The sequence below is a fragment of the Toxorhynchites rutilus genome, chromosome 2, assembly GCF_029784135.1.
Source record: "Toxorhynchites rutilus septentrionalis strain SRP chromosome 2, ASM2978413v1, whole genome shotgun sequence".
Classification (NCBI taxonomy): domain Eukaryota; kingdom Metazoa; phylum Arthropoda; class Insecta; order Diptera; family Culicidae; genus Toxorhynchites; species Toxorhynchites rutilus.
The window spans coordinates 284,066,191-284,210,369 of NC_073745.1; the positions used below are offsets into that span (position 1 = coordinate 284,066,191).

Below are 144,179 nucleotides of genomic sequence, written 5' to 3' on the forward strand. Positions count from 1 at the left end.
CTATGATTAGTATGACTGAAAAAAAAGAAATAAGTAAAAAGTCATTTTCATCTTTTAGCTTCGAAATTGTCAAGCCCTGATCAACACATCCAGTTGTTCGATCATAACTTGAAATAAAACGAAAAAAATTATAGGAGGTTGTGTCCTAGATACGACCGCATTGTTGACGTAGAACTACACTATTATTTTATATAAGTCGCCATACATTGGTGGCTTGAAACTACTAGGAATATAAACACTTCTCATCATTTTGCGCTATTCTCAAAAGAAACGCTTATGTTAATATTACTGGCCTCGAAAAAAGTTGCATTACTTTCTCATGCTCGAGGAAAGCCCAGCTGTCACTCTTAGTGGATGAGGTTTTGCTACTGGCAAGCGAGACCTAATCACATACAAAATTCCAGAACGACATTTACTTTCTTGGTGACTAAACAAGCGAAATAAACTCTTTTTTGTTAATAACAACCCCGAAAACAGTAGCAATGCTTCATTATGATCAATATTAGCGCAAATGCAATCCTAGTTGAAGGCATTTTTGCGATTGGCACGTGAACCCAAATAACTTATAACATTCCAGTAAGACATTCGAGATGCTTGGTATGCCCCAAATAATTTTTTGGCGCTCAACCTTACCGCCTGCTTCGCCATAACGTCAGTTTAATGCATTGATGCATTCTCAAAGGCACCACCGAAGCCCTTATGATGACGGAAAACAAACAATGTTAACAGCTTGGAAAAAGACTGAATTATGCCGCACAGCTTGTTCTCTGCTGTAACTCGCTGATGAGTTTTTCAAGAGCGACTGCCTCCATCACCAGCGTGGGGAGCTTGATTTTAGTTGCTGCTTGGGTACAGGGTTTACATTTTCGACTGACGCGCCGAAATCGCCTACTACGCTGTTGTTCGATGCAGTGTCACGCTCGCCAAGGCTCGGTTCAGTGCGAGCCAGGGGTACGACTAAAACGTCAAATCCCTCATAATGCCAGTGTACCCAATATTGCTGCGGTTCACTGACATTTTGGTTCAATCAATTACTGTTGTTTAAAACTCGGTCCGGTTATATAGTCGAATAGTGGCTAACTTTAAACTCCGTGTTAAATGTGAACACCTCCATGTGAAACCGAAATATGAAAATCGCTCATGCAGTTAGAATAAAGCAGCGCATTTTTCGATTTCAATCCTCGTAAATGATATGTTGATAAACAAATGACGCCATATTGATTTTGATTTTGGGTAGCCTATATTCAATTGATGTCCCCTGGTTCGAGCGCTTTTCACTGCACCAACATCGCGTGCAGCATTAGATGACGCTTGTCTCGAAATTTTATTGCCCCTGGCAATGCGTTCGTTTTTTGCACGGCTCGAACCTGCTTCCCTCTTCTTCTTGCTCATCACATACTAAGCGAAGCGTCCAATTTATGACGCGGAAAGAAAAACACACGATACGAATAACGCGAAAAACGAACAGAAAACCCAAACGACGATATCCAAGTTGGATTACCACTGGCGGGGTCCAATCTTAGATCGAAGCGCAGCGAAATCAAAGTGAACTGGGTTACTCAACAGTCCGATGCCGAATGAAAGTTTTCCTCAGCGAGATCCACTGTTTATACTCTAGGCAAGTATTACCCTTCATTCTTCTACCTTTTCCTTTGTTCACAGAGACTTTAAATCCTACGATTTCCCCTCCGTTGATCGTCGATAAGTTGCTCGTTATTGACAGCTCTGTTCGGGAAAGCACACAAATGGACAGAACGTATGTATGGGAAAATTAAAACGCTTAAAGTTTTCATGAATTTTAACCATTTACAAAACAGGGGAAACTAATGTATAGCATATTAAACAAATCTTAGGGAATTTCCGATTCGTTTAGTATGTAAATCCGTTCACGACAAAAATAGTCATTAACGTTAACTTTATTTCACAAAAATGTGACCTGTTTTTTGATTTGGCACCCTTAATGAAAGACGTAGTTCTACGTCAAAAATGTCGCTATTAACAGTTTCAACAATGTTTTCTCCAGGCATATCATTTGTTGAAAGACCAATTGAAAATGCTGGAAACAACCGGCATAAGGTTTCGATAGAGGCGAATGAACTGCAAAGTTTAAAGCCTCTTAAAAACAAAGAAAGAAAGAATAAGGTTTCGAAAATCAATAAAAGCAAAATTTTTGGAGAAAACTTCGCGAATGCGAGTTTTAATGAAGTTTTGTTATTTTTCTTTTAAAACTATGATGAGTAACATGAATCAATTGTGCAGATTTCCCTCAATAAATATAGTCATTAATGGATCAACAGTGATGAATGAGAAATTTCTAAAAATTAAATATTGGGCCCTATTATGTAATTCTAGTTGTAAAGAATTTTGCTCGTTAGCTCTGTTATAGATACAGTCTGTTATAGATACAGTCGGGTGAAAGCTGTCGGCATAATTTTCCGAGTTGTTTGATTTGCTTATTGCATTCCTGATATTTTGTGATAGTTATTGGGATCGAATTGACAGATCGATTCAATTTACAAAATTAGGACCCATATTTCCGATAGTTAGTTCTTATTAGTGATGAAACGGATAGTAGTTTGGCCGGATACCAGATATCCGGCAAGCATCGAGGTCGGATGGCCTCGGTTCTTTATTTAAAAATACGAAACTGGAAGAAACTGCATGTGTGAATGAAGCAAATAAATGTTCACATTTTAGGGAGAAATAAACGCATTTTTACATAGAAATAATGAACTATGATCAAATTGTCCGTATAGAATAAATATCCCTAATAGAGTATCAAGTTTTCTGCAAGGAAGATTGGACAGATTTTTTTCAGTAAAGAATTTTCTATTACAATTATGATATTTTTTGTGTATATATTGAAATATTTTTTATACTAGTCGAGTAAGAGTAAGTACTACGAATTCAAAAAAGCGAAGAACTTCAATAAGTTATTTTCATTCGAGATTAAAAAACCTTGGAACTGTCTTCAGGGATGATAATATGAGACATGGTACACTTACTTCACCACAAATCAAATTATACGAAGCAAAACAGACGAAACTAAATTCAACCTTACACGCGAAGCTCATGACAGCTTTGGGACTGCTTCAACATAGCTGCAAATAAGAATGATAGTCAATTTGCAATAAAAAAAGTAGAAGGGTCTGAGCCTAGGGGCACGGACGGAAGTTTGACGTAGGACTGTGAAGGTTCAGAACACTTGGTTATTTCAAATTCAATTCTTTTCATTGTTCATAAATCTGTTAGTTTTACTCTTTTGAAACTTTAAATAGAAGCCTTGAAAAGGGCCGTTCGTTGTATGTACTCATAACCTTCAAACGGTTTGTAATGAACAAAACAAAGAAAGACAATAAGCTTCTGGCAGGAAGTTCAACTGTCTAACTGAAAATGATTAATGAATATCAGTGGGACACATAACAGGGTGGAATGGTAGAAGGCGTATATATGAATCGGTAAACAAAAAAAATAGCGTCCTTGATTATATTGAAAATGAATTTTTTTGGCGAAGAAACGAAAAAATAAGTTGAAAATACTCACGATTTCGTGATATTTTGAGGTAAAATACACATTGAATCATGAAGTTGCTTTTAATGGATAGCCATGGTATTGTGATTTCTTTCCATTGTCTTATTCTTATTATTAGGCAACGGGAGCAGTAACTTTTTCGGTGAAATAATGTTCGTTTGCAGACTATCACAATCAAGCCAAATTGGTTCTACTGCTCAATTTATCATAGAAGGAATCGAGTCATTGACAATTATGAATATGAGTCATGAAGAATATTAATATTTCATCTCGTTTCATTTTTGTGATGCGATGTAATGCCGATCTCAATAAGTCGTCGCATTATAATCGCAGCCTCTTCCTAATTCATGAACGATCACTGTAAGGATAACACTTTTTTCGTTGCTTTGATGAAATCTTGCATGAAGTTTGGGTGATGCATGAAATCTTGCATCTGATTACTTTTATTTTAACATCTTACTAAATTGTTAGATAGAACGAATTATTGCACGCATTTTTGTGTTACATACAACATTCATGGGAACGAAGTTGGAAGAAAGAATGCATAGTACGTGATTTACCTTCGCATCCGCTCGCAGAACATGCCTTTTTTATTTCATTATTTCCACTGTTGATGTTTTAGGCGAAAAAAATTCTGGGTAAATTTGCCATCTAACGGTATATATTATAACATACAGGGTTTTCCATTTCGGGCTTCCGGGCTTCCCTGCGTTGACAACCGTTTGACATAGCTGTCAACCAAAGCGTCATATCGTTAGTTGAATGTCTGCCATTTTACAATATGGATCGTTTTAGCATCGCACAACGTGTTAATTTTGTTAAATTATACTATAAAAATGATGAAAAACCGGCAAATGTTTTTCGAGCATTACGGACGGATTTTGGTCGTCATGGACGGCCTACAGAGCATACAATCGCTAATGTAGTGCGTAAATTCGAACAAACTGGATCCGTAGCGGATATTGTGAAACCTGTGCATCATCGTAATATGCGTTCGGCCGAAAATATTGCTGCTGTTGCTGCCAGTGTGGAGGATGACCCGAATGTTTCGATTCCACGACGTGCTCAGCAATTGGGCTTGTCAAACACATCATTGTGGCGAATTTTGTGTTTAGACTTGCACCTACAACCATATAAAGTCCAACTGGTACAAAAATTAGAGCGTGGTGATCATGGAATGCGTCGGGCATACGTCGATTGGGTGAACGAACAACAGCAGCAAAATGCTGAATTTTCGCATCAAATTTTCTTCAGCGATGAGGCACATTTCGAGCTCGGTGGCTATGTGAACACCCAAAATTTCCGTATATGGGGCTCAGAAAATCCAAACGTGATTGTTGAGAGACCATTGCATCCGCCAAAAGTCACTGTTTGGTGCGCATTATGGTCTGGTGGAGTCATCGGGCCGTATTTCTTTGAAAATGAGGACGGCGAGACGGTAACTGTGAATGGTGAGCGCTATGGCCGCATGTTAACCGATTTTTTTTTTGCCACAAATTGAAGATATGGATACGGATGACATGTGGTTTCAGCAGGACGGCGCCACGTGCCACACAACACGAACATGGCTATATTGCGAACGAAATTTGAGGGACGCATAATTTCGCGTTTTGGTGATGCCAATTGGCCGTCCAGATCATGCGATTTGAACCCGCTAAACTTTTTTTTTTGTGGGGTTATGCGAAAGACCGTGTCTATGCCAACTCTCCGCAAACTCTTGAACATTTGAAAGACAACATTCGTGAAGTTATGACAGAGATACCGCCCCATATGTGCCGAAAAGTCATCGAAAATTACCTGTTCCGGATCAAGGTGTGCGAGTAAGCCCTAGGCGGACATTTGAATGATGTTGTATTTCACACATAATGGCATAAACCAAACTTTAATTTGAAATAAAAGTTTCATCGAAATTCGAATTCTAAGTGTGTTTTATTTCAATTTACTTTCGGAATTTAAAGTTGGAAAACCCTGTATATCGTAAGAACGATTCTGCGTAATATGCATTTGAAAACTCTTAATAAACGTTACATTTTTCGGAGAGTGACCCCCCTATATAGAAATCAAAGACGTAGTCCTACGTCAGAAAAAAAATCCATTACTTACGAAATCGACGTCTCTGCGAAAACATTTCGACTCGATCGCAATCACGTTTGGTTATCATCAAACTCTCAGCAGTACCCCCATTTGGCAGGGTTTGCTAGAGTTTATCTTTCAGCTACTTGCAGTAGTGTTTACAGCGAAAGACTGTTTTCTGAAACTAGCCTGGTGTATGAAGCAAAGTGTCATTGACGGTTAAAAAAATTATAATAGAAGTAACAGTGTTAATGAATTAAGGTTATGAGGAAATTTTAAATTATTTTTGAACAAAAATATGATTTATCTTGTGTTAATGAGAAATTAATGATTTTTTTTCTAATATCAAATCGGTATCAAATATTGCCCGGTTAGGCCGGATAGCGGATAGTTACCGGATATCCGTTTCATCTCTTGTTCTTATACCTCTAGATAATTGAGTAATATAATAATCATCTTGAGTGTTTTTTTTTTGGAAAATGAATGCATTGTATGTGGATAAATAACTTTTTTTTTTTTTTAAATCAGCGATATTGAGACTTTATAGAAACTAAAGCATTACATATCAATTATTTAGCACCCGATAATTATTTTTATTATATGAAAAAAAATATCATTAAACATTTATAAGTATGCCCTATGATTTACCTTAAATTCACCCTCCTGTACTTGAGCATACGTTTTCACAGACCCAGACTCGATAATTTTGTTTTAAGGAGGCTGGATTAAATGGCTATTGAAACTGAATGAAGTTGGAGAAAAAAAAATTCTGGATTTTTTTTCATTTAATTTTATTTTTTCTACTTTGAATAAATATCAATAACAAATACATAATAGCAAAATTACACAGACACGCACAGTCTGTGACACCGTGCGCGATTATACGAGTTAGGATTTTGCGTGCGAGTATTGAAGGATCAAATCTTTGTTTTATCTTCTAGTACTACATTTATTTTCAAATGATTTGTTGAAACAGTCAACGTTGGTAGACCATAGCCTAACATTTAAACAATGAGTCGCCCGTAATGCATAAAAGTTTGGCCACCCCTGGCCTAGACCGTGCGATTTGATGTCGTTGGACTGTTTTTTTTTTGGGGGATATGTCAAATCTCTTGTTATGTCGATAAAGCAGCATCGATTCAAGCCTCAAGAGACATCACCACACGTGTTATCAGTGAGCTGATATGTTCTAAAAAGTAAGTTGAAATTTGGGCTTCTCGTATGAATCGCCTAAAACGTAATCGTGACCAACGTTTACATGAAATAATCTTTAAAGAAAATGGTGAGGAGTTATTATTCACCACCAATAATTTTTTTAAATTTTTTACAATTTTCCGGTGGTTTTTTTTCTGTAAATCAAAACCAAACCCCAAAAAATCACGCTTTATAAAGGGTTTTATTATTAGTAATTATATTCTTTTATAGTTAGTTATTGAAATTAATAATAACAGTCAACACTGCAATGCAATATTGCAATGGAGAGGAAGTTAGTTCTCAATCAGCTCGAATCCTCATGTAACGATATGAATACGAATGCTATTCCAGATGTTGTGTAGTAAAATTTTACGATACTTGTTGAAGAGAGAAGCCAAAACACCGACAGTCGGTGAGAGGAAAAAAACTCTGTTGCCTTCGCGTGGCTTCACATCGAGTTCGCCCATACTCGCCGCAGGATCATCGAGCGACTTATGCACATATAGACTTCATACATACCCAGCGCATGGGATTGCTGGATGAATAAATATGACTGATGTAGGAGACATGATGCTGAATTCTAATGGCTTCATTTGGCGAAAAGCCGTAATACTTTGACGCTTGCTGGCGGCGAGAAGCCAATGCAATGAATGCTCATTGCGCCGATAAAGACTGTTTTCGGAGTGGTGAACTCATACTCGTGCGGTTGCTAACTTCCGGCTTACGGCACAGCTGTTCAATATTTAAATAAGACATTTCGAGATGAAAATTCCACATCCGCAGATGAAGCCGTGTAGCATTTTTTTAGTGGTACCGTTTTCAAGGAACTACCATTTTCTCTACATTAACTATAATTCATGGCACAGCATCTTTTCGAAAATTGCAAAGGTTTTTGATTTATCCAAGCCCACAATCGTGACTGTGATTTGTCCTTATTTTCCAATCCGGCATCTGTTGGAACCACATCAAAACCACAAATTGGATATTCGTTCATGGCACGGCATTATAAATACCACAGACAATGTGGCCCTCGGCCCAGAGGGTAAACAGAACTCAATTCCGCCAGTCCAACCACAAACAAACAGTCGTTATCAAATCGAATTCTCAATCGCCCTTGTTATCCCAATAACTATCTCCTCTGGCGTACTCATTTCGATCACTGTTCTGTCTGCGAGAGCCTGCCGAGAGGTGACAAATCGTTCCGAAATCGAATCATGTGTCCTTCCGGAGGACTGTACAAGCGAAATGGGATCGCCCGTAACTCCGAACCGCAACAGCAGCAGCAGCAGATGGCCATTCACTGGTTCGAGAAAGTGCTTTCCTGAAACGATATCATCTTTCAGCACACTAATATGATGTTCGTAATCTACTTTCGGACCCATTCCATCATCGCTCGGTTCAATCCGTCCAGCTGAGGATGCTGATTTGCTTTGATTGACAGCAAGTGGACAGCTCACCAGGGCCTTGGGCTCCAAGGGTTCTCTCGTTCAACGTCAACTCTGTTAGCTTTTTTTTTTCTTTATTATAGTGACTTTCAACACATTTCGGCTGGTTCGTCACTTTTACTTCCATTTTTGGAAGAATGTCGGGAGTGAGAATTGAACTCGTGATCTCTGCGTGAGAGGTATGGATGTTACCACTACGCCAGATCGCCTCCCACTCTGTTAGCTATCAAACTCTCATATTACAAGGAAGGGTTGCTGGATTTTGAGTTATCGGAAGAAATATGAGCTTTCCCGCGTGTCCCGCAAAAAAAAACGAAAAACTTTCTCCCACGTTACATGACACAGGAACTAACAACACTGTCAGCGCATGACAGCCCAAATTCTGGTCGGATTCCGAAATAGAATAACTCATTTTGACACGATGAACACATCGAACGTGGTGCAAGCTTGTGACAATTTATTATCGTATGTTTGTGATAAATTGCTCGAAGCACAAAATCGCAAAGCACTTCTCTTCGTGAGCTGGATGAAGTTATCGGGACCGTTGGGGAAAACCCGGCTTCCATCCACATATGTAGGGAAGGAAGCCTTGGATCAAATCATTGCGTGTGCGTGTGAGTGTGGGTGGATGAATGATATGGTGCTCCGTATGATGGGCAAGAATTGTTTGATGTTAGATTGAAGATCTCTCACACAAAATGTCTGGTTTCACAAGAAAGAAAGAAAAAAATGAATCCACTGAGGCTAGACGAGAGCACGCTACATCGAGATACTGATAGCATGAGGTTCCGTGATTGATTTGCCCGGATGGTGTTATCATCGGATATACTCGACATTTGTTGGAAATCACTTCGGAATATGTCTGAGACATGCAAGCGTAAAAGTTTTGTGAACAACTTCTGCTCTCAGCAGCAGCAGCAACGCAAAGCTGTCAAAGCAGCGGTTGTCTTCTGTAATTCACAATTATTCCGCAATAGATTGAACCGTTTAGATTCACCCACGGATTTATATGCGACTGTCGTTTCACTAATGATAACCATTTATAGTGTTCTGGGGGTGGAGTTGGGATGGCTTTACCGAATGGTTTCAATTGTGTGGCATAGTATGAATAATGGGTCACCAGATGATGTTCATTTCCACAGATCATTGAAATCTGTTCCATGTTGTCGGGTATTCAACGAAAAATGATTTTATTGCTAGGTGTGTTGAATTGAAAGAGCTCAACACTACTTCTTCAAACCTATCGTGAAGTACCAATTTGATTGTGTAAATCTGAACATGTGAACACATAAAAAAAATTTTTTTGACGAAAGGCATTGGGGTCAGGGCTCGGTATAGCCATAGTTAACTGAGGATAGTCAGCTGACTATGGGGAAATTCCGCTCCGTATTCAGTTGGAAATGACTTTTGGCTTCTTCATGCAGTTTCTCCTCCGAAACCACTAAACAGTCAGTCGAGCGTTTAGTCGCTTTCCTCCTCTACGACTCGACTATCTCATTTCATTTTTCCCCGTCAAATTGTCTTCATTGCATTTTGAAGTGACTTCCCTAAAAACGAATTCATTCTTCTCTCTCTCTCTCTCTCTCTCTCTCTCTCTCTCTCTCTCATGTACCACGATGTTTGAGTTCATCGTGGTTTAACATATAAAGGGTGTGTCACATCAAATTGTATCACGGAAAAAACGTTGTAGAAATTTAATTTTTAGGAATTATATCTTCAGCTTTCGCTCATAATCAGATAAGAGTGTATAGATCACGTTGGCCATGCTTCACTGTCAATTTTTCGTAAATTTGGAAAAATGTCGTCGAACGAAAAAGAGCGTCGTGAATTAATCCTGCGCACTCATTTCGAGAATCCGGAGTTGTCACATCGGGATATCGGTAAGATGCTGGGAATCATCCAATCCTGGGGTCAGCAGAGTACTAAAACGATACTTCGAGAACCTAACCATCGACCGGAAGGTGAAGAACGGCAAAAATGGATGCTCCGTCAGTGAAAAAGATCACAAGCGCGTAGTTAAGCAGTTTAGACGTGATCCGAGAAGTTCGGTCCGGGATGTCGCCAATAAGCTGAATTTGTCAAGTTCATTCGTCCAGCGGACCAAGCAGCGGGAGGGCCTGCGTACATACAAGGTTCAGAAGGCTCCTAACCGCGACGAAAGGCAAAACATGGTGGGGAAGACGAGAGCCCGGAAGCAGTACACCGAAATGCTGACGAAGCCGCATTGCCTGGTAATGGACGACGAAACCTACGTCAAAGCGGACTTTCGTCAGCTGCCGGGCCTGTTGTTCTTCTCCGCAGAGGACAAATTCAGCGTTCCGGAGGAGATTCGCAAGCAGAAACTATCCAAGTTTGCCAAAAAGTACATGGTGTGGCAAGCGATCTGCTCTTGCGGAAAGCGGAGCGCCCCCTTCCTGATGACCGGCACGGTAAACGGGCAGGTTTACCTTAAGGAGTGCCTACAGAAGCGCTTACTACCACTATTGAAGCAGCACGAGGGCCCGACCATCTTCTGGCCGGATCTCGCTTCGTGCCACTATTCAAAGGACGTGTTGGAGTGGTACGAAGCCAACGGGGTCACCTTCGTGCCAAAGGAAATGAACCCGCCCAACGCGCCGGAGCTTCGCCCAATAGAGAAATATTGGGCGATTATGAAGCAGGCCCTCCGGAAGAACCCAAAAGTTGTCAAATCAGAGGCGGACTTCAAGAGAAAATGGATTTCTGTTCAAAAAAAACTACAACCTGACGTTGTACAGAACCTTATGGACGGGGTAAAGGGGAAGGTGCGAGCATACGGGCTTGGGCTCGAAGTATGATTAAAAAGAAAATGCCAAAAGTTGTTTAATAGTTTTTATTTTACTGTCTAAAATTTTCAAAAGGATCGGTCTACTGGGCGAATTCCTACAGCGTTTTTTCCGTGATGCAATTTGATGTCACACCCTTTAGTACAGGTGAGCTACGAAAATTACTCACACGTATAAAATAGTGTGCAATGTTGTGTCCAAACTGCACGCTATTTACTAATACTAACGCGAGGACCTTTATAGCATACTTGATAAATGTCTATGTTCGTTAGTTTGAGTTCACGATGGGTAGACAATAAACCGTCCATTGATGGGGTAACTACTATTTTGCATCACAAATGAATTTTTCGTTGGACGTGGACGTGGACGTAATAATAAGATTGCGTACGCGGGTAATAATTTCGTTCCTAGGGGGGTAGAAATGTGGACTGAAGTCAGTTGAATGAAGAAACAGATTTGTATTCATACTTAACTCAATAGCTCTAAACAATAGTTAACTCATTTCACTTTTTATTGACGGTGACTCCCGAAGCAGTTCTTCATCTTCGAAGATTTCGGGTCCTGATTGGTGTAATGTTGATTATTGGCGCTGAAGAAACCCCAATATTCATGAATTTTTTTTCAAACATCCATTTTCCGGGAAATTACTGTTCGAAAAAAAAGAATATCCCACATAAAAACATATTTTTCCCTGTAAGTGGTTCAATCGAATGGTTTTCGTCCTACATCACAATGTGTGTTCTTTTTTCGAAAAAATAATGTAGTAAGATTCATAACTTTTTGTATTTTATTATGTGTTGTTATTAAATTAGAAAACGTCAACCCGAATTCATTACGCAATAAAGTTATACAAAATAAAAAAAATAAATGATGGTAAGTTGTAGATAATATACAGGGTTTTCCAACTTTAAATTCCGAAAGTAAATTGAAATAAAACACACTTAGAATTCGAATTTCGATGAAACTTTTATTTCAAATTAAAGTTTGGTTTATGCCATTATGTGTGAAATACAACATCATTCAAATGTCCACCTAGGGCTTCCTCGCACACATTTGCCAGTTTTTCATCATTTTTATAGCATAATTTAACAAAATGGTCCTGAGAACTACTACTACTTTTCCATTGGCGATATGCAACATAGTTGACCCAAATTTTCAGTCAAAACGCGATAAACTAATGTTTGCAGATATTCGCAATACCACCTCATTCTATGTGCATCTGTAAAATTCTTAAATTTTTTGGTGAACGATTTACCCTAGTTCACACATTCTCAACCATTCTTGAAACTCATACAATGATTTTCGGGATAAATACTCATCCATAATCAATATTGGCAATACATAACATAACTCAATATTTGATGTTTATTTATGCATCGATAATAACATACAAAGTAATTTTAATAATAATTTAATAATTCGAATATCTGGTAATTATGCAAAATATATTTAAAAAGTTAAAATTTGAAGGACTAGATTTGGAGCATTCTTTTGACGTAGAACTACGTCTTTCAGGAAGGGTGCCAAATCAGAAAACAGGTCACGTTTTTATGAAATAAAGTTAACGTTAATAACTATTTTCACTGTGAACGAATTCTCATGATTTGCATACCAATCGAATCGGAATCTAAGATTTGATTGATATGCTATACATTACAATTCGCTAATCTCTAAACGGTTTAAATTCATTAAAAGTGAAAGAACTTCCTTTTTCCCATACATTTGTTCTGTCGATTTGTGTGCTAACCTTACCCGTATTTCGAATGCTTGTAACTCGAACATTCCTTAACAGATCGGAAAGATGTTTGCATCAATTGATAGGAAAGATTTCTACGCGTCTATCACAATTAATAAAATATTATTTTTCATGAGATGAACAATTGAATAACTGTAAAATGTCAAACGTTATTTGCACGCTCTAACTGCCTCGTTTTGCTTGGCCTGATTTACAATTTTACAAGAGATCAGGTCACGTTTTTATGAAATAAAGTTAACGTTAATAACTATTTTCACTGTGAACGAATTCTTATTATTTGCATACCAATCGAATAGGAAATTTCTATGCATTCTAAAATAATATTCGAAGTGGTAAACAAGTGGAATGCATAAGATAATTGCGTAGTTCTACGTCTAAAATATGTGGTCGTGTCCTACATACAACCCCTTACAATTTTTTTAATTCAGAAAGTTTTATTTTTTTTCATAATGCTCTACAATTTCAAATATCATTTCGTCAAATCTTCAACAGTAGATTCTCTTTAGGAAACCACTGCTTGCCTCTCGAATGCAAAGGTCCACACGATGCAAACAAAGCCGATAATCATCGCACTTAAGCCCGTGCAGCCCATTAGTCAAGCGTTCACTGTGTAGCCGTTATCCACGCTAATCTTCACATCATCACCGTTAAACAGCTCCGGAAGCGAACATGCCCAAGTCAATGTAATTACAGAAAATTAATTTTAGGTGCAAACAGAAAGTCCCTCCCACAGTCTATCCGACAGTGTGACCTCGTCGTTCATCACTTCTTCTACTGTGTGAGGGCGGAGAAAGGAGGAAAAAAAACATATTCACAAGCGTCCCTTGGGAACTGGAGCTGGAGGTTTTCTGGAGGAAAATGTTAGTTAGTTCCTTTCCGGTGAGGTCAGATAGCTTGGTTGGCAGCATGAAAGGATCTAATTTATTTAAATTAATGATATTTTTTCTCTGCGACAGAAAGCTTCCGCAACCCCAACGCAAGCGTCTGAAAGCTGTGCGATAAAATACTGATGAAATATTTCGACCCTGTGTCTAAGGTTGAATGGGTAATAATTAGTATCCTGGTTTCGTTGGAAGCGTAAATCAACCAAAATAGGATAGTGTTTGTTGGGCATATCCCGAAACCCTTCTCCGCAAGCCGAAGTCGTATATTGAATAAATAAATCATCAAAGGATTCGTGGTCCAGTTCACCCGGGAAGGGAAATGCTTGCAAATATTTTATGTCACAGTCTGAGAGTGGTTTTGAAATTCGTTAATCAAACTAGTTTGGGGTTTTCTCCGTCTTTAAAGGGCAGACTTGAAAGAATCGGCTGTTCAAATATCATCATAGCCGAGAGAAACTCTCAGTTTATGAATGTTTAGCCACGGTACGATGAGTACCATCCCCTGGGACATCAATGGCCTTCTTGTAAGAGACGTATTTCACCCCCACATCCGTTAAACACTATCACAACAAGTGACTGAGTGACTGCTCCTTGAACGTTTTCATTATTACAATCTCCGCTCAAACAATCCCGGCTAGAAAACAAACCTCGCGGCGGCATCTCCACCGGCGGAAGACACAACCGGCGGCAGCAACCGCACCAGATCGGTAAACACAATCTTCACAGCAAACAGGCAAATTTTTCGTCTTAACAAACAGTTTTCTTGACTCCTCTTCACCACAGCGCTGAGTCGCTGCGGAAGAACTATGCCACCACTATCACCACTCGGTTCGATGGGGGGAAGGATTACATAATCGGTGGGAGGTAAATCTATCGCCCGATGGGGGGTGGTGGTTAGTCGTTTTAGGATTCATCCCGGGTTGGTGTGGTATCCCACCGGCGGAAGACGGTTGCTCTCACTTGTTCATCACAAATCCGCCGGGGGTTCGGGAAGAAACGACAGCGGAAGCACCTCAACTTAGTTGTTAAAGAAAAACATGTCTGACGAATAGACGATTTTGGGACCGATGTCAGCGTCTCGACAGGCTGCTCATTAAACTTCACAGCAGATAGGGTTGTTTAAGAGATTCCAAGACCCCGGTCCTTTTCACATCTCGTTGTTCAATAAAACACAAATAAACAGTCCGGCAGCAGAAGAAAACTAAAAGACTAGGAACTAGAGGGACAAAAGATTAACTATCCCTAGTGACATAAAATGCTTGTATCCTGCCAGAGCGGAACGGACACGGATGTCATCAGCGTCAACAGAGCCGTCACGATAAATATGAGATGACTTCTCTTTTTTCCGAGCGAGAGGGTAAGCAACAGGGTAGCAAAGGGAATTAAATAACATAATAAGCTCAATCTGATTGCTGGAATGAAGTTTACTTCTCGCTAGTTAAAGTTGGGAATGAAGTGACATCGGTTTGATGTCAGTCGTTAGTGGATCCAAATTTAAGCGCGTAGTAGAATGAAACATATACCTTTAATCACTGCAGAAAAAAAACACAGTGCTGGAAGCTACAAAAAACAATGTGGGTGTTTCGCTCGATTAAGCGAAAATTTTAACTATGAAAATCTATATCCCAAACCAAATGTTTACCGTCGTATTATTAAACGTGGCGATCAAAATTCCGTTGTTTGATGCTGTCCACAGATTATGTGCGGATAAATTGTGCGCAGTGATAAAAAAAAGCTTTGAAACGGAAACTGGGATTTTTAAGTAGAATACATTTTGTCTCAATCAATATTGTTGTTCGGTAAGAAACACACAATTGTATGGTCTGAGAACATTTTCTTATTCATTGCAATCATTCTGAGCAATGTACTGATTTTATAATTCATGGATTTCATCTCTAAAGTGAGAACCCGGTAGACTGCTGAAATACACTTATGCGGCTTGTGTTTCCTTTTCAATCAATAAAAATTCATTCCCACGCATGATTTTTTTCCAGATGAGAGAACAAGTCAGAACCAGGGTTACCATATATACAGAATAATCTGTATTTATACAGATTTTTCACACTTTTTGAAACCAATAATCTGTAGATACAGATTACAGATTTTTTAGGTTTCACCAAATTTATTCATATAGCATTCGAATCAGTCTAGAGTCATCTTGGCACTCATTTGTAGTTTGTAATACTACTTTCTCATGTTCAATCTGAGACGAAAAGATGCAAAAGTCTGCGTCATCGGCTAGCTTTACAATAAATAAATAAAATTGTTTAACTTTTTCCTACTAAAGCATAGTGAATGCAATTTTTACGTAGACACCATCAACATCGTCAAATTCATAATAACTATGCCAACCAATGATACTAAAGTTAAGATTATGCTTCAAAATTGAACTTATAAATTCAACCCTTTGCGATCGTGTTAAATTTCAACATGTGTATCGAACTGGTCGCAATTATTTTTACTTGGAAAAGCAGTGATGTATAACTTTGTGAGCTCATGAAAGATGAACAAGATTCCTTTATGTTTTGTAAACTTCTGATAAGTATTTACCAAACAAATGTTTATTTGGTTATGTCTAGAAAACATTTGCTATAATTCTTCTTCATGTGATATCTTTCACACTCTGTCCAACTTCTATAAGACCAGCTAATGATCTTGCTGCTTTGTGCCATTGCAAACAAACAATGCTTCAACTTATATTCTAGTGTATTGGTATTGGTGACTACCAATGTACTGGAAAAAAGATAATGAAGATGGTAAAGTTTCGAGCGACATAGCATGCGCTGCCATTACAATTTCTCAAATAGTGACGTCAGTCGTTGTGTTTATCTTTGATTGCCCACCGCATCCATGTGAAAATGCTATTTTTTTATCAATCAATTAAAAACATACATTCTCTTAGAGTTCCGCTTTATATAAGGCTAATCTGATAGCGTGCAGTGAATATTTGTGAGTTCACGTCGAAAAAGACGGTGATATTTCCATGTGCCATTTTCACTCCTCCACGTTCATAGAAACAAACAAAGTTTCATTATTTTAATTTAATTTTATTATGAAGTGTTAATTTGTTAAAGAACAAATAGTTGAATAATTTCATGACAATTTTGACTCAAATTATCATGTAATCGTGAGTACTTTCAACATTGTTTTGTTTCTTCCATATAAATATTGAATGCAAATAAATATACATATTGAATGCAAATAATTACGACACGATATTTCGTTTGCCAATGCAGATATACTTTGCCTACTGCTCCACCTCGATATGTACCTCATTGGGTGACTACCATACACTGCATGATTTCATATGTGTGTGTGCAAGCGCTGAGCGTAAACCGATGGTTTTGTATTTTTCAAGTGTCAAGTTTCTATAAGACCAGTTACATTTTTTCGTTCATTTAGTTGTTTTGAACAATAAATCTGAAAAATGCCGAAGGGAAAAATGCTCACGGAGAGGAAAGATAGACAAATCGATGCATTTCACCAAGAAAATGTTGGTATCATTATTTGAAGAAATCTTAAAGAATACGGTAAGAAGAAGAGAGCTCCACGTAAATCGAAGCTCTCTGACTGGGATAAGCGGGAAATAGCTAAAACAGCTTCGAATACCTAAAAATCACTTATGCAAATAGAGCAATATTTCAATTTAAATGTTACTCGGGTGACAATTCGTTAAGTTTTGGTAAAAAATCCTCACATAAAGAGGGTTTAAAAGATTAAAGCACCTCGTTTTCCACCATCTCACATCGGAAGACGTCTTAGTTTTGCCAAAGCTCACATAACCGACAGTGGGACATGGTATGTTATGACTAAGAATGTTTCCAAAAAAATTGTTTGAATCATTTTGCTATATATCATAACGAAAAGCTCCTCAATGTATATGTTATTTTCACTGACGAAAAAAAGGTCCATTTGGATGGTCCTGAAGGTTTCAACGATAGGTACTCGTGATTTACGCAAGAAGGAACAGTATTTTTCCACCAGTAATTTTGGTAGAGGCTCGTGCATAGTTTGGGCGGGACTCTGGGCAACCACAAAGCTCAAGATAGCTTTCACATAATTCAAGGATTACATACATGTTCTGGAATCCTCTCTCCTACCGTTTTAGCGTGGATATCGTCATAAAAAACACAATAATAAACAATGGTTTTGAACGAAATTGACGTTAAATATACTTTATTAGAAGCATTCAACAATGTATGAATGTATCTTGTTGAAATTCTGTTGCAACGAAATAGAATCAGGGTGGTCTTATAGAAGTTGGACAGAGTGTATATCACAAGAATAATAATTTTTGCCGTCTTTCGCCTGTTATCTTTCTGTTTGAACTTTACATTACATTCCATTAATCCTGTTCTCAAGTACGGAAGACAACTTTTGTTCATACTGAGTACCGTTATCTATTATTCATAGTAGCACCGTTTTGGTTCGCGAATAAGTTCACAACACATTAAAATTCGAAGTGTGAACTGACACATTGTTGCATAAATTATTACATTAGTATATTCACAGACGGTTAATACAGTTAATACAGATTTCGATACAGATTTTCTGAGAAAAAAAACCAGATAAAATGATTTTTTGAGACCAAAAACAGAGATTTAATTATGGCAACACTGGTCAGATCTAGGAGAGAACAAAATATTTCCAATACGGGTGACACTTTTCGGACACTCTGTAATAAAAAAAGTTATATCATCAGGGCATTAAGCATTTCAAGTTATTATCACAAGGTGTCCGAAATATGATTCAGAACGGTATTCCAACAATTGTATTTCAGTTCACTGATTACCACGAGTTATAAAGACATTTGGCATCAAACTTTTTTTGTTTTGGGGATCCCAATTTCATGTACCATTGGGTAATTTTTCGATTTAAAAAAAAGTCCGAATGAGCTAATATTTTGCATAGGCTATTTCATCGTGCAAATCAACATTTCGCAGGACGTCCCGTATGAAAAATCGCTATGACGATTTTTATTGGCACCCAAAACCATACGTTTTGCCTCGTATTCCGAGAAAACGACTGAGTTCCAGAGTGTCCATACATCGTTTAATGATGTATTAGGCTGTCAAAAAAAATCCTGCGGTATTTCCGCGAGGTGTCGTTGTAAGCGCGTAGTTCTAGTTGTATTCACTGTATCGAGTCCTTGACAGTGTTTTGTTTGGTTAAGTCGTTCGTGAGTTATAGTGTCGCAAATATGGAACAAAATAAAGAGAAAATCCAACATATTTTACAGTACTACTATGACAAAGGCAAAAATGCATCTCAAGCTGCCAATAAAATTTGTGCAGTTTATGGACTCGATACAGTTTCCATTTCCACCGCACAACGATGGTTTCAACGTTTTCGTTCTGGTGTAGAGGTCGTCGAAGATGCGCCACGCTCCGGAAGGTCTGTCGTCGAAAATTGCGACAAAATCGCTGAATTAGCCGAGAAAGACCGGCATAGTAGCAGCCGTAGCATCGGCCAAGAGCTGGGGATAAGTCATCAAACCGTTATTAACCATTTGAAGAAGCTTGGATTCACGAAGAAGCTCGATGCATGTGTGCCACACACGTTGACGCAAAAAACATCTTTGACCGTATCGACTCATGTGAATCGCTGCTGAATTGCAACAAAATCGACCCGTTTCTGAAGCGGATGGTGACTGGCGATGAAAAGTGGGTCACTTACGACAACGGGAAGCGCAAACGGTCGTGGTCGAAGCCCGCTGAAGCGGCTCAGACGGTGGCCAAGCCCTCATTAACGGCCAGGAAGGTTCTGCTGTGTGTTTGGTGGGATTGTCAAGGAATAATCTATTATGAGCTGCTTCCCTATGGCCAAACGCTCAATTCGGACCTGTACTGCCAACAACTGGACCGCTTGAAGGTAGCACTCATGAAGAAGAGGCCATCTTTGATAAACAGAGGCCACATTGTCTTCCTTCAGGACTACGCCAGGCCACACACTTCTTTGGTGACGCGCCAGAAGCTCCGGGAGTTCGGATGGGGGGTTCTTTTGCATCTGCCGTATAGTCCGGACCTTGCACCAAGTGACTACCACCTGTTTTTGTCCAGGGCGAACGAGCTAGGTAGTCAGAAGTTAGCCACAAAAGAGGCCTGTGGAAATTGGCTATCCGAGTTTTTTGCCAATAAGGAAGCGAGCTTCTATAACAGGGGTATTATGAAGTTGGCATCTCGTTGGGAACAAGTCATCGAACAAAACGGCGCATATTTGACTTAAAACAGATGATTGTAACTAATTTTATGAACAAATGAAAATTCAAAAAAAATACCGCAGGACTTTTTCGACAGCCTAATATTTAGTATGATTCCTTGCTGTGGTGACTGAGAGCAGACAAACGATCGCAAAGGGTTAATCTTCATGACTCATATTCATAATTTCTAATGACCTTCTATGATAGATTGAGAAGTATAACCAATACGACTTGATTATAGTCTGCAAACGAGCATTATTTCACCAAAAAGCTACTACTCTCGATTATGAGTACAAACCGTTACAAACCATTTGACGGTTCCGGCCTTTTCAGGGCTACTATTTAGAGTTTCAAAAGAATTAAACTAACAGATTTCTGAACAATGGAAAAAAATGCATTTAAAGAAAACAACTGTTCTGAACAATTACAGTCCTACATAAAACTTCCGTCCGTGCCCCTAGGCTCAGACCCTTCTCCTTTTTGTTTTATTTTTTTATCATTTCATTTTATGATCTCTCATTGGCTTCCATACTACGCGGTACGAATGATTTGTGATTTGTACTCATTCTGAGTTTCTTATAGCGCGGTTTCTATACAACACGGTAGATGGTTTTCATACAACGCGCTACGGATTAGACTGATTTGTGTGTAAAATCCGAGTTTCTTATAGCGCGGTTTCCATATTACGCGGTACGCACTCACCGCGTTATAGGAGAGTTGACTGTTATACGCTCGATAAAAAAAAATCAAGGAACAGAGCACGAAGTCGGATATTTTAAGTGATTTTAGACATGCTGTATCTTCGTGAAAAATCAACTCATATCAATGGGAGGCGTATCATTTTGAAGCTATAACTTTCAGGTATCAGAATATTTTTTGTACATATTTTTATCTTGGTAAGTGTTGGTGTAGTGGGCAACAATAACGGGAAGAAATTTAAAATCTATTTTTCTTTATTTGTTCAAGAATATTCTGGACAAACCCAATTTTTTGCCAAACAATTCAACAGCAAATCCAATCAACCTTATCAATCAGCTTTTATTTGGTTCCAAAAATGTTCCTGTAGGACCTTCCCACACAGAGATATTTCAGATTGAATAAAAAATTACCCCTTCGTCTTTGATAATGAATAATTCAATAAACAACCATCGCATCACAAATCGAAAGGAAGTTTTAAAAACTCCAGTAAATGCCGCACAAGGATAAATTGTTACTTTGACGGAAAAAAAATATTTAAATTTTTTGCATCGATTTCAAAAAAGCGCCAAAAACAGGATTTTTATTGTGATTTACAAAATCCACTGTAGTTCTGCAAATATCGCAGTTAGTTCCAATGTTTGCAGGCAAATTTTAGCCCTAAACATCCGTGAACGTTTTATATTGATACGTGAGGCCGTTTTTTCTAGCCGAAGTTTGGAGTAAATTAGAGGAGCATTTAATTGCAAATCGTACCAGAAGAATGCACGATTCGTAACATTCGTCTTTATGAGTGCGTACAACGTGCGTTGGCAATAAGAACCAAAATTTCGACATATATCCAGCTTGTGTATTGTTCTTGCGAGAACAAGACAGAATCGTGAAATAACCATCTTCGACTACTTCCACAGAACCACGGTTCATTCATCTTTTCAGGGTCGTGAGTCCAAAATGATAAAAAGAAAGTTGATTTTTATCTTTTTGTTGCTTGTGTGAATTTAAATATATTTTGGACTTATTGGTGACTTTCCGATAAATCATTCAATATTCGCAAGGTCATGCATTATTTCCCTGCGATGAAAACTGTGTTCTTTGGTTGAAAACTGAAGGTGAAAACTGATTCCGCAGCGGTTGGTATTACCTCCGTTGCCATCACACTATTGATTTAGTTCGGATTTTATGTTGCCACTAGCTGGCCCGGCAAACTTCGTACCGCCCACAATTTGTTTTACGTTACCAATACCTTCAAACATTCACGTTTTCTTACTAAGCGCAAGTTCATGAGTCCAATCACAGAACTGTTCATTGATTAATCTGCTAATCGACCCCGTTTAATTTACCTTTTACTATAAAATTCCTAGTACTTCTACCAAAACTCATCATTATAATATCAGATTATTTTCAGACACAATTCTCGTTCAAGATTTTTCAACCACTTGCAAATAACATGTTTCTCCTTTACATGGAATAAATTTGGCTCCATTTGCTTGACTAGTTTTCGAGTTATGCAGAAATTTGTTTTTCATTTGTATGACAACCCACTCTTAGAGAGGGGGGGTGGAGTGTCGAACCACCTTAGAAATGTATGTTCCCCATGAAACCTCCACATGCCAAATTTAGTCTCGTTTGCTTGATTAGTTCTCGAGTTATGCGAAAATGTATGCTTCATTCGTATATAAGCACATTATTCCACCCCAAAACTTCCACATGCCAAATCTCGTCTCATTTGCTTGATTAATTCTCGAGTAATGTAGAAATTTGTATTTCATTTCTATGGTAGCCCCCCTTCACAGAGGGGGGGGGGGGGGTCTCAAAACTATAAAGAAAACCTTCCTCGGCCCCAAATACCCCTACATACCAATTTTCATGACGATCGGTTCAGTATTTTCCGAGTCCATAAGAATCAGACAGACAGACAGAAACCCATTTTTATATATATAGATTCAGCGTAAGGTATTGCATAGTATAATTTATGGATTATTGAAAATGATGGAGCGTTCATCCTTGAATGTTTCATATTGATATGTTCAGCCGTTTTTTCTAGTCGATTTTTCAAAGTTTGGAGGAGAGTTTTAGAGGAGCAATCGTATCAGAAGTACAAAATCCTACGCGACTCTCTGAACGCACGATTCATTTGGTTTCCGAACTAGACTCACCTACACATAAACATGGAAATAGAAGCAGGAGAGGAAAGAGACAGAAAAGAGAAAAACAATAAAAACAAGGGAAAGTATTGTGACCATTTAGGATAAAATTTCAAAAGAGGATAGAAGATTAAAAAGGTTTTATATGGGGCACCCATTTCCCAAAAAGAATCCCGATCATTACAATCAAGGTGTTGGCGCTTACCCAATTAGTCCTACGTTGTGTTTTTTTTTCTTTTTCAGCTCACTCCGTAGCAGCAGACGACACAGGTAAGTTCCAGGTTTTTCCTTTTCAGGTCCTTCAGCAGCAGCAGCGACGGCGAACAGCAAGGGAAGCAAGCAGCAGCGTACTAACGGCGTTTCCAGCGAAGTCCAGGTGAGTAGAAACAGGTAAGTCACTTTTTACCTCTCTTCATAAATTTCTTCACATGAAATTCAATTTTATTTTCCACAACTATACACTCGAACTCCCACTACTGGTCTGCTCTGCATACGAAATGGAACTGACTCGGCTTAGCTGACTCGGTACTGAATCTCATGATCATTATCGGCTGCCGGGTTGCCAGAAAACAGAAATCAAATCTCGTCTAAAAACGCGATCGCTAGCACAAGCTATGACGTGTTCTCAAAATGTCCTTATAGTAATTATCAGAATCAACATACCCGCCGCCTTGATGAACTATCAACAGAACGTAAACAATAAACTTTTTCTTTATAACACATTGTACAGGTAGGTATTTATCTTAATTTTCTAGTTTTTTCTTCTTATTTTCAGGTGATTTCTTTTCAGGAACCAGGACCCGTTGCAGTTTACTCATCTCGTCGATCTTCTTCAAAAAACTGTCGTGGATTGCGGCACCAGGCCAGGTAAGTCTTCGTTTCTTCGATCTTCGTCTGGCTGCGGCAAGAGGCATATTTTGTTGATTGGCCGCGTGATGATTCCCTTCGCGGTTCGTAGGCTAACAACGCGTATTAAATTGTCCTTTCCAGGATGAACGGTGACGATACGACCAAGTGGCCAACGGATTGTTGGCAGCGACTTATCAGCGAGAATCACCATGCGCCCGGGTTGGATTTCATTATTTCGGGCGGCATATTTCGTGTCTCGAATCATCTCCTGCAGGTACTCCTTTCTCCAGTGGCTCCAGAATCGTTGGACAAGCAGCTGCCAATTTTGATACATCCCGAGAGCGCTGATTGGATGATGCTGGTAGTCTGGGTCGGGCAGGGCGGTGAACGATGTTCCGATGAGGAAATGTGCCGGTGTCAGCGCTGCTAGGTCGTTTGGGTCGTCGGACATGGGCAGCAGAGGACGAGAGTTCATTGCGCTTTCAATTTGGCTCAATACAGTGTAATAGCCTTCAAAGGAAAGGCGAGTGTTTCCTAATTGGCGAAATAAATGTTTTTTGGCAATTTTGACTGCCGCTTCCCAAAGGCCACCGAAGTGTGGTGCCTTTGGAGGTGTCAAGTGCCACGTTATACCACTCTGGGCGCATGTGGAGGCTATTTCTCCCTGTTCCTTTTGACTGCGAAATCTGGCAAATAACTCTATCAGTTCTCCTTTCGCTCCCTCAAAATTTTTGCCATTATCCGATTGGATGTGGGCGGGGATTCCCCGTCTTGATATGAATCTGCGCAGGGCGGCTAGAAATCCTGGAGTCGACAAATCTCCCACCAATTCTAAGTGGACAGCTTTGGTGGCGAAACATACAAAGACTGCCAGGTAAGCTTTTGCGGGGGAGGCACGCTTATGAATCTGTTTCAGATACAGTGGACCGGCATAGTCGACTCCTGTGACCGAGAATGGACGACTTTGGAGGACCCTCGAAGCTGGCAATTGGCCTATTTGCTGCTGCAAAAGGACAGGACGATGGCGGGAGCAGCGAAAGCAGTTCCTAACTATACTTTTGACCAGGTTTCTGCCATCGAGTGGCCAGTAATCTTCACGCATTGCGGACAGCAAAAGACGCCCGCCGCCGTGGAGAAGTTTCCGGTGATAATATTCGCTAATCAGCCGTGAAAATGGATGATTTTTGGGGAGGAGGGCAGGATGTTTCGATTGGTAGGGTAGCTGAGAGAGATTGAGCCGACCTCCAACTCGCATAATGCCCACTGGGTCCAGAAAAGGGCGAAGGCGCCAAGTGGATGAATGTTTCGAAACCGAATTTTCTCGTTGTAGTTCTCTGATTTCTTTCTTGAACGCATCTTGTTGAGCAAAGCGGATCAGAAGCGCATTGGCAGAGGCAAGCTCTGCTACAGTAAGTATTTCTGGGTTGATGTTATTCTCGTGGGTTGTTGCAGATGGTTGGGTTTTAGCATGAATTTTGGCAATAAAACGGAGACAGTAACCAACGACGTGAAGCAAACGGGTGTACGACGACCATCGAAGGAACCATGAATTGACGCTGGGTGTAGTTTGGACAGAAACGACGACGATTTTCTCCTCTAATCCTTCTTCAGGTACGGTGTATGTGTTCGAGATAGGCCAAGCTTCCTGCGGGTGTGCCAACCAGGCTGGGCCATGTTTCCAAACATCGCTACATATGAAATCATCGATCGACATTCCACGAGAGACAAGATCGGCGGGATTCTCTGTTCCGGATATGTGGTTCCATCTTCCTTCGTGTGTGTAGTGTTGCACTTCCGAGACTCGATTAGCGACGAAGGTCTTCCATGTGCTGGGTGGCGCTCGAAGCCAGTGCAGACATACCGCTGAGTCCGACCAGAAATACGATGCCGACACGTTTACGCCGATGGACTCCTTCACACGATGGTGTAGATGTGCAGCTAACACGCAAGAACACAGCTCTAATCGCGCGATAGATAACCGTTTCAGGGGTGCAACTCTGCTCTTAGAAGCCAGTAGACGTATTTTAACGGTTCCTAGGGCGTTCGAGCAACGAACGTAAAGACATGCTCCATACGCAGATGTAGATGCGTCAGCGAAGGTGTGCAATTCCACGGTGGCCTCTGGAAGAAATGCGTAACGGTCAACTCTGTAGACTGCGATTTTTGGTAGCTCGTGCCGAAACTGCTGCCATTTCACCAGAATAGCGTTTGGAACCGGATCATCCCAGCCGCAGGCAAGCGACCACAACTCCTGCATGAGAATCTTTGCTCGAACAACAACTGGGGCAATCAAACCGAGAGGATCGAACAACCTAGCGATGTCGGACAAGATCGATCGTTTCGTGGAGGGATCTTCACGTGGTAGTATTTGCGAGTCGAAGCGAAGTTGATCCGTTTCTGGCTCCCAACGGATCCCAAGAGTTTTGATGGTTTCATTAGGGTTGAACTGCAAACTTGATTTCGTTCCAATTTGCTCGTCTCTTAAGCCTTGAAGTACCTCCAGACGGTTCGAGGTCCACTTCCTCAGCTCAAAACCTCCTCTGCTGAGCAGTTCGGAGAGCTCCTTCCGAAGTTGGGTAGCTTCCTCGACGGTGTTAGCTCCTCCAATGAAATCATCAACGTAAAAGTTTTTTCGTAGCGACGGACCTGCCAATGGATATGCGTGACCTTCGTCAATTGCGAGCTGTTGGAGCGTACGGGTGGCTAGAAAAGAAGACGGCGCTAGCCCATAAGTTACGGTCCGCAGTTCATATGTTAGAACGGGAGTAGTCTTGTCGAAACGGAACAGAATACGCAGGAGAGGATAGTCGTCTGGATGTTGAAGCACTTGCCGATACATTTTTGTGATGTCTCCGACGAGAGCCACCGGATAGGTGAGAAATCTTAGGATAATTGAAAGAAGGTCCTCCTGTACCACCGGGCCAACACATAGGGCTTCGTTTAAAGAAAACCCGGAAGAAGTACGAGCCGATCCGTCGAATACCACCCTAACTTTGGTGGTCGTACTTTCTTCCTTTATCACAGGGTGGTGTGGAATGTAGTAGGTTTGAGAGCTTGTTCCGTCGTCCGTCTCGACCAGCCGCATGTGGTCGAGGGAGAGGTACTCTTCCATGAACTTGTTGTACTCTTCCTTCAATAACGGCTCTCGGTTCAATCGTCGCTCAAGCTGCTCATATCGTCGAAAAGCACTGTTTTTGGACTCCCCTAGCATCGTGCTGAAATCAGGTTTTCGAGGTAATCGGACGACATAGCGACCCGTTTCATCCCTAGACGTTGTAGCTTGGTAGTAATTTTCACAGTGGCGCTCTTCAATGGAGTAATTGTCACCGATGGTCAGTTCCTCGGTTTTCCAAAACCGCTCCAGGCTCTCTTCGAGGGTCATTGTCGAAACTGCAACAACGCGAGTAGCTTGATGTTGGGCGGGATTAATCGTGCAAACGGATCCCGTGACGACCCAACCGAACACGCTATCCACCAGAATCGGAAGATTTTCTGCCAGCTGAAGGCGAGCGGTGCTAGGGAAGAACGAGTGAAAATGCTTGGCACCCAGAACCATGTCGATCTGTTGACACTTGTTGAACGATGGATCTGCTAGCGCCAAGTTCTCAGGTATCTGCCATTCCTTCACTGGGATGTCCTGCGCTGGAAGATCTGCAGTAACGGTGTTCATCAACAAAAATTCGACGCCGCATTCGAACTTGTCATTTCTTGATTTTATCCGAGCATAAATTGACTCTCGGATATTCTTCGACAGATTCCCAGCCCCCTGGATAGTAATGTTCACAGGGTCCCTCCGTAGGTGCAACCTGCGAGCTAAACGGTCGGTGATGAGATTCGGCTGTGAGGCGCTGTCAAGCAAGGCACGAGCTATATGGTCCTGACCGTACGCATCGATCTTCACCAATACCGTCAAAAGAAATACATCCTCACGAAGCTGTGGAGCAGCTGCACTGGCAACAACCCGGGGAACAATTTCAGTTTCTGAAGCGGAAGTAGCGGGATTCAATTCTATCGTAGAGCGCGTACTGGACTTCACTGCTTGAGTCGACATGGAAGTACGAGCAGAGGATGTTTCGTTGTTTGACCTCAAAGCCGCGTTGGAGTGCAGCAAGCTGTGATGACGCTTGTTGCAATGCTTGCAGTTGAAATGTGACGGACAGTGACGAGCGATGTGATCACCTTTCAGACAATTATGACAGAGACGCTTATTCGAGACGAGTTGTTGTCGTTCGGAATTAGAGAAGCGGATGAACTTTGAACATTTCATCAACTGATGTTCCTGGTTGCATGCCGGACACTGATTGGCAGAGTTGGAAGTGGAAGCACACGATGACAAGCGGAAATGAGATGGTCGTTTAGAAGCAGGCGAGGGCCCAGACGAGGTGGATGCTAACTGATGATGATTCACTAGGATCGATTCCAAAACTCGCATTCGACGCTGAAGGAATTCGATCAGACAATCGTAGTTTGCGTGGTTGTTGGTCGATGCGTGATCTTCCCACGCTTTGAGGGTGTCGTCGGGAAGTTTCGTGCACAAGAGGTGCTCGAGAATGCTGCTCCAATAATTCGTCGGTTCTCCTAATTGACACAAGACCTTGGTGTGTCGTTGGAATTCGTCCACCAGCGCATGTAATGATGCAGCTGTTTCCTTCTTCGCCGAGTGGATGTCAAAAAGAGCTTGAAGGTGCCTCTTCTTCAAGAGGTATTCATTAGCGTATCTGTCGACAAGAGTTTGCCAAGCCAAATTATAGTTCGCGGAGCTGATTGCGATTGATTCAATCAGCTGTGCCGCCTCACCCTTCAGTGCCGCTCTTAAATAGTGGAACTTTTGGATAGCGGAAACGTCGGAGTTCGAATGGATTAATGCCAGAAAAGTGTCGTGAAACCCTAACCACTGCATGTAATCTCCGTTAAATTCTGGAAGGGAGATCGTTGGCAATTTCAACCCAGAGAGAGCGGAAGCATGCGAACCAGATTCAGGGATTCGAGAAGCTTGGTGAATAACATTTAATTTAGAGCTCAAATCAGCTTTAATTCTGAACAGTCGAGGCTCAAAGTCGGCACGAATTTCACGGTTGATTTGCCTACCCTCCTCAGTCTGCTCAAGATCCTCCAGTTGCGCCTGCACCTCCTCCAGAGTAGCCCACATGTTGTTGAGGTATTCAAGTCGAATTGGCACCTGTGCTTGGTCTCGTTGTTCGTCGTAGTGTAGAATAAATTCCTCTGCCCGACCCAGAGCATCCATCATGGTAGTCCTCCTTGAAGCCAACACCACGTGCTGTGGAAGCGCCATCTTGAGAGTTGACAATGGCGAACGATTCGCGATGGCGGGAGACGAGGAATCTGTCGATCGAAAAGACCACGGTAGACCTGGATAGCGAAGGTTAAGCTACTTGGAATGGTACTCACCAGTTCCAAGGCCAAATAATGCCTTGAATTTTATAAAGATATGCGTCGTAACGTGTCCACGCCCGACTGGATGATGAAAGTTCTCGTTAACTGGATACTATCCTCCAATCTGCTGTGCTGATATCCCAATTACAAGAAGCGTCGATACTTTCAGGACCACCAACGAACGGCTGAGATGCAATGGCGGAATAGCGTGGTTTGCTAGCACCTTGTACTCCAAATGTGATAGCGCTGGATGGCCGAAATACAATGGCGATTGTCACTGGCTCACAGTAGACAATAGGAAGGTCCGAATGAACAATAGTCGACCGCCGGTATGGCGGGAACAAGATGGCAGCGCCCGATGGATCGTCCCACGTGTTTCTATGGATGCAGGATCCCTGACGGTATCGACGATCCTGGTCACGGCACCAGTTTTATGTTGGCGCTTACCCAATTAGTCCTACGTTGTGTTTTTTTTCTTTTTCAGCTCACTCCGTAGCAGCAGACGACACAGGTAAGTTCCAGGTTTTTCCTTTTCAGGTCCTTCAGCAGCAGCAGCGACGGCGAACAGCAAGGGAAGCAAGCAGCAGCGTACTAACGGCGTTTCCAGCGAAGTCCAGGTGAGTAGAAACAGGTAAGTCACTTTTTACCTCTCTTCATAAATTTCTTCACATGAAATTCAATTTTATTTTCCACAACTATACACTCGAACTCCCACTACTGGTCTGCTCTGCATACGAAATGGAACTGACTCGGCTTAGCTGACTCGGTACTGAATCTCATGATCATTATCGGCTGCCGGGTTGCCAGAAAACAGAAATCAAATCTCGTCTAAAAACGCGATCGCTAGCACAAGCTATGACGTGTTCTCAAAATGTCCTTATAGTAATTATCAGAATCAACACAAGGATACCAAGGAAGTCAAACCATTTTAAACCCAAAACCTATTCCCAAACTATTGTAAAATATTGTACATAAAGAGTGAATTGTAGTTTATATTGTGAATAAATTAAAGTTGTGTAATTGGCGTTTAAACTGAGCGAAGTGTATTTCAATATTAAATTACCATCCGAGTGATCGCGAGAGAGGAACCAGTCCACAAGGCAAGGACCCTATACCTAGAGGAAACAGCTATCCTGACATAGCGTGTGAAAATAATTACAAAATGAATTATAGAGAAAATAAAACAAAATCTACACAACGCAATTTCATGTTGAACTCCTAATAGTTGCCTTGACATGTTTGGAAGAAATAAGTGCGACTCACATACAACATCCACGTCACGTCCACGTTCCGTCACGTCACGTTACGTTAGTTATTCTACCATGCATTTCTTATGGAAACATTCACATACACCGGCAACGTAACGACCCGTCAGCATACGTTCAACGAAAACGACCGGCAGGATTTGTAGCAAAGAAAAATTGACGGAGACGGACGGCTCGTTTGGTTTTTGTCTGGGCTTTGTGTCTCGGCTTTTGTTTTGATTTCGGTTGTATTTTTTATGCCAACATATCTCTTGATTCAAAACTTCGGAGTCAAAATCATTCGCGATTAGCCGAGAAAAATAGTCTATATATTTTTATTGTTGAATAAGGGTCGGGACTACGGGGTTTAAGCATTCAAATAACATAATTCAATGATTTTCATTGATTTTCTCTATATTTAGAACTGATTATAGGTATGGTGATTAGAAAGAGGTCATTGCAAGTTAAAACTGTTGTAGGTGGCGACACCATGAATAACATTTAATAAATCATTCATTTGACATTTGACGTGACGGTGCTGGTGTGAGCATTGACTGCATGTGTGAATTGGTGAAGACGTTGACGGAACGTGGACGTTCTTTTCCGTAACGTTCTATGTGAATCGCACAATAGTGTTAAAGGTCTTCCATAGAACATATTTATGTAGAAGTTGATTTTTTATGTGAATTTAATATGAAACGGAAATTTATCCAATAACTAGTTATGACGATATTAGCATTCAAAAATAATGTTTAACTTTTCATCGGAGATGAAAACCCATTTGTTTTTTGCTATCCCAAAACCCCATTTTTTGTTCCATAGACAAATAGCCTTTCTTTGCACCGTCCCCATCCGGAACGAAAAGAGGCGAATCGGAATTTCGTATTTATTAAACACAAACAGCAAAAGGAACAATGTTTCTCTGTGCACTCAACAACTCTAATAATCGATGCTTGGAGCTGTGTTTTTGTTACTCCAATAAATCCCATCGTAGCCCTCGTCGTTTCACAGACAAAGCGCGCTTGATTGAAATTGATTACGAGCCCACTTGACCGAATCCCTCGGTCAAGTGGGACTAAAAAGGGTAAATGATTTCGGAGTGTTTATTTTCTTGTTGCAAGCGGCAGAGAAAAACACATTCACATTCCTGGGCACTTGGAAAGGGAGGGTAGGGCGGAAAACAACGGTGTCAATTAGTAACGGTCTGGTGGAACCGGTTCCGAGCAGCAGTACAAATAAACGGATTGATTGGTTCCTGGGGGTGTTGGTGGTGGTGTTCGAAATCGATTTATTGTTTTTTTCCTCCGATTGTTACACAATCGAATCAATTATGGCAACAAAATTATCAATAGCTCATTGAAATTGCTCATTACGAATTTCATTTAGAGTGCAATATAGAGCAGGATTTGAATGGGTACTCAACGTGTATGCATATGGATACAAAAATCAATTCCAGCATTTGTTGCCGCATTCCATTGCAGACTTCCTATTTTCCGAAGGCATCGCTCGAGCTGTGATTTCCCCTGCGCGGGTGACACACGAGTGCGAGTGTCGTCCGAAAAAAAAATGGCAAAAGAGCATCTTAAAAATTGAAGCTTTTGTCGCCCACATCCGCCCATGCTGCTCACATGGCAGGAGAATCGAAAAGAGAAAGTCCCAGAAGACGATATCAACCGGCTCATACATGGGGAGAAGGATCTGTGCAACGGAAGGGTGGTCATAAAATCCATGGAATCACATCGTAGCTGGGAGTGGGAGGGGACGGAGAACCGGAAATGGATTTTTTATCGACGATTTTCCGCTGATACAGCGTGAATATTGACGGTTTCTGCAAGTGCCAGGCTAAGGGATTGTTGGTATTTATTGACAACTTTAAGTACCTGGGACGATTGAAATTGGGAACTCTATTAACGGCTTCTAACATGGAACAAAGTGAAATGACATTCCATTTTGAGTGCATATAATCAGTGTTTAGTTCCGATGCAACTCCCTCGCTTGTATCATTTTATTGAATTGGTATTTTCGAATTTATTATTTTTTCGTCTACAAATTTTACAACCGGCGGAAAGTGTCCCAACAGCAATAAAAAAAGTGCTTTACAAGTGCTGGCGAAGCGGCACGGAAGGAAGGGATTCTTCCTCGGAAGACCTGGCCAAAAGCCGATTTTCTGCCTCTAAAAGGAAGCACTTATGTTGTACATTTCCATTCCACTTCCGAGAGCTGGCAACTGCTGGCGGGCGCAACTGGTGTAAGGCTCAGCGCCCGCCGGCAGCGAAAGCATTTCTTCGAAGTGGCATAAAAATTGAATTGATATCAATAAAAAGCATGTTTTTCAATTTGTGCGGAAATCCATCGCGTGTGCTCTATATATGCGCATTCTTTTTATAGCAAACCGGCGGCGCGGAAGAGCCGATTTACGATCGGACATACCGTGAATCTGAATGAATAAGATTACCGAAAAATTGGCCAGCGAAGTGTGAATTCATTGCTATTCAAATGATAACATTGGGTTGCGCGAAATTGGATTGTCTGATGGAAATCGGCGATATGTGGTTTGTTTGGAAATATTCACGATGATTAGAATGTGTAAGTAATGGTATTGTTATGATCGTCTGTGTTAACCGGGGGGCGAAACATTCTGTTATATTAATATGTTGAACAAGTACTCGCTGTAAAAATTATTGGTTTATTGTGGGAAGAGGTACAGAACTGAAAGTAATCACTAATTTCATTCACCAACTCTTTCATTTTATTATTGACGTAGGACTACGTCTTTTATTTTTATAGCGGGGTGTAAATTTAAAGTTTCGAAAACGAAAGCGTTACGCCAGAGAACGAGATTTTGAGCGTTAATAGATCCTAAACAACTGAACGAAATGGTATGATAAACACTTCATTCGAACGACAAAATGTCTACGCGTTATATACTTGTTATTTTTTAATCCACAAACTTGTTTCATCAGCCTTAGAATTGCTTTCAAAACAGTCTATTGAAATCACCAATCGGTATAACAGCGTGCGCCACTCGGAAATCCACTCAGTTATAATTGAACAGCGATTGGAGCATGTTATCGCTGTTGTGGTGAAGCTAACTTCGTTCATCATGAAAGCGCTGATGAACGGTGTCACCGAGAGCCTGTTTGTGCACCTTAGGCCAGAAAGTAACAGCATCGAAAATTGGTTCCGCTTGAGGCATCGAAGTAGCCGCCACAAACACACATACACGCGCGCAACACTTTTCGTTTGGTGGTTATCGAGCATCGAGAAGAATCCGGAAAGATGTCATCGTTGCTGAAAAACAATCTGCCAGTTCCCCTTGGAATTGAAAATTACATTCAAATGAAAGAGTTTATTTCAAGTTTTCTATTCATATAATACTGCGATCAAATACGTTTCATGTTGTGTGTTTATGAAGATTGTTCTTCTCCATTAGTAGAATATTTTCACACGCTCTCGTTTTCGAAGTCCCTCAAATATTCATCTATTCATTCATTCAGAATGTATTCAGATTCAACTTCAAACAAATGATTACTAAATCAACGATAGTCCTACGTCAACCTTGCGGTTATACCACAGATATAACTCACTTCCTTTCATAGAAGGCTAATGACTTCTTTTCAACAACCGCTATCGACCCCACAAGAATTTATCCGTTGCTGTCATAGTTAAACAAGAATTTATGATAAAAAAAAATCGAGGGGTTGTATCCGAGACACTACCAGAGCTGCAATCCATCACCGTCAATGTCACAAAAAAAGCTGACCGTAGTCACTCAATTCCTATCACGGCACGTGAGATCCAAATATTCAGTAGTGATACTCACTCTTTTGTTTCTGACCTCTCATTGCCGATCGCTCTATTTACAACTTTACGTTACGAGAGCGGTGGTTGTGGCGTATGATGGTAGTAGAAATGTGAGTGATCAGACAGTTCCAATCATTTTTGACAATCGCGACGGTTGTTTAGATTCGTTTGTTGAAGTAGAAGTTGTTGTTGTTGTTAGAGATGTCTAAATTTTTCGTTTATTCGATTATCGATTAATCGTGGGCCAATATGCGATTCATTCGAACAATTGTCCTTCAGTATTCGATTAATCGAGCGAATATTTATTTCTTGTAGTTAAAATGAACAGACATATAATAAAAAATATTATGGTGTCATGATTTTAAAAGTTACATTAAATATAATTTTCAAATGAACATGGTGCAGCATAATGGTTTTTGAATGAAATGGTATTTAAGTATTATGATAAATTTACCATTTCATAATTATTTGCGGATCATGAAAACGATCCGATTGAAAACCGACAAGGCGTGTTTTTTTTATTTTGAGTTAATCATTACCAGAACTATTGAAGTATAGTTAATAAACGTGAGATGAACACAAAAATTTTATTTTTTCATAAAACGAAAGAAAATTGCGATCTCAAAGAATCGCTCAAAAATCATCCACTTGCATTGAGGCTTTATTGAGAAACTTCTTATACCGTGCCATTAACTGCGCCACGAACAATTCCAGATGGAATATATGTTTGCTTCCTTGCTGCATCCGGTGTTCATAGTACCCGGCAAAATTCAACGTTTGCGTCTTCAGACTCATATCGCAATTTTTAACCAGATTCGGTACCAATCCACAGATTATAACATTCGATAGAACGCCTTGGGATAGCAGTTCGTATAGCTGTTTCCTCACCACTTCCAGCAATCTTACAATCTTACATTCAAAATTTTAAGAATATCCTCCTAAGATAGAGCCGGCACTCTTATTCCCAAGCAACGACTCCTAACCGCGGGAATAACCCGCGAAGTAGAATTGGCGCACAAAATCAATCTGCACGTAGACAAATACTTTTCAATGGTTCTTCTCAGCGCATCCTGGGTATCTTTGGTCAGCTAATCCACTTCGGACAAGACGAGTCTCATATTCCCTCTACCCACTGGGATCAATTTGCCTGATCAAATTCGACACGACCACCCTGTTATATATCACGGCAACCGATGAATTCAACTCGATGTGGTAATTATTGCTGATGGTCCTGATTTCCACCTTCCGGTTCGAGGGCGTTGTGAAATTGATTATTTCATTGCGTAGCCGTTCCGCACCCGGTTGGTAAAGTTTCCGCAGCAGACACATGATGCGAGTTTTCTTACTGGCCAGGAAGGACCGTAGAACATGCTGGAAGTCTCTCTTGGAGCAAAGCTTAATCAGATGCGTATCTTGCGTTTTCTGGTAGTCCAGTTTGGACAGCTGGCGCGGTCGGTAGCGGTTAACCCAGAGAGCCATTGCGAACAAAAATATTTGATGTATACTGTATACAAAAATACTTGGTGACTTGTTGTTTTCGTGTTGGCCTTTGTCAAAGTAAGAGCCCCCGCATGCTGCACACTGACTAGTCGACCGATAGTTCCGATAGAGACCGATAGAGGTATGCATGTGCGCACATTACACCGATTCAATTGAGTCGGTTTTTGCACCAGTACGCCGATCCGACCAAACTGTCGGCTGAAAAAAATGTCTGTAGTGAGCGGGGGCTCTAAATGTCATCACCTCCAGAGATGTTTTTTTTAAAGTCTTCGACAAAAAATTGAAATGTTGATGTGTATAAATGGCAGATATTTTTGTAACCGCGAGAATAGCAAAGTAATGTATGAAAAAAAAGACGGGTGGGTAATGTCGGGGACATAACCGGAGTGACGTAGGACAATACAAAGGGGACAGCTTTTGTTAAATATATATTTTAAATATATTGTTTTTTTTACATACTTTCTCATTTTTTCTCACTATCTTTTAGTTGATTTTTGATTTTTTTCTGAAACCTTTGTACTTATCAACGCCGGGCAACTTTTGGAAGGGAAGGGATGGTATTGTATTATAGAGATTTTGAACTTTTGCAGTTCATTCGTCTCTAGCCTTGAGAAAGGCCCTTTGAAAACTCTACTCTACTCTACTCCAGCGCTACCCACTCCGCCCTCTTGCCTTGAGAAAGGCACTCGATCCCTCGCCGTCCAGCTCGTCCAGCAACGATGTTGTTCAGTCGGTGTCCATACTAGAGATGTGCCATCCGCTCATGAGCTGTTCATTCGAATCATAGTGAGCGGATTCGGATCGGCTCGCAATCAAAACAACGCAGCTCATCAGCTTATTACGGAGCTGGAGAGCTGTTGAGCTGTTGAGCTGATGAGCTGCTGAGCTGTTGAGCTGATGAGCTGCTGAGCTGTTGAGCTGATGAGCTGCTGAGCTGTTGAGCTGTTGAGCTGATGAGCTGCTGAGCTGTTGAGCTGATGAGCTGCATAGCTGTGGAGCGCAAAAGCAGCAGAGAGTGTGAATTTTGAGACGCGGAAGAATTTTTCGTCTCCCGCGCTTTATGATATGACGTCAGTTTGTTTTCGTGTGTCCCTCTTCGTTCTTTAACTTTAGCAGAGATGCCAGAGAGCAAAAAGGTTTATATTTTGAAGATATTCAATCGTTCCATTAAATTTTTCTTACATCGCCAAACAAAATAAAGGGTGTGTTACATCAAATTGCATCACGGAAAAAACGCTGTAGAAATTCGCCCAGTAGACCGATCCTTTCGAAAATTTTAGACAGTAAAATAAAAACTATTAAACAACTTTTGTCATTTTCCATTTTTCATACTTCGAGCCCAAGCCCGTATGCTCGTACCTTCCTCTTTACCCCGTCCATAAGGTTCTGTACAACATCAGGTTGTAGTTTTTTTTGAACAGAAATCCATTTTCTCTTGAAGTCCGCCTCCGATTTGACAACTTTTGGGTTCTTCCGGAGGGCCTGCTTCATAATCGCCCAATATTTCTCTATTGGGCGAAGCTCCGGCGCGTTGGGCGGGTTCATTCCCTTTGGAACGAAGGTGACCCCGTTGGCTTCGTACCACTCCAACACGTCCTTTGAATAGTGGCACGAAGCGAGATCCGGCCAGAAGATGGTCGGGCCCTCGTGTTGCTCCAATAGTGGTAGTAAGCGCTTCTGTAGGCACTCCTTAAGGTAAACCTGCCCGTTTACCGTGCCGGTCATCACGAAGGGGGCGCTCCGCTTTCCGCAAGAGCAGATCGCTTGCCACACCATGTACTTTTTGGCAAACTTGGATAGTTTCTGCTTGCGAATCTCCTCCGGAACGCTGAATTTGTCCTCTGCGGAGAAGAACAACAGGCCCGGCAGCTGACGAAAGTCCGCTTTGACGTAGGTTTCGTCGTCCATTACCAGACAATGCGGCTTCATCAGCATTTCGGGCTCGCGTCTTCCCCACCATGTTTTGCCTTTCGTCGCGGTTAGGAGCCTTCTGAACCTTGTATGTACGCAGGCCCTCCCGCTGCTTGGTCCGCTGGACGAATGAACTTGACAAATTCAGCTTATTGGCGACATCCCGGACCGAACTTCTCGGATCACGTCTAAACTGCTTAACTACGCGCTTGTGATCTTTTTCACTGACGGAGCATCCATTTTTGCCGTTCTTCACCTTCCGGTCGATGGTTAGGTTCTCGAAGTATCGTTTTAGTACTCTGCTGACCGTGGATTGGACGATTCCCAGCATCTTACCGATGTCCCGATGTGACAACTCCGGATTCTCGAAATGAGTGCACAGGATTAATTCACGACGCTCTTTTTCGTTCGACGACATTTTTCCAAATTTACGAAAAATTGACAGTGAAGCATGGCCAACGTGATCTATACACTCTTTTCTGATTTTGAAGCGAAAGCTGAAGATATAATTCCTAAAAATTAAATTTCTACAGCGTTTTTTCCGTGATGCAATTTGATGTGACACACCCTTTAATAAAAATTATTATATGCTTGTAAATGGAATTACTATATTATATTGTTATTTAAACATGACTGTTCAAACGCATAAATTTATTTCCGCGTGCTGAATCAAAACAATTCAGAAAACTACCCGCTATAAATGCTGATGATTGATAATGGTCCTTTTGTTACCTTTGTCATGGCGAAGAATTGCTTCTCGTTGCGCCTATTAATGGATTTATTTTTATATCCTTGGATGCAAAAAAAAAATATCTCGCTAGTTTTATCAAAAAACGTTGTCTCAGCCAATATTTCTGAAGGCATTTTATTTGGCTACTGCTGGTTCTTCTGTTGTTTAAGTTCAGCATATCCTAAGAATCTTCTATGTTGGATTTCAGCATTCAATATTTGTTGTATGTTATATTATTAGAATCCATATGAAATTTAGTTTGTGTACAATTACAAATTAAATTCGTTTATTTTTTTGATTTCCGTCTATTAAGAAAATGAACACTATAAAATGTCCCATGGTAGTTATGCAATTGTGTGGACAGCCGCAAAATTCAATTGAGCTGAAGAGCTGTTCCGAATGAGCAGCTCACTTGTATGAGCTGGACAGCTCTGAGCCGCTCACCATGATGAGCTGATTTGCCCATCTGTAGTCCACACAAAGAATGTGAGTGCAACTTTTGGCGTATGCACATATCGTACAATCAAAATGATGGCTGTGATAGGGAATGTATAGGTAAAGATGGAAGGTATTGTATTATAGAGACTTTAAACTTTTGCAGTTCATTCGTCTCTAGCCTTGAGAAAGGCCCTTTGAAAACTCTACTCTATTCTACTCCAGCGCTACCACCTCCGCCCTCTTGCCTTGAGAAAGGCACTCGATCCCTCGCCGTCCAGCCCGTCCAGCAACGATGTTGTCCAGTCGGTGTCCACACAAAGAATGATGCATAGGTGGTCATCAGCGCGCGTTTTGTACTCTAGCGGTACACACTCACAGGATAGAGACAAATCGGCAGACTCAGCCAAAGGGGCGAGTCCAACGAGACGAACGAATGAGCGTTAAAAGGGAGCGATGGCAAAAAAATACATTCATTACGATTTGTTCGCTCGTTGGATTCACATGCAGGCTTAAAAGGGTCCTTTTCAGGATCACAAAATTATCTTCAATCTAAAGAGTTTATTGTTTTGTTATCACTCGATATTCCCATCTTGTTCGGCTAAACCTTTCTGTTTAACAATTGCATTTGCCACTCGCCACAGCTTTCACAGTTGGAAAATTTCTTCCCATCCAGTTTTGAGACATACATAATACAGTAAATTACATTCAATGCGACGTGCCGAAGCGCCACTCAGTGTCGCATTAGAGGCGATTTTAACCAATAATTGAACATTTGCGATGACAGTGGTACAGTGTCGACTTTCAATGTGGGGTCATAATTTGGACCCCGAACTCTATGTTTACGAAAATGTCCAACTAAATATATCGCATTACAGGTCCGTCCAATTAGCTAAATGTCGATATAAGTGTAAATTACTGTACTTTCAATCTAGAAGCAATTTAAGAATTGGTGAAAATCAATATGCTCAGAACAACTGCCAAATTCACATACTCATCATATCCTGTCAAACAAATTATGAAAAAATCAATTTGTGTTTTATTATTATTTTGGATATTGTTTTAGAAAGCATTGAACTGTATTTCCTAAACTCTTTTTTGGAAGGTTTAATGGCCCTGAAAAGCGCCTTGTTTTATGGAATGGTTCCAATTTAGAAAATTTAGTACTCGTGGTTTTGAAAAAAAAAACCATTTCGAACGCCCTCGATGCCACCTTGTTCTGGATTTGCCACCAAAGCAGTTTGTATAAAGAACAAACTTTTTTCTTCTGCTACCTGATGCCGTTTTGCGATTGCGTTTGCCACTCGCCACTCGCTGCAACTGCCTGTTGTCTTGATGTCCACCGAACCGAATGTGTTCTGTTCCGAATGCGGGTTTTCTTATCGTCACGAGCAGCTTTACCAGCCAACTCGATCACTTCTGCGGCCGAAACTATATAACGCCGGCTAGGTGGACTGGTGCACTGGTACAAACGCGCTCGGCCTAGCTACCCTTGCGGGGAACTCCAGATCAATACGGTTCGAGCGGGATTTTGCCTTTCCCTTCACTTTTCCTCCTTTACCATGTCCAGACATGGCTGCTTGGGTTGGTTTGTTGATGTGTTTGATGCGAACCGATGTGGTGTGCGGTTTGGATGAGAATGATCGTTACGGCAGCGGAGCGGGGATTTTTAAGCTGACTGGCTGGCTCGAGAATAACGCATGTGTGAGACTGCGACCAATGTTTCGTTCATTTTTTTTTTCTTTTTCCTTTTCAATCGTGCTTCATTCTATTTCGCTGCTGCTCTGGTTGCCCGTTTTGGTCGGTACGATTTGAGGAGCACAAAATGGACCAATCAAAAATGGGCACATAGTGCATTTGGACAATGCTTGATATTTCACAATTATTCAATTATTTATATCAAGAAAAATGAAATGTTATTCGTTATGATAGATGCGTAGATATATTTCCTATCAATTGATGTAAAAACCTTTGCGATCTATTGAGAAATGCTCGAGTTATAAGCGTTCCAAATCTTGGATTTTTTCCTACTTGTTCAGTGCCTAGATTTCCATTTCACCCCCTATATCTTCCGGTTAGACGTAGTCCTACGTCAAAACTAAAACTATATAAATCTGCACGTGTGGCAACACTGACATTGATTCACCCAGCGGACGATCGATAAAAATGATCATCATGCCATCCGAAAAACATCAACTACCTGTTGGGAGACTAAACCGCGACTTCCTGGGGTTCCGGTTTCTGGCAGATTTCCTTCGATATCCTCCTATCGTCGATCCAGCAGGCCAACACTGCGAGAAAATACAGGGCTACTTCACCCAATAATTTAAACTCGAGACGACTTGTATTAATCCAACGTTTATTCTCTAAGGTTTAAAACGAACTATACAAATTTTATTGGACTTACATCTAACTATGATTTACAGAACAAAAAGATTGAATACATGAATTTGAATTCTATGCCCCTATTTCATGATAATTATCTGCTCCACTGACAATTGCCAATATTGTTATCACATTCTATGCACTACCAATACATGTAGGGTAACACGGGGTGATTTTTTTATAATGTCGTTTCCTTCTATTGTTGAGTCGTATGTACCTAAAGTAAAAAAAAACTTTGGTAAAACTTCAGTAGAGGGAAACGGTAGCATAAACACAGCAAGCACTTTGATCGTCAAAAAATGTGAGTTTTCCGATAGTGGCTATAAGGTTTTTCCCGCTAATTAAACAAACTTTTCGTGTATTGTGCAGTAAAGTTCTGTTCGCCTACAGAAAAGGAACAATTTGATGTAGCGAAACTGTAAGTTTGATAACAATAAGTGAAATTAATTGCATTTTAATTTTTGCGTGTTGTGTGGGGTGACATGGACACGTTTCTGTGGGGTGAATTGGTCCTACAGGTTTGAGACTTTTTTTTGGTCTAATTGATTCCAGATACCGCTGAATTACAAAAAGAGGATGGACAGACAACGTTGGAAGAAGGAGGAGCTTGAAAGAGCAACACAGGCCATCGAGAACGGATTTTCTTTAACCAAGCATCAAAAGTGTTTGAAAATGCTCGACCAACAGTGAAAAGATTCATGCTGAATTCGAGATGGTGTCAATCCAACTTTTCTGGTCTGGAATCTGGCCAAGACACCTGGTATCGATCCCAAAACATTGTTACTGATTGTAACATTATCCCAAAATACTTTACATGAACATAAGTATGTTTTTTTCGATGAAACACACACTGGATCAAATCACCCCGCATCAAATTTTAATGTCCAAAAATCATCTCTTTTATTTTATGGTATATTTGGTAGATTGAAGCTTTATATAATGATTGAACATTATTTATTGAGAGAAAACAAGTGTAGCTCAGTATACAATGTGACATTTTTTATTTAGACCGTATTGGTTTGGAAATATTAGGCGATTTGCTTAGGTGGTCCAAATTTCCCCATTTTCCCCTATATACTAGCTCTACCTCTGTCATCATCGATGATTGAGGATGCTGAACGTGTTGCCAAATACCCGAATTATCTGCCATAATCAAAAAAGAGTTGGCAACTCTCGTACAGAACCATTCCCGAGAATGATGCTGAACTGTGAATGAACAAAACATTCTTATCTCTCGATATAAAAAAAAAAACAAATCATTGTAAAGTCAGTTCAAAATTTTAAAATGAATAAATCGGAGCATAGCTCCGAAGAAAGGTATTTTTGTATCATGTCTACAGTGAGCAGTTATTATCTTCAAAAATACAAGTGAGTACGAAAGTACTCGCAGCTTGCATGTATTTGCAATGTCGATTTCCCCATGCTCATCGGTTTAGAGGTCTGTGTTGGGGAAACCGTATTCCGCTGTTACTGTGGCTGCTCCTTTTGGTCGGAACCACTTGAGGAGCACAAATTGGGCCAATTTAAACGTGGGATTTAGGGCGTTTATATAAAGCTTGACACTTCACATTTGGTCGGTGTTAAGTCAGAGGGGACCAAGTCGCAAAATTAAAAATTTCGAGTTATTGATTGCATTAGGTTAATCATTTTGTAAGCCACATTCTACATTTATCACATTTGGAAGATCACGCGTACAGCAGGAATAACATATCGAAATTCTTTTGATCGTTCAATGAAAACCCCTTATAGCTCCTTCAACTTCAAACTCGTTTTTCTCGAAATCATAGAAATGTAACATGGTCCGGTCTGACTTGACACCGACCATTTATTCAACTGATTATCCCAATCAAAATAAAATTTCATTCATTATTTATAGATGCGTAGAAATATTTCCTATCAATCGGTGCAAACATTTCGGCGATCTATTATCAACAAGTTCGAATCATAAGCATTCGAAATCTTTCATTTATTGTTTACATGTTCAATGTTCAGGTTCTCATTATACCCCCGCACACATTTCTGTTAGACGTAGTCCTACGTCAAAATTAAGAACATTATTACATTTTTCGAAATTCTCATACCAAACCTTAAATCACAAACTTATTCTTATTATGCACAATGAATACCAGCAAGTAGTTATCATCTAAAGTTCAACCCCGAGAACCATTAAAAATCTAATTAGTATATCGCAAATGGTCCATAAATATCGAACACATCGACGAGGTCGCGACCGAACCGCCTGGGTTCTGAAATTGGAGAGTCAAATCAATCAAAAACAGCAAAAGAAACATAACGAAAGTAATAAACTGGGCCCGCCTCCAATCCTAACCGAGACCGACACAATGGTCGCGTCCCGACAGCAAACAATGAGCAAACGGCGGAGCTAAAATTGTTTGGAAAATGGAAATTAAATTGATTTATATGGCATTCCGACAAGATTGACACTGGTGCGCGGGCCCTTCCCCGGGATATTTACATCGACATCCACCGCGCGGGCAGACACCCTTGTGGCAGAGGACCGCAGGTGTTCTTGAGGGCCCACAAATTGAGGCTGCCGTTCGACAGTGGTGGTTATTTCGGTCATAAATTGGTGTTATTGCGCGGAAAATGGTAACGTTCTTTTGCCCGCTCTAGAGAGAGAAAAAAAATCGAGCTACATTTTGATTGAAGCCCAACCGAACAATCGGCGGATTTTAATTATTTCGCCGGACCGAGCATGGCCGCATTGCGGGGCACAAAAATGTGGCATGTTTTAATTTTGGCATTAATTAGGGATAATTAAATTGTAACACCACGATTTATCAAGTAACGGTAAACCGCACGATAAATCATGAAGGAGATTTGGTCAGCATCGAAACGGGGTTTTTTTATCCCTCATAATCGCCGACTATATTATGCCATGCGTTATCCATTACAGTGAAGCTCATTCCTGCTACTAGAAAGTTTTTCGTCAAATGACGATATAATTCAAAGAAATGGGAAATTCGTCGGATAAATCTGTACTTGGAACAAGTGGGCGAAGCGTAGCGTTCCCACGCACAGAAGAAAGCTGGAAGTATCCTCCGAAAATACATGCAGTCGAACTATTTTCGTTTGCCAGCGCTACCGGCAGAAAGTCACAATTGCAACCGTTATCGGGAGAAAAAATATACCTCCAACGCATTTTTGACGCCACTCTCGAGCATCGTTGAGATAACTCCAGAAACGGCATCCCAAATTCCGAGCAGAGTATAAACAAAGCCGAGAAAACAGCAGAATCGTCAAGTGGAAGAGAGGTTTTTCCTTCGCTCCTTCCTGCAGTGCTGAGGCTGGAAACTATGCACTGCCTGCCAGTTTGTGTGCCTAGGCTTGAAATGGGATGTTATCAGTCGCCTCCAAGATTCCGTTTGTCCTTGTTGCTGTTCCACTTCACTCACTCTCTCTCGCATTGTCATTATCAAAATGTTGATTCTAATTTTAATTAAGTTCCACGGAATGTGATTTCATTACGCGCCGGCTACAACTGAACTGGAAAAATACTTTTCGCTACTCTGTCGAGAGCGGGAAGCTGGGAAGATTATTGTTACCCGAGCACGTGTGAGAATCGTGTCTACCCGGCTAATGCAACTTCACCGCCTCGAGGGGTTTATCCCCAGGCAGCGCTCATCGAATGGATGCGCGCCATATGATATGGTTTTGTACTAAAAATGTCGTTAGCAAGTATCAAAAAGCGTATGAAATGGGTAGGTGGGTTCGGGCACAGGGCCGAATTTTGCGTCCTAAAGGTTTAGTCCTTAATTTTACTTATTTTTGTTGTGTTTGCCACATAGCGGTGTTTATATGACAACCGTAGCAGTCTTTTTATACGACAATTAGTTAAATGTTGTAAGTCCTAGTTATTTATCATGAAAATATACTTATAATGTTGATATTTTTCCCTCATTTTTTCAGGAAACTTATAAGTCTAGATTTGATTGAAAAAATTTAACTGAATGCGTTCACTCATTCAACATCAGTGAAAATAGCAGACATCAGTTTGCTGATGGAAGGGTAAATGAACATCATGCTTGTACACCATTTGTATCAGATTTATATATGTAAAACATGTGATTAATGCATCTCGGTGATCTCAATTCTGATCATGGTTTGTCCGATGCGCTAATGTTGGTTTGTCCACACGGTTACTATGGCAGCCGCTTGGAGCGCTGCAATTTGTTTAGCAGAAATAAAGTTTCTCTGTGGTGAGTGCTGTTTATCTTTAAAATGCTAAAAAGGCAATATTCTGAAGAAAGCCTAAATTATGAATGAATCAATAGACAGTAAACTCAAGCAATGAAAAATGCAACATCTACTTGAAAACTCGAATTTCGTCGTTCAAAAATAGTGATTTCTCGTCATGATTACTTGTGATTTTCATGAAAAAAATATAGGAGGTTGTGTTCAAGACACGACCGCATTATTGACGTAGAACTACGCTGTGGTTTAATTCAAGTCGCTTGTTTATAACTGCGGATATTATTTTATAATGCTACGAAAAATTTGAAATAACCTTTCTACCAGTTTGGTCGCCCTGGAATGTTTTTTTTTTTATTGTAGAATCATTTGACGATAATTGTTTGATGATTCATTCTTGTGCTCGCAGAACAAAACATGCTCGAGATAAGCGCAGCTGTCATCCTTAGTGGAGAAAGTTTAGCTACTGACAAGCGAAACCAAATTACATGCAGCATTCCAGAACGACATTTACTCTCTTGGTGTCTGAATAAACGAAATAAACTCTATTTGTTAATCTCAACAACCTCGAAAAGAGTAGCAGTGCTTCATTATGTTCAAGATTAGCGCAAATGAATTATTGAATAACTTGGTATTCCCCAAATAATTGTTTGGTGCACTCCCCTCCATGTTTATATTTATCTTTGCGACTGCATAATTTGCAACGCTAAACGCACGCACTTATGCACACAAATATCCTTATATCGATGGCTTGAAGCAACTAAATATACACACACTTATCTCCGTTTTGCGGTCTTCTCAACAGAAGCCCTTTTTGTAAATATTGCCAGTCTAGATTAGCTTAGCTGTCATCCTTTGTGGAGAGAATTTTCCTACCGTCGTGCGAAACCAAATCACTGACAAAATTCCAGAACATTTATTTTCTTGGTGAGCTGATGATAGACTAGCTTGATGATTCCCCAAACAATTGTGTAGCTCAGAACCTTGACGCAATGGCGTCAGTTTGATGCAATGATTGCAATGCCAGAGATATCAGCGAGTGAGTAATTTGTTCACGTCCACAGCTCAATCCGAAACGAAGACATGTGATGACGCAAAACAAGGAAGAACAAGCGATATTCATTGCTTTGAATACAGAACGATACTGAAAGTTTGCCTTCCTTCCTTGCTTGAGATTTTAAACTTCTTCAGTTCATTCGTCTCTAACCTTCAAAAAGGCCCTTGGAAAACTTTACTTTATCCATCATATCACTCCTCCACCCCCATTGCCTTGAGAAAGGCATTCGATCCCTCGCCGTCCAGCAACCATGTTGTTCAGTCGATTTCCTCACGAAGAATGACAGTTTGCCTTAGCGAGATCCACTGTTTATACCCTTGGCAAATATTCCCCCTTCGTTCTTCTTCTTTTTCTTTGTTCACGGAGACTTTACATATTACGATTTCTCCTTCGTTGCTCGTCGATAAGTTGCTCGTTATTGCCAGCTCTGTTCGGGAAAGCACACAAATGGTCAGAACAAATGTATGAGAAAATGGGAATGCTTCCAATTTGCATCAATTTATACCATATACAGACTATGGGATTGTAATGTATAGCATTATTGAAGTAGAACTATGTAAATCGCCAAAATTCGTTCGCGGCAAAAATAGTTATTAACGTTAACTTAAATTCATAAAAAGGTTTTCTGATTTGACACCCTTAATGAAAGACGTAGTTCTACGTCAAAAAAACGATTTCCGTTTACTTGTTGCATGAAAACCAACAAACCAACATTGAGATTTTTATAAGAAATTTACCAGAAGGGCTGGACTAATGATTTTTTTTAAGAGAAACCCTTTCACCAAGAACTTAGTTACTTTTGGAAGTACAAAAATGATTTTGTCCGTTGAGGACAACATTATAGAGCTCTTGTCAGACTGTGTTGGACTGGCAACTTGTTAATCGTTTCGGGAGTGTTACGTCCAAAGTGAGAGCCAAAGAATAGTATTTCTGTCCTGATTTGTCAACGCATAAAACAAAGAGTGAGAGTGTAAAGTATGCACAAATTGTTCGAACAAGGCTAAACATTAATCAAGCATAAAACTTGTTTTCAAAAACTTGTAATTGGTTTACTTGACATCCAAGAAAAACCTATTTCAATAGTTGTGGATTGTTTTTGTTCGGATTGTTTATTTTACATTGGTACTAACAATCGATATCAAGCTCGATTGTTAGTACCCATAAATTCAAAGATTTGTGATTCTTCTCGACGGAATTCAATTTTGGTCGAATAACAAGAAACTAGAAACTGAAAGAAATTCTGTTGAGCTATTTTTTACAGAGAATAATTGAGCTGAAAGATATAACATGATAGCGATGAATTTCCTAGCGTTATGGTTGAATTTTGTGAAGTTTCGATCGAATTATTAAATCATTCTAGAAGTGAAAATCGATATTGAAGTACGAAAACTGAAGAGTTAAAATAGTTTCATATATTTGAAAGGTAGAAAATAATTGAATTCCATAAATTTAATTAAGTAACGTTTTGAATTTACAAGCTATCAGAAAAATTAAAATTAATGTAAGTTATTAGTAACTCAATAAACTTAACTCAAAACTGTTACCTGGACAAACTGCTTTGGGACCAGTAATTAATCAAGCAAATACCCGTTTTATCGTATGTTTTTTTGACGTAGAGCTACGTCTTTCAGGAAGGGTGCCAAATCAGAAAACAGGTCACTTTTTTTATGAAATAAAGCTAACATTAATAACTATTTTCATTGGAAATGAATTCTCATGATTTGCATACCAATCGAATCGGAAATTCTCTAAGATTTGTTTGATATGCTATACATTACAATTCGTTAATCTCTAAACGGTTTAAATTCATGAAAACTGGAAGAATTACATTTTTCCCATACATTTGTTCTGTCGATATGGGTTTGCTAACCCTATCCGTATTTCGAATGCTTATAACTCAAACATTTCTTAATAGATCGGAAAGATGTTTGCATCAATTAATAGGAAATATTTATAAGCGTCTATCACAATTAATAAAACGGTATTTTTCATGAGATGAACAATTGAATAACTGTAAAATTTCAAGCGTTATCTAAACGCCCTGCCTGCCACGTTTTGGTTGGCCCGATTTACGGTTTCCCCAACACAGATTTCTAAATCGATGTACCTGTGGAAATCCGCTTTGCAAATACATGCATGTCGGGGGTATTTGTTGGTCTTGAGTACTTTTGTACTCGCTTGTCGTTGTGCAGACCGGAATATGTTTCCTCAAAACGTACTTTTAAACTGAGAAGCCTGGTGGGAAAATCGTCATTTCAGATACTAGAGGTTTACGCGGTCCGAGAATTACGTAAAGATGAGAGATGCAAGAATGTGGAGGCGATCTGGCGTAGTGGTAACATCCATGCCTCTCACGCTAAAGGTCACCAGTTCAATTCTCACTCCCGACATTCTTCCAAAAATGGAAGTAAAAAGTGACGAACCAGCCAAATGAGTTGAAAATCACTATAATACAGATAAAAAAAAAAAAAAAAAAAAAAGATGCAAGAATTTCAGAGGGGAATGTAAAATACTATGATCGTTTGACAATTCTTCCGATCACATATTTTGGTAGTCCTAGGCATCGTATCAAACATAGAAGGACGTCCATCAAATTTACTTGTAACGAAGAACATAATCTATTACAAAAATTTCGATGCATTTTAAAATAATATTCGAAGTGGTAAACAAGTGGATAGCATAATATAATTGTGTAGTCCTACGTCGAAAATTCGGTCGTTTCCTAGATACAACCCCTTACAATTTTGACGTGGGACTACGTCTAACCGGAATATATGGAGGGTAAAATGAAAACCTAAACACAGAACATGCAGGAAAAAATGAAAGATTTCGAATGCTTATAGCTCGAACATTTCGTACTGGATAGGAGAGATGTTTGCATCACTTGATAGGGAATATTTCTACGCATCTATCGCAACTAACAAAATGTTGTTTTTCATTAGATAAACAATTGAATAACTGTAAAATATTAGGCGTTATCTAAACGCCCTAACTGCATCGTTTTGATTGGCCCGATTTACGGTTTCCCTAACACAACCATCAAAACCAAGCAGCCTTGGGGAAATCGGCATTGCAAATACATGAAAGTAGGGGGGGGACTTTTGTTCTCATCGAAAAATGTTCCCTAACACAGACTTTAAAACCAAGCAGCGAAATCGGCATTGCAAGCACACGAAAGAGCCTAGAGGCGAGTGAACTGAAAAGTTTAAACCCTCTTAAAGCCAAAAAGAAGAAAAAGAACACACGAAAGTAGGGGGAGCTTTTGTTCCCACCGAAATGTGTTCCCTAATAGAGATTTCTGAACCAAGGTGCCTGGAGAAATCGGTATTTCAAATTCATGCAAGTCGGAGGTATTTTTGTTCCGACTGGAATGTGTTTCCCTAACACAGACTGCAAATCCATGAAGCGTGGGGAAATCGGCATTGCGAATTCATACAAATCGGGGGTATTTTTGTTCCGATTGAAATGTGTTTCCCTAACACAGACTTCAAAACCGAGGTTTCTGGGGAAATCGGCTCTGCAAATAAATGCAAACTGCGAGTACTTTTGTCCTCGCTTGCCTTTGTGCAGAGTGGAATATGTCTGTCCTAACATGATCTTCTAAACTTAGGAACCTGGGAAAATCGTGCAGCCACTAGAAGCGAATGAACTTCCCAGTTTCAAGCAAATTCGAGATTCGAGAAGTATGTACACTTTTGGGATGTAAACTTCAGAGGGAAATGTAAAATAAAATAATCGTTTGATAATTTTTTTCACAGAATCGAACTCGAAGGTAATAACTTTTGCCGTGATTTAATTCAGAAGGCGCGTGAGTTTTGTGCCGCTCGGAAATCCACTCAGTTATAATTGCGCAACGATTGAGGTACGATCGCTGGAATGGATGGATGTTTCCCTAACACAGACTTCAAAACTATGGAGTCAGGGGAAATCGGCATTGCAAAATAGATGTAAGCAGTGGGTACTTTTCGAAACCATGGAGCCTGAGGGAAATCAACACTGCAAAACAGATTCAATCTGTGGGTGCTTTTGACGTAGAACTACGTCTTTCATTAAGGGTGCCAAATCAGAAAACAGGTCACGTTTTTATGAAATAAAGTTAACGTTAATAACTATTTTTGCCGCGAAAGGATTTTGGCGATTTGCATACTAAACGTATCGGAAATTCCGTAAGATTTGTTTAATATGCTATATATTAGAATTCCCTGGTTTGTAAATGGTTAAAAATCATGAAAACTTTTAGCGTTTTCATTTTCCCATACATTTGCTTGTACATTTGTGTGCTTTCCCGAACAGAGCAGTCAGTAACGAGCAACTTATCGACGACCAACGGAGGGGAAGTCGTAGGATTTCAAGTCTCCGTGAACAAAGAAAAAGTAGAAGAATGAAGGGGAATTTTTGCTTAGAGTATAAACAGTGGATCTCGCTGAGGCAAACTTTCATTCGGCATCGGACTGTTGAGCAATCCAGTTCACTTTGCTTTCGCTGCACTTCGATCTAAGATTGGACCCCAACTTGGATATCGTCGTGTGATTTTTCAGTTCGTTTTTGGCGTTATTTGTATCGTGTTTTTTTTCTTTCCGCGTCATAAATTGGACACTTGTCAGGGGCCTTTCGGATAGACTTGTTCACGGTTTGGTTTCTCGTTACCAACTAACTCATATAATTTATTTTCCTTCTTCCTTTGCTCATACACATTCTTACCATCTGCTTATTCTATTTTGTTCCTATTCTTATCTCCTACTTCATATCTCTCAGGACGTCTCAGGACGTCATAAAACCGAGCTCACCATGTTTATGGATTTGCCTCCCACGAAGCTAAATCCTAAATACACAAAGCGGACGATAATGATCGTCTGTACCACAACACACTTCGCGTAGTCTGTGATGAGCAAGAAGAAGAGGAAGGCAGGCTCGAGCCCTGCAAAAAAACGAACGCATTGCCAGGGGCAATAAAATTTCGAGGTAAGCGTCATCTAATGATGCACGCGATGTTGGTGCAGTGAAAAGCGCTCGCACTGAACGAGCCTTCGCGAGTGTGACACCGCATCGAACAACAGCGAAGTAGGCGATTTCGGCGCGTCGGTCGAACATGTAAACGCCGTTACCCAGGCAGCAACCAAATCAAGCTCTTCCCGCTGGTTGTGAAGGCGGTCGCTCTTGACAAACTCATCAGCGAATTCGCTTCGAAGGGTGTTACAGCAGGGTACAAGCTGTGTGGCATAATTCAGTCTTTTTCCAAGCAGTTAACATTGTTTGTTTTCCGTCATCATAAGGGCTTCGTTGGTGCCTTTGAGGATGCATCAATGCATTAAACTGACGTTATGGCGAAGCAGACGTTAAGATTGTGCGCCAAAGCGTTATAGAATGATATCCGAAGATATAAACAAGCGACTTATATAAAATAACAGCGTAGTTCTACGTCAACAATGCGGTCGTATCTTGGACACAACCTCCTGTAATTTTTTACTCGCTTGCGTTTCTGGAAACCGGAATTTTTCTTTAACACAGACTTCAAAACCATGGAGCCAGGGGAAATTTGCATAGCAAATTAGATGCCATCAGCGGGTATTTTGTATTCGTTTGCGTTTCTGCAAATTGGAATGTTTCCCTAACACAGACTTCTAAATCATGAAGCCTGGGGGAATCGGTATCGCAAAATAGATGCGAGCTGCGGGTACTTTTGTACTCGCTTGCGTTTCTGGAAATTGGAATGTTTCCCTAACACAGACTTCAAAATCATGAAGCATGGGAAAATCGGCATTGCAAAATAGACGTGAGCTGCGGCTACTTTTGTACTCGCATGCGTTTGTGCAAATCGGAATGTTTCCCTAACACAGATTCCAAAAGCATGGAGCCAGGGGAAATTGGCATAGAAAATTAGATGCAAGCAGCAGGTACTATTATTTGATTTGATATGGTATGATACGGTGTAGAGGATATGATCGAAGTGGATATTATATTACATATCGAAGAAATCACATTTATAAAAGCAGCGTTATGAAATTATTTGTTTACGAATGCTGCAATCGATCGTCAGTATTGGGAAGATGGAATTGTTGGGAAGGGGGTCTTTTTTTCGCTGTGTAATTCCGAGGAGGAATCCATTCCTTCACAAGCGTTAATAATCCTGTTCCGGATCAACGATGATTCCAATAGTCGGGGCTAGGGGTGTGGGTACTATGTGTGCTAAGTATTTCCGAGGAGGAATCGATTCCCCCTTTGAATGTTAATATTTTTTCCGGCTAAACGAAGTGGTATGACAATCACTTTATTCGAAAGATGAAACGTCTAAGATTTATATGCTTGTTACTTATTGATTGCTAAGTCAATGTTAGTCCTACGTCCACCTTACGGTTATATCAAAGATATAACCCACTTCTAGTTTTTTCGCTTGAGATATCAACAGTGGAAATAATGAAACAAGATAGCAATTTAACAAATAAAAGAGGAATGTTTTGGGAGCGAATGCGAATGTAAATCATGTATTTTGCAATTAGCGTATGACTTCCGTTTATGACGGGGTGACGAACATTTTAAGCGAGTGTCTTTCGAGCTTCGACAACATGGGCAATTGTACAGCGAAAAATGATATCAGTACTAGTAGGATGGCAGCGATTATCATGCGAGAACTTGTTGAGATCGGCATTACATCGCATCACAAAATGAAACGAAATGCAATATTACTAATCTTCACGACTCATATTCATAATTTTCAATGACTCAATTCCTTCTATGATAGATTGAGCAGTAGAACCAATACGACTTGATTGTGATAGTCTGCAAACGAACATTATTTCACAGAAAAAGCTACTGCTCCCGATGCCTTAGAATAAGACTAATAATAAGAATATGACAGAGGAAAGAAATCACAATACCATGGCTATCCATTAAAAATAAAGCAACTTCATGATTTTATGTGTATTTTACCCCAAAATATCACGAAATCGTAAGTATTTTCAACTTGTTTTTTTGTTTCTTTCCCATAAACTTCATATTCAATGTAATCAATGACGATATTTTTATTTTTGTTTACCAATCCACATACTTCATCTATCACTGATATTCACTAATCATTTTTTAGTTAGAGAGTTGAACTTCCTGCCAGTTGCAATTTTTTTGTTGTTCATTATAAACCCTTTGACAGTCATATAACAAACGGCAACTGTTCTGAACAATCACAGTCCTACGTCAAACTTCCGTCCGTGCCACTAGGCTCAGACCCTCCTACATTTTTGACTATAGAGCAATTTCAGAGCAATTCCATTCCAATTCCAATTCTAGGTGATATATCATGAGTTCAAAACTAAGGACACTCAATTGACCATCTTTGTGATGGAGATGATGGAGATCGATTCACGGTCGGAGTCCTGGAGTTGTATCTGCTTGCGACAACAAATATGGGGTTGATGTGATACAGGGAAACTTCGATATAACGTACCCTCGTTATAACGTACCCTCGATATAACGTCACTCGATATAACGTACACATTTCCAAAGTGTAAAGGAAAAAAAATTTCAATATTTTTTTCCTGATAGAACAATGAATTATCTGTATTGTGATGCTAAAACAAGTTTTGTACCATTAATCAATCCCGAAATACAGCTGGTTTTGTGATTCTGTATTCTAAATGAATCAAGCTTTAATCAACAGAACGAAGGAAAACATCATGAGAAAGGCTGGCTTCGTCTCCTGATTGAAGTCATTAATTAACTTTACCAAAACAGCAACACAATAATGTATTATAGACTACGTTTGTGAGTAATTTATTATGCTTCGATATAACGTACAATTCGATACAACGTACAATTTTGAAGGTGAAATGTACGTTATATCGAAGTTTACCTGTATTAATATCAAAATAATGATCATATCAACTGTCTCCGCTGTCTTGTATAACTGAACAATGGAAAGAAGGAATACACCCTAATGAAGGAACAAAAAAACACAAATAAACAAATGGAAAGAATACAGTAATATAATAAAAAAAGAAGATTCGTCTATTAGTAAGATGCTGTAAATTTTCAGTAGACAGCTAAAACAATAGCACTGAAAAGTATAAATAATCGAATTTTGATTTAACTTTTGAACAGTAAGTTCAATCAAATAAAGTTAAGTTGATACTAGTTGTACCGCAAAAGTTAACAGAAGTTTTTCAATAGATTTTAATAGTAAAGTTATAGACCGATTCATAGTGGAGACTGAATGTCTCTTTATCCATTGGAAATCATGAGTGATCATGATCAGCTTAACACTTTCCTATTATATTTTTTTATTGTGGTCACAATTTATGTCCCGAAAAACGTACTGGGCACGCTACTTTGAGAATGATTTTTTTCAACTTCAAATTCTAATCTTGATTACAACTATACATATTGTTATCAATTTGATCATACGCTCTGAGTAGACTGTTTTTGCAGACAAGAAGAAAAGAGAACAGTAATTATACTTCATCTCATAATCTTTAAATTATCATTAACATGGGAATTATCGGGGGTCTCCGTGACCACATTGGTTGCGCATTCGCTTAGTAAGCGATCGATCGTGAGTTCAAAACTCAGGGCCCTCATTGACCATCTTTGTGTTGTTACAGAATAACTACGTCCACGCAACAATCATCAGCGATGGAGATCGATCCACGGTCGAAATAAGATCGATTCATCCATACAACTGCTCTGCTCTGCAAGAAACATCGGGCTGCTGTTCTATTAATAACTAAACAATGATCATATCAACTGATCATTGTTGAGTTCCGCTCCGCTGTCCGATGGGCTAACTGGATAATGGAAGAACTGAAGGAATACTCTTACGGCTAAGTGGCTAATGTGTAAATGTACCATATGCAATGGTATAAAAGGGAGTACTCTTACGCCGAAAAAATGGCAACTATGTAATGTACTAATTATAGATATAATAAACATGTGACATGTACACGATTAAAATTCGGCTCCGTTACAGCTAAAATTCTAATGAGCCTAAAATAAACAAATGGGATAAGAAAAAAGAGAATTATCAGGAACATGAAAACAATAAAATTTAAGCTGAAGTTCGGATCAAACGAAACACTCCGCCAAACTTGTTACGACTCTGGTGAAAGGTTTCATTTTTGGCATGTCATCTCCACTAGACAAGTGCTTGCCAGAGTGGAAAGTGGGTTGTACTCGAAGCGTGTAATTGGAAATTTATATTATGCTTGATGAGAACTTCCACACAGAGCCACACATCGCTTTTTTAGCCGACAAGCGTTACTGGATGCCACACTGACTGACTAGTACCTCATCGGTGGATGGGAAGTGTAGCTCATCCATAAATTCTCTGACGTCGGTGTGTTTGTGTGTGTGTGTGTGTTCGTCTGTGCGAAATATATACTCTATATCTTTCTCCCCATTGATGCCGCCGGTGGGAATGTGAGGCTTCGATCCGAAGGCATGTCAATCCTTTCCGACAACTAGTGCAATCACGTTGCGGAAAATTGATGCCATAAACACGAGCTTTATGAGTTTGATTCCGAGGCTTGTAGTTCAAAGCTTCTATCCATCCACGAACCAACCGATGGCAGTGGCAATACAAATGGCTCGGGGTTTTTGGTATTGAAGCGAGAAAGTTTTCCCATTTCGCTCACCAAGCGGCAACAGCAGCAGCAATTTTACGTGATGCTGTTCGTGCATTGATTTGGCACTACGGCCAATGTAAGCTTTCCAGGCCATAAATCGTGCCTTGGCATGTGACGCGTTGGCCGACAATATTTATGTGTGGGCCAGTGATTGGTTTTTGGGGGGCCAGTTCGGAGCTACTATCGAAGGTAGTGATAGTTACTCTTTGTTCGCAGATTTAACGAGTCTTTGTTTTTGGAGTGGCAGTTGGCAGTACATTAAAGTTATCATCGATGTTATTTTGCACCCTCATGTGTCTTAGGTCTGAAGTATCCCAACAGCTTGTCACTCTTTTTGTTCAATCAATATTATCATAACATTCGAATATAAAAACGGTTTGAATTAATTCACAGGCTCGTGACACAACAGTTCACAAAAAGTTGTTCACAGCATTTGTCACATTGAGGCTGTGCTCTGCCCCGACCAAAATTATGTGTGGCGGGTTATTCGGAAATGAACTTTAGCAGGCAAGCGAACTTCAGCCACTGCAAAGCAACTGTCTGCAGAATTACGTACGAGTGCTTTCGGATGTGGTTTTTCCAGAGAAAAAGCATTCCATCCGAAGATCCGCAGCGAGCAGACTCGAGTGAGACGGTTGACAAATATTTGGTCACCGAATCCGGAAAAAGCCCCCCTTTCAGTTGTGACAACGCAGTAAACATAACCGAACTCGACATGTGATTCTAGCTCTAAAATAGCTGGTGACGGAACATTACACTCGGAAGCCGGAATAATTTTCATTTGGGAATCTGAATCATTATTCTACATATTGAATCGAGGCTCCAGCACTATTGAATTTGAAGCTCCCAACGAAATTACAGGTTGAACTCGATTATATACATGCTTGATTATATACTGACTCGATTACATACGATTCGAATATTTTGGACTCGAATATATACAGTTTAAAAAAAACATTTTTTATGACTCATTTCAAGAAAAATATTAATATTTCAACGTTAAGGTGAAGGTTAATTGGCAATTCCAATGGAGTAAAATTCATGATTTTTGAAAAATCTAATCGGAGGCTCACCAGGATTTGTTCAAAATGATATTAGAGCGAAATTAAAAAAGATAGGAGTTGCGTGTCAAAGAACACATTGTGAAGTTTTCATTTAATATATAGACACAATCAAGTTTGTTATGGATTTTCGGGATAAAACTAAAAAGAACAACTTAAAATCTAGTAACTTTGTGGATCCTGTGAAACCGTTTTATTTTATAAAAAAATGCCTTTCATTCATCAAAAATAATTATTGTTTCCCATTCCAATGCTTCAGAAATAGAATTTGCTTCGAAGCTTTGTGTAGTATTTATATTTAGTTCGAAAAATAACGAAATAAACCATTAATGAATTATTTCATTCGAGAAGATCAAAATGACATTTTCCACCACTCGAACATGACTGTGAAACAATATGTGAGGATGTTTTCTTCTAGAATCTCTAGAAAGTACGTTTTAGTTGGGTAAAACTTGAAAAATCTCGTATTTGTTGCGTCGCAAAACTGATTAATTGAGATGCATGAGGACAAGGTTTTTGATTATAGATCACCGTTTCGAACCTAACCTTAATCCTCTGTTGTTTTATTTTTTTTTGTCTAACACGAATTTTGACATTTCTGACAGTGTTGCTTCTGACCATCCCCGATCAATGAAATCAATGCACGAGGCCTAACCTTTCTCTTTGGATTGACATGTTTGTGTGGTTTGTTTCAGCTTCCATTTGTAAACATTTCAAATTTTCATAAAAAATAGAAAAAAATTAAAATTGAAATAATTTGTTTTTTAAATTTACGCTGAGAAATGAAAATTAATTGAAATACATTTTTCTCGAAAAGTTTTATTTTAATCTTCAAATATATATATATATATATAAATAGCCCATACAATGACAAAAAAGTCATCCATATATTAGAATTTGGGCATTTTTACAGGAAGAAGTTTTTCTTTGAAAAATATTACAAAAATTACAAAATCCTAATTTTGCTCAAAGTCAAGATAAATTTATAGTGTATTCGGCAAAACTTTTGATATCGTTGGAATATGGAGAAAAAAATGTTTGCATAACATCTTTCACCAAACATTAAATCGTATAACTTCGCATATAAAGCGGGATCGAATTACAATCATATATAATGTCGATCGAAGTAAATATCGTGTATATATAATATCATATAGATTGCGAAAAATCCGATTTTATCATCACGATACATCAAGTCGTAATGCGGTCCCAGTGAACATTAAATCGTATAAGCGTCTATACATTATCATATAACCCACATTTTGAGTGGTATATGGTCGCCTAACTAGTATATACTTGCAAAAGTGGAGGCAATATACATACATGGCAAATGCTTGCGAATTAGTTTGGATGAATATACGCTTTAAATATGCACCATATACGACTATTGTCATACGCCAATTTTATTTATTATAGACATGGAAAAAACAACTAGCGAAAAATATTAACGTAAAATGATTAGCTCAAAAATCGCCATTTGTATATGGGAACATTTATGTTTGTAGAAATATAAATTATTTAATTTACTTTTAAAGGGAGGAGTGATATGAACATTTAAAATGAGTGGTGGTGGAGCCTGTGAAAATTGCTCAAATGGGATTCGAACTCCGGTTGTTTGGATTATCGAGCAGCTACTACCTCGCATGACTATCTGGATTACAACTGTTGAACAGTTCAAACTCGTACATATGATACAAAAGAGATGCAGATGCAAACTGCCCTCGGGCCTGTTGGTACCTATCAGATGGTAGAGAAAATATGCCTCCCTAAATGGAAATCACCACCAGACGGCGACATACATGTAATATGCCCTCATTTACGATCTGATACAATGTACTGTTGAACGATTTCCCACAGTGTGTAATGCGATTTTTCGTAATAATACATTGATTTTAATTATACATTTATGCGGCTCACGAATTGCTTCCCCAGTAAACATTAAATCATATAATTTTGCATATTCCAAGTCGCATATAAAGAGGGATCGAATTACAATCATATATAATGTCGATCAAAATAGACAAAATAGACATGATACGCATAAATGATGTCGATTATTTCATTTTTACGATAGTGTATAATAACTGATGCTTGTTGTACTGAATTATGACATGATCTATTGTGACTAATAACATCGGGGTTTTCACATTTTATATGATTTTATATATACACGATGTCTACTTTCATCGACATTATAACAGTTCGGCTGAAAATTGTATAAGGTAACACAGTAAAACTTTTTTTTTTGCAAAATTCAATTCGAAATTGACGAAACCAATATTCCACAGTTGCAATAGCTTGTGCAGAGTCCGGATAACGTTTATCAAGCAATGCTTTGGTTTGCACTGCATTTTTTTCATCAAAAAGCAATGCTTTATCAATACACGAAATTTGGATTTTCCATTTTTTTCACAATAACAAAAGTTGCTTCACTCTCATGAACCAATCGACCGATTGCTGTCAAATAATGACACGTATCCATTGAAAGATGGTGCTTTGTGATAGTCAAGTACATTTTTGCAAGAGACGCCATGTAGACGTCAACCTTATGAACTTTTCAGCCGAACTGTTATATGATTATACAGCCATTCCATACCAAACCGTTCTCAGATTTCCATTAAAAGTGGTAGTTTTGTTCTTTATTGCAGAATATTAGACCCGTATTTTTTTTTTTTTCGTTATGATACCCTTTTCCATTTTAGGGTGGTCTGAAAAATCCTTTTTCCACTTTTATTCAAAAATTACTTTTTGCAAAAATTCATAACATTTGAGCTACTGAACCGATTTAGATGTTCGACATATTAAATTGAAGACAATAAGCTAACCCTGTAGTGCACCCGTGGCCGAGTGGTTAGCGTCTCACATTATCATGCCGGGTGTTCGGGTTCGATTCCCATTCTGGCCGGAGGATTTTTCGTCAGAGAAATTTCCTTCGACTTGCACTGTGGTCACACGTATTCTAGAGCTTACCCTTCGGAATACATTCAAGGCGTGTTATTTGGCTTAAGAAATCTCAACTAAGTATTAATAAATGACGCTAGTTAATGCATAGTTTGAGACGGCAAAAGTTCCACAGGGAACGTTAACGCCTTTCAAGAAGAAGAAGAAGCTAACCTGAACACGTGTGGTTAGACTGGATTCTAGTCGCATAGGAATATTGAACGAAGACTTAAAAAATGTTAAATTTGAAAAAAAAACGAACAAAAATAGCATCTCTGATATCGATATATGTTATGTAAAAAACCATGGAAGCAACAAAAAATGACTACAATCAATAATTACGAAAATCGTATAACTATTGCATATTTTATTAATTTTTTCTGTTTTTTTAAACAATCATCATCTAAATCGGTTCAGTAGCTCAAATGTTGTGAATTTTTGCAAAAAGTATTTTTTGAATAAAAGTGGAAAAATGATTTTTCAGACCACCCTAAAATGGAAATGGTCACCATAACGAAAAATTAGAAAATACGGGTCTCATGTTTTGTGATAAAGAACAAAATTTCCACTTTTCACGAAAATCTGAGAACACTATATCGGTTTGGCATGGAATGGCTGTATAATTCTAACCCACTTTATATACGACTTCGAATATGTAAAGTTATGCGATTTAATGATTGCTGGGGTATAACAACCCATCAAACATTAAATCGTATAACTTTGCATATTTTAGGTCGTTCTATGATATACACTATCGAAAAATCTCGAACTCATCGACATCATATATGCATAGCAGGCAGATGGCTATTCCTATATGTTTGACTTTCCTTCATATCTATATATATAAAAATGGATTTCTGTCTGTCTGTCTGTCTGTCTGTCTGTCTGTCTGATTCTTATGGACTCGGAAACTACTGAACCGATCAACATGAAAATTGGTATGTAGGGGTTTTTGGGGCCGGGGAAGGTTTTCATGATAGTTTAAGACCCCTCCCCCCTCTCTAAGGGGAAGGGCGGCAATATAAATGAAACACAAATTTTTACATTACTCGAGAAATAATCAAGCAAATGGAACGAAATTCGGCATGTGTAGGTTTTAGGGTGCAATCAATATTTCTATGGTGGTTAGACACTCCACCCTCCTCACTAAGGGGGGGGCTGCCATACGAATGAAACACAAATTTCTGGAGTGTCTAACCACCATAGAATTGTTTATTGCACCCTTGAACCTCCATATGCTTAATTTAGTTTCATTTGCTTGATTAATTCTAGAGTAATGCAGAAATTTGTACTTCATTTGAATGGCAGACCCCCCCCCCCCCTAAGAGAGGGGGGAGGGGTATCTAACCACAATAGAATCATTTATTGCACCCTAAAACCTCCACACGGCAAATTTCGTTTCATTTGCTTGATTAATTCTCGAGAAATTTAGAAATTTGTGTTTCATTTGTATGGCAGTTCCCCTTTAGAGAGGGGGGAGGGGTCTCAAACTATCACGAAACCTTCCCCGGCTACAAAAACCTCTACATACCGATTTTCATGTCGATCGGTTCAGTAGTTTCCGAGTCTATAAGAATCAGACATACAGACATCACTCCATTTTTATATATATAGATAAAATGGGTAAAGATTAGGTACACATAAAAAATTGGATAATATTTAAAAACCTGAAAGACTTTAGGATTCAACTGTTTGACTAGATCGAGAAAAAAAACTAGAAGAATCCAATTTAAACTTAAAACTGTAAATGACCGAGTACGCCCTGTATAAAGTAAATGGATTCATGTTTTTCATGACATTGTAAAAATCACACATTTGAATTGAAAACACGAAAACTGTATTTCCGTGCTACTATACATAAGACGACATTGAAAAATTGACAACGCACTTGTGAAAGTTTCAAGAAAATCTTTCGAGTATTCCGAGTATTCTAAACAGTATCCTTTCGCAAAGCTTTAACCAATTTTCTTGAAGCTCAATTACTCATTTCAGCCTCTGCTCATACTCTGATAAACATCTGCAAAACACTGACAGATTTGCGTTTGGAATTATTTATGTTATACGCCGCCGGAATGCTACAAATTAAGCTTCCGCTCGGTGGGCAAACTCACCTAAACCACTCTCGCAGTCTGCAGTCCCAGGTATTCTTCCATCACCAGAGTGAACTTATTTAGTGGCGGAAATTTTCTGAGGGCAGGGTGAAACAGCGTAACACCATTTATCATGCTGAAGTTGAAATCCATGTAGCAAGAGGCCGCGACACGTCGGCGTTACCTTCTTCAAATGGCAACAGTCACTCAGCACGTGAACGTGCGGAAAAAGTCTGAATGGTTGGTTGCCTCCTGGAAAAAGGGCAGAAGTTTCATTTACTTTTTTTTCCTTCTGCTTCAATCTCAAGAGCATTTTGGGAGTCAGAGAAACTATTTTTTTTACCTTTCCACGTTCGCTTTGGGGATCCACCCTAAAAACTAATTTAGGAAAAACGGTGCAGGCCTCCGGAGGATGAAATTGAACATGAATAATCGACGGGCGAAGAAGTGACAGACATCAGAGACACGAGAGAGTGTTACGATGATTAGTGGGGGTGGGGGGAGGTATCACGCCCTGGCTGGCATAAATTTGTTTAAGCGATCCCTAATCGCATTAATGAATGGGATGCGAAACGACGAGGCGCTATGAACTTTGCTTTGGTGCGCCACGCCGCGTTGGAACATTTCTTCTTCCAGTGCTCGTTCACAATAGTACTTGATACTCTGTACTAGCACACTAATTGGGTTTAATTATAATTGATGTCAAACCGGCATTAGTCTCCATTATATCCGGCCAGAGACCATTCAGGAGTCGGTACTGATAATGCAGTGACGCGAACACGCAAAAGAGCAACGGAGCAATCATTAGCGCAAATATGATAATAATGCTGACTGCGTGGTCAAAAGCAAAATTACTTTCCGTTTGATGGCGGCTACGCAGTGAGGCACATTAGCGCTAATTTAATTATTGCTAGCTTTGTTTTATCGACCTAACATTGAATACTAATGGTTGTGCTTGCGGTCATGAAATCTGAGCTTAAGATTCATCTTGCAGTTATTTTGTGGTACAAAATTACTGCTTCAATTGTGGTTTGTTACCTATGCAGCATTATAGTTGTTCATTTTGTTTATATTTTGTTTATTTACGAGGGTCGTTCAAAAAATAAGTTTCAGTGTCTCAGAAATCGCGGAGAAATAAAGTTAGGACAAAAAACAAGGTGATTTTCGTAATCCACGTTTTATTTTCTATTTTTCTAAATAATCGTCGTAACGTTCGAGGCATTTTTCATAGCGTGACACGAGTTTTTCTTTTCCGAACGCGAAGTGCATAGCGTCCAACTTTTTGAAGTACGATGTAACTGCGTCACGAATTTCGTCAGTGTTATCGAATCATTGACCGCCGAACGCCTGTTTCATCACAAGGAAAAAGTGATAGTCGCTAGGGGCGAGGTCTGGGGAGTAGACACAGTCCATTTAAATTTTTTCAATTGCTCTTGAGTTACGCGTGCAGAATGGGGCCGCGCATTATCGTGGATGAGGAACACTCATTTCGTCAATATACCTGGTCTTTTGTTCTTAATCGCGGTTCTTAATCGGTCCAAAACTTCACAATAGTACGGTGATGACGGTTCGGCGTTCGGCGGTCAACGATTCGATAACACTGAAGAAATTCGTGACGCAGTTACATCGTAGGGTAGGGCGGGGCTAGTTGGTCAGTGACGATATCTTGGAATCTGAGCGTCCAAAAAATTAGCGATCTATGGATGAAAAATAGCGAATTGCTAATACAATAAAATAAGCAAATTGGGAAAACTTTTTATTAAGTAGGTTAAAAAATAAGGACATGGTTCCAATTTTGTCAAAAATCATTCCCGGTTTGCGCATTATAAAATGTGTTCTAAAACTGGTTAATAACCATGACAAAAAAATCGGCTCAAACGTAAAAGAAAGGTTTATTGTACGTATTAGCTTTAAGTGCCTATTATTGACCACCTTACCCCGTGTGTGGGGTTTGTTTGGTCAATTTATTCTGAAATATAAAAACGTTAAATACAAGAAAAATGTCAAATAATTGATTCTCTGGTTATTTTTCATTGACAGGACAAAAGATAAGCTTCATTGTGGTACATAATGTTCTAACGCAAAACTTCGTACTAAAAAGTTATAGCCAGATTTATTCAAAAATGACCAACTACCCTACTTCAAAAAGTTGAACGCTACGCACTTCGCGCTCGGAATAGAAAAACTCGTGCCACGCTATGAAAAATTCCTCGAACTTTACGGCGATTATGTAGAAAAATAGAAAATAAATTTTTCCCTAACACAGACTTCAGAACCATAGAGCCAGGGGGAATCGGCATTGCAAAATCGATACAAGCAGCGGATACTTTTGTACTCGCTTGCGTTTCTGCAAATTGGAATGTTTCCCTAACACAGACTTCTAAACTAGAGATGGGCAAATCAGCTCATCACGGTGAGCGGCTCAGAGCCGTTCAGCTCACACAAGTGAGCTGTTCATTTGGAACAGCTCTTGAGCTCAGTTGAATTTTGCAGTTGCCCACACAATTGCATAAGAAACGTAATCACCATGGGACATTGCATAGTGTGCATTTTCTTAATAGACGGAAAGCAAAAAATAAACGAATTTAATTTGTAATTGTACAAAAACTAGAACTGATATGCATTCTAATAATATAATATACAACAAATACTGAATGCTGAAATCCAACATAGAAGATGCTTAGGATATGCTAAACTTAAACAACAGAAAAACCAGCAGTAGCCAAATAAAATGCCTCCAGGAATATTGGCCGAGACAACGTTTTTTTGAAAAAACCATCGAGATTTTTTTTTGCATCCGAGGATATTAAAATAAATCCACTAATAGGTGCAACGAGAAATAATTATTCACGATCACAAAGGTAACAAAAGGACCAGTATCAATCATCAACATTTATACCGGGTGGTTTTCTGAATTGTTTTGATTCATAATTTTTTCGCGGAAATAAATGTATGTGTTTCCACAGTAATGTTTAAATAACAATGTAATATATAAAATTTATTTACAAGCATATAATAATGTTTATTATTTTGTTTGGCCATATAAGAAAAATTTAATGATGTAACGAACGATTGAATATCTTCAAAACAAAAACCTTTTTTCCTATCTGGCATCTCTGCTAAAGCTAAAGTACGAAGAGGGATACACGAAAACAAACTGACGTCATGCCATGAAGCGCGGGAGACGAAAAATCCTTTCGCGTCTCGCAATTCACTCTCTGCAGCTTTTGCGCTCCACAGCTATGCAGCTCAACAGTTCAACAGCTCAGCAGCTCAACAGCTCAACAGCTCAACAGCTCAACAGCTCAACAGCTCAACAGCTCAACAGCTCAACAGCTCAACAGCTCAACAGCTCAACAGCTCAACAGCTCAACAGCTCAACAGCTCAACAGCTCAACAGCTCAACAGCTCAACAGCTCAACAGCTCAACAGCTCTTCAGCTCAACAGCTCAGCAGCTCATCAGCTCAACAGCTCAACAGCTCATCAGCTCAACAGCTCAACAGCTCATCAGCTCATCAGCTCAACAGCTCAACAGCTCATCAGCTCAACAGCTCAACAGCTCATCAGCTCAACAGCTCCAGCTCCGTAATGAGCTGATGAGCTGCGTTTTTTTGATTGCGAGCTGATCCGAATCCGCTCACTATGATGAAGCGATTCGAATGAACAGCTCATGAGCGGATGGCACATCTCTATTCTAAACCATGGAGTTAGTGATGTCTAAATTTTTCATTTATTTGATTATCGATTAATCGATGGGGCATTTTTCAATATTCGATTCATTCGAATAATTGTCTTTCAATATTCGATTAATCGTGTGAATATTTATTTCTTGTAATAATCACGTATCACGTTGTCTTTCTGGTCGCGTGGTCTATCGAGTTTTCGATGTTACATGATTGGATAAAAAAATGTTGGATAAAAAAAATATATAGCCTAATTCTTAACCTTAAAATGCATTAACCTTGAGAAAGATTCCTTTTTTCATTAATCGCGATTAGAGTGCCAATTATTCGATGTATTCATATTTTGATTTTAAATTATTCGATACAAAATAACTCGATTATAATCTCAGATATTCGATTATTTGAATTAATCAAACGATTAACCGACGTCTGTACATGGAGTCTGGGGAAACTCGCATTGCAAAATAGATGCAAGCAGCGGGTACTTCTGTACTCGTTTGCCGTTCTGAAAATCGGAATGTTTCCCTAACACAGACTTGAAAACCATGGAGTCTGAGGTAACTGGCATTGCAAAATAGATGTAAGTTGTGGGTACTTTTGTACTCGCTTGCGTTTCTGCAAATCGGAATGTATCCCTAACAAGGATTTCCAAAACATGAAGCGTGGGGAAATTGGCATTGCAAATTAGATGCAAGGTGCGAGTACTTTTGTACTCGCTTGCATTTTTTCAAACCGGAATGTGTTTTCCCACAGATTCCGAAACCAATAAGTTGGGAAATCGGCATTGCAGATCTCGGCAGTACTTTTATACCCCCATGCATTTTTACACTCCGGAATTCGTTTTGCTAACACGGTCTACAAAAGCGGGTTCAAATTCAACGTTTTGGCTCGGTTATTCAACTCTGCATATCCCTTCATGTCGCCAGCTCACTGAACTTCTACGCATACCGTTTGATGATCGGGCAAAATGTTGATAACTATTTGCTGCGATGTTGGGGTAATTGATTCGCCTCTGGTGGACCGGAATGGAAAGAACCATAATCGAATCAACAAAGCTGAAAGTCCATTTTCCATTTTGCATTTCGGAATTTGTTAATGATTGATGAAAAAAATTAATTTAGGTCAATTCATGCATTTGGTAGTGGTTCCATAATGCATGAATTGACCTAAATTCATTTTTTTTTGCAATTGAATTCGTAAATTGTTTCATTCATTCACTAGTTTAATCAATAATTTAATTAATAAATACAAAAAATAGTTCTGCGCAACGGCGATATCGTACCCAATGAGGAACATCCGAAGTGCGAATGAAAAAACACAAATGATTACTAAGCCAACGGCAGTCCTAAGTCAACCTTGCGTTTATATCATAGGTATAACCCATCCATAGTTTTTCGTCCTAGCTTTATTTTTCTGCGATTTCTGAGGCACTGAAACTTATTTCTTGAACGACCCTCGTATGATAAAGATCTCTGTGCGACTTAGCAAGCAGATTTCGTAAATTTTCTACTCTATTTTTGATTGTGTACTCATTTTCTGCGCTCTCGAATTTGAAATTTACTGTTTTATGCGAATTATCTCGAAATGTGCCTGCGTAATTCATTCGCTAAAAGCGAAGATTGTGAAACATTGAGACAAATTGGTTATCACCAGCGGGACTACAAATCTTGTTGATTCCAGTTACAAATGTGCCCGTCCTGGGCGCCCAAGCCAGGCCGTTCCCGCACACGAAGCACCGAACGAAGGCGCAAGTTTTTACTCTAATGAACTGACAAAACCAGTGGTGTGGGTGCGCAAATGGCATAAACAAAAACTTTACGAATTTAAATCCGCTGGGAGTGTAAACGAGGCCTGTAATGCTGACAAATGAGCATCCTGTCACGGTCGCAGGAGATCCGCTTCCCACGTCAGCGTGCGTGGAAATGGATTGCGGCGGTCCGGGAATAGTCGGTTTGTGGGATTGGAAGTCGAAATTCGCCATAAAAAAGTTTTCACATTACCACGTCTGCTGAAATCAAACAGCACCATAAACTATACTTTCATGGCCAATTCTGATGTTTCGGATACTAGCGGGGCTGCGAAATTTGAGATGCCCGACCGTGGTAAGTACTAAATGGGAAATGGGTTTCCAGTTTAACAATGAGGTTGAATGAGAGTTTCAAACACTCGCCAATCGTGACTCCGTGGAAAAACTATTTTATCTATTGTGATGCGTCATGAGCTCCGCTATTTCATCAATCATTAACAAAAGCCGAAATGCAAATGTTTCCGGACTTTTGTTCATCCAGCTCTGTTGATTCGATTATGGTTCCTTCCATTCCGGTCCACCAGAGGCGAATCAATTACACCAACATTCAACGCCACCGGAACGGATCGAACCAAATCGAAGGAAGGAAAAAAACAGCACATCAGATTGCTTCCGCTTGAATGCATTTTTTGCTATTTCAATTTTCGCACCCATCGTTTTGCCCCATTATTTTAAGGAATATCATTTGAGGCGTTCAGTGCCACGGTTCGATTCTTGAGTCTTGATGCCTCCTCCAGTGAGGATAGTTAGCACTACGCGTTCGTGAATCAATTTGCACCAACCATTTATCAACGGTCCGTGCAGCCAGTCCTTGACCTGTGGGGCGTTTTGTCTCTTTCTCCGAGGGGACTTGGCAATATTTACCGTGACAAAAAATAACCATCACCATTGGAACGGTTTTTTTTTTTGCTCTCCACTTTTCTATCAACTTCAAAACCATTTCAATTTGGGCGGCATGAATTTGACAGTTGGCCAGCCCCTTGTCATCCTGGATCGGCAGGTGTTCGGAATGGATTGGGTGTATATGTGAGTGTGGCTGTCGGAAGTTCCTACAAAAAAATCAGGAGAGAAAGAGTATTCCATTTCCTCAACGATTTCCAATTACCATTCAACTATTAATCACGTACGTTTAAAAGTGTCCCTCCCCACTCGAAACGGGAATTGTTGATAGCCAATGTTTGCTGCACTCATTGAAAACAAATCCCGATCGTGACATCCGGATGATGTAACTTCCATTTTTTCCAACTTTTGATGAACACAAAAAAAGTTTTACTATGTTTGTAGCCTTTCGATTTGATTTTTTTCTTCATTTCTCAGCTAATCGAGCGAGCTGTACCAAAACTTATCGGAACTCTCAACTTTGTTCGTTGATTAAGGGTATTTGTATACCATAGCTCTTCTTTTGTTGGCTTTCAGAAATTATGAGTCTCAAAAGATCAGCGTACGTCTGGTTAACAGATTTTGTTTAAATTGATATATGAACACAAACACGCCTGGGAGCATCCCTCAGAATAACAATCAGGGCTGGCGAAGCTCAACCCAATGAATTTCGTCGAAGCTTTCCGCTACACGCCCATTTAACTAAGCTTCCCGTAAATCATCTGCACTCGAAAAACGTAATACTTCTACGAATGGTATGCTGGTATCAAAGCGCAATTCTATCATTCGTCGTTGTGGATGAAGAGTGATATATAGCACCCACGTTACACTGCACCTTCCCCGAGAACTCCTGTCCGCACCCAAACCGGATACTAACCCTGGTTGACGACAGCCGCCACTGGTTAAATCCATTTGAAGTGCTTTGCCATTCCGAAGAGGTTTGCCCAATTTATCATAAACATTCAGCAAAAACTCGCCGTGAGCATAACCATCTTTCGATATGTTCATCTCGTCGTCTTTTTCCTCTCATCTCATAATCCGATTTCGAGGCGTTCCGGCATGCAAGGCGGTGCGGATTTTATGAGCGGCTGGTTCTGTGGTTTGACATGAAACAGCTCCGGCGACTGAAGATAGGAAGATCCACTATGAAGTGGTTACTATATAAGTATATGATGTGTGAATATGACTTCGCCTATTATAGTAGATTCGCTAAATTCAATGTCACGCGTGTACATTGAATGTTCAACAATTGTATTCGATAGTAATTTGTTTTTAGTTGTCTAACGCTGAGTTGTCATTTTTTTTATTAAATCGTTTATTTTTACAGGCTCAGTTACATAAGTTTAAAGGAGCCAAACTCCTATCTGTATTGTTACAAGCAGTGTTGGAAAAAATCATCTTCGCTAAGATCAAATGCATAGATTTTCGGGCTAGGTTGCATCGAAAACCTATATATTCCAAACGAAAATTAAAATGACAGATCCAGGCAACCATTGAATATGAGCAGATGAACTTTTGTCCTTTTGTTTTGATGTTTATTTTTTCCACCCAGTGTCATTTTCATTTTGATTATCGGAAACGTCAGAACTGAATTTCATTTCAGCCAAATGAATATCAGCTGTTGTTAACTTCTAACCTGAGGCTGAGGCTGAGGCTGCTGCCTTATGAAATTCCCGATGTCGCAAATGACTTGACGGTAGCTAAAACCACTCGTTGTATCTATTCTGCATATGCCGTTGCTACCGTCTCGCCAAATAAAATTTATTTACTTAAATTCACTGCCAGAACGAATATCGTTTCGGATGTGATGAATATCAATTTGTTGCTTTTGATATCCAAAGTATAAATAACAGCGAAGTTATGAACCCCACTCAATGTCGCATTCATTCATTATAGCAAATTTGCTCATGCAACAGCGATATGAACAAAATGAACTCGTTTGTTATTGTCATCAAAATAATGAGGGCAGTGTGTTTCAAGCTGAAAAAAAGTCATTTACACTGGAACAAAATCATATTCGTTTCTCGTGAATATTTGTTGATATTCTAAGACACTGGTTACAAAGTATATTTTCCGCGAGGTGTCGTTGTATTATATTTCCGCGGTATTTCCGCGAGGTGTTGTTGTAAGCGCGTAGTTCTAGTTGTATTCATTGTATCGAGTCATACTATAGCTTGTTGGAAAGGTATTTTAGCTTTCGCTATAATATAGTCCTTGACAGTGTTTTGTTTGGTTAAGTCGTTCGTGAGTTATAGTGTCGCAAATATGGAGCAAAATAAAGAGAAAATCCGACATATTTTACAGTACTACTATGACAAAGGCAAAAATGCATCTCAAGCTGCCAATAAAATTTTTGCAGTTTATGGACCCGATACAGTTTCCATTTCCACCGCACAACGATGGTTTCAACGTTTTCGTTCTGGTGTAGAGGTCGTCGAAGATGCGCCACGCTCCGGAAGGCCTGTCGTCGAAAATTGCGACAAAATCGCTGAATTAGCCGAGAAAGACCGGCATAGTAGCAGCCGTAGCATCGGCCAAGAGCTGGGGATAAGTCATCAATCCGTTATTAACCATTTGAAGAAGCTTGGATTCACAAAGAAGCTCGATGTATGGGTGCCACACACGTTGACGCAGAAAAACATCTTTGACCGTATCGACGCATGTGAATCGCAGCTGAATCGCAACAAAATCGACCCGTTTCTGAAGCGGATGGTGACTGGCGATGAAAAGTGGGTCACTTACGACAACGTGAAGCGCAAACGGTCGTGGTCGAAGCGGCTCAGACGGTGGCCAAGCCCTCATTAACGGCCAGGAAGGTTCTGCTGTGTGTTTGGTGGGATTGTCAAGGAATAATCTATTATGAGCTGCTTCCCTATGGCCAAACGCTCAAGTTGGACCTGTACTGCCAACAACTGGACCGCTTGAAGGTAGCACTCATGAAGAAGAGACCATCTTTGATAAACAGAGGCCGCATTGTCTTCCATCAGGACAACGCCAGGCCACACACTTCTTTGGTGACGCGCCAGAAGCTCCGGGAGCTCGGATGGGAGGTTCTTTTGCATCCGCCGTATAGTCCGGACCTTGCACCAAGTGACTACCACCTGTTTTTGTCCATGGCGAACAAGCTAGGTAGTCAGAAGTTAGCCACAAAAGAGGCCTGTGAAAATTGGCTATCCGAGTTTTTTGCCAATAAGGAAGCGAGCTTCTATAACAGGGGTATTATGAAGTTGGCATCTCGTTGGGAACAAGTCATCGAACAAAACGGCGTATATTTGACTTAAAACAGATGATTGTAACTAATTTTATGAACAAATGAAAATTCAAAAAAAATACCGCAGGGCTTTTTAGACAGCCTAATATGAATATACAGTCACCCCACAGTTATGAATCAATATTGACCTCCAATATAGTTTTATGCAACAATTAGGTACCATCAAATTTCATCATGTTTATTTTTTCAGTGCAGATCAGTTATCAATGCACCAGCATAAACAATCCAACTTATGTTGACCAGCTGCACAAGCTTCACGAAATGTCAAAAACATCCGGTGCTTCACTTTGCCTCTTGGTTTGTTTGTGTTTTTCAGGCTCGCGCAACGGAGGTGCTAGGTGTTCATAAAGTGATTTTTTAATGATTGAGTGCTTGCATATTTATAATAACAACAAATTTCATCGATTAAAGGTATGATTCATCGTAATATAGTACTACACCAACGAATTTTATAAAATAAATGCCGAATTTATGCGAGTTGGATATGGTCCATATATGTGGGCAAAAAATGAAATGTTCACAATAGTGGATCATGAAAATTGCCTTGGTTTTGTATTGAATTGAAGCCCGGAGTTTACCTGCTTTCTCAATTTGCAAGAATGAAGACCTCCTAGATCCGGAAACAGTACGATATGCAGACCATTGAAGAGGCTGTCTGCGAAGCAAGAAGATTCAACAATATTCGGGAAGTATCAAAGAAACTCAACGTTCCGTTTACAACACTTTATAGGCGTGTAAAAAACGAAAAGAGGAAGCCAAGGTCAGGTCCTGACCCGATCCTGCTTCCAGAAGAAGAGGAACGCTTCAAAAGCTGGGTCATTTATATGGCTAAGGCAGGTTATAGGCAAGAATTGGAGCCACCGATATTTAGCAAGACATCCGGAAATTAAAAAAAAGCTGGTAAACAATCTTTCGAAGGCTGGTGCGTCGGTGACAGAAACTTAGTTGCGGAATTGGTTCAGAGAAGTGGAAGATTTGCTTCATACGGATTGCATCGACATGGCTATTTTTGATGACCCTGACCGTATTCTCAACTTTGACGAATCAGGGTTTCAATTAGTACCAAAGCGTTACAAAGCATTGTGCCCAGATATAGAGGATACTTATCTTGTGACAAGTATCTCAGAAAAAGAAAGCTACACTGCATTATTTGGGAGTACTGCTGCAGGCGATTTAACACCATCCATGATTCTGTACCCTGGAAAACGTATAAGCAGAGAAATGTTTGAAAACATACCAAAAGGTTAGTCGGTTGGTGTCTCCTACGAAGGGTGGCAGATCTCGAAAACTTTCTATGAGTACATTGCAAACGATTTGTACAAATGGCTGGAGGACAGACGTTCTCAATTTCCGGTTCTTATTTTCGTGGATGGTCATAAAAGTCATGTGAGCATCGAATTAGTGGAATTCTGTGCTAAACAAGGACTGATTCTCATTTCCCTCTACCCAAATGCGACACGGATTTTGCAGCAGCTTGACAGGAACTTTTTTGGCCCTTTCAAGCAAATCTAGACCAAAGTGCTAAGACAGCGTTTCATAAGTAACAGCCATGCACGTGTCAATAGAAGTAATTTTGGAAGTCTAGTGCAAACCGCACTTCAAAATTTCACCAATGCCAAAGAATGTCTCAAGAAGGGTTTCCAGCTTTGCGATATTTTTCCATGGAATGTCGATGCCATCGATTTTAGTGCGTTGCCAACCAATGCTAATGAACCGATGCGAAGTTCTGATACAACACTTACTGAGGAAACAGCAATTGACTATGGGCAACAACTTCACTTTGTCGAAATGAGTTTGGAACAAAAACCAGCTTTTGCAGTTTCTCGAGAATAGAAACAAGGATTTTTGGTACGGGTCATATGATCAACTTGCACTTTTCAACTTCTGGAAAGTAATCAAAGATAAATCTGAAGGACTTATGTTCACAAGGCCGTTGAGGCAGTACATATCAATGACAACGTATAACTTCACAGTGAATGAGTCGACGCAATCCGTTTCGATAGTACGGGAAAATGTCTCCACAGAACATAGTTGGTAATTTAAATTGTGTCTATTTAGCATTTTGACGTAGGACTACGTCTTTCATTTCTATACCGGGGTGTAAAATCAAAGTTTCGAAAACGAAAGCGTTACGCCGGAGACCGAGATTTTGAGCGTTAATAGCTCCTAAACAACTGAACGAAATGGTATGATAAACACTTCATTCGAAAGATAAAATGTCTACGCGTTCTATACTTGTTACTTTCTGATCCAAAAACTTGTTTCAATAGTGTTAAAATTGCTTTCAAAACAGGCTATTGAAATCACCAATCGGTATATAAGCGAGCGCCGCTCGGATATCCACTCAGTTCTAATTGAACAGCGATTGGAGCATGTTGTCGCTGTTGTGGTGAAGCTCTTCATTTATCATGAAAGCGCGGATGAACGGTGTCACCAAGAGCCTGTTTGTGCACCTTAGGCCAGAAGGGAATCCATCAGGAGGAGAGTGATGCCACAAACGGTTCCTCGGGAAGACACTGCTACACACACATACACGCGCGGAATTCCTTCCGTTTGGATGCCATTCAGCATCGAGAAAGTTCCGGAAAGATTTAATCATTTCTGGAAAATAATCTGCCAGTTCCTCTGGGAATTTAGAAATATATTCATGTGAAAGAGTTTATTTGAATGTTTTCTATCCATGTAACACTGTGACCAAATATGTTTCAAGCAAGTGCTATTAACAGATGGTTATCGAATTAGCATTAACCACAGGTGGGCTTCCAGTATCGAGGAAAATGTGGAAATATCTAATCGTTACTGAAAATAATCTGCCAGTTCCTCTGGGAATTTAAAAATACATTCATGCGAAAGAGTTTATTTGAATGTTTTCTATCCATGTAACACTGTGATCAAATACATTTGGTTTTGTGGTTTTTCAATCAATCGCAATTAACAGGATCGCTTCTGAAGATTATTCTTCCCCATCAGTAGGATATTTCCGTATCCAATATTGTATGCGCCCGCAATCGATTATTGCTCAGTCGCCGAAAGTTCCGAGCTCAGAGAGTTCATTCCCCTCTAGTTTGCCTTCCAAATTGCCATCGTAAACCACACCTTCTCTCGATTCAATCACACACAAAAAGCATACTTAAGCGATATTCTGGTGGTGAGACACATTCATTTTTCGTGAGGACATCGACAAGACAACATCTTTGCCTAACGTGCTGGAGGAGGTGGACGGCGAAGGATCGACACATACACGCGCAGAACTCTTTCCGTTAGGATGCCATTCAGCATCGAGAAAGTTCCGGAAAGATCTAATCATTGCTGGAAAATAATCTGCCAGTTCCTCTGGTAATTTAAAAATACATTCATGTGAAAGATTTTATTTGAATGTTTTCTATCCATGTAACACTGTGACCAAATATTTTTCAATCAAGTACTATTAACAGGTGGTTATCGAGTTAGTATTAACCACTGGTGGGCTTCCAGTATCGAGGAAAATGTGGAAATATCTAATCGTTGCTGGAAAATAATCTGCCAGTTCCCCTTGGAATTGAAAATTACATTCAAGCGAAAGAGTTTATTTTAATGTTTTCCATCCATAAAATATCCATATAATACATTTGGGTTTGTGATTTGTCAATCAAGTACAGTTAGCAGGTTAGCTTCTGAAGATTATTCTTCAGAACAAGGTTTTTCGAATCCTATATTGGATGCATAAAACCTTGTTCCTCCAACGTAACGCTCTCGTTTTCGAAGTCTTCCAAATATTCATTTATTCATTCATTCAGAATTGATTTAGATTCAACTTCAAATAAATGATCTCTAAATCAACGATAGTCCTACGTCACCCTTGCGGTTATACCATAGATATAACCCACTTCCTGTTTTTTTATTTTGCTTCTGATTTACAGATACTCTAAGGATACAGAGTGTGAGGCGACATCTCGCAATCCTGCAGGACAAAAATCAGAATCCATTGATGCCAACGTCAATGATGTTTCGATGTCTTTCGTAGATCATGATGATCATGATGGTTAATATTACTTTTGTAGATAAAATCCTTTCAAATTATTAACTATTACCTTCATTAACAGATGTTACATTTGACGAGAACCAATTATCATTGAGCCATACGGAACAACAAACTGATAAAGCTAATAGTCCACCGAAAGATAATGAAATAGATCCATTTGCTGATTTGGCCTAAGATTAGCAATGTGAGTGGAGGAGCCCCTAAAAAGAAGACCAAACACATTCCCTCTGTTGCCACAAGCAGCAAATGGTTGGAGTGGCATGAAAAGAAAAGGGAAAAAAGGAGAAAGAAGATGCTAAGCTTGCTCGGATGGAAAAACGCCGAACGCAGAAGGAGGAAAAACTGCAGAAGCAAAAGGAAAAAATCACGAAGAAAAACAACCGAAAAACTTCACGATTTCCATCTGGAAAAAATGAATTTCTTTCCATTTCGATCACTGTTCATTCATTTTCGATATATTTTTTTTTAATTTCGAGCATTGTTTTAAATTGTTATTTTGATCTCTAATATTCGATATGACAGTTTTCTGGTACGCGACAGCAATCATATGTAATAATGTTTTTGAATATGATCTACTGATTTAAGTAATCCATAATATGTGTCGTTTTGATTCACAACTGTATCCATCCATCGCAGTGATCCATAACTGTGGGTAGAGCTAAATGAAAACACTTGTTGAAAATAAAGGTTTGCAATGCCTGTTGATTAAAAATGAACTGATTCATTGAAAGCCATTGATACTACGCTTCTTTTGCTGGTAATAAATACTATAAAAAAGTCAATAAATTAGAAATATTTTTTTAAATATTTCGAGAATGGTTACATTTAGAGGAAGATTGATAATAACCTTTTTTGTTTTAAATCACATCAGGATTTATAATTTGTGGTCAAAAATTATTGTTAACATACAAGAATTCGAAGTTTCGAAAATTCCTAAAAATTAGATGTTCCACAAAGTTTGTCAAAAATAGTTTTACCATCTTGGGCCCATTTTTTAAATTTCTGCATGACTTCTATTTTGTATGAAAAAATTAACAAAAAAATTTAAAAAATATGTATTTTGGATATTGCAAATTGAATTTTTATTTTGTAAATAAAAAAAAGAGTACTAATTTTTTTTCTCAGTGCACATTTTTTTCATATTCAACCATCATTACTCTATAACTCTTTGTAAGACACTATTTCGGTACAACTCATAGTTTTTGAGATATAAATTATCAAAGATTTCTCTTACTCAAATCGATACGCCCTTTTCAAAAGTTACGCTTGAGTCAAAAAATTCCCAATTGCTGTGGAAAAATCTCATATTTCCTCCAACCCAAACGGAATACACACTTTCATTGGAATCAAAAATACAAGTTTTTAAAATCTGCATTTTTAGGACGATTTCATTTGGAATTGCTGAGAGGATAAAAAGGGAAGAAATTGTTCCTTCAAATCATCGATTAACTTTGAAAAATCATATCTCAAAAATGAAAAAATAGCACCATTGATATCGAGATATGTTATCTAACAAATCCTCAGCCTTGAAGAAAAAATATAGCGCCAAAGTCCAAAGTCCAAAGTCATGGAAGCAATAAAAAACGACTACATTCAATAATTACGAATATAAAAATTATTTTTTTCGCAAGTTCAATATTTTGTAGTAAATGCTCATAGTAGCTCAATGGCTTTAATTTGATATGTCGATCTTCTAAATCGATTCAGTGGTTCAAAAGTTATGATTTTTTGAAAAAAAAACATTTTCGGGAAAAAGTGGAAAAAAATGATTTTCGGACCACCCTAAAATGGAAATGGGCACCCTAATAACAAAATAAAAAAAAATACGGGTCTAATGATTTACAATAAAGATCAAAATTACCACATTTTGACGAAAATCTGTGAACCACTATATCGGTTCGACGTGGAATGGCTGTATGTATTGATTGGATGTTTCTTCTATACTAATTTCAATTATTTTTACCGTTTGTCAACTAACTTCAATATTTTTTTTTATCTTTTCAGGTTCGCTACCGAAGCTCAATGTTCGAAACAGCCTGGATAATCCAATTCAGTCACATGATATATCGAAGAGTCTTTTCTTCAATTCTGCGGTTCACGAATTCTATATATATATAAATGGATTTCTGTCTGTCTGTCTGTCTGATTCTTATGGACTCGGAAACTACTGAACCGATCGACATGAAAATTGGTATGTAGGGGTTTTTGGGGCCGGGGAAGGTTATCGTGATAGTTTTAGACCCCTCCCGCTCTCTAAGGGGGGGCTGCCATATAAAATAAACACAAATTTCTACATTACTCGAGAATTAATCAAGCAAATGAAACGAAAGTCACAGGAGTGTTGTGTCCGAGACACGACCGCATAGTTGACGTAGGATTCCGTTATGCTATCTGTTGATTTTGGATATGTTTGAAGAATTACATCGTTAAACTCTTTGATAATGATTTGGTGGCCATCTGAAATGGGCCGCTTTGTTTGGTTGTAGAGTATTGTTTGTTCACTCTACCAGTGTTTACTGAGTGATGATGACAGAAGGATGGTAAACAGTCGTTGGATGGTGCGTATCAGATAAGAGATACCGAAATGGGAGATGATGAAAACCGCCCTCTGTGATCCTGTGTTATGTATGGATGAAATAAAGAAAAAAAAACTCACCAATGTAATAAGGTTAATGATTTTGGTTTGTCCAGTCGAAGATATGATCTTGGTTTGTCCACATTCTTGAATGCTCTAATTCAGCACACGTTTGTCAAATCAGATATTCGAATGTTTCAAAACATATACATAAAATTGTCTTTTTCATGAATTACAGTAGTTTTATAGTATATTTTTACGTAAAAACACCCCAAATTGGACAAACCAAAATCATTTACCCTATAAGATCATTACCAATACCGAACACAATTATCAATTTTTGTCATCAGTAAAAACATGTTCCTTTAATATAGAGAAAACATATTTGAAATGGAAAAGGTAATTGTCTTTGAGAATTTTTACTTTGAGTGCTTATTCAACCCAATGCGAATTTTAATTGGACTAACAACACCTAATGCTATATGTATATTTCTTCACCTTTCCAATTTTTCTCGCCGTATAAGTTTTTCTTGGGTGAAAATGAACACAACAAAACAGACAGTTTCAATCAAATGACCCGTTCTCGAGTGAGAACACACCTGGGTTTTTATTTATGAAAATTGAAATAAACCGTTTCATATATCAAGTCATTTTTAACACAGCTTGTGCTAAATTTTTAACAATACACGATCGGTTATTGATATGAAATTTCACGAAGCAACCAACATTAAAGTTCTAAATTCAGATGTTATTTGCTAGAATGAATCGTATCACTCACCTTACTTGCAATATAAAAATGCCCCCGACTTTCACATATTTGCAATGCCGATTTCCCCCAGGCAGCTTGGTTTTGATGTCTCTGTTAGGGAACACATTTCGATAGGAACAAAAGTTCCCCCTACTTTCATGTATTTGGAATGCCGATTTTCCCCAGGCAGCTTGGTTTTGATGTCTCTGTTAGGGAACCGCCACATTTGTCGTCAATTTCGACCAATCAGAATGGGTATTTGGTCGAAATTGAAAAATTCGGGAAATTAAATTCTCATATGTTCTACAATTACGTAGTGACAAGTAAAAGTCATCACATTAAATCCATTTCCACTTTCGAACAAAGATCAATTTCGTTAGCGTAAACATCAAATGGACTAACAGCCCATTTGATGTTTGCGCTAGCGAAGTTGATCTTTGCTCGAAACTGGAAAACGATTTTAATGTGATGCAACGCACTTCTATATCTTCTTCTATCTATATATATAAAAATGGATCACCGAATGTGTTGATAAGAGCAGAACTCGAGGAAGAAATTGTCCGATTTAGGACTGTCTTTATTCTATAATATTTTCTGTATAAAACATTTAGTCCATGTAACGGAGAAACATGTTATTTGCAAGTGGTTGAAAAATCTTGATCGAGGATTGTGTCTGAAAATAATCAGATGTTAGAATGATGAGTTTTGTTAGGAATACTAGGAATTTTATAGCGAAAGGTAAATTCAACAGGATCGATTAGAAGATCAATCAATGAACAGTTCTGCGGTTGGACCCATGAACTTGCTCATAGTAAGAAAACGTGAATGTATGAAGGTATTGACAGCAAAAAACAAATTTTGGGCGGGACGAAGTTTGCCGGGTCAGCTAGTTAAAAATAAATGTGAATGACAAATAATTTTCACATAATTTCTAGAATAATCTAGAAATGGATTTTTCTCTTCATATCCTTGTTACCTACTCAAAAACCTACTCAAATTATAGTCACCTTCACCCCGCTAGAAATGGTTTTGCTAATCATAGGATTAAAATATGAAATCAACGTTAGTTGCTTACGGAAGAAGTGGCGGACAAAAAGGCATCGGTTTGCCACGCGAGGATTGTCATCAGGAATTAGATATTCCGTGTCTATGTTCAGAACTAAACTGAGTAACTGTTTATTAAAATCACAAAGTTTTATCAATTCTTGTGTTTACATTGTCAGTTCCTTATCCTATGTTAGTATAGGAATAAACATAAACATAACATAGAATTTTGGTTTGTTTGAAGCGAACTGTTGTGTTTATTCGAGCATACGCGCACGGTCGTAAAGTGGGTCAGTTTATTACAATCGCGTATGGTCATAAAGTGGGTCAGTTTATTATGCTGCGCGCTGCGCTGAAATTATGCGTCAGATTTAAAATGATGATTGAAAATAAAGTCTAATGGTAGTCGGATGACTAATGCGTATGCTACAAAGTGTTGCAGATACGAAAATATATGCAAATAAATTAGAACTCATTTGCTGTTCATTGTAATTGAAACGTGAATTTTCTACGTCCCGATCATAAAGTTCCCAAAATTTGTGTAAATCCTTCGCCTTCTCAATTTTGACATAGTACTACGTCTAACAGGAAAATATGGGGGAATCTAACAGGAATATATGAAAATCTAAACACTGAGCATGCAGGAAAAAATGCTAGATTTCTAATGCGTATAAGTCGAGCATTTCTTAATAGATAGCAAAAATTTTCGCATCAATTGGTAAGCAATATGTATACGCATCTATCACAATGAATAAAATTTTATTTGTTTTGAGACAAACAATGGAATAAATGCAAGATGTCAAGCATTGTCTAAACGATCTAGATCTCACGTTTCGATTGGCCCGATTTGTGCTTCTCAAATTGTAAAAAAAAGGAGCAACCAGAGTAACAGCGGAATACGGTTTCCCCAGCACGGACTTCAAAACCAAGGAGCCTGGGGAAATCGGAATTGCAAATGCATGCAAGCTGCGAGTATTTCTACACTCGCTTGCGTTTGAGCAGACTGGAATGTGTTTCCCTAACACGGACTACAAAATCGAGGAGCCTGGACGTCTACAAAAATTGAATGACCAAGGCATCATGTCGTTCAAAAAGGATAACGGACGATCAGACATATTCATTAAATTCACTTGTAACGAGGAATTTAATCTATCACAAAGCATGAATTGACCTAAAATGTTGATTTGTTCAAATTTCACTTACGAGGTAAATATGTTGAATTCACTTTAATTCCATTAGCGGTTAAACAACGGTCGTTTGACGATTTAGTATAAGATATACCGATAACGTGAACGTTAATGTTTGTTGTTCAACTAAAATAATAATAGATTGGTGCTACTGACAGTTCTTGATCACAATTTCAATCACGTTTTAATATTTTTGTAGTCTCTGCATTTCAAAGAAATCATTTGCCACCGAATAAAAAGATTGATGGCGATTTTTTGCTCTATATATTTGCAGCATCACATCAGTACCATTCCATGATATGTCCATCAGTCAAACGTGAAACGTGAATGCATCCCGCAAAAGTCAATCATGGCACCATGAATTTTTAATATTTTAAAAAGCTGAACTATTCCACCTCGTACCCAGCTTCACGCGTTGGTCGGTTATTGACAGGTTATTGACGTTGACTCCACTTGTGTTGTTCGAAGCTGTCCGCGTATTCGTTCATCTGTAAATGAAATGGATCCCTCCTTCTTTTCATACAACATTTTATGGTTGCCATCGGGTAGCCTTACAATCTTAATTTCACGAATAATTAAGGGATGTGTTGTATTTGTCGTAATTCATGTTTAAATTTGCTCTATAAAGTTAAATATTTTTTCCAAACGCAATATAAATAACCGTTCGCTGATGTAAGTTTTCCATCCGGTCAGGTGCTAAGACGACGGACTAGTGGCAATGGTCTGCTAAATATTTGATTCAATTTATGACGCTCGAAAAATTGTTTATCAATTTTTAATCAACCCAATCACAGGCGAAGCAGCGAGCCATGCCCAGATTGATGACTTATTAATTCTAGCATAATAGAAATTTTAATGAAACACACCCAAATTGGATGTCATGTTTTCCAAACTAATCGCCAGTAGGAGACCACTCGGCGAACGGACGGCAAACGGTCAATATTGAATGGATGCTCCGGGGCGAATGAATTGGTAATTTGTCACTAATGCTTTTCACCTCCCCAGAGGGGAGGGTCTCAAATCGGCCCTAGCGCTAGAACAAAATTAATTTCCATAAGCTTGATCGTGGAAAGCTCCGAAAAGTTAAATTCAGCTCGGAGCGCGCGCGCTCACCGGGGGAAAACCTAATGAAGTTCTATTTTGTTCCGAAAATACGCCGATTGACATCTCATTAGCCGTTGAGGGTCTGTCACGTTTTCCAGTTCATTTCCCCTCTGATTGCGTTTTTCACGCTTATCGCGCGCCCGGTGTGTTTCCAACAAAACGGTGCCAAACCCGAAAACCATCGGTAATAAAAGAGTACCGACCGGCATCAGGCCGACAGCGACAGCTACTTCCGCCGAAAAAGTGTGCTGCCGGATTCGATATCCTCCGCCATTGTATCGGAACGCCACCCCCACCAAACCCGCGGAAGTTTTGCTTGTTTTCACTTTGAGCGACAATGTCATTATCAGAGATCGGAGGGAACTCGCGGATCCGAAATGTTAAATGTGTAGCTATTTTCAATCTCCTCGAGAGCGCCAATAATCATGGAAATAAACAACACAATTATACTTCCTGGTTTTGTCCATTATCTGTGCTGATTAGGGCGAGCATTGTTCGCTCGAAAAGCTCAGCTATTGTTGCTATTGTTCTGGCCTGATGTTTGATCTTTGTTTTCTGTTGTGTCGTTTTACAGCATGTAATTAGCAAATGAGATGTCCATTGGTCGGACCCAATCCAATGTTGTATAACTGGAAAGCTAAACAGTGAACATTGATGGTGTTCGTAATTGGGCAGAATGTTTGCACAAGAGACGGCTGAAAATTTGCACCGAGTCCCAATAATTGCAGTAAATTCAATTTGGCTAGGAATGTTGACTAAAATTTCAGTCAGTATAATTAAACTCAGCAGTTACTCTGCGTGGAATTATTCCCACTTTGAGTGTGGTAATACTTTAGAATTTGTGTATGTGCTGAGAGTTTGTAATTTTAATTTTGACATCGGTGCAATTAGATAAATAAACAATTCGCTAAGCTAGAAAGGAAGCTTTTGGTAACTTTTCTGTAACTGCTTATCCATTCCTTCCCCATAGAAAGTTCAGTTATAGACGACAATTCATTTATACATCTTGCATTCTGCTACATTATACAAAATTGTACATAAATTGTTTTATAAAAGGGTATTTACTTCAACAAAACTATTAGCCAAGAATAATTCAAAATTGCTACAGGTCGCATTATCAAGGATTCACGAACAATTCTATACCTTAATTTGGTGCATTCCACAGTTAGCAAATCGGTTTTTTTCCCATATTAATCCATAAACTCACTGAAAAATATTCTCATCCCGTTAACAGATTATGGTAGCTCGCAAAAGCTCGTTGAGTGAGTCTGACGCTCGACGCTTCACACATCCCAAGACATGGGACACGAAACCAGAAATCAACTCCTAATCTCTTGAAAGCTTTCCCATCAACCAGCCAGTGAATGTTTCGAAGCTTCGCTGTTCCACGACTTTGCAGTTCGATTTCGAAGAGCCAAATTGATCTGCCTCCGCCTCGCCAGTTTGATTGCCGGAAGCATAACCGAACATAAACGTAGGCATTTGAAGCCGTTTTTTTTCTTCTTCTTCTTCGTGACAGTAATCCTTGTAAGGATTGCATCACCCAGGAACAATCGTAGAATACTTTCGGTCACCGGAGAGATTTGCTCAAACCGGAAACAAATCAATCTTGCTACGGGATCCATGTTTCGAATCTGTTTCTGAAAGTAATGTATAGCCGAGCGCTGTCAAATGCAATTTTAGATAATACGTGAAGCGTGCCGTGAACACATGGTATTTATTTTATCACTCTTAATCCCCGGCTGACATAAATCCCCGAAGAGCGCTACCAAATCACGAAATTAAAGCCACTGAGAACTGTTAGCGTATTTTGGCGAAAAATACTTGCTCTACTGTACGTGCTATAAATGGCCACAGAATTGAGTGCTGAAAATAATACCAGAGGCGTATATGTACACTAGAATCATTGTTTCGAGTGTGGCAAATATAACTTTCCAGGAAATGTTCAAACAATGTTGGGAAAACTTTCTCGTTGGTTTGAAGATCAATTTTTGTGCTTTCTTCTTCTTCTTATATGGCCCTAACGTTCCTAGAGGAACTCCGCCGTCTCAACGTAGTATTACTTGTGTCATTTTCATTAGTACTTAGTTGAGATTTCTATGCCAAATAACACGCCTTGAATGCATTCTGAGTGGCAAGCTGTAGAATACGCGTGACCACAGTGCAAGTCAGAGGAAATTTCTTTGAAGAAAAATTTCCCCGACCAGAACGGGAATCGAACCCGAACCCCCGGCATGTTAGGTTTGACGCTAACCACTCGGCCACGGGAGCGCATTTTTGTGCTTTATTGTATACAATTTCAATCGTAAGTTGATTTGTCTCTTTCATTTGTATGATCCTTTGACATTGATTTTTTCTTAGTTTTTTTTTTCTGTAATCGTAACCTATTCGCTAAAAGTTTTGGATGTTATTAAGTTACTTCCGATTTCAAGTGTTCCTCAACAAATTTGTTACTCCTGAAAATAATTTCGAATCAATTTGAAAATTTCTTGTTTTTTTCTCTTTTCAAGTGTAGGACATTTCTCGATTTTCCTTTTTTAAATTTCTGATTGCCAACCAGAAATATGCGAAACTTTTTAATTGTTTTTTTTTTTCAATGAACAACAAGGCTAAGGTTTTCTGAGGCGATTTGTTTGGGACTACGCCTTCCAGTAAGGGTGCCGAATCAGAAAACAGGCCACGATGTTATGAAATAAAGTTAACATTAATAACTACTTTTGCTATGAATGAATTTTGTCGATTTGCGGAAATTCTCTAAGATTTGTTTGATTTGCTATACCTTTTTGTTTTCTAATCCGTAAACAGGTTAAATTAAGGAAAATTGGAAGCATTTCCATTTTTCCACATATTTCTTCTACCCATTTGTGTGCTTACCTACCCGTGCTATCAATATGGTGCACCGTATGCATATGTAAGGTAAAATATATACCACTGCGAATCAAATGAAGCGTAAGTATGTAATATAGACTCCACCTGTTTTCAATTGGGTATAAATAACTCATTTGCGATTGCAAATCACAATCTCAATTCTTCGATAGAAAACTGAAGATGAAGTAACCACTGCCACTGCCATCGCGGTATTGATTTTCTTTTACCATCCCGCGAAGAATCTTTAAAGTACAACTGATGGATTATTTCTTTGGGAATGATATTTTCGGGATCGTTGGCGATGTTATTTTGTTAGGAGATACTGTAAAACTACTTGGATGTTCAATACGTTCAGGTTCTCTGTTTCGCTCTAGACAATGAGCAATCAACGGTACAAGTTAATGTGTTAATTTTTAAATTTGCTCAAATTAGCTCTATATTGCTTTGGCAATGGTTCGCGGTTCGAACGCAAGTTAAAGTAATTATTAGAAAAAGTCACAGGAGGGTTGTGTCGGAGACATGACCGCATAGTTGACGTAGGATTCCGTTAGGCTATCTGTTGATTTTGGATATGTTTGAAGAATTACATCGATAAACTCTTTGATAATGATTTGGTGGCCCTGAAAAGAGCCGTTTTGTTCGGTTGTTGAATATTGTTTGTTCACTCCACTCCATTCCAGTGTTTACGGAGTGATGATGACAGAAGGGATGGTGCGTATCAGATAAAAGATACCGAAATGGAACGAGATATGATGGAAACCGCCCTCTGTGATCCTAGACGAGATGCCTCCTGTGTTATGTATGGACGAAATAAAGAAAAAAGAACTCACCAATGTAATATAAGACAATTTCCAATACCGAACACAATTATCATTTTTTCTCATCAGTAATAATGTTACATATTTGAAACGGAAAAGCTAATTTTATTTTATAATTTTTACTTTCTGAGTGTTTATTCAACCCATTGAAAATTTTAATTGGACTAACAACACCAAATACACCAACACCTAATACTAATATCTAATATTTCTTCACTTTTCCATTTTTTCTCGGCGTATAAACTTTCCTTGGGTGACAACACAACAAAACAGACAGCTTAAACCAAACGACCCGTTCTCAAGCGGGAACACACGTTGGTTTTTATTTATCAAAATTGAAATAAATCGTTTCATATATCTAGTCATGCCCAGTGACCATTCTACCCTGGATTCCTCGAGTCAAGAGAGATGCACCACGATTGATATGAGGTACAGACTAGGGGGGCGTCGCTGATCAATGGTCAGTTGCACCCCAATAGGAAGTATCCCGTGTCGGCCACACGTACATAGTACTGGAGACTGCAACATCCCAATTATGGTAATCTTTGTAATACTAACCTCGAGCCAACCGCGAGTAATCGATTACATATTACTAACATAGCTGTAAGACAAAAATTGTCAAAATATTGGACTCCCGGTCCCGTCAGGCTAACGCCACATGTGCCTTAATAAAATATTATATATATTTTGGGAAATAAAAAAATCAAGTCATTTTTAACACAACAATTCTACACTTACACTTGTGTTAAATTTTTCACAATAAACGATCGGTCATTGATATGAAATTTCACGAAGCAACCAACATTAAAGTGCCAAATTTAAATTTTATTTGCTAGAAAAAATCGTATCACTCCCCTTACTTGCAATATAAAAATGCCCCCGACTTGCATATATTTGAAATGCCGATTTCCCCCAGGAAGCTTGGTTTTGATGTCTCTGTTAGGGAACACTTTTCGATAGGAACAAAAGCTCCCCCTACTTTAATGTATTTGCAATGCCGATGTCCCCCAGGAAGCTTGGTTTTGATGTCTCTGTTAGGGACCCGCAGCATGTGTCGTCAATTTCGACCAATCAGAAGTGGGTATCAACGTTAGGATAGAGGTCGAGATTTTTCAATTGTCCGATAGTTAGTTTCATAAAATATATTATTTTCTTTAATATAAAAAAATGTTATGGAGTGTCGAAATCGATTGACGCAAAAATTTCATCAATCCATCATGAAATGACTGAGCAATAAGCGTTTAAAATAGGACAATTTTCACGATGTGCTCGATTTTCGATGTTCAATTTGTAACCCAATATGTTCCCGAAAGACGTAATTCTACGTCAAAATCATAATTTTCTTTATTGTCAAGAAGTGTTCAAATCGGTTGGCATAAGAATCTGGTGAATTCACCAATTCTGAGCAAAGGGCGTTCAAAACTGTACGTTTTGTAGTTTTTCTATTCGTACACTACACAGTTTGTCCAGCAAAAGGGACTCTGCCAAAATGTGTCTCGACAGACATGACTTCAGGGAACCAGGAACGTCAAGTGCATCGAACCAAAATCAATGCAGACACAGGTCGATATCTCCGAAAAAGACAGTTTGATCAAGTACAATTTACAACATGCTAGAACCGTTGACAGCACTCGTTGACGGATAGAAGCTGCCGTCATTTTCCACCCAGCGACACTGTCCGATCATGATCAGGAGATGAGAGGACAGTCTTAAAAACTCCGACAAGATCGGATTAATTTGGGTTCCAGCCGCTAAAGTGAGCCATACCTCGTGGAGCCGGTCTGGTGTAGTGGTTAACATCCATACCTATCACACTAAACGTAACGAGTTCTAATCTCACTCCCGACATTCTCCATCCGGAATGGAAGTAAAGCCGTGGTCTGAGTGACGAACCAGCCAAAGGTTAAAAGTCACAAAAGGGCGTACCGTTTAATATATAGCACTCGCAAAATTCATTCTCAAAATTCGAGGTTTTATCCGATTATCATCGCATTTCCAGGGAGTAAAAAGAAATAATCAAAGTTAGTTTTGACATCATTCATTTCTTCTTCTTCTTCTATGTTTTTAAGAGGCTTTAAACTTTGCAGTTCATTCGCCTCTAATCATTCATTTAATTTATTTCGCCTTTATATCCGAATGCGTGTACTTTGGCCATAACCCCCGCCATAAGGTTCTGCACAGCCCCAAAATCGACATTTTTTTGCATATTCACGCATGCTTTAAACATTTCTTCTACATTCTTTCCCACTTAAGGTCGTTTTAGAAGGCGCACCTCCATAATGGCCCAGTATTTTTATATTGGAAGCAGTTCCGGAGAGTTCGGGGGGATCAGATCTTTTGGGACGAAGTCAATATCATTTACCTTATATCACTCAAGCACGTCCTTCGTGTAGTGACATGATGCCAAATCTGGCCAGAGGATCGTCAGACCGTCGTAAGCCTTCAGAAGGGGAAGAAGGCGCTTTTGGAGATATTCTTCAAAATACATCTGTCCAGTCATGGTGCTTGTGGTAACGAAAGGTGTACTCCACTTTCCGCAAGTACAAATCGCTTGCCAAATTGCGAGCTTCTTGGCGAACTTCGACATCTTTTTAGCCACATCTCGAACTGAGGAGTTCGGTTTGCGTTTTATTCTCGAAGTACTTATGCAAAACTTTTTCGCGCACGCACTGTTCTTTCGTCGACATTTTGAAAACTTTTGCGCACCTGATTAAATCAACTCACAGAGTGTAAGCAATGCACATTAAACTATGTCTACACAAAATTTCAATTAATTTACCCAACGGATCAAAAGTTAGAGAAATTTGAGTGTGTATGGATTTTAAACGTTACACCTATTATAAGATAGACATAATAAAAACATAGACATATAAAACCTCGTTCAATTCTCAACTTCCGAAAGGACTCGGATTTCTGAAGGTTGCTTTCAAAAGTAACCATTTTCAGTGGCAGTTTCGAGAGACCTGACGGAATTGTTCCACCAACTGAAATTTATGACATTTTCTCTCCAGAAGAATTTTAGCTGTTAATTGTTTGTCAAGCTTTGAACTCGAAGGCTCTTTATCTTTCAAAATAATCGCAGTCGTCGAATGTGTTTGCAGTAAACTAGAAAATACATATTTGAATATAAAATATTATAATTTGGCTTGAAGAATATATAAATTAATTTGAAAAAAATCTGATCTATATATATATAAATGGATTTCTGTCTGTCTGTCTGTCAGTCTGTCTGATTATTATGGACTCGGAAACTACTGAACCAATCGACATCAAAATTGTTATGTAGGGGTTTTTGGGGCCGGGGATGATTTTCATGATAGTTTGAGACCCCTCCCCCTCTCTGTACCATACAAATGAAACAAAAATTTCTACATTACTCGAGAATTAATCAAGAAAATGCAACCAAATAAGGCATCTGAAGGTTTTAGGGTGCAATAAATAATTCTATGGTGGTTAGACACTCCTCCCCCCTCTCCTAAGGCTATTGAAACACAAATCTCTGCATTAATTGAGAATTAATCAAGCGAATGAAACGAAATTTGGCGTGTTAAACTATCAGGATGCAATAAATGTTTTTACGGTGATTAGATACTCCTTCCTCTCTCTTACGGGAGGCTGCCATACAAATGAAACACAAATTTCTGCATAACTCGAGAATAAATCAAGCAAATGAGACCAAATTAGGCATATGGAGGTTTTAGGGTGCAATAAATGTTTGTATGGTGGTTAGGACACTCCACCTCCCTCTCTAAGGGGGGGTTGTTATACAAATGAAACACAAAATTTCTGCATTACTCGAGAATTAATCAATCAAACGAAACCAAATTAGATATTTCGAGGTATTAGGGTAAATGTTTTCACGATGGTTAGACACTCCATCCCCTCTAAGGGGGAGCTGCCATACATATGAAAGACAAATTTCTGCATGACTCGAAAACTAAGATCAAATAATTAAAGAAAATACCAAATTTGGCATGTGAAGGTTTCAGGGGACACAAAACTTTTCTATGGCGAATAGACACTCCTCCCGTCTCGCTGAGGGGGGACGGGGGCTGCTATACAAATGAAACATACATTTCCGCATAATTCAAGAACTAATTTTGGCCTGTGGAGGATTTATGGGGAAGAAACATTTCTAAGACGGTTCGACACTCCTCCCCCCTCTATAAGGGGGTGTCCCATACAAATTAAGCACAAATTTCTGCATAACTCGAGAACAAATCAAGCAAACGAAACCAAATTTGGCATGTGGAGGTTTTAGGATGCAATAAATGTTTCTATGGTTATTCGACACTCCTCCCCCTCTCTTAGGGTGGGCTGTCATACAAATGGAAAACAAATTTCTGCATAACTCGAAAACTAATCAAGCAAATGGAGCCAAATTTGGCATGTGAGGTTTGAGGGGCACGCAACATTGATATGGTGAATAGACACTCCTCCCCCTCTCTAAAGGGTGATGAGGGGAGGAGTCTATCTTTGTTCTATCATATTTTCTGTATAAAACATTTATTCCATGTAACGGAGAAACATGTTATTTGCAAGTGGTTGAAAATTTTTGAACGAGAATTGTGTCTGAAAATAATCTGATATTATAATGATGATAGATAGAAGTTTAATGATGATAGATAGAAGATTTAGATAGAATTACTAGGAATTTTATAGTAAAAGGTAAATTGAACAGGGTTTCGATCAATTAGAAGATCAATCAATGAACAGTTCTGTGATTGGACCCATGAACTTGCGCTTAGTAAGAAAACGTGAATGTTTGAAGGTATTGATAACAAAAAACATATTTTGGGCGGGACGAAGTTTGCCGGGTCAGCTAGTATAGGATAAAAAGAATTATCTGAAATGAATTTAATAAAAGTTGTAGTATTAGTGCGTTGCAAAAATGCTTCGAACCGGTATCAGAAATTCTATTCCCGGTCACAAGCCTGGAAATGAGCAGCGAAAGAGTGATTTTCCCCGATCTCTGTAAAATCAAGTGGGAAACCCAAATTCCCGGTCCATGGAAAAAGGAAAGGGGGTTTAAAATATACTCTGTCGCTAGCAGAACCTGTGGGATCAGGACACTCTTTATAGTATCTTGCCCTTTCTGTGTCACAGCAGGGCATATTGGGCCGTTATTTCCCTAGCGATTCGTGCATGCAAATGTGCGATGCAAATGGGTACAAAGGTACAGAGAACAAACACAAAAACGAAAAATGTGAGCAATAACGGAACGTAGTGGTAGTGGGAGCGAAGTGGTCACCTGCTTGTTTGGTAATATAACTATTGACTATAGATGTCGTATTGATAGTGCCCTTATGTTCGAATAATTTAATTACTTTTGAGTCACCCTGTACTTCAGTAGAGCTGTCGCATGTCAAAATACAAATAAAAACAAAAATTGCTCTCTCGATAACCATTCGGCCGTAGTTCTGTGCGCATTGTATCTAAGGAATTTCTCGTGAAATTTAGTTTATTCAATCTGATATATTCGACAAATCATCAGCTTGGACGACTGTTCACATATTCTAGGAGAGGTGAACAGATATTTTGTTTAAACTCTGCGATTAATTAGCATAGAAACTATGTTGATGTTTGGGGGCAAAGTGAGGATCTCCGTAGCCACATTGGATACGTGATCGATCGTGAGTTCAAAACTCAGGGCCCTCATTGACCATCTTTGTGTTGTTACAGATTAACTACGTCCACGCAACCATCATCAGCGATGGAGATCGATCCAGGGTCGAAATAAGATCGACTCATCCATACTGCTCTACTCTGCAAGACACATCGGGCTTCTGTTCTATAAATAGCTCAACAATGATCAATCAACTGTCTCCGCTGTCCGTTCTAACTGGATAATGGAAAAACAGGAGGAAAGCTCTTACGCCTAAATGTAAATGTGCCTGTGTAAATGTGTACCATATGCAATGGTATAGAAGGAAATACTCTAACGCCGAAAAATGGCAACTGTGTAGTGTGCTAATTATAGATATGACATGTACAAGATTAAAATTCGGCTCTGTTACTGCTGAAATGCTAATGAGCCTAAATAAACAGAAGGGATATATTGGAGGCAAAGTGGTCACAGGCTAATAACGACTCACAATGTTCTGTTTACTAAAGCTGATATACCGCATCACATTCTGCTCTTAAGGAGGATCCTTCTGTGGCTTTGACCCTGGATAAATATGCCACTCCAACTAAACCAAGCCTCATTATGCGGAACGTTATGTGTTTCTTACTACGTTTTTGTATGCATGAGAAAATTTAAATTGAGACTCTAGGTGAATAGGCCAAGCTTGTTTCATTAATGTGCATACTATATCAAATATGATTTAAACAATTTTGGACGAAAAAACGCATAAATCTAATCCATTTAGCTTGATATGTGCGAGTGACCACTTTACCTTCAAGCAAAAAAAAGTTGTATTTTTTTTTGAAAAGTATACTATTTTGATTTTTTATAGCAAAAGCCGTTTGCTATCTTGAAGAATGATTTGAACTATAATATTTCTCGAGAAACGGGAATTGAATCGGTATGTGGACGCTGGAAATGGGCATATTCGTTAGGGTAACCACTTTACCCCCACTTCCCCTAAATCGTTCTAGTTCGAAAACTGAAAGCAAGTTGGATGCCTTTTCAATCAACTCAATCACTGCTATCATCTTTGGCAGTTTTGAACCCGCTGAATATGACTCAGTGAAGATATATAATTTCAATCACTGAGCCACGGGTTCCCATTTATACTCTAAGGACAGGTCAGGGGCCCAATGAGCTAAAATCAACCCTCTGGTAGCCTCTGACACAATGAAACTGCAGTCTTCCGAAAAACACTTACACGATGTGAAAATTCCATGTTTTTGTTTGAACACGAACATGATTTTCGCTAGTGTTGAATGTCTATCCCAAACACGAACAATGATACACAAACATAAACATGTGTAAACGAACACGATGTTTATAATTCAAGCACATCATGTCCTGATAGAGAGGAGCCAGCTCGCGTTTGTTGTGATCGCCCTTATGTCAGCGAGAACCAGTCACGGTGAACCAAGGGGAAGTATTGAAATATGTAGAAAATTTTAACATGACATTTTTTTGCAAGAAATTTTGTGTGAAAATGATTTTGACGTCGGACTACATCTTTCATTTCTATACAGGGATGTAGATTCAAAGCTTCAAGAACAAGAGCGTTACATTAGAGAAACAGGATTTTAAGCATTGTTGGTTGATAGAAATGGTATGACAACCGCTTCATTCGAAAGATAAAATGTCTACGCGTTTTATGTTTGTTAGTTATTGATTAAAAAACGAATTTCAATAGCTCAAAAATTGCTTTGAAAGCAAGCTATTGAAATCACAAAAATCTGTATAAGCAGGTGCCAGCTTGGAAATCCATTTAATTATAATTGTACAGCGGTTGAATCATGTTATCGCTGCTCAAAATTGATATGGTGAAGCTAATTATATCACACTCAAAGGAGAGAAAGACTCTTGACCCTTTTAGTTTTGTGGACGAGACTGATTAATTCACCTTCACTATCTGTTCGGGCGGTTTGAGGAAAACCCGCCGACAACAATGGTTTTGGTCAATCACACACTTACTTGAAATAAACTATCAATGAGTAGGTTAAATTTCTCTACATGTCTCTGGTATTTTTCGCTTGCGCTTTCACGTTAGGACGCATGGAAAGGAATGATTTCACTTCATTACGCTGCTGTACTTCGTTGCCCACTGATGGGCTAATGCGCAATGGGGATGACGTGACTGCGTTGATGTTGCTGTTGTTATTGTTTTAATGCTTTTTGTGGTTAGTTTCTGCTTCGGTAGGATTATTTCGGAATCTCGTCGTTTGTATCACGGTCGAATGGAATGTGAAACTGTATGTCGTGCGCGAACTGCGCACTGGATTTGTAGAAAATGGGTTTGTGACTGCTTATAAATTTCATCGTTTGTGGCTCTCAATAGGCGGACTTAAAATACATGAATCTTACTTCCGTTGAAAACGGAACACTATCGGTCAATTCGATTGGACCTTCAGTGCTACTACTGCCTTGATTAGCGACCTGCATGTCAAATTTGAATATGAATAGTCCACCAGCGATGAGCAAGAAACGGCAAAGACGTCGAGAGACTGGTAGTACAGGGTGGGCCATTTAAAGTGGAAGCATCTGGCAACCCCATAACTTTTGACAGAGATGTCAGATTAACAAATGTCATACCGCGTTGGAAGCGTCATTTCAGTACAATTTTAACCATGGAACAATACACACCTAAACAACGCGCTGAAATTGTTCAGCTGTACATTCAAAATAACTTCTCAATTGTGTTAACTAAACGTGCGTTGAAAAATAAAAATAAAGTTAAAACATCGCCTGGAGACAACACTATATGTCGATTATATGCCAAATTTATATCGTCTGGTAGTGGTACGACCAAAAAGTTACTGTGTGGTGTGGCATTTATGCCGATAAAGTCATCGGCCCGTACTTCTTTGAAAACGAAAATGGAGCAACGGTAACCGCGAATGGGGAGCGTTATCTGACAATGATAACCGATTTTTTATTGCTATTTGTTCGTGAAAATGAATTGGACAATTACTGGTTCCAACAGGACGGCGCTACATGCCATACAGCGGCTGCCACGACCAAATTGTTGCGCGAAATGTTCCCCGGAAGATTAATATCGAAAAACGGCGATTATGACTGGCCACCGAGATCACCTGATTTGACGCCTCCTGACTTTTTTTTATGGGGATATTTAAAATCCAAGGTATACACTGGTAAACCAAGGACCCTGGCTGCGCTGAAAGACAATATCCGACAAGAAATTGCTTCCATATCGGCCAATTCCAATGGGTGATGATTGGATACTATCCGACGCAATGTGAATTGCAAAAATCGATCCACTGAACTTGCAGCAATAAATCAACCTGGAACCAGTGAAATGATATATTGGCTCCAAAAATAAAACATCCGAATAAACCTTCACCCTCAACATTAGCATGTTGACAGTTTGGTGCTAAGAGCAACCCTGAAACACTGTACTTATTGTTTTTCAGTATGATTACAGCAAAACTTCATCTCAAATGCTGTGAAAAACATCGTTCCCAAATTAATAATCCACTAATTTGTCTCTTGAACGGCTACAGTAATCCGAACCGAACCGGTAATGTAGTGATAGCAACCGCAGCGAAACGAAACATTCGAAACACCATTTGTTTTCAATCGAAGAAAACAGCTTTCGCCGCTGGAAAATGCCTTCTTCACGCCCAGCTTGACTTTTGATCCGGAAACCATGAATGAATTCGCGAAAACTGAATGAACGAAAAGTCACAAAGTCACAACACCCATAAATTCACACAAGATGTCATCCGGCCGATGTTACATAAATTCAATTTATAAATTGATGCGTGGAATAAATAATGATGTTAATTGTAAAGAGCTCTGATATCAACTGACGCTTATTTTGTTCAGAACAGATAAAGAGGTGTATTTTATTTGCCCAAAATTTTAGATGAAGCCACATTGTCATGAGAAATGATTCTCTTCCCTTTTCATATCAACACACCAACACACCGTATGTTGACTGCTGGTGGTGTGGTGCCCAATTCGCTTCTTTTACTCTACACACTGCTGTTGCTTGGGATGATTTGGGATGATTTCTTCCAACTTTTTTCGTCAAAAAAATTTATTCCGACTTTTTTCGTCAAAAAACTTTCTTCCGACTTGCACTCAGTAGTCTAGAGCTTGCCATTCCAGAATACATTCAAGGCATATTTTCCGGCATTGAAATCTCAAATAAGTACTTCTAATGAAAATGACGCAAGTATAATATTACCTTCGTTAAGAAGGCAATTGTTCCACTGGGAACGTTAGTGCCATCCAAGAAGAAGAAGAAGAAGAAGAAGTTTTTGTATCGCCATCCGAAAATTGTCCATTTTTTTAACGCAAGCGTTATGTGCAAAAGTGTACACCAAAAGTGCACACAAAAAACCAATTCTATTTTTGTCAAGGTTATGGCCATTTAATACCATTCATTTAATTTTAGGAACCAATTCAAAAACTTCAAACCAGAAACTCTATTAACACTATGACATTTTTGTGAAAATTTGCTAGCAGCGGTCAGCCGGAGCCGGTCTTCAATGAAAAAAATTAAGTTATAATTAAAATAGGTACGATATTTAACTCATCAGCATAGCATATGCATATGGAACAAAATTGCCATAATATTCCAAATTTAATGAACCATGATTATTTCATATAAATTAATCCATTTTGGAACTGGTTCTCCTCCGATACCGATTCCAGGAATTAGATGTGATTCGATGGTCGAGTTCGGTATGCGGCAGAAACATCTGACAATGAATATACATATTTGACAACCCTATTTTGTATAAAAATAAACACAATATGGCACGGTAATTAGCACAACCCACATTTTAATCGCCACATGTATCAATATTTAAAATTTCAATTAATCTGTCAGCAGAAAATCCCCAACGACTTGTCGAATTGGTCTGAGCCGCATGTTCATCCGACCCGATCATTGTCAGCTAGACCCCAAAACCCTCTCAATAATTCAATCCGAAATCAACAAATTGCAAACGAAAAAAAAATATCCACACAACGCCAATCGTTGAGAGCGTGAAGAGTTCGTAAACCGTCAAAAATTGTCCCCGTGGGGAGGGAGAGGTGGTTGGCGGCGGCCGGAGATACCAGTTACCGTTGAGAAATCAATAAACAGAACACAAAGCATAACTCTAGCCACCCGGGCAGCACCGGATCGAGAGAGTTGCTTTACCACCGACTGTGGAAGGGTTTTCCGTTTTTGGGTACCTGGACGACCGACCGACGACAAAGTGGATCTAGGGATAGCAAATGTCGGGCAGGGAATATAAATACTTAATGTGGGTTCTCGGTGGCCTGACGGATTTCGGGTGCGTTAATGACACCGATGGCACTGGAACTGCATGGGGACTGTGACCCGAAAAACAACATCATCGAGTCAATGATTCAATTCGAGGAATGGGTACAGGTTGGATCATAATTCTTCACGATCGGTTGGAGTGTTATTTTGCAGTGCATTTTCAATGAGCTTCGAGTGAATACGTAGAAAAAACCCTGCGCGACTCACTGCGACATCCGAATGTTTTGAACTTAAAAATTCACCATTTGGTATGAAATTGTTGAGCAAAAGCGATCTCACAAATCTGCAAAACGTTTTGAATGAAAACATTGATTTTCTTCAATCACATTATTATGCCGAACAACCTCGAAACGTATCCCATAGCGATGTACGTGAAACACAAAAATTGAAATAACACTGCTCTGAGATGTTTCCCCCATCATCCCACCCATAATGTTGAAATAAATGACAAGCGTTCCATCGCCGCAAACATACCGCTGACATGTTTCGTATTGCAAAAGATATTACTTTCATACGACATGAAACATTAATTGATTCTTTTTCGGCTTAATTTGTACGCACAAAAACTCAAACTCGAGGGATACGTAATTGTGCAATACAATAGAATAATTCCACAAAAAAAGGTAACGCTCGATGAACACATAAATATTCGGACATAGAATGACAATTATTTGAAGGTACGGAATCCGAGCCTTTCCTAGATATTAGTCAATCTATCAGAAACAAAAAAAATACAGAACAGGGGGCAGACCGATAAAGAAAAGTGTGATAAAGGTAGACATTCTTTCGTCTTTCTGCTTTTCTTAAGGATAGGTGCATTGGTTCATTGACCTGACGAAAGTTCATTGACATTAAATTATAGGGGAAGGTGGCCTTGACCCGACACAGTTAATTTCAACGGCTATTCTTCACATAAAATTAATGTTTTTGACGATTTCGGATTTGAAATGTGCAGTATCACTTTTCATCTATGTTTTCTATTGTTCGGTGTGTTTCATAAGTACTGGTCGAACTCGATTATATACGAACTCGATTATATGCTGACTCGATTACAGGCAAACCTTTTTCGTGCGGGGGATAGGGACCACATAAAAAAAGTTTCCCCCAAGAAAATAACTCAAATCCACGTCATTCACCGTTCAATTTCTTTTTGTTTTCCTGCTTTGCGATGGGATACTTTGCCTTTTCGGTTGCGCGTGGATGTTTTGTGCTTTTAGTTGCATGTCGAAACGTGTTGCTGTTAGAAATCATGTCATGCAAAAACTTAGAGCATTTGATGAGAGGAGGGGAATGATTTCTGAAGCTGATAATTGAGACGCAAATATGCTTTTTTCAATGAAATGCATATAAACCATCGAAAAAAAAACTAAATGAACGATAACTTCGTCAAATGTGCTACTTCTCGGTAAACATTGGTGGATTGAACGAACAATACCCAACAACCAAACAAAACGGCTCTTTTCAGAGCCTCCAAATCATTATCAAAGAGTTTAACGATGTAATTCTTCAAACATATCCAGATTCGACAGATAGCCTAACGGAATCCTACGTCAGCTATGCGGTCGTGTCTCGGACACAACCAACCCGTGTTTTTTTTGCTGTAAACGGAGTTATATTTTACATTTAGATGCTGAAGAGAGAAGATCATGATTGTTGCAAATTGTATCATAAAATTAGTCAATTTCAAGTCAAACTTCTGTTTGACAATTGATACGAAATATTTCATCGCATCTAGCGCAATGAATAATTCCCATCGAAGTATGTTCCCTAACACAGCGATGCGATGCGATACGATGCGATGCGATGCGATGCGATGCGATGCGATGCGATGCGATGCGATGCGATGCGATGCGATGCGATGCGATGCGATGCGATGCGATGCGATCAGCAAGAAATGAAAAAAACAGGAAGTGGGTTATATCTATGGTATAACCGCAAGGGTGACGTAGGACTATCGTTGATTTAGAGATCATTTGTTTGAAGTTGAATCAAAATCCATTCTGAATGAATTAATAAATGAATATTTGGGGGACTTCGAAAACGAGAGCGTTACGTTGGAGGCACAAGGTTTTATGCATCCAATATAGGATACGAAAAACCTTTTTTACTAATCCGTTTCTTCTTACAGGCTCAGTTACACAGAATGATGGATTGATGTCATTTCGAAGAAATTCAGTAATAGTAATAGTAATGGTAATAGTAATAGTAATAGTAATAGTAATAGTAATAGTAATAGTAATAGTAATAGTAATAGTAATAAAAATAGTAAATAATTATCAATCACAAGCTGCGCCAATAACACTGACTGAGTGTATCCTATGGCCTACCTTCCCTACTAACACATTTCCTAAGTTCCCGAGATATTTATGAGAGGTCGTAGAGTTCTCTGCATCTCTCTTAAGTAAATATTGAACTCACAATCCTTCCCTTTCCTCAGCAGTTGCAAGGACGTGGCCAGGACAATTCTTAACTGTTGGAGAAAGCATGCCTTCATCTAAGAGATATTACCAATCGTCGGTAAAGGATGGAGGCGAGCTTTTGACGTAACAGTTCTGAATTCGTACCACCTACGATATTGTGCAACTTGCTTAATGCTAATGCTAATGCTAATATAGGATACGAAAAACCTTGTTCTGAAGAATAATCTTCAGAAGCTTTCCTGCTAACTGCACTTGATTGACAAATCACAAAACCAAATGTATTATATGGATATTTTATGGATAGAAAACATTAAAATAAACTCTTTCGCTTGAATGTAATTTTCAATTCCAAGGGAAACTGGCAGATTATTTTCCAGCAACGATTAGATATTTCCACATTTTCCTCGATACTGGAAGCCCACCAGTGGTTAATACTAACTCGATAACCACCTGTTAATAGCTCTTGATTGAAAAATATTTGGTCACAGTGTTACATGGATAGAAAACATTAAAATAAACTCTTTCACATGAATGTATTTTTAAATTCCCAGAGGAACTGGCAGATTATTTTCCAGCAATGATTAGATCTTTCCGGAACTTTCTCGATGCTGAATGGCATCCAAACGGAAAGAATTCTGCGCGTGTATGTGTCTCCTGAAGCACGTTAGGCAACGATGTTGTCTTGTCGATGTCCTCACGAAAAATGAATGCGTATCACCACCAGAATATCGCTTAAGTATGATTTTTGTGTGTGATTGAATCGAGAGAAGGTGTAGTTTACGATGGCAATTTGGAAGGCAAACTAGAGGGGAATGAACTCTCTGAGCTCGAAACTTTCGACGACTGAGCAATAATCGATTGCGTGCGCATACAATATTGGATACGGAAATATCCTACTGATGGGGAAGAATAATCTTCAGAAGCTTTCCTGCTAATTACACTTGGTTGAAAAATTACATAATCAAATTAATTTGATCGCTGTGTTACATGGTTAGAAAACATTAAAATAAACTCTTTCACATGAATGTATTTTTAAATTCCCAGAGGAACTGGCAGATTATTTTCCAGAAATGATTAGATCTTTCCGGAACTTTCTCGATGCTGAATGGCATCCAAACGGAAAGAATTCCGCGCGTGTATGTGTGTGTAGCGATGTCTTCCCGGGGAACCGTTTGTGGCATCACTCTCCTCCTGATGGATTACCTTCTGGCCTAAGGTGCACAAACAGGCTCTTGGTGATACCGTTCATCCGCGCTTTCATGATAAACGAAGAGCTTCACCACAACAGCGACAACATGCTCCAATCGCTGTTCAATTAGAACTGAGTGGATTTCCGAGCGGCGCTTGCTTATATACCGATTGGTGATTTCAATAGCCTGTTTCGAGAACAATTTTAAGGCTATTGAAACAAGTTTTTGGATCAAAAAGTAACAAGTATATAACGCGTAGACATTTTATCTTTTGAATGAAGTGTTTATCATACCATTTCGTTCAGTTGTTCAGGAGCTATTAACGCTCAAAATCTCGGTCTCCGGCGTAACGCTTTCGGTTTCGAAACTTTGATTTTACACCCCGGTATAGAAATGAAAGACGTAGTCCTACGTCAAAAAAAGATTTCACCCTTTGGAATTTTCGCTAAAAGTTTTTCTACCTTACTTTTTGTGAACGTTTGTGAACTTGGTACCAGTGTTGGTTTTGAAAATAATGGCTCAATTCCTATCTGGTTGGTCGTTCAATAACTGTAAAAATGGTTGATACTATATCGGAACTATTCTCAGTCACATCAAGTGTTCCACAAGGCAGCAGTGAGACGTCGAGCGGAAATACAACAGAAATAAAACTGAATTTATAATAAATTACAGATTATTCAAACGCAAAATAAAACTTTCCTCAGCACAAAAGCGTTCACACCACACAACATTCCATCAACTCAAACGAACGATGCATCAAATATTTATTTCAAGCCTATACCTCTGAATTAGTCAGCGAGCGGAATTCGTGGTCCGCGGTCCGGGTCGATGTGGTTGAACACATATTGTCCAAATATGATTCAACCTGTGCGGCCACAAACATATGGAAATTTGTAGTAACGGCTGTTCAGTGGGCTGTCAATGATCGGCACGATGATTGAGAATAGAATCTGCAATTGGAATGGGATCTCAGAATGGTTCTGACCGCGAGCGAAAATCACTTAGTTTCATCCTTTTTTTTTTTTCATTCGCTACAATTTGAACGCACTTTTTCAATTGAATAGATTTTTTGCGTGATAATCAATGTCAGTTAAAGGTTAGCTCATTTGGCGCTAATGCATTCACCAAAAATTTCGTTTAACCGTATCCGCCGACATTCAATGCATCCCGAATAGCAAATATGATTTTCACACTAAATTACCAAACCTTCGCACCCCACCCTATCTATCCACCACCGAAAATTGGTTCCCTCTCTGTGTGGCATTCCATTTATGAGATGTGATATTTCGGGAAATCAATTTCCGGACAACAACCCATTATGATGAGTTTGTATGATGCAAAAACGGGAAACAAATTCCCGATGGTATGCACTGAATCTGGGATGGACAGGGTAAACACGGATGTATGTTGACCGAGGGAAGGAAGGCTGCATGTGTGCAATTATTCGCTGTTTGCTCGAATGAATGAAACGGGAAATAAATTATTGAGTATAAATTTTATCACGTTCCACTAGCGAACGACGCATTGCCGGACGGTTCCGAAGAGAGGGGACTGAAAATACTAGACAATAACTGATCCACATGAGCCGGCATGAATAATGCATAAGTTGGGCCGTGGGGCACGAAACTACTACTACTCCTGGCAGTTCTCCCAGGAGTTTCTGAACCTGAACCGACGCGACGATGTTCGCCTCTGTGTATGGGCAACGTGACCATTGTGAGGAGAGTAAAACCCGACCGCCTTGTAACCGTGTACTGCCGGACGACACTCGCTGTTACTTGATCCCTAGGCGATCTGCGTGCAATGTATCATTTTAATTCACAACATACAGCAATAAACAGGAGACAGATATGAGTTCGACGAGATTTGCGAGTAAGATCGGAGCCGACTGCACGTTCGATTCAAATTGAACATAAATATTTGCATTCACAATGGGGCCGGCCGTTCCCGGAGACTTTTCTGGCTCGGTGGACGTTAATGGGAAAAGGAAACAAAGTTTAGAGATTTGTAAAACGGCTTCCATTCGAAATGTGTCTGTAGCGAGATTCAATAACATTTTTGGTGGAATTAGGCTAGCTAGGTGTACAATAAATTATTCATATTCACAAACACAGAACGTGCAGAAAAAAATAAAAAATTCCGATTGCTTATAACTCGAACATTTCTTAATAGATTGAAAGATGATTACATCAATTGATAGGAAATATTTCTACGCATCTATTACAATCAGTGAAATGTCATTTTTCCTGAGATAAGCAATTGAATAACCGTAAAATTTCAAGTGCTATCTAAACGCCCTAACTGCCCCGTTTGGATTGGCCCGATTTACAGTTTCCCCAACACGACCATCAGAATCAAGGTGCCTTAAGGTGGAAACAGAATGCCGCGTTGTGCGTTGCTTCTCATCAGCTGTCATTACTTGCGTTTTGTACTAAAACATTCGCCCGACGCAGTCCGTTGATTTGCAGTCACAATCTAGCATTCGCGTCACCACTTGTCATGTAAACAAAAACAAAATAAAAGTCGTATGAAAAGCTTGTTGTGTCCACGGATCAGTTGAATGTTTTTAAAAACAACACATTGACATATCCGACATATTGAGCTTCGTTTACTAGTTTAGGGGAGCGTGAAAGAATAGCTGATTTGCAGTCGGAATGAACATTTTTTCAAAATTAAATTATGAATTAAATTAGCTTTTCCATATCAAACTGGTATTCTATTTAAATGAAAAACATTTTTGTTTGCAGGTGCTGAAAAAGTCTCATACGAAAATTATTTATCAAGACAACTCTATATTATGATGAAAAAATTCAGCAACAATGTTGGAATTGTTTAGCCATATGGTTGAATGAAAGTCAGAAACAAGTGTTTCAAGTAATCAAATAACATGATGTGAAAATTTTCATTCAAATTTTAGAATTTAAAAACCGGCTTCGTGTTTTCTAATCTGATAGAGATTACACTAACGAGTTCGGGACCCAAATTATGGCCCGAATTTGAAGTTGCCACCAGACGTTGACACCATGCCACTGTCATCGCGAATTCGGCGCAAGCAGTTTAGAACAAATGTTAGCGTTTAGTACAACGATGCTAATGACGCAACGCATTATTGTGTTCGACTAAATGGAAACACTCATATTTAAAATGAAGTGTCAAAGCACAATTGTCGAAACGCGACGCATAGCGCGGCATTCTGTTTCCACCTTTACATTACATAGCGTTTGTTCAAATTCCTTACTTACACAGCAAATATGTTGAATTCAGTTGAATTCGAAAATTGTTTCATTCAATCAATAATTTAATCAATACAAACAATGATTACTAAGCCAACGATAGTCCAACGTCAACCTTGCGGTTATATCATAGATATCAACCACCCATTTTGACGTAGGACTACGTCTTTCATTTCTATACCGGGGTGTAAAATCAAAGTTTCGAAAACGAAAGCGTTACGCCGGAGACCGAGATTTTGAGCGTTAATAGCTTCTAAACAACTGAACGAAATGGTATGATAAAAACTTCATTCAAAAGATAAAATGTCTACGCGTTATATACTTGTTACTTTTTGATCCAAAAATTTGTTTCAATAGTCTTCAAATTGCTTTTAAGGGGGTATTCTAGTGTAGAGACACGAATTTCGGACGTTTTTTCGAACTCCGTAAAAATAAAACAAAGAATATTTTTACTATCCATTATATCATTATTCGTTTATCTATCTTTCAACAATAAAACAAAAATAGGACGGAAAAAAAAATTCATAATTAGAATAGTTACATGCTGGTGAAGTGAGGGTGTTCAAAAAAAAGTTGTGCCATGGCGTACACGATTCCAGTCCTTCTGGTTATCTGAAACAAAAAAATCGAACAGATTCTGAATCAGTAAAGATGTCGCTATGGCATGAACCTCGGACAAGTCAAAAACATGGGTTTTAACAAAATGGCGGCCGTTTGAAAACAAAAATGCTGTTTAAAACGTTTTTTTTTGCGTTTACCGATTTTTTAAAAATAGTAAAATTAAAAAGTTATAATTTTTTATTGGTTCATGCGATAGAGAGATGTATGCAGATTATTTTCATATAAATTTGACATAAATCGGTTCAGTAGAACTTGAGATATCGTGTACGCCAGTTATAAAAAAACTAGTTCCGAGAGAAACGCGTTTGAAGTTCATTGTGATGGCCGTAACAGGTTAGATACCACATCACTAAGATGGCTCTAACTAGGTAAATAATAGGATTTTCGATAAGTCCTTTCTAGAGTATATTCTTGAATGCCTAAACTACAGAAATATGGTAAAAAAAAATTTCGATTTTTTCAGATTTCTAGACTAGAATACCCCCTTAAAACGTGCTATAGAAATCACCAATCGGTATATAAGCGAGCGCCGCTCGGAAATCCACTTAGTCATAATTGAACAGCGATTGGAGCATGTTGTCGCTGTTATGGTGAAGCTCTTCGTTTATCATGAAAGCGCGGATGAACGGTGTCACCAAGAGCCTGTTTGTGCACCTTAGGTCAGAACGGAATCCATCAGGAGGAGAGTGATGCCACAGTTCCGCTTGAAACATCGAAGCAGCCGCCACACACACACATACACGTGCGGAATTATTTTCGTTTGGATGCCATTCTGCATCGAGAAAATTCCGGAAAGATTCAATCGTTGCTGAAAAATAATCTGCCAGTTCCCCTGGGAATACATTCATGCGAAAGAGTTTATTTTAATGTTTTCTAACGATATAACACAGCGACCAAATATTTTTCAATCAAGTGCTATTAACAAATGGTTATCGAGTTAGCATTAACCACTGGTGGGCTTCGAGTATTGAGGGAAATCTGGAAAGAACTAATCGTTGCTGAAAAATACTCTGCCAGTTCCCTGGAAATTGAAAAATACATTCATGCGAAAGAGTTTATTTTAATGTTTTCTAACCATATAACACAGCGACCAAATACATTTGATGTTGTAATTTTTCAATCAAGTGTAATTAACTGGAAAGCTTCTGAAGATTATTCTTCCCCATCAGTAGGATATTTTCGTACCCAATATGGTATGCGCGCGCAACGGAAAATGTTTCGCATCGTGAACATTATATTATTTTCAATCAATTATTGCTCAGCCGCTGAAAGTTTCAAACTGAAAGAGTTCATTCGCCTCTAGTCTGCCTTCTAAATTGCCATCGTAAGAATTATCGTTGCTGAAAAATAATCTGCCAGTTCCCCTGGGAATTGAAAAATACATTCATGCGAAAGAGTTTATTTTAATGTTTTCTATCCACATAGTACTGCTGCGATCGAATACATTTGGTTTTGTGATTTTTCAGTCAAGTGCAATTAATTAGCAGGAAAGCTTCTGAAGATTATTCTCCCCCATCAGTAGAATATTTTCGTACCGAATACAGTTTGCGCGCTCAAAAAATTCATTCGCCTCTAGTTTGCTTTCCAAATTGCCATCGTAAACCACACCTTCTCTCGATTCAATCACGCACAAAAAGCATACTTAAGCGATATTCTGGTGGTGAAACGCATTCATTTTTCGTAGGACATCGACAAGACAACATCGTTACTGAACGAGTTGAACGAGCTGGACGAGCTGCAATCTGCAGTTCCCCTTGGCTTTGAAAATAACATGCAAGCGAGAGAGTTTATTTTAATGTTTTCTAACCATATAACACTGCGACCAAATACATTTGGTTCTGTGATTTTTCAATCAAGTGCAATTAGCAGGAAAGCTTCTGAAGATTATTCTTCCCCATCAGTAGGATATTTTCATATTCAATATTGGATGCAAAAAATCTTGTACCTCCAACGTAACGCTCTCGTTTTCGAAGTCCCCCAAATATTCATTTATTCATTCATTCAGAATGGATTCAGATTCAACTTCAAACAAATGATCACTAAATCAACGATAGTCCTACGTCACCATGGCGGTTATACCATAGATATAACCCACTTACTGTTTTTTGTAAAAAAAAATAACTCGAAACTCGAAACTCGAGTAAGTCGAAATTCAAATTTCTGTTTAAAATATGATATATAGAAAAGCTGTTGAAATATCCATGAACTATTTAGAAAAAATATCATTTTACATATACCGTTAAAAAAATTGTAAAAAAAGCTTATAACTAAAAATATTTTCCCTTCGACTTTTTTATATTTTCAATAGAAACCCCTTGTAACCCCAACATTATCATACAGTGATGCCGCGTTAAGACGCGTCCACATTACGGCAATCGGCCTTGGCCGCCCGGTAAAGCCGAATATGCCGCCTGGTACAGGCCGATCGGCATCATTCGGCATAATGTGGACGCGCCTTTAGACTCACAAAAATAGAGATATGAACCTTGAAAAAAATCGAGGGGTTGTATCCGAGACACGACCGCTTAGGACGTAGAACTACGCAATGTTTTTTTTTTTTCATTCGGTTGGTTTATCATTCCAGATATTATTTGCGAATACGTCGAAAATTCAAAAATAACTCTTTAGTAAAACGTTCCGTGGGCCCTGAAAAGGTTTAATGGCTTGCGTGGTTTTGTACAATCATTTCAATAAGCAACGATTTTGTCTTGCCTTTGCCAAAACAATATACTAATTGGCCATGTCGCAATTTGTTTCTTTATATCACACGCGCACTGATGGTCAGAAGCGACCTATAATCATTTGCACACTTCTCTACTTTCGCCTGCTTTGCCGTGGCTCGAATGATTGTGTTAATTGCAATGCCAGATGCACTTCACGTGAAATATCCGCTAGCGTTCACAGCTCGAGGTGAAACACAAAACGCACAACGAGCAGGATAAGCGACGTTTGTTGTTTCGGGCACAGAAAGATTCTGAGAATTTTCCTCAGAGAAGATGCAATACTTATACGCTAGCGACAGCTTACTTACTATGCAAGGGTGGAGTATACTTCGAAGATTATCTCTTTTCGTTGTTTCTATTCTAGCGGCTGCATAAGCTGCCTATTATTGACAGCTGTGAGAAAGCACACAAATGGACAGAACAAATGTATAGGGGAATTGGAATGCTTCCAATTTTCATTATTTTAAACCATATAGAGACTATGGGATTATAATGTATAGAATATCAAACGAATCTTAGAAAATTTCCGATTCAATTGGTATGCAAATCGTTAAAATCCGTTCGCCGCAAAAATAGTTATTAACGTTAACTTTATTACATTAAAACCTGTTTTGACCTGTTTTCTGATTTGGTACCCTTAATGTAAGACGTAGTCCTACGTCAAAAAATTAGACTTCAATACTTTGTGAAATCGTTACCATTTGGGAACATTAATTCGTAATATTGTAAAGTAAAATTGCAAAATTGAATCGCAGAAAGTTCCTTCTTTTTATTCAGCACGACCTGTTTGTTTGTTTGTAACTTTGTATGTCTTCTTCACCTACCTTGAGAAAGGCGATTCCTTCTCGCTCGACGCTCGTCAGCAAACGGTGTTCACTCTACAAACATCAAACAAGAAATGAATTGCGATAATGAAATCCACGAATGCTCACTCGCGTATATGACTTCTCAGTGAATGAAATGTACAGATAATGTGCCGCATATATGCCCAGTTAGAAATGTCGGTTAATCGTTCGTCTATTTCTAATAATCGAATATATGCAATCATAATCGAGGTGTTTCGTATCGAATCAAATGTACAAAATCAGGGGCGATTACGGCGATTAATAAAACAAGGAACCATTTCTTGAGTAAATAGTGAGGCTATTAGTATTTTTTTTTCATCTAACAGCAACCATCTAACATCGACAACGCGTTATGATATGCCACCCGGAATTTTTGATTGGCTCTTTGCACGACTTTCAGCAGCAGTAAGTTTTATATTATTTGAGACTTATCCATTGAATATTCAGAGTGGCGAGAGAAATCTACCGTACTAGTGATCAAAGATTTTCTACACATACTTTTTTCGGTGTATGGTATCCTAGATTAAGTGTGTAGTTGGAATGACAGTTCAGGTGATTGATTACTACATTCAGAGAGAGATGGATGTGTGGTATCCGTATCACATTGGGGATACTGCAGGCTGATTTAGACGATGCCAGTCAACGCTCTAGTTGAAGTATCCAGTGAACAGAGAACAGACACTCTGTTCAAGTTAGAGGCCAATTACTTGTTCGATACTGGTACAAGTATCTTAAACAGAGTGTCTGTTCTCTGTTCACTGGATACTTCAACTAGAGCGCTGACTGGCATCGTCTAAATCAGCCTTGCCATACAAAATTCGCTGGATAGGAGAATGAATTTAATCAAATTCTCAGACTGGTGAGTAATAAAAAGAGAGAAATGTTTTCTGGCTTAGAGAAACAGATGAAACCAAAGATATATATATATATATATATATATATATATATATATATATATATATATATATATATATATATATATATATATATATATATATATATATATCGAGGTGGAGTAGTAGGCGATATATATTGGTATTGGTAGGCAATATATTGTGTCGTCATTATTTTGGTTCTGTGTGAATTTTATATGGATGAAACAGAGAATGTTCAAGGTACTCACGGTTTCATGTTGATTTGAGTCAGGTTTCTCATGAAATCTTGCAACTGTTCGTTTTTTTTCTTGACGGATGACAGTTGTATCGTTTCATTGCATTGCTTGATTGTAGACTATTTTCCCACATTATACACCGACAGTAAGAGCTTTGAAGGTACTAATGTAACCGACGAGAAAGGTTGCTAGGAACGTGAAACAGGAAAACGGTTGAGTCGGGTTAAGCCCAATAAATAAGCCCATATAAATAAAAAGTTTCACACTGAATTTAAATCACGGTCAAAACAGTTGAGTTTCGATCACAGTTAAGTCGGGTAAAGCCCAGGCCAACTTGTACTAAAAATAAATAAATAAAATAAAACAATCAAAATTCGTCGACTGAAGCTCAAGGCACAGTTGAGTCAGGTCAAGCTCAGGGCCAACTTGTACTGAAAGTTATGAGTCGAGTATAGCTCCAGGCCAAAACAGTTGAGTCGGGTTGAGCCCAAGGCCAACTTGTAAACAAAATTCACCAAGTGAAGCTCATGGAACAGCTGAGTCGGGTAATGCCCAAGATCAGCATATACATAAAATTTATTTATGTAGTGGAATATTTGAAACAAACAAATAGAAGTGAATGGATAAAAGAAATAAACAAACATTAAAAATAAATTGATTGAAATAATTAAATAACCGCCACGCTGCCCGCTGATGAAATAGAACAAACATAAATGACGTTGACGTCAAAACAAATTTAAAATTACTTGCACTGATACCAGTTTACAACATTCATTGCTAAATTCCGGTAAAGATGAGCAGATTTTGGCGGGTGAGTGATATTTCGTCTTAGGAGGTGTTGAGAATGGAGAAAGGCCTGGAACAACTTTAGTGGAATTCGCATAGTGTTGCGGAAGAAACAAAAGTGGTAGAGGTTAAGCAGTAAAAAACGGCATCGAAATGGCCGTCGGGCTGGTGGCTGCTCAATCCATTTAAGACAATTAGCTCCTAAACATACGCAAAACGGAGTCAGAGTAGCGAAAGGAAGAATTCATTCAAGCGCTGATCAAACTTTCTGTAAAGAAGATTACGATGAAACTTTATTATGAGCGATGTAGTTAAGAATGATCTTGAACGCTTCAAGACGAATGTCAGACACCTCGATTGTATACGGAATTTATAAATCAAGCAATTCGGTAGACGAGGATAATGTAATAAAACTAGGATTTTTCTATTGAAAGGAAAATATGTGGGCGATGTTAGTTTTTTTCCTCTTTTTTTGACGTAGAACTACGTCTTTCAGGAAGGGTGCCAAATCAGAAAACAGGTCACGTTTTTGTGAAATAAAGTTAACGTTGATAACTATTTTCACAGCGAACAAATTCTGATACCTTGCACACCAATGGAATCGGAAATTCTCTAGGATTCGTTTTTATATACTATACAGTACAATCCACTAATGCCTAAACAGTTTAAATTAATGAAAACTGGAAGCATTCTCATTTTCCCATACATTTGTTCTGCCGATTCGTGTGCATTCCCGAACAGAGCTGTCAATAACGAGCAACTGATACATTCGTTTCTGCCCGTTTTCAACATATTTGGTTTAAATAAGCCATCCGCGATTTGAAGCCACGGCGAATGAACTGCAAAGTCTAAAGCCTCTTAAAAACAATGAATCAATCAATCAATAAATCCACACCACTTCTCGTATGCTGGTCATCGAAGCAACATGGTTGCTGCAGAGCGTCGAGCAGGAGAGGATTGTTTTCTTGTCAGGTGAAGGAGGAGTATGGAATAGAGGCGGAAACCAAAAATAGAATAAAATGAAAACACAGATGCGAGTGAGCTAGCATAACACAACGAGCGGATATCATTCATGCCTAATGCTGGTTTCACACACATACACACACAGCTCGATACAAGGAGAGGAAGCCCTCTGCTACGACAAAGAAGAGCAGCATAGGAAATTTTTTTGTGCTAGTGCGGATACGGAAGAGTATCCAGAATGTTGGAATATAGATGTACATTGCATTTACTTAGATAAACGTATATTCCATGGAAGTATGCTTTCAAATTCCATCAGGATAACCTTACTGTTGCATGTTGTGTGGTTCAATCACATCTGAAACGCAATATAGGAGCAAAAGGGATCATAGTTTGTGATCGATATCTGAGTGGGAAGGAGAAAGTCTGTTGCGAGTTAAACCAAATAAACGAGAAGTGCTGATAGCTTTGGACTCTACTCGACTTTTTCGAGTTTAGTCTGAAGTAATAAAAAATTAAATAGTTAAAAAGATATCACAAAAATGTCGATGCATTCTAAAATAATATCCGAAGTGATAAACAAGTGGATTGAATAATATAATTCCGCAGTTCTGCGTCGAAAACTGCGGTCGTGTTAGGACGATACAACCCATTACAATTTTTTATATTTATTCTCATTTTTATTCAAACAGCCCAGGAGGAAGTTCCAGAATCAACACAACGATCTGGCAGCTGTTTTGACACGAAACACCTGAGAAAACCTGATCGTCTAAAGGTGCATTACCAGATAACGGAGAATATATCACAAAGCGCCTTGAAACGTGGCAAATCAGAAGACCCCAGAGATTCCTTGATGTGATCGATAAAGCTGATGAATGAATATGAGTTTTCTTGTACGATCCTTTCTGGTATCGTTTTATTTTAATGTGAGGGGAGGATGTGAAAGTGTGATTGATTACTACATTCAGAGAGAGATGGATGTCGATTTTGGAGGAATTGAGTGTTGTTTGTGGTTGTTTGACGGGTTATCACACGGTGTAGTAGTTGTACGCCACAAAAAAAATCAAACAAAAGTGCTATCCTGTTCTTGGAATAGCACTTTTGTTTGATTTTTTTTTGTTCGACGAACAGGAAATTTTGAACAAAGAAAATCGTACATTTTTGCAGTAAGAATAATGTGGATAATTTTCGTAATATGCTCATTTTTCCATCGCCGCAAAAATAATGTATTGTTAAATTTTTCAACAAACTTCAACCATACGATTTCATCCAAAAACAATTATTGCGCATTCCGATGTTTATTATTAAAATTATATTCGATGTAACTTTAACATGAAATGGCTGAGTAAAAAACGTTTGAAATTGTAGATTGTTCCACAATATAATCGAATTTCGCTTTTCATTCTGTACCCTCCATCAGGGTTATCTACAGAATATCTACAGAATAATCTGTATTTATACAGATTTTTCAGACTTTTTGAAACCACGAATCTGAAGATACTGATTACAGATTTTCTTGGTTTCATACAGATTTACAGTTTTTTGCAGCGTGTAATACTGCATTCTCATGTTCAATCTAAGACGAAAAGATGCAAAAGTCTGCGTTATCGGTTAGCTTTACAATAAATAAATAACACTGTTTATCTTTTTTCTATTAAAGCACAGTGAATGCGAATTTGTACGTGGATTCCATCAACATCGTCAAATTCGTAATAACTATACCAACCAATGATACTAAAGCTAAGATTATGCTTCGAATTTGAACTTATAAATTAAACCCTTTGCGGTCGTATTACATTCCGACATGTGTGTTGTAGTGGTTGCAATTATTTTTACTTGAAAAAGCAGTGATGTATAACTTCAAGAGATCATGAAAGATGAACAAGATTCCTTTATTTTTAGTAAACTTCTAATATATAATTACTGAGCAATGTTTTTATGTTTATGTCTAAAGAATAATTGCTATAATTCTTCTTCGTGTGATATCTTTCGCATGTATCACAAAAATAAATCATTTGCCGTCTTTCGCCTTTTATCTTTCTGTTTGAACAAACAAAACAATTATCTTTACATCTGTGCCGCAATACACGGAGTTTCCATTAATTCTTCCTTCAAGCACGGATGATAACTTTTGTTTATGCTGAGTACCGTTATCTATTATTCATAGTAGCACCATTCTGGTTCATGAAAAAGTTCACAACACATTAAAATTCGTTTAGAAAAAGTGTGAACTGGTACATTGTCGCATAAATTATAATATTACTATACTTATTTGCTGTGGTGGTGGAGAGCAGACAAACGACCGCGAAGGATTAATACAGATTTCGATACAGATTTTTTGAGAAAAAACCCAGATAAAAAGATTTTTTGAGACCTAAAACACAGATTTTGTTATGGAAACCCTGCCCCCATATGTCGCGCATATTAAAAAAAAACAAACGAACAGATTTAAATATAAATAAGATCAGTATAGGGTCTCATAACAAAAAATAAATAAAAATCCGGAAATATAAAAAAAAACTGAAAAAAATCACATATATCAAGAAAAGGCGTAAAAAATATTTAAATATAAGTTAGAGCAGTAATACACCAGTAATACCTCTAATATTCCCCGCTACACCATAGTAAGGCATTTTTTTTTAATTTTCATCTATTTAGAATGGTGCACAAAACATGTTCGTTTTTCACCATAACAGTTCGGCTGAAAAGTTTATAAGGTAACAGCGTAAAACTGCTTTTTTTCGAAATTCAATTTTATTATACAACATAATTTCCTTCGAGAGAGAGAGCTATACAGCAATTATAAGCAATTATATACAGCATACAGCAATTATAGCGATCTTGCAACTTTTCGATACCATTTTTATAGTACTCTTTCGTTTTTTTTTTTTTTCAAAATACTGGGAGCCAGATCTGGAGAATACGGTGGATGCGGAAGCAATTCGAAGCACAATTCATGCAATTTGGCCATCGTTTTCATTGATTTGTGATTTTTTCCTTTTTTTCACAATAGCAAAAGTTGCTTCACTCTCAATATTGTAACTCACGAATCAATCGACCTATTGCTGTCAAATTTTGACACGTATCCATTGAAAGATGGTGCTTTGTGATAGTCAAGTATATTTTTGCAAGAGGTGCCATATAGACGTCAACCTTATGAACGTTTCAGCCGAATTGTTAGTCCCTGTTATAAAAAAAATGCTTCCGCTGGACCAGGAGTAATCATAAATATAACTTGTGACCACTTTTTTTTTTGCAATGACAAAACTTACAAACAAATGAAAAAAAGATTAACAGAACATTTTATTATTATTATTATTCAATTTTAACTTAATTATTAAAAATAACGTTATTCATTTCATAATTTATTCAACTTTAGCATTAAAAAGAGGAATTGCCCCCTTCCATTTTTGATTTTTGATTTTTGACATTGTTAGCGAATGCCTAATAATAATGATATTTACATTCTGCAAAGGTGCTGCAGATCGCTCAATTCTTTATAGAATTATGTTTTTATGAATAATCTTTCAGAAAAACACAAAAGTTAAATTGTATCATGTTGATATTTTTTCTCTTTTTTCTACAATTGTGGGACGGATCAGGTTAGGGATATAGATATGAGGTATCGTTGTCTCATCCGAGAGTTGCCCCACGCACTGTAACATTGTTCATAATGACCAGGGATAGCATCTGGTGTTCGACTATCTGTCGAGGGTGGGCGACGGTGAGATAAGGGAACAAGACAAACAAACTAATAACGAAAAAGAAAAAACACAAAGTCATTAAATTCTTATACTAGACCGTTTCACAAACATATAGATCAGCTGCATATAGCAGATGTCGCGAGTTACCAACACGTCTCTAACAGGAACATAGGGTTGTCTTCCTTGGGCCTCAAGGGCATTCAAAATGTACTCTCTGGCTGCGTAATCATCCGTGCATTGCCAAAATACGTGATCGATGCTATCGTAACCGTTTGCGTTGTCTGTAGGTGTACATTGTTTTGAACAAGATTTATTCTGTGGAGATGCACATCTAGCGAGTAGTGGTTGGACATAAGTCTACTCATTACACGAATGAAGTCACGACTTACGTCCAAACCTTTGAACCACGCTCTCGAAAAACCATTTGGAATAATTGAATATAACAACCGCCCAAGACTTGGAAGTGTCCCAATCGGTTTGCCAACTCAAGAGGGAGCTCCGACGCAGTAATTGGAAAAATTCATCGTTTGAAATCTGTCTCTCAAACAATTCGCCTTCCTTGGCACCCACCTTTGCGAGAGTGTCCGCTTTCTCATTACCAGGCATTGAGCAATGAGAGGGGACCCAAACAAAGGCTAACTTATAAGATCTTTCGATCAGTGCACTTATCTGCTGCCTCACTTTTGTGAGGAAATAAGATGGGTGCCTACTAGTTTTCATCGACTGGAGAGCCTCAAGCGAACTGAGACTATCCGAGAAAATGAAGTAATGGTCTGCAGGCTTGTTGGAGATCATTCCCAATGCGAAGTCGATTGCTGCCAGCTCAGCAACATAAACGGAACAAGGTTCCTGCAGTTTACGGAAGTCGCTCGAATTTCCATTGCAAACACCGAAGCCAGTCCATTCACTGACTTTTTGGTATTTTTTGGCACTTTCAGTTAAAAATACGAGGAATGAAAGTTGGTCGAAGCTGATCTGAAATCTCAAGTATTGTTTCATCGACAGAGCGTATTCAATTGAGGAACTGCTGATGGTGAAGTGAGCACGGTCTGGAGTAAACAATGGAAGACAAATATCTGACGAAATATAGTGGAGATAAATTCTCATAAACCGAGATTGTATATTCATATGAATTTTTTTTTTAATTTTTTCAATCACAAGTGTGCTCGTGACTCCGCATTTCACCAGTATTCTGAGAGAAAGTTCCCAGAATCGGTTCTGTAGAGGAGTTACTCCTGTCAGAACCTCGAGACTCATGTTATGCGTTGAGTGCATACAGCCGAGAGCTATACGCAGACAATGATATTGAATTCGTTCCAATTTTTGAAAGTGACTTTTAGCTGTTGAGAGGAAGCAGAAAGAGCCATACTCCAGAATAGATAGAATAGTTGTTCGGCATTTTTGCTTCAAATACGTAATGTGGGTATTCCAAGTGCATTTTGAATCAAACCAGACACCAAGGTACGTGAAGGTGGGAACCGTTTTCGAGTAAACACTACCACTTCGGATTTCTGCGGCGAGAATTCGATCCCTTAGTTCCTTGCCCAGGAAGACAAGTTATCTAGGAAATTTTGCAATGGTCTTTGCAAGTGATCGGCATGGGGACCTCTGACGGATACCGCACTGTCATCTGCAAGCTGTATTAGCGTGCATTGTTCTGCCAAACAACTGTCAATATCTTTCACATAAAAATTGCAAAGAAGGGGGCTGAGACATGAGCCTTGGGGTAAACCCATTTAACTATATCTGGAAGTTGTCAGTTGTCCAAGGGTTCATTCGCTTTTCTGACAACAAATTGTACAAGAAGTTAGTCAAAATTCCAGGAAGTCCACATCTGTCCAGATTGTCTGACAGAATTACTATGGAAACCGAATCAAAAGCTCCCTTAATGTCCAGAATACTGGAGCCAGCTCCTTGTGCGCAAAGGCCTGTTGAATATCTGTAGAAAGCAACGCTAGACAATCGTTTGTTCTTTTGCTTTTGCGAAACCCAAATTGTGTACTTGATAGCAAATCATGTTCATATTCTAGGCATAATTGTCCCACCATGAATTTTTGTCCGTAATCAAGCTTGATTGATTGAAATGAAGGAAACTATTCACATTTAGGTTACTGCTTATAAAAAAAAACCCGTTGTGTTGCTAAACTGAAATGTTTACAGCTTCTGGTAGATAAATATGGTAGAAAACTTTGATTGCATTTTTCTCAGTTGCTGATTTTGGAACATGGGATAACTATGCGTAGAACGGCAGCAATGTTTATGAAATTTGTCAGGTGATTTTTGGTGAGATTAAAATCAATGTTCACTGAAAAACAAATTTACAAAAAAATATTCTACTATCAAAAAGATCAGAAAGGAATGATCGATTTTCGCCATTTTTCTGAGTGCAAAGAATCGATCCAAAAAAAAAACGGGAATCGGAAATGAAAAGATCGAACTTCTAAATAGCGATCCAAGATCACCCAATCCTGGCTCAAATCAGCACATTACTGCTTGAATGCGATAACCGCTCTCGAAATAATGAAAAAGTGCGAAAATAGGTTGATAAATGGATTGCCTTGAAACTGATATTGTTTAATCGAGATGATATCTCTCAGTATCCAGGAAAAGTTGTAGGAAGCGATGGAAAATACGTTCGTTGGAGTTATTTCTATTTGAAAAACAAGCTTTTCCCAGTCTTTTCGAGAGGACACTAAGTTAAGGTCGTAATACTGACACATTTCACCCGAAAGGTGTGTTTGTACACAAAGCTTCCCTCTTCTCCCCAAGTTCACAACTTCCAGAGCATTGATACATGATACGATAGCAGAGCACTTTTTCTGACTGAAAGTTGTTGAACTTAACCACTTCATACCGAAACTTGACGCTGGTCCGATCCCAATTGAGAGTCCACATGATATTCCGTCATGCTGGAAGCCCCAGCATTTCAAATCAACACACTGGAACACCCAGTTGGCATTTCAAATCACTAGGGTAGTGAATTTCTCGAACTGTGCTCACAACTTTGTTTTGGTGGTGGCTCCGGCAATCACAACATGATTCCACCTGAATCATATGAAATGAGACGACAAAGTGTCAGTGAGAGAGACAGCAGCAGCAGTGAGGAGCGTACATCAAACGGAATTCTCTACCTTAAACATGAGCAATAGCTCCCGGCAGATGCGAGCACAGAAGTATGACATATCCCAAGAGCTCTTCACCGTCGTGGAAAAGCTAGCGAAGTACCGAATGTGAAAAAAAATCTGTGGCACTTCCTGCAGGTACTCTTCTGGCTCTGACCTTGTTGTTGGTCCAGCTTTAAAAGCGGTCCCTGCAGCCAGCTTCTCATTCAACAAAATTCAACGAAACGCAATAGGCTTCAACCGGCACATTGTGACTAAATGTATGCTCATTATTTGCGATGGCATGACATCAAATAAAGAATCGTTTAATTGCCATTTTTATACTCTTAATTGAATGCATTGGAATATTGTTAGTGCCATTAATCAATTCAATGATTGTTGCGAACAACGCCCGCGACCATAATTGATTGCTCCATTCGCGTGCGGTGCATGCGTGGGTGGAATTTGAAGTTTGGTGGCCATCAAACGGGAAGCCACCGCTGTGGTCAGGTATATACTGGGTGCAGATAAAATACAGACAACAGGAAAAACTTTCCGTTGTAGTTTTCCGTAGTGGTTGAAAAGGGTGATATTTTCAATCCTGTGACAATGATTCTGTCATTATGAGATGTGACGAATTGCACTGTCGGAAAATTATGTGAAGCTGGAAACATGGGAATGTATGGACTGTGGCAAGCAGAGATGCCAACCTTCCTGATATCCTGACAAACACTCAATTTTCCCTGATTTTTATAAAATGATCCTGATTTTTCCTGATTTTTTACTTTTTGCTTAATCAGAAAAAAATCCATATAAATATACTGGAAGTTTTGCTGGTTGTGTATGAGAACTGTCATAATAGTCTACATTTAAAAGATTTCCGGTCCGCGCTTATATAATGCCTTCCTTTGGATTATACTCTATCTGTTCACATTGTCGAAGGTACAGTGTCGACATTTTTTTAATTTTGAAGTTAACGTGAAAGAAATATAATCTATAAGAATCATATGCCCGAAGGTTCTCGCAATTCAATTTCAATAAAACGAAGATTAGAAACAGAATTGGAACGGGAACGATGAAAGGAATACTAGCGACCAAAAATTATGTACAGTTTAATAAAAAACGATACAGGTTTCATTACATTTTCGCAGCATATAACATCCAAGTATAACAATCGATGTACAAGAATTTTAAAGTATGAACGTGTGAGCATCTTTATTTATTAAACTGTAATTATTATTAAAAAGTGTTTTATTTCTTGAAGAATATATATTATCAATTGTTTGTAAAGCAAGAAGTTGCAAGAATGATCCATGAGACACGACAAATAAATTGGCAGGTTCACTACATATGTTTAAAATCTCGGTTCAAGTGCATCAGTTGAAACATGGTTACGTAAATCGTTGCGACTTGTGCGTTTCATCTATGCATCGTTTTTTTTTTAAAGCAAATCGTGACGGCTGATGAAAACGGGTCATTTTAAACAATCCGACTGACCCGGTCTTCACCTGAAAAAAAATTATGATCTGGTTCAGGTGGTATTGGAGAGGAATTCTGTATTCTGAGCTTCTACCAAGCAACCAGTCGATACATTCCCACAAATACTGCCTCAAACTAGACAAATTAGCTTCCATAATTAGATAATGTTTAGAATTGTTTGGCTACCTGAAAGATTTCAGAACTTCCTGAATTGATTGCAAAACAACACTGTGCATATAAAACTTAAAAAATAATACTTTTGTTTTCTCAAAAATGGGTACGAACTTTCCGGACAACCCAATATGAGCTATCCTGATTTTACCTGATTTTTTTTCATTCTCCCTGATTTTTCAAAAAAATAGTTGGCAACCCTGGTGGCAAGTGAAGAAACAATTCCGTACACTTATCGGCCTCAGCCGAATCCAAAACCATTCGAACAGTTTTCCCTCGAGACACTTGAGTTCCTCAAGACCTTCCCTTCATTGCATCGTCCCGGAAATCGAAATTGAGGCAAAAAAACCTTGATGGGATATTGGATCTAAGATTGATTCCCTTCGAAAATCGGGCTTCCCCTTTCCTCCTGAACTGAAATTGTTCTCAGTTGATGGATTCCAGCAGCTCCACAAAAGCCGGCGAGACGAGGTGCACAAAAGTGAAACTACGTTCGACATTTTTGTGCACGTATTCCATCCATTTTTGCTTGCGTTGTTGTTGACGGAACAAGTACAAACTCCAGTCGAGATATATAATTTTTCGATATTGATGGAATCGGAATTGTGAACGCTTTTCGTCCCCTTCGTCTTGTGCATCGATTCCAACAAATGACGGAAGCTGAAACGGTTCGGAACGGCTCGAGTGCAAGAGCGTTCAGTGTTTCCCCAAAAACAGTTTTGGGACGAGAAGTGAGCGGAAAAAGTTTCCCTCCTTTCGGTTGATTCGGACCGTGGGAACTTTTGCGAACTTATTTGGATTTTTATCTTATACCGCAAGCGGAAACATGTCACGAATCTGGGCAAACATCTAAATGTCGCCGTAGGAGCCATTGATCGATCAGTCAGAAGTAATTTTCTGGAGTTTTTCGAGCGTTCTTGGCTCTCTTTTCCTTCGTCTTACTGTTCAATCTTTGAAAGTTCGAAAAGGATAAAAGGATAAAATCATTCTTAAAACTAAGATTTTTTTCAACGTCGAAGAGCAAGAATCAGCCCAAAATCGGAGTCATACGCACGGAAAGGTGGCCCACACGTACGAAAAAAGACATCCGAACTAATGGGCCACTGTAAAACTGAATGTCACACCGGAAATGGTAACGTGTTGAAGCGTTATTCACGGCGAAAGTACCCCAAAAAAAATGGGCACGGATATCAATAACGGTGACTTAATGATGCGACACATCCCTTCCCGATTGCTCTCTAATCCGAATCCGATGACAGTCGAAGGATTATTACGCCGCTGGCAGGCAGAAGCACGAGAGCAGCTCGAGAGCAAGTTCGATGTAGAGATATCGCACGACGTTTTCGTACATAAAAAAGTAACGAGATTGTTGCCACTATAAGTGAAAAACAATACCATAAAAGGGAACGAGGCACCCGGAAAGGAGTTCTGCTGGGAGCAGCTATATGCGCTTTCCGGGTCGTACAAGTTCAGGTCGGAGTGAGTGGATAAAACGAAGGGGATTATTTAACACGTTCTTTAAAGTGCGTCAGTAGTTCGAGAGGACGTGACATCCCCTGGGGAAATATTTGCTCAAACAGCGAGCAATTGACAAAAAACAACGATCACAAATTCAATTGTACCAATCGCTGTCGAAGCTGATATGTTAACTACCGCCCCAGGATATTTATGTAGTAAAAGTTGACAAGACAAATGGAGACCGATTCAAAGTTTGTCATGCAGTTCGCGAATTACTCGAATCATAATTGAAAATGCAAAATAATTGAAAATTCATCTTGAACACCTTGTGCCAATTGAGTTTCGGAACCGGAAGTGAGAATGAACTTTTAGACCATTTATATATTTTTTTTTTATTCGATTTATATGATCTATTTAAATCGATTTAAAAGCGACTTTGATGCTTACTCTAGCTCTTTTTCAGAAATGTTTATTATTTCTTGTGTTCGAAGCCGTTCGAATAGCAACAATATTGTCAAAAATGTCCTTTTAATTTTGTCACAATTCTTGAGAAACGAGATAAGTCACAGATCGGCAAACCAAATGAATACGACGGATGATTCAGAACACACAAGTGATGTCGAACCAAAAATTTGAAGCACCGTTAATGACTTGTGACACGGCGTCTATCGGTTGAATGAAATGTTACACACGCATTCGCTATTTTTTACACTCAAGAGAAATTTTTAAAGGAAGGCATCTAAAACGCGTGATTTTTATTCCAAAAATTGTATTGTGACCATAGGCTTCCGTATGGTTGTACAGAAAAACAGACTGAGAACGAGTTGTGGAGAACTGAAAAGAATTTTTGAAAAAATATGTTAATAGAAAAAAAAATAATAAAAAAATTAAAAGCTTCATTTGATCCACTAAAACCTATTTATTTTTCCCTCATATTCAGTTTGTGAAAACATAAGACTGCTGAAAAACCGATCACATTGCTAAAATGAGAAAATTTCCAAATTTTCAATTTGTAAATTCAGTTTTTATATAACACTAGCTGACCCGGCAAACTTCGTCCCGCCCAAAATTTGTTTTTTGTTATCAATACCTTCAAGCATTCACGTTTTCTTACTAAGCGCAAGTTCATGAGTCCAATCGCAGAACTGTTCATTGATTGATCTTCTAATCGACCCCGTTGAATTTACCTTTTACTATAAATTTCCTAGTACTTCTACCAAAACTTATTACTATAATATCAGATTATTTTCAGATACAATTCTCGTTCAAGATTTTTCAACCACTTGCATATAACATGTTTCTCCGTTACATGAAATAAATGTTTTATACAGGAAACATGATAGAATAAAGACAGACCCTCCCCTGCTTAGAGAGGGGGAAAAGTGTTTATTCACCATAGAAACGGTTCGTGCCCCCCAAAATTTTCACATGCCAAATTTGGTTCCATTTGCTTGATTAGTTTTCGAGTTGTGCAGAAATTTGTTTTTCATTTGTATGACAGCCCACCCTAAGAGAGGTGGGAGGAGAGTCAAACCACCTTAGAAATGTTTCTTCCCCATAAAACCTCCACATGCTAAATTTAGTTCCGTTTGTTTGATTAGTTCTTGCATTATGCGGAAATGTATGCTATGGCAACCCCCCTCCCCCCTCAGAGAGACGGGAGGAGTGTCTATTCACCATAGAAACGTTTTGTGTCCCCTACAACCTTCGCATGCCAAATTTTGTTTCATTTACTTGATTAATTCTCGAGTTATGCAGAAATTTGTGTTTCATTTGTATGACAGCCCACCCTAAGGGAGGAGGGAGGAGTATCTAAGCACCATAGAATTATTTATTGCCTCCACATGCCAAATTTCGTTTCAATTAATTGAATAGTTCTCGAGTAATGCAGAAATTTATTTTTCATTTGTATGGTAGCCCACACCCCCTCCCCACCTTAGAGAGCAGGGTTGGGGTGTCAAACTATCATGAAAAACTTTCCCGACCCCAAAAACCCCTATATACCAATTTTCATGTCGATCGGTTCAGTAGCTTCTGAGTCCATAAGAATCAGACAGACAGACAGAAATCCATTATATATATATATAGATGTAAATGAAAAAATATCTAAAAGAATCCACACCAAAAACGTATACTATGACACAGGCAATAGAGAACAACAAATGTGAATAAAATTAAGTTATAATAAAATCTGTTTCAATCATTTTGCCCTCTTATCTATCTACATTAAATTTTATTCATTTTTTGACGTAGAACTACATCTTTCAGGAATGGTGCCAAATTAGAAAACAGGTCACGTTTTTATGAAATAAAGTTAATGTTTATAACTATTTTCACTGTGAACGAATTCTATTTATTTATTTATTTATTTATTTCTTTGAATCATCTGACTCACATTTGGTCTAAATGATTATTTAAAACTAAACGTCACAACTACATCAATGCTTTGGTCATACGAAATAAAAACGATACAAAATATGAATGAGTCGTCTATAAAAGGTGTCCGATGAGATATTGAAGTCAAATAAATCGAAAACTTCGTTGAAACGGACAGGATTATGCAACGCATAGTTCACACTGCGTCTTTCGAGATACAGGAAGTTTCTGACACGAAGAGTACATTCAGGCGCATAAATATTGATTTGTGTCAACAGTGCAGGGCAGTCGATTCCTCCGGTCAAAAGTTTAGCGACAAACATAGCTTGAGCGTTGAAGCGCCTTCTTTCCAGCGTCTCCAGTCCCAAGAGTTGACAACGCGCCTCGTATGGTGGCAAGTTTAGAGGATCCCGCCACGGGAGGTTCCAGAGAGCATGTCGTACGAATTTCCGTTGAACAGACTCAATCCTTGAAATCCAATTTGCTTGAAATGGGCACAATACAACTGCGCTAAACTCCAGTATGGATCGAACTGGGGAGCAGTAGAGTGATCGGAGACAGTGTGGATCACGGAATTCCCGGAATTTTCATGATTTGCATACCAATCGAATCGAAAAATCTTTAAGATTTGTTTGATATGCTATACATTACAATTCGCTAATCTCTAAACAGTTTAAAATCATGAAAACTGGAAGACCCGTATTTCGAATGCTTTTAACTCGTACATTTCTTAACAGATCGGAAAGATGTTTGCATCAAGTGATAGAAAATATTTCTACGCCTATCAGAATAACTGTTATATTTTACTGTATAACGGCGGCTTTTCTGCTTCCATCCCTGTAATGTAGAAACTTTTTTGCATGCTGCTGCTAAACAAAATTGGATAGGGAAAAAAAAGCTCTTCGTAGCCTAATTGGTTGCATGTCCGCTACTAAGCGATCAATCATGAGCTTATAACTCAGGATCCTCAACCGACCATCTTTGTGTGTTATTCTAGCTACTACGTCCGTACATCAATCATCATGTGATGGTTGATGATCCCAGCCTCTCACTCCACATACGATCGATCTGCTGCATCGATTATTGGTTCTATTTATAAACACAACAATGGAAGCCTTATATCAATAGTCCCGCTGTGTCCAACTGTGAACTTTCGAACAATAGGAAAATTCTTACGCCGAAAAATGCGACATGTGTTGTGTATCGATAGAATAGGAATATTTTTACGCCTAAATGGCTAATGTGCAATAGATAAAAATGTGTATTGATGAAATAGGAATACTCTTACGCCTAAATGGTACGATAAATTCGGCTCTGTTACAGCTGAATTGCTAGATGAGCCTTATAATAAAAATAAACAGATGGGATAAAAAAGGGAGAAAAAAATCACCGCACGGTCCGCGCAATTACTTCATCGTTGCACCATATTCTCGAAATGAAATGTTCAATTTTCGATAAAAGTCACAGGAGGCTTGTGTGCGAGACACGACCGCATAGTTGACTAGGATTCCGTTAGGCTATCTGTTGATTTTGGATATGTTTGAAGAATTACATCGTTAAACTCATTGATAATGATTTGGAGGCCCTGAAAAAGGCCGTTTTGTTTGGTTGTTGGATATTTTTTGTTTACTCCACCAGTGTTTACCGAGCGATGATGACAGAAGGATGGTAAATAGTCGTTGGATGGTGCGTATCAGATAAAAGATATCGAAGTGGAACGAGATATGATGAAAACCGTCCTATGTGATCCTAGACGAGATACCTCCTGTGTTATGTATCGTTGAAATAAAGAAGAAAAAAAAACTCACCAATATTATCAATTTTTCTCATCAGTAAAAACATGTTACTTTAATATAGAGAAAACATATTTGAAATGGAAAAGGTATTTTTTTATAATTTTTACTTTCTGTGTGTTTATTCAACCCAATGCGAGTTTTAATTGAACTAACAACACCTAATACTTTATGTAGAGCATATGGGAAATCACTTTCTCTAATATTTCTTCACTTTTCTTTCATGTATTTGCAATGTCGATTTCCCCCAGACAGCTTGGCTTTGATGTCTCTGTTAGGGAACACATTTCGGTAGGAACAAAAGTTCCCCCTACTAAAGGGTGTGTCACATCAAATTGCATCACGGAAAAACCGCTGTAGAAATTCGCCCAGTAGACCGATCCTTTTGAAATTTTTAGACAGTAAAATAAAAACTATTAAACAACTTTTGGTATTTTCTTTTTATTCATACTTCGAGCCCAAGCCCGTATGCTCGCACCTTCCTCTTTACCCCGTCCATAAGGTTCTGTACAACGTCAGGTTGTAGTTTTTTTTGAACAGAAATCCATTTTCTCTTGAAGTCCGCCTCCGATTTGACAACTTTTGGGTTCTTCCGGAGGGCCTGCTTCATAATCGCCCAATATTTCTCTATTGGGCGAAGCTCCGGCGCGTTGGGCGGGTTCATTTCCTTTGGCACGAAGGTGACCCCGTTGGCTTCGTACCACTCCAACACGTCCTTTGAATAGTGGCACGAAGCGAGATCCGGCCAGAAGATGGTCGGGCCCTCGTGCTGCTTCAATAGTGGTAGTAAGCGCTTCTGTAGGCACTCCTTAAGGTAAACCTGCCCGTTTACCGTGCCGGTCATCACGAAGGGGCGCTCCGCTTTCCGCAAGAGCAGATCGCTTGCCACACCATGTACTTTTTGGCAAACTTGGATAGTTTCTGCTTGCGAATCTCCTCCGGAACGCTGAATTTGTCCTCTGCGGAGAAGAACAACAGGCCCGGCAGCTGACGAAAGTCCGCTTTGAAGTAGGTTTCGTCGTCCATTACCAGGCAATGCGGCTTCGTCAGCATTTCGGTGTACAGCTTCCGGGCTCGCGTCTTCCCCACCATGTTTTGCCTTTCGTCGCGGTTAGGAGCCTTCTGAACCTTGTATGTACGCAGGCCCTCCTGCTGCTTGGTCCGCTGGATGAATGAACTTGATTAATTCAGCTTATTGGCGACATCCCGGACCGAACTTCTCGGATCACGTCTAAACTGCTTAACTACGCACTTGTGATCTTTTTCACTGACGGAGCATCCATTTTTGCCGTTCTTCACCTTCCGGTCGATGGTTAGGTTCTCGAAGTATCTTTTTAGTACTCTGCTGACCGTGGATTGGACGATTCCCAGCATCTTACCGATGTCCCGATGTGACAACTCCGGATTCTCGAAATGAGTGCACAGGATTAATTCACGACGCTCTTTTTCGTTCGACGACATTTTTCCAAATTTACGAAAAATTGACAGTGAAGCATGGCCAACGTGATCTATACACTCTTATCTGATTATAAGCGAAAGCTGAAGATATAATTCCTAAAAATTAAATTTCTACAGCGTTTTTTCCGTGATGCAATTTGATGTGACACACCCTTTATCATGTACAGTGGAACTCCGATTATTCGCGAGCGGATGATCCGCGGTGCGGATTATGCGCGACAGCGAATTCCATAGTAAATTCATGGGCTTTCCCGGAATTTGTCAGCGAGTGATAGTTTCATGCACTTTTGTTTTGATTATGGCTTTCACATTATCTGATCACCGATGTAGATTGATGATTTCTGTATTAATAAAATATTGTTTTCATGCTGAAATATTCCTTTTTCATGTTTCGTACTAATTTTTAGTCCTTTATTGCCTTATCCGCGATTTTCGTTATTCGCGATGATCTAGCCAGACTATTCCGCGGATAATCGAAAAGAGTAGCACTGCTTCATTATGATCAAGATTAGTGCTAATGCAATCCTAGTTGAAAGCAGTTTTGCGACTGGCACGCGAGCCCAAATAAATTAATAACTTAATATAACTTATTAAATAACTTGGTATTGCCCAAATAATTTTTTGGTGCACAACCTTAACACCTGCTTCACCATAGCGTCAGTTCAATGCATTGATGACAAAAAACAAACAATGTAAACTGCTTGGAAAAAGCATATTTGGAATATTTGTTACGTCTGCATAATTTACAACACCAAACAGTCGTCAATTATAGCATAAAAAAATTAGGCGATTGTTGCATCGTTACAGGGCCAATGCACACGGGAGCAGATACAAATGGGATTTCAGAGTAGCGAAGATGCACTATTTTTACGTACGGGTTATGAAGCACGCATGGACGCACACACATATCCATATATCGATGCCTTGAAGCAACTAAATATGCACACGCTTATCTCCGTTTTGCGCTCTTCTCAACAGAAGCCCTTTCTATTAATAGTATCAGTCTAGATTAGCTTAGCTATCATCCTTTGTGGAGAGAGTTTTCCTACCGTCATGCGAAACCAAATCACTGACAAAATTCCAGAACATTTATTTTCTCGGTGAGCTGACGATAGCCTAGCCTCGCTCAGAACCTTAATGCAATGGCGTCAGTTTGATTCAATGATTGCAATGCCAGAGACATCAGCGAGTGAGTAATTTGGTCGGGTTCACAGTTCAATCCGAAACGAAGACATGTGACGATGCAAAACAAGGAAGAACAAGCGATATTCATTGCTTTGAATACAGAACGATACTGAAAGTTTGCCTTCCTTCCTTGTTTGAGACTTTAAACCTCTTCAGTTCATTCGTCTCTAACCTTCATCATATTACTCCTCACCCCCATTGCTTTGAGAAAGGCATTCGATCCCTCGCCGTCTAGCTCGCCAAGCAACGATGTTGTTCAGTCGATTTCCTCACGAAGAATGAAAGCTTGCCTTAGCGAGATCCACTGTTTATACTCTAGGCAAGTATTCACCATCGTTCTTCTTCTTTTCCTCTGTTCACAGAGACTTTACATTTTACGATATCCCCTTCGTTGCTCATCGATACGTTGCTCGTTATTGACAGCTCTGTTCGGGAAAGTTCACAAATGGACAGAACAAATTTATGAGGAAATGGGAATGCTTCCAATTTTCATCAATTTAAACCTATGCTATGGGATTGTAATGTATAGCATATCAAACAAATCTTAGATAATTTCCAATTCGTTTGGTATGTAAATCGCCAAAATCCGTTAGCGGCAAAAATAGTTATTAACGTTAACTTTATTTCACAAAAAACGTGACCTGTTTTCTGATTTTGCACCTTTAATGAAATACGTAGTTCTACGTCAAAATTGCTATGGAGTGCCGAAGTCGATTGACGCAAAAATTTCTTCAATCCACCATGAAATGATTGAACAATAAGCGTTTAAAATTGGACAATTTCACGATGCGCTCGATTTTCGATTTTCAATTTGTACCCCAATATGTTCCCGAAAGACGTAATCCTACGTCAAAAAAAAACAGTCAAAACTCTATGCTCGCTATTCACGGTAACTGTGCAACCCACAACGTCAGAATTTTTGATGAAGTACGACCCAATAATATCAATGGGATTTTCTGGCTTCAGAAAATACAAACACACACAAATTTTATTATTTTGACGTAGGACTACGTCTTTCATTTCTATACCGGAGTGTAAATTCAAAGTTTCGAAAACGAAAGCGTTACGCCAGAGACCGAGATTTTGAGCGTTAATAGCTCCTGAACAACTGAACGAAATGGTATGATAAACACCTCATTCGAAAGATAAAATTTCTACGCGTTATATACTTGTTACTTTTTGATCCAAAAACTTGTTTCAATAGCCTTAAAATTGCTTTCAAAACAGGCTATTGAAATCACCAATCGGTATATAAGCGAGCGCCGCTCGGAAATCCACTCAGTTATAATTAAATAGCGATTGAGGTACCATCGCAGGAATGAATGGATGTTTCCCTAACACAGACTTCAAAACCATGAATCCTGGGGAAATGGGCATTGCAAAATAGATGCAAGCAGCGAGTACTTTCGTACTCGTTTGCACTTTTGCAAATCGGAACGTTTCCCTAACACAGACTTCAAAACCATAGAGCCTTGGGAAATCGACATTGCAAAATAGAAGCAAGCTGCTGGTACTTTTGTACTCGTTTGCGTTTTTGCAAATCTGAATGTTTGCCTAACACAGACTTCAAAACCATGGAGCCGGGAGAAATTGGCATTCCAAATGAGATGCAAGCTGCGAGTACTTTTGTACTCGCTTACGTTTTTACAAACCGAAATGTGTTTTCCCAACACAGATTCCGAAACCAATGAATTGGGAAAATCGGCATTCCAGATCTCGACAGTATTATTTATACCCCCCATGCATTTTTACCCTCCGGAATGCGTTTTGCTAACACGTTCTACAAAAGCGGGTACAAATGCAACGCTTTGGCTCGGTTTTTCAAGACTACATTCCCCTTCAGCTCACTGAACTTCTACGCATACCGTTTGATGATTAGGCAAAATGTTGATAACTATTTGCTGCGATAACCACTACCATAATGCATGAATTGACCTAAAATGGGATTTGTTGGCAATTGAATTCGTAAATTGTTTCATTCATTCACTAGTTTAATCCATAATTTAATCAACAGTTCTGCGCAGCGGCGATATCATACCATACCTCACATGAATAGTTTCCTATTTTCAATACTTTCTGAATCATTTTGCTCGTTTTCTAATCCTTCCAGGAAACTATGTAATTTATCATAAAAATACTCTTCAGACTATAAATTTATTTTGATCGATTTTCTAGCTTGGCAACTTGTACCAGACAGTACAAGTTGCCAAGCTAGAACGAGTTCAGAAGCAATTCATTCGATATGCCTTACGACAACTTCCATGGAGCGATCCTGTAAACTTGCCTGACTACGCCTCGCGATGCATGCTCATCGGTTTGGAAACCTTATCAGCTCGTCGACTCAAACTCCAACAAACGTTTATATTCGATATAATAGAGAGTAATATTGATTGTTCGGAGCTGCTGCAACAAATCAATTTAAATGTACCAACACGAACTCTTCGTAGTTATCCCGCCATCAATCTGCCATTTCACAGAACCAGTTACGGACAGAACGGCCCATTTAACTCATGTCTGAGAGCATTCAACGCGGTTTGCCATGTCCACGATTTTGGAATGTCCAAGAATAGTTTTAAGGCTAGGATTAAAGACATAATTTAAGTTTCAGTCTGTACGATTATAAATCGAAGACGAGGACAAATAAATAAATAAATAAATTACATTTACGCTTCCCTTGATTCGTGATTTTGAACTCCTTCCCTAATATAAAAAAAAAATCAATCAACTTTTACGTAGTTAGAATTGCGTTGTTTGGGAAAATTTGGTGGTGCAAATTGAAAAACAGACCGTCGGTCACATTGAGAAAAATTTTCGATTTCGAACGCTTACAGCTCAGTTATTTCCTGATAGATTAGCGAGATTTTTGCATCAATTGATTTTGGTACTTCAAAACAATTTATTACAATGAAGAAAACTATATATCTTATGGAACTAACTATCGAACAATTGCTCTCCCAGTTTGCTACATGTTCTCCAATTTGCTCATTCAATACGGACATGTGCAATGGAATATGTGTGTGTGATTCATCGTTTGCTGATGTGTCTCACTTTTATTTCGCATACATCCAGGTTTTTTTACGCGGTTTTTTACGAGGTTTTTTATGCGGATTTTTCAATTAACGCGGTACCCGCGTAAAAAAAAACACATCACATCTCTCTCTCTCTCAGTTTACATTTATTCTTCTTGCTCCCTCAGAGCATATGACGGTAATCAGTGCTTGCTACTGAACTTTTTTACGCGACGGCGCTTATGACGGAAATTAGTGCCGCACTCTATCAAAGGAATCCAAAAGAAAAGCGAAATAAAAATCATACCTTTCACAATGCATTGGATTCGTTAACGAGAATGGATCGTACGATTCGAGCATTTGTTGTATTCGTCCCTGCTCAAGATTACGTCTTTCGAGAACATATTGGGGGTACGAAAATCGATCGGATCGTGAAAAATGTCCATTTTCAAACGCTTACTGCCCAGTCTTCTCATGGTGGATTGATGAAATTTTTGAGTCAATCGATTTCGGCACTCCATAACATTTCAAAATTAAGGTGCCTGGGGGGAAATCGACATTACAAATATATGCAAGTCGGTGGCATTTTTATAGAGCAAGTATGGCGAGTGATACGAATAATTGTAGTATATAAAATTCAAATTTAGAACATAAATGTCGGTTGATTCGTGAAATTCTATATCAATGACCGATCATCTGTTGTGGAACATTTAGAACAAGTGTAAGAGTAAAGTTGTGTATGGTAGCATTTGTGTTAAAATGACTTGAAATATGAAACCAATGTGTGTTTCCGCTTGAGAACGGATCGTCCGGTTTAAGCTGTCTGGTTTGTTGTGTTCATTTTCATCCACGGAAAGTTCATGTGGCGAGAAAAATTAGAAAAGTGAAGAAATATTCCAAAAAGTGATTTTTCATATGCTCTGCATATCGTATTAGCTGTTAGTTCAATTGAAATTCGCATTGAGGGATATAGTATCGTGTTCCGCTGGGTTTGAATGAAAATGGATTAAAGAAACACTCAGAAAATAAAAATTATAAAAAAATATTACCTTCTCCATTTTAAATATGTTTTCTCTGCAATAAAGTAACATGTTTTTTTCTGGTGAGAAAAAATGATAATAGTGTTCAAAAATGATAATTATTTTATATTACATTAGGCAGTTTTTTTTCTTCTTTATTTCATCCATACATAACACAGGAGCCATCTCGTCCAGGGCCACATAGAACGGCTTTCATCAGATCTCATTGCACTTCAGCATCTTCTATTTAGAAAGGTACCATCCAATGACTAATCACCATCCTTCTGTCATCATCACTCGGTTGTAAACAATGGTCGAGTGAACAAACAATACCCGAAAATCAAACAAAACGGCCTTTTTCAGGGCCACAAAATCATTATCAAAGAGTTCAACGATGTAATTCCAAACATATCCATATCATATCCAAAATCAACATGCAACAGATAGCCTAACGGAATCCTACGTCAACTATGCGGTCGTGTTTCGGACACAACGCTCCTGTGATTCATGATTATTCTTTATATTCTATATTTATATTTAAATGCCTATTCAATCAAATTCCTTTCAAAAATCATAGTCAATTTGAACGCGAAAAGTGTCACTTATACTCTGGATTCTTTTTACGCGATTTTTTTTTTTGCGTGATTTTGATTTAAGCGAGAGCGTTTACGAGTGTGGTTGTGACGAGCACGCGGGCAATCTTTTTTTACGCGATCTGCTCGAAATTACCCGATTTTCTTTAAAGCGATTTAATTTTTTGCGCGCACACATCAGTCGCGTGAAAAAGAATCCAGTGTACATGGATGACGGGGCTCCTAATATACAATAATTACACTGTTGATATAACCATTCTGTTTGACTTTTTCAAGAAAGTTATTAGCTTTTTATGATTAATAATAATATGATTTGTCGTTCGTCGTTCATCGTCAGAAGGATTATAGGTAGTAAGGGTGACATTGTATAAACAACCTAGGAATTTTCAAGAGAAATTTCGGCATTGTGACGGGGAAAAAACCAATCCGGAAGACGGTTTACCTCTTGCAGAGAAAACTTCTCCCATTGAAAATTCATCTTGCATGGCCAGTATATTTTCATATTCAGGAAAGTGGTGGGGCGCATACCCTCCGATTAAAACTGTATTGGTAAACTGGTTCGGTTGCACTTTGTTCCAGTTCGAGCAGATATTGAATTATTGACTCGAGTTCTGCTAAACTTGATTCATGAAAATCACAACATGTTATTCGCAAACGAATGTGTAGTAAGGACCAGTCAATTAATTATTCAAAGGCAAACCTGAACAATTGTTCCGATGGTAACGATCAGGTAAATATTTTAGCCATTGTTTGAATGGTATTCGTTTGGAAAATAGAACCTTGCTAACAAGTGATGCTGTACTGAAAGGGACTCTTTCGATGCTTATGCAATTATCTAACAATATATCTTCTATGAAAGTTATACGCACTTCTGTTCTCTAGATTTGTTTCGTTTGTGCGGTGATTTTCAATTGTAGTTTTCAAATGTTAGTATAGATTTTTCACTCTTAAAACTTCTGAGTTGAGTTCGTCAACTGTAGTAATCAGAGTTGCCAACCTTCCAGTTCTTCCTGTATATTTACAGTTTTTTTTTCAAGCATGCGAAACAGTCAAAGGCCAAAAATCTCCAGTTTTTTTTAAATTCTTACAGATTTATCCAGTTTTTTGACGTGGGACTACGTCTAACCGGAGTATATAGGGGGTAAAATTAAAACCTAAACACAGAACATGCAGGAAAAAATGAAAGATTCCGAATGCTTATAACTCGAACAATTCTTACTGGATCGGAAAGATGTTTGCATCAATTGATAGGGAATATTTCTACGCTTCTATCGCAATTAATAAAATGTGATTTTTCATTAGATGAACAATTGAATAACTGTAAAATGTTAAGCGTCATCTGAACGCTCTAACTGCCTCGTTTTGATTGGCCCGATCTACGGTTTCCCCAACACAGCCATGAAAACCAAGCAGCCTTGGAGAGATCGGCATTGCAAATACATGAAAGTATGGGGACTTTTGTTCTCACCGACATGTGTTCCCTAACACAGACTTCAAAACCAAGATGTCATAATACCAAACGTAAAAGGACTGTCATTAAATTTACTTGTAACGAAGAACATAATCTATCACAATGCTTGAATCGACCTTACATGGCATTATACAATCTTTTTACTCACAAAGCAAATATATTGAATTCAATTGAATTCGGAAATTTAATCAATACAAACAAATGATTGCTAAGCTAAGGTAGTCCCACGTCAACTTTGCGGTTATATCATAGATATAACCTACCAATTTTTTTTTATTTCATCGAGATTTTCAAGTTTTTTATTCCCCAAAATTATATTCTTTTCTTCCAATTGTGAGAACCCTAATCCGGCTCACTCACATCGAAGACATTAATGACGATTATCGTCTTTCTCTATCTATATCTTTATATTGAGTTGGGGAAAAAGTTTTCCATTATTTTCTCGTGTACTGGCTTTAGTATCGACCATACAATTTCAAGTTTAGACTCGTTGTGAAGGTGGAATTTCACTCTAACAATAATTCTTTTGTTGTTTTTTGTTTGTTCCATTGAGTTGTGAGTTACAGAGTGTTAACAATGGAGGTCAACAAAGAGAAAATTCGGAAAATTATACACTTTTTATTTTATCAATGCGAAAATGCAAGTCAGGCCGCTGAAATTGTGATTGATGATTATGGTGCCAATACTGCAACAGTGAAATACGTGCAATTAATTTTTTTATTATTTTTTTTTTGTAATTTTTTTTTAAATTTTTTTTAGTGCAATACACTAAATTATGATCTCTACTGTCAACAAATGGACCGTTTGAAGCTAGCAATTGACCAGAAACGTTCAGAGTTGGCCAACAGAAGAGGTTTTGTGTTCCATCACAACAACGCAAGGCCACACAATTCCGAGAGCTTGATTGGGATGTTTTAATGCATCCACTATATAGTTCAGACATGCCACCAAACGATTATCACCTTTTTCTAGCATTGGAAAATTTCCAGATTGATAAGAAATTGGGATCAAGAGAAGATTGTAAAAATCTATTGTATAGTTTTTCGCTAATCAGAAGCAAAACCTCTATGATAGAGACATTATGAATCTATCAACAAATTTTCCAAAAAACGGTGTATATTTTACCCAAATCGGACAATCCGAAGCGTAATCAAAATAGTTTTGAATTCAACCCTAAAATACTGGATTACTTTTTTCCCAACCTAATATATCTAGTATACGCACACCGAAGTACGGTGTTTTTCCACGAATTTACCTCTTTTTTATTGACTGGATGGACTGATTGGACTGAATGTCCAATCAGCTAAAATATGCCAGTTTGGATAATTTTTATGTAGGTGCTGCTATCGAAATGTTGATCAATGAATATTTGTCAGTATGTAAAATTTCACGCAACGCCGTAGCTGATTTCAAGACTAATTCGATAAAGTTTTACCTTACACTCTGCAATCAAGGTCTAAAATGTTTTAATTTGAATGATCCTTCAATCATCAACATGGCGATAATTGATCCAACTATTGCCATAGAATAAAAGCATACGTAATTGTTCCCCTTCTAGGAAGTTTTCCAAATCATTGCGATCGAAATGATATCCAGAAAATCTATAATGCATTTAAGGAGATCCGAAACCTGGATTTTACTGGCTGTAAACGAACGCCAGGATGTTTTCTTTGTGGTAAAATTTAATCCCAGAAAGGTATGACATTAATTCTGCTTATCCCAAATTGATAAAAAATAATTCCAATATGCTTGATTCCGCCGCATTCCTCAGTTCTAGCTTTCAAAAGTTATGTATGAATAGAGAACAATGAAGAAAAATTAAGCAAAGTCAGGATTAGTAAGATTGTTTTCAGAATAAAATTCAAATAAAAAAAACTAAGAAATAGAACAAGAACATAAATATTACGAGGAATTCTAGCTTTCAAAAATGATGTAGACATGCATAAAAAGCAATCAAAACTCTAGGAATTCTAGTATGATCACAAACAGATTGAGGAAAATTAAAAATGTTACGGTACTCACGTATCAACGCGAACGGAGCGCAATTTTTAATAAGATTGATTTTTGCTATAAAATTTATTCTGACGGTAATGTAATTGGATAACGAGGATAAGGAACCGAAGCGGCCACAATCCGCCGAGGTGACGCAATCCAAGTTGGCCGCTAGTCCGCTGTCAGAAGTGGCGCCCTCTCTCAAGCAAACTTGTTTCCACCAATTGATAGATGATAATTTCGCTGCCATTGCATTGGCCTCACAATTAATTTCATTACGAAAATAACTCATAATAAAAATAATGCCCCGATGACGGTAATACATAAGTACCAATGCTGTATACCCTAATTTGTATTAATAATATAAAAAGATTGAGAAAAATTAAAAAAAAATCTATCTTTTTTCCAGTTTTTTTTAAATCATCTTTTTCCACTTTTTTTCATTTTTCCACCTTTCACAAAAATTTGGTTGGTATCCCTGGTAGTAATACATTTTACTTGTCACATGCCATGACGTGCATTCAATAGTTTCAATAGTTTATTATTTGTTGTCATTATTTGATTAAACGTTGAGAGACGATGTGTATGACACACTTGACTTTAAGTTCGATATTCGCCACGTAATGTGAAGTGTTTGAGAGTTTACTTTCGAGTTTCGAGCCACAGCTTACGACTCTCACGTTTTTTTTTAATTTGAATTATTTTTAGTTGCTGCTAATGTAAACGAAGGCTCCATGTAATCAGGGTTAGAACCAGTGTTGCCACACATACAGATTTATCTGGAAAGGTACAGATTTTTTCGTTGTATTTTGTACAGATTCTGTACGGTACAGATAACAGATTTTCGTCAAAAAGTACAGATTGGTACAGTTTTTTTTTCCACGTGTGAAATTTCTCTCGAAAATTGTATTGAATGATAGTACGCAATCTAAATTTAGAAAGATTATGTACACGAGTCTAGCAAATGTTAAAGTACATTGGTTCGAATCGGACTGCGTCACCTCGGCGGCTTGGGGCCGACTTCGCCCCCCTTACATTGACCTCAGAAGAAATTTCATGACGCAAAAATATATTCACAATAAAAATTGCTGGCAGCGTTAATACGTAAGTACTAGTATTTGTAGTAAGTAAATCTAGATATAAAATAAGCAAGTAAATACAATATTTTCTAGTAAACAAATGAGTATTTCTTCATATTTCATGATTTTTCTCTACAATGAATAATTCCAATGGTACACATTTTTGGTACAGGTTTTTTTGAAGAAAAAGTACAGATGAGAAAGATTTATTTCCTTCTGGAACAGATTAAAATGTGGCAACACTGGTTAGATTTGGGCAGTTATTTCGAAATCCAGTATATTCAACTGTAAGAAACTGCTTTTAAATTTTTGAAAACATGAGTTTGCAAAGATACAATTGAAGTTTTCCTTAACATATCCGTCTTACCCCCATCTCCCCTACTGGAATTCTGGAATAATTTTTGATGAGGCCCACAATATTATTCCATCAAGAAAATTCAATATTCAATACCAAAACAACATTGCTCAAGTATTAATTTGGTATTGAAATTATCAAATTGCATGGTATTGAAAAGTTATTCCTCTTAAATTTTTTGGTCTTATTCTTTGATATTTTACTTTTTATATAAAGCTTGTCCAAACCAAATTTATCATGATCAAAATGAGGTATCTTTAAGTAGTTGCTACTAATCGAGAAAGTATTTCAATTTTTAAATTTTTTTTTCTAAAATTAATTACCGTTTTGTCTCAAATTCTGAACACTTAAGCTTTGATGGCCATTAAACAGTGTCTCATTACTCAAAATGGTACTCTTTCGCGAATTTGAATTGATTTTTGAATACAATAGAACCTACTTTTCAATTTGACTACAATAAAATTGATTTACAAATAAATATTCATGGTAAAAAACTAAAAAATATGTTTAATCACTTTTGTCTCAAATTCCAAACACCATTTTTGTCACTGACTCGTATTCCGAACACTTTTGTCTCAAATTCCGAACCGCAAAGATGCATTTCTTTAAAAGAAAATAAGTTTTGAACTACTGGACCGATTCATATGATCGATATGTCAAATTAAAGTCAATTAGCTAGTCTTTTTTTTTTTGGTTAAATGTTATACTCGCAAAAAAAAATTGGATTTTGCTTTCGTAATTATTGATTGTATTTGCTTTTTATAGTTTATATGGTTTCGGGACCAAGGGCGCTTTATCGGTATTGATACCTGTAAATATTGTCAAAATGAAGTCTATAACCAAAAGAATGTCAAGGTTTTGATTATTAAATTATTTATAACATGAAAGTTCAGTAAATTCACATTGAAAAATCAAGTGTTCGCAATTTGAATCATGCGTAGAAACTTGACTCATATTCCGAACACTAATTTTAATGAAGATTTCGGCATAAAATATCGTTTTTTTCGTCCATTTATTGCAGATTCGCAAAAATTCTAGCACTTACCATGAAAACAACAAACGAAATAGTTGGAAAAAACTACTAAAACTGAAAAATTACGGAGTTTGTTTTCTACAGAATTTGCTAACGTAAAAATTTAATCATTGCTTTTGACTATCACTTTTTTGCAAATGTTCAATATTATAAATTATAGGCTTTATCGATACCTGTAAACGATGTTAAAATGGAGGCTATAACTCAAAGAATTTCAGGGTTTTGATTATTGAATTATTTATAACATTAAATTTCAGTAAATTTATATTTGAAAATGAAGTGTTCGGAATATGAACCATGCGTAGAAATTTGATTCATATTCCGAACACTACTTCAATATTAATTTTAATGAAGATTTCTGCATAAAATAACACTTTTTTCTCCCAGTTATTGTAGGTTCTTACATTCTCTAGCACTTAACATAAAAACAGCAGTCAAAACAGTTCAACAACTATAAAAACTGAAAAATGAACGATGCTTGTTTTTTACGGAATTTGCTAACGCAAACTTTTCATCATTGGTTTTGACTGTCACTTTTTTGCAAATGTCTAATATTATAAATTATAGGCTGTATTGATACCTGTGAATGATGTCAAAATGAAGCTCAAAGAAAGTCTGTGTTTTCATTATTCAATTATTTATAACATAAAATTTAGTAAATTTATATTTAAAAGTGAAGTGTTTGAAATTTGAGACTATTCGGAATATGACACAAAACGGTACCTTGATATTTAATGAATGTTTTTTTATTTTGTTGAATTTTAATCGCCAAGTTTGCGTCAAGTTTCCTCACCTCACCAATCGCAAAATTATTATATTGGTAACTATTTTGTATGAATAGGAAAAAAAACTAGAGATAGAATTTTGAAACAAAAATTTGCTCTAGGGGTCTGAGGTATAACTTCATTCTGGAAAAGGGGTCTCTTGCCCAAAATAGTTTGAGAATCCCTGCAGTTTTAAACTTGAAATCATTTGCGTGACAATTTTCATATCTCATTGTTTTTAACACATTAAGGCCCGGATTTTATTTTGTAGCACTTTCCATTCAGCGCGCATCAAGTGCATTTGCACAATACCAGTGTCCGTCCCAGGACCCAAAAATATTTATTGTATAAATAGAAAATCAGTCAGCAACTCGACTAGAAAGTATTCACATTTTGTAAAACATCCGAGAACAAACCGTATATATTTATATTTTATTATTTTGTAACTGTCAGTCCCAGTCAGTCAGCACTTTTCTACCAAAAAACTCTACGTCGGCTCCAAGGGACCGACGCTGGGCTTAACGTGTTAACGGAAGCAAGATTACTTGGGTTATATATTCATATCAATTAAAGTTTATGAAGCACATAGACACTATGATCGTCTGTATTTTAGAATGATTTTGAGGACCTATAACATCTGATGGTTATGTAAACTCAAAGCCAGCACAGCACACGGGCTGTATGAACCATTTTAGGTGTAATTTCTTGCTATGAATTTATACCCAGTCGTGGTTAAAATGGTAGATCAATTGGCCTGAACTTCAGGATATTTTGAAGGATCTAGAACATCTGATTATTAATTAAATTCAATGACAGGGTAGCACATTCTTTCTTAGATAGGCACCACACAGTATTGTGTAATGTGTAAGCAGAAGAACAATAACAATGAGTTGAATGTGTAAGAAAAGAAAGATCGATCCAAGTCGATCCAAGTCCTTGAGTCGACTGAACGACAAATATCAAGATACAAAATTGGTCAAAGGATAGGTGAGGGAGGATATTCATACAATGTGAATTAAGAAAACTGAATAAAACTGGATAATATTAAGGAAAACTGGAAGATTTAAGGATTTAACTGTTTGACTGAATCGAGAAAACAATGACAACGCTGCCCACAAGGTAGATAATGTACTAGTTATGAACAACGATTGTAGAATCATTCATCGCCGGTACAAATAAACATTTCTTGGATCATGTTTTTTTTTTATTCAAGTAAATGGCACATAGCACAAATATGGCTTTTTGTACCCAACTACACAATTCTTACATATACAAGCTATCACATATTATAATCCTAACAAATCATCCTACTTATAAATAACTTTAATCTGATTTAATTTAATGTCTAAATTTTGTTATTTAATTTTGCTTCTTTAATGAACTTTAACAATTTTTCAACACCAGTGAGATCATCTCCTAAGTTTGAAGTACTGATTCCGAACTTTTGTCTCGCTTTTGCATATAGAACGCAATCATCTAGAATGTGTTTGATTGAAAGATATGAATTACATTTTGTACATAGTGGGCGAGGGGACTTATCGAGAAGGTAACTGTGTGTCATGTGTGTGTGGCCAATTCTCATTCTCGTTAAAATCACTGCCTCTTTTCGTGATTGCCGATATGACGTGAGCCATTCATAAGGCACAGTTTTTATAGTTCGTAATTTGTTCTCGGTGATATCATTCCAGGTTTTCAACCAACACTCTTTTATTTTTGCCTTTATTTGAGCTTTACCACTAGATATGTCTAGAGCTGGATCATTAATATGCAACACATAAGATTGTTTGGCCAGTTCATCTACCGTTTCATTTCCATGTATTCGAGAATGACTTGGAATCCATAAAAAGTTGATTACTTTGCCATAGCCATTTGCGGTTTTTAAATCGTCTTGGATATTTTGGATAATTGGATTATCACTGAAAATATTCTCAATAGCTTTCAGAGAACTCAGGGAATCGGATGCAACTAGGGCTTTGGAGATAAAATGTGCTTGAAATACATATTTAATCGCATGATGTATTGCTTTTAATTCTGCGCAGAAAATCGTTGATCCTGGTGCGAGATGTTCTTGGTACTGATACGACGAACTAAATACTGCGAATCCGGTGAAGTCGCCAGACTGAGACCCATCAGTATACACAAATAAAAAATCACAGAACTTGTTTTCTATTTCTCTAAAAAGCATACGATATTGATCATCTGAAGTACTAGATTTTTCAAAACGAGCTAATGATAAATCTATGTTTGGTTTCGTTCCAGTCCATGGACAAATCGTATGAAAACCACGACGAGAAATACTTTCAATGTTTAATTGATATTTATCTAGTGTTTCAAAGTACCTTACATAGAATGGTCGTGCTAGCCGAGGTCGAGATGACTAGTGATTTGTGATTTCCTAATTACTCATGTAAGGAAACAGAGGGTGGTTCGCTTGTGATTGGATTCTTATTCCATATGTAACAGTCTGTACGTCTCTTCGCAACGTCAATGGAATCATTCCAGAATCAGCAAGAATGCTGGAAATCGGGCTTGTTCTGAATGCTCCTATGGCTAATCGTATTCCGGAATTATGAACAGGGTCGAGTTGCTTAAGAATGTTCTTTCGAGCTGTAGAATATAGCATTGATCCGTAATCCAATCTCGACAGGACTAGAGTTTTGTGTAATGTAAGAAGTGTTTTTCGATCTGATCCCCAGTTTGTGTTTGACAGAGTACGTATGACTTTGACTGCTGCCATTGAACGAGCCTTCAATTGTTTAATATGTTTATTCCAACTGAGTTTTGAATCCAGAGTAATTCCCAAAAATTTGTGAGAATCCACAACATTCAGTGTTTGCCCATTTAAGAAGAGCGATGGATGGGACGAGCATGACGTTTGTTTGCAAAAATGCATGACTTTTGTTTTTAGGATTGAAAATCTGAATCCAGTATGATTGCTCCATTGTTGGAGGCTATTCAACAATGACTGCAAATTTTGTTGAATTTCTCTTAAAGATTTCTTGCGGAGGAAAGCTACTAAATCGTCAGCAAAGATAAGTTTCCTTATAGAAGGGGTGAAGTATCTCTTTATGGAATTCATTGCAACCAAAAATAACGTTACACTTAGCACTGCTCCCTGGGGGACTCCATTTTGTTGATTATGTAGCGATGAGAAACTGTTCCCGACGTTTACTCGGAATTGTCGATCACGGAGGAAATTATCTACGAATTTAAGCATATTTCCTCTGACGCCATAGTCAGATAATAGTTGAATAATCAAGTATTTCCACGAAGTATCGTACGCTTTTTCAATATCGAAAAAGATGCACACTAAGTGTTCCTTGTTGACAAAAGCCTCTTGAATAGCTGATTCTAGAGTGATCAAATTATCCATCGTATTTCGATATTTACGAAATCCGGATTGTACCGAATCTAGTATCTCATTAGATTCTAGATACCACATCAATCTTTTGTTGACCATTTTTTCCATAAGTTTGCAGAGACAGCACGTTAACGATATCGGACGATAGTTAAGAGGATTCAAAGAACTTTTCAACGGTTTCAGAATAGCTATAACGATTGATTCTTTCCACTGATCTGGGAAAACTCGTTGTTCCCAAATCTCATTGTACAATTTTAGTAGGTGGTACAGACCTTCCAAAGGCAAATTTTTAATCATGTCATAATGGATGTTATCAGTTCCAGTGGATCCTCCCTTGCAGCTATATAATGCCCGTTCAAGCTCAGCGAAAGTAAACGGCGAATTGAGTTCATTGACACCTCCAATTTCATATATTATAGTATTATGTTGTTCACATTGAATTTTGTGTTCCAAAAATTCGGGGGAATAGTTTTCTGAGCTAGATGTAAATGAGAATGTGTTTGCAAGTGTTTCAGCAATCTCACTTTGATTTGTTAGGACATTATTATCAACTTTCAATGTCGTAATTGTTCGAGGTTTCCCTTTTCCACTCACCTTTTGTATTTTTGCCCACACTTCTCGAACATGTGTGTTTAGATTTATACTTGGTACGAATTTAGACCATGATTCATATTGCGCTTTTCTTATTTCTCGCCTGGCCCTTGCCCGCAAGATTTTATATTCAGCTTCGTTTTCAGTGGTCATGCATCTGTTTAATTTCTTTAAAGCCTTCTTTCGGGCTTCAATGCACTTTATTATGTCCTTTGACCACCATGGTGGCTTAACTTTTTTGATTTCACTAGAAGTCATCGGAATAGACCGCTTAGCAGCATCTACGAGACAAGAGGAAAACTGTTCTATTTTATGCAACACTTCGCCAGGCTGATCATAATCAGCATTTAAGGATACTAAATGTTGATAGTTCGCCCAGTCAGCTGCTTGCGTGACCCAACGAGGGCGTCTCGTAATATTGAGATTACGTTGGAGAGGTGTCAGTATAATAGGGAAGTGATCACTCGAGCAAAGGTCTGAATGTACCTGCCACGAAAAGTGGAAGAGGAGACAAGGAGAACCGAATGACAAATCGATAGCTGAATATGAGTTATTGGCAACACTATAATGCGTAGGAGAACCATCATTTAAAATATTTAAATTGTGTTGATCAATTATAGATTCGATAAGTCTGCCCTTTGTACTTGTATTGCCAGAACCCCAAATTACGTTATGTGCATTACAATCGGTTGTAATCAAATATGGCACAGGAAGCTGTTTCAGGAGATCGTTAAGTTCGGTATCAGTAACTGGTTTGTTTGGTGGTAAACAAAGGCTACAAACAGTCATTTGGATTGGAAAAGTGATCGCTACAGCTACAGCCTGAAGCTCTGTATCGACGTTAATTTCTTCAGAGAAGAAGGTTTCATGAACCGCGATTGCTACACCTCCTGATGCTCTTAAATGGGATTGATCAAGTTTATAATACATATTGAAATTTTTTAAAGTAGGTCTACGACTATGATCGAAATGAGTTTCTTGAATCGAGATTACATACGGGTTATATTCACTTATGAGTAATTTGAGTTCATCAAAATTATTATAAAAACCTTTTGCATTCCATTGTATGATTGTTCTATCCATAATAAAAGGGGTTAGCGTGTTATTAAAGAAACTCAGAGGATCTTTACAATTCATCTAAATAAACCTCGTCAACAAATATGGACGTATTGACTGCTTGTGATATTGTAGATAATTCGTTTTCGTCCATTACGGGATAAGACATTGAATTTTCAAATAAGTTTTCTGGTGGTGTTAGTGTTTCATCTTGTCCTTTCCTCACAATGGAGGATTGACTGTTATTTTGCAACATATTTGTTTCATTCACTTCAGTTAAATTAGTATTGTCCTTTGATGTTAGTGGTGTTAGTTTACCTTCGTTTCTTTGTTTTGTAGGAGTTGTTCTTATCGGAAATTCTCTCT

At 38.5% G+C, this 144,179-nt stretch overlaps 2 protein-coding genes and 2 pseudogenes across 2 annotated transcripts in view; 1 reads left to right on the forward strand and 3 right to left on the reverse strand.

Moving 5' to 3' along the window:
* Positions 1-24,474: 24,474 nt before the first annotated feature.
* LOC129766935 (uncharacterized) lies at positions 24,475-28,868 on the reverse strand. Its single transcript, XM_055767535.1, has 2 exons — positions 24,632-28,868; positions 24,475-24,578 (listed from the first exon to the last, which is right to left on the reverse strand). The coding sequence occupies exons 1-2, from the start codon at positions 28,866-28,868 to the stop codon at positions 24,475-24,477; spliced, it is 4,341 nt and encodes a 1,446-aa protein (XP_055623510.1).
* Positions 28,869-34,919: 6,051 nt separating this feature from the next.
* On the reverse strand, positions 34,920-35,496 carry LOC129766936 (replication factor C subunit 3-like; annotated as a pseudogene).
* Positions 35,497-44,664: 9,168 nt separating this feature from the next.
* On the forward strand, positions 44,665-73,102 carry LOC129766937 (uncharacterized; annotated as a pseudogene).
* A 70,781-nt stretch (positions 73,103-143,883) lies between these two features.
* Positions 143,884-144,179, reverse strand: part of LOC129766938 (uncharacterized) — a 1,431-nt gene continuing 1,135 nt past the window's right edge. Inside the window, exon 1 of the mRNA XM_055767536.1 lies at positions 143,884-144,179. This exon is cut by the window's right edge and continues 1,135 nt beyond it. Coding sequence (XP_055623511.1) covers positions 143,884-144,179 — 296 coding nt within the window.

Bases quoted from the DNA above. Each gene is read 5' to 3' on its own strand.
- LOC129766935 (XM_055767535.1), bottom strand. From the start codon at position 28,868: ATGGCGCTTCCACAGCACGTGGTGTTGGCTTCAAGGAGGACTACCATG. The intron at 24,579-24,631 runs GTATAGTTAGGA...GTCCTTTTGCAG, and splicing joins TGGCAGAAACCTGGTCAAAA to CAGCAAATAGGCCAATTGCC.